The sequence below is a fragment of the Pleurodeles waltl genome, chromosome 3_1 (genome assembly GCF_031143425.1).
Source record: "Pleurodeles waltl isolate 20211129_DDA chromosome 3_1, aPleWal1.hap1.20221129, whole genome shotgun sequence".
NCBI lineage: Eukaryota > Metazoa > Chordata > Amphibia > Caudata > Salamandridae > Pleurodeles > Pleurodeles waltl.
The window spans coordinates 1,536,869,118-1,537,013,296 of record NC_090440.1 but is presented as its reverse complement, the minus strand read 5'-3'; positions in this window follow the sequence as shown (position 1 = coordinate 1,537,013,296).

Below are 144,179 nucleotides of genomic sequence, written 5' to 3'. Positions count from 1 at the left end.
CCCACTCTATATATAGATCAACATCTATATCTCTATTACCTACTCGTGGTTGCCAGTAGGTATAGTTAGGACCTAGGGCCAGATGTATGAAAGCATTTTGCATTCACAAACGGTGCGAATGCCCGTTTGCGAATGCAAAATGCCATTTCAGAATGTATGGAATACATTCTGAATGCAATTTTAAGGAATTGCTAAAATAGCGATTCCTTAAAATTGCGACCCTGTTTAGAGAGTCGTAAATTGCAACTCTCTAAATTAGAAATCGCAAATAAGGATTCCTTATTTGCGATTTCTTAGCACATGTATGAAGCCATTCCAAATGCGATTTTTGCATTTAGGAATCACTAATTACCACCAAGTTGAAGTTGGTGGTAACCATGTGCAAAATTTAAAAATGCATTTAAAATGCATTTTTAAATTGTACATGTAAAGCACACATGCCCTTTTGGCATGTGTGTACCTTACATGTTCCCCAAAAAACCTTTGGGGTGCAGCAGAGGGGGCCTTAGCCCCCCAGCACCCTGGGGTTTTGCATTTCCAAAATTGCAATTTCTGGTTCAGAAATTGCAATTTTCGAAATGCAAAAAATTAGCAGATATGGGCCAACAGGCCCATAGCTGCGAATGGGGCCGGTATCGCAATTTGCGAATCGGTAATAGCATTTGCGATTTTTAAGAAATGTGATACATGGCACTTTGTGAGTCGGAAATAGCGATTTCTTAAAATTCGCTATTTCCGAATCGCAAAGGGCCGTGATGATACATCTGGCCCTTAGTTTCCATAAAAAAAACATTTTTTGACTTGTCTATATCTTTGGCACAGTTTGACGAATCTTCACGATTTTTTTTTTAAATGTGCGGGAGAATCTTGTGAATGGAATGTGATCTGTCAAGGGGGGGCTGAGAAAAATGGGGGTCCCAAAAGGGTGCACCACCTGGCCCCCTCCCCTTCAACTAAATAACATGGCTACAGATGATGGGGCCCCCAGGGGGAATTCAGCCTGGGTAGGGTCACCCTCCCCTTTTACTAATTGGCTGGATCCCCAGGGAGTGGGTCCCTGGGCCAAAATCAGACTGGAGAGGAGGGCCACTTGGCTCCCTCCCCATTATTAATTGGCTGGACCACAGGGACGTGCCCCCGGGGCTGAAATAGGCCTAGGAAGGTGGGGCGCTTGACACTTCTCACATTTTAGTAATCAGGTGCCCTTGTTGGATTTGTGAACCTGCGAGCACCATTTTCGTTTACCATCTAACCCCTCACGTCACACCCTGTGTTACACATTGTGCTTTTAAAATTACAATATTTTTCCAAAATTGGCTGGGTTTTATAATTTGTTGGTTCAACTACAGTTACATCACTGTATTGAAAAACAAAAATTGGACTAACTGGTAACACTTTGTCGCTTGTACATGTCATTTCCTACAATAACACTAGCGGGTTACACAATAAAGTGACTAATTGTCTCATCCTACAACAAAGCATTACAATTTTACAGGTTAGCACAACGTTTACATGCATTTCAAAAGTGAGTTGCATTTAGCCCAAGTGGACACATCTAAAACCCCACATCTACATTTCTATTCTTTAAATCTGAAACTGAGAAGTTTTCAGCAGCATTGCTTCAATACTTTACTTCTGGTTTTCACATTAAGCCCAGGTGGGCAAAATCATACCCCAAAACTCTACTCTTGAACCACAAGATACAATAGCTTGTCCATGCTATTTTCTGTTCTTCCACTCGTAAGGAAAAAATACAATAGTTTTTTTATTTATTTTGAAAACTAGAATAAAGAGCATGTTTATCATAAAAACTATAACAGAGAGACACTTATAGGTGCACAGGTAGTTCCTTACTACAGTTGAAGCCATTAGGTTATTTACAATCAAAAACAATTATATACTATGATTCAAGGAGACACAAGTTCTTTTCCATATCTCCTCCCCTTACATCTCCTGAAATACCATCAATCACACTATATTTCACCTCATTTAACCTTTCTGCTTGTGTCTCCTTTATGTGCCTTGCTACAGGATATGCCATATCTCCAGGTTGGATAGATCTCAAATGTTGAAGAATTAATTTGTGTACCTATAATTTTGTGCTTTCTACATACACTTTAGGACAGCTACATCTCAGGATATATGCTACATACTCGCTCTTACAGTTGTAGTGCCTTCTGATTTTGTGCACCACTTTCCCCTCTATTTCAACTTTTGTTATTACTTTCTCCATTTTTACAGGCCTTACACATGGAGCATTTCACAAAACCTTCTTTCTGTTGCAACCATGCAGTTTTCTTCACATTTATTCCTACATCATTTCTTGACATCTCACATAGATGTAGCTCTGTGAAAGGTAAACATAGGTCATCTCAATACTTCACCTCCACTCACTGGATCGCTTCTCAGCAGATGCCAGTGTTTTATCAATATTTCTCTCATCTTCTGATGTGCTGTGCAATATATAGTAACAAATTTCTGTTGTGGTTGGATGGTACTTTATTTTCTTGTTGCCCTCTGAGAACAAGATACTGCCTCAGTCCTTTCTACTAACTTTCATGCTAGCAGTCACCAAACTTGTCTCCTTGTAGCCTCACCCCCTTAATCTCATCAACATTAGTTGCACCCTGGGACACAGAAGGAACAGTCCATGGAGGGTGGCAGTCCCCAGGGTCATCATTGACTCATTGATGGGGGACGTGCAGCTGCCCTCCAACAAGTGTAGCCCTGGGGAAGTGGTGGTCCCTAGCCCTCAGACCCCCTTCACTTCATATTAATCTTTACCACAGTGAGGTTGTGGTCCCAGGGCAGCGGGGGTGGGGTGGCGCGGCCTCCCCACACTCAATAGTAATCAAGCCCCAGGGAGGTGGTTGTCCCCGGGACGGGGATCCGGGCGTTGCTCTGTTTAATTTATAAAGCGCCAGGAAGGTGGTGGTCCCTGGGGCAGTGGGGAAGTCGATAGGCCCGTGAGAGGTGGTGGTCCCTGGGGCATGGGGGGTAGTGGGCATGCGACCCCCGCACATAATTTGTGCTTCACCCTGGGGTCTTGGCAGCCCCCTTGGGCTTATATATATATATATATATATATACACACAGATATGTTCAGTAGTTATAGTTTCTTGAACTAACTCTAGCTTAACCCCCTGCAATGCACTGCTTATTACTTCAACTACTAAATCACTCATGGCATGGTCAGTGACATGACATCACTGATGGCATCACTGAAGTCCTTCAAATCATCCATAATCATATTTAGTGTGTTGTTTCAAATATGAATTTCATATACACTCATTATATCTCAAATTAAATTACATAGATACATTATTTCATGTTATTTAATTACTCAAAATTACCATTACACATATGTATTGCAAAGTTCACAAGAAACATTACAACAACATCAGAGTACAGAAAACAATGAAAACCCATACAACAGTGACAAACAATGAAAAGTAATAATATAATGAGGAACTGTAGAAGGTTATCAATAGGTACTGGGCCGCAAATTTACACTTTTTGCAGCAAAACTGTGCAAACTGAGTTTTGTGGAAAAAAGTATAGCACCAGCTTGCTTCATTCCAAAGTGCCAGCCGGGCACCAAATTTATGGAATGGCACAAGCCAGCACTAAGCTTGGGCTAGCGTCAGAAAAAATGACGTTAGCCAGGTGGGGGTGGCGGTATGGTTGAAGGGGACTTTGCCTAACAAAATGACGCTAGGCTGGTTAGAGGCAAAAAATGCCGTTAACCAGCCTAGCATAATTTCCTGACGCAATACCATCCATAACACATGACTCCTGTCTTATAAAAGACAGTAGTCATGCCCACGACCCCAAGGGCCAGCACAGGGGACCAGAGTCCCCTGGGCATGGCCATTGCACCCAGTGCCATGCAGGGGGGCCCATCTCAGGGCCCCCAATGGCACTTACATTTTATTTTTAAAATACTTACCTATACTTAACCTACTAACCTGGGATGCGGTCCCCCATCCTCTGTGTCCCTCAGGTGTGGGTGGGGATGTTACTGGGGCTTGGGGCGGGCACCTGGGTCAACAGGTCCCCTAATCCCTGGTCTGACCCAGGCGTTCAATAAAGCTTGCTTTGCACCATTATTTAGCCCCTCCTCCCATCCCTGCATCATTTTAGCATGGGGATAAATATGGGGCTATGGGGTTTGCACCATTTTTTAGATGGGAACGCCTACCTTGCATCTCATTGAAGCAAGGTAGGTGCACACATCCAAAAAATGGTGCTAACTCAAATATTTTGAGACTAGATGTGTGTAGCCTCCAAATATAAATATGGAGAATTTGAGTAAAAAAAAAAAAAAAGATGTAAATTCAGTGCAAACATAGTATAAATATGCCCCTAATATTTTACACAAACCAGTTATACACCCAGTGGCAAATTGGCAATTTGTTAACTACTGACAAACCCTCTCAAGTGCCTCACAAATAACTTAGGGCCTGATTAGGAGTCTGGCTGTGGCCTCCTCACCACCATATTAGGATGTTTTTGTCGGCCTGCCCAGCGGAAACAGTGTGGCAGCATTGGCCTCGGAGGAGTAGGGGCTGGAGCCAATGCTGCCATACAGACGGTGCCTCCAACACCCTCGGTATGTACACTTTCTGCCATGGCAGACAGTACGCATTACAAGGGTGCTGGTAGGGGGACCCCGTCTCTTCTTTTCCACCAGTCTTTTCATGGCGGTGAGCCTGCCATGAAAAGGCTGGGAGAAAGGCAAGTCGTGATCAGCACAGTGGTGCCAACAGCAGCACCACCGTGCCTGACCACGACTTCTACCACCACCAACCTGTCGGGATCCAGGATCCTGGTGGTGGTGGTGGTCTCCAAGCGGTCTGACCATGAGCATCCTACTCTGGTGGTCAGAGCAGCAAGGTTGCAGCAGTTGGACCACCACAGCGGGTACGGTGGTCCTATGAACCGCAGTACTCAGAATCAGGCCCATAGTTTCAAATCAAACTAGATAATCATAAAACTATGTAAAAAAAAGTTTAGTCAGGTTATATTAGAGGTTAATCACAAGAAAATAAGAAATAGCAAAAAGGACAATTCACCCATCCAGAAATAATCATCAAAAAGAAAATAGACACAATATTGTAAAAGGAGCAGAGACCTAACTTCCCCTATATAATCATAACCAACCATAGTAATTACAATCACTGCATATAAGTAACAGTTATCTACTCACCACCTGATCTGCTCAAAATATGTAGTGCATACCTTAAATTCTGCTTATTCCTATATTTCATTAGAGAAATACATTTCAATCTATAAATGTATATAATAAGTTAAATACTCAATACAAACACTCAAAATAATAAACTTATGAGCAAGCATAAACAGTCTTTAATTTATATCATCTACGTCTTCTGTTTTGTCCTCAAGTTATGATCTTCCACTTCGAAAGCATTGAATCTCTTCTTCATATTAATCTAAATGTGTAAAAGCAATTGTTTTAACTCGTCATTAAATATATGAGAGTATTGTACATCATTAAAGTACTCATCTAGGTGAACAATAACCTGAAATATTAACCTCCAATTTTACCTACATGTGATTCAAGCAATGAAACACCTAGCAGCAAGGCAGTCTTTGGGCTTTTATCAGTGACCAAACAATCCTGTTTCTGACATTACTATTTAAGCACCCACGTTCTCTTTAACTCTTGATGATACGATCCTTGACTGATCAGATGATTCTTAACTACAAACAAGGAACCGCTCAAAGACACTACTATCAATAGCCCCAAAAGTGCCTAAATATTGTACATGGCATGTTCTCTAACTATAACTTTATCTCCCTTGTGAAACTCAACCAAAAACACATTATTCGAAATTTCTCAGTTGAAACGTTGCATGTTTTACTGGTGTACAACTTACTATACAAAACCTCAACCATCCAAAAATATTCACCAGAAAAGAAAATAAGAATAGTAAAAATACTTGCTATGGATAACAGGAGAAAATCCCCACTTAAAAATGAGACACCCAATTGGGGTAAGACTTGAGCCTTTGATCTTATCACTTCACATGCTATTAAACTAATGGTATGCTGTATTGGAACTTATTTATCTTTCATCTTTGAAACTGCATGTACAACCTCTACATTTAGACAATGTAACATGAAATAAAGATCAATAATTAAACCCTTAGCCTTAACCCCTCACATGCAATTAAGCTGCTGGTATGCTATACAGGGATTTACCTATCTTATTATCTTTGACACTACACTTTTGACCTCAGTATTTATATAATAAACCACAAAATCAAGATCACAAATGAAACCTTCCCAAGGAAATTAACATTTTGTGTATCTAATGCAGTATGAAACTGCAATATGAAAATACAAGCAAAATCTAATATTCAGTCAGTCATACTTTATTTCAACGCAACGGTCATAAAAAAATATTTTAAAATACAACTTATAAATATACATATTTTAAAACCGTAAATACAACTGTATAACTTGTCTCATTTCACAAAAGTTCCCAACAAGTAAAACTCTAGTTGATCACAGATAAAAAATATTAAAAACAATATGATTCATAAAAGCAGAATGAATACGAAGCGGGGGAAGGCAATTTAAGAATCCCAGTCCCTCAGCTGGACCACAGTTTCTGTCTAAGTCTCCACATAAACAACAGGAACTGGGAAACAGCAATAATATGCATAGTATTGCTCTGTAATACTCTAATTCTAAAACCCCAAATTGTGACATGATGGTAAAACCCACCTCCTTCTAAATGCTTGGTAGACAGGACAAAATAACACAATATGCTCAGGTGACTCTACAACCTGTGGGCAGAATGGACAAAACCGATCCTGATCACTAGAGTGGCATTTCCACTTGGCTGTGAAAGAACCAAAGGACAAGCTTCCCATGTGAAATTTGAGGTATTGGGTCTTAGCAAGGGGGAGTTCGATCTCATCCAAGGACTCCTCAAAATGGTAATCCACTTTGAACTCCAAAAAAGATGCAGTAAGGGAACCAGCCCTAGAGGTCTGCAGATGTAAATTATCTATGCAACATCATTAATGATATCAGCAGGAGAGGTCCATAAATTCTCATACCCAATCTAGCCAAGGCACGTTTTTAAAGACCCAAACCAGGTAATCTTACAGGCACCAGGTGGCCCCAAAACATCTTCTAGAGCCTCACACAAAGACATAAGCTCAGACACTGTCCACAGCCTTCACCAATATATGAGTGCTGATCACAACTTCCCTTTCTACCAGCCTTCTCATGGCGGGGTCACCGCTATGAAAAAGCTGGAGGAAAGGCAGAGTTGGGGCTACACGGGGGCCCCTGCACTGCCCGCAACCATGTTGTGGGCAGTACAGGGGCCCCTCTGTCAGCACACTTGGAATGCACACTGTCAGCCTTGGTAGACAGTGCGCATTTCAAGTCTGTTATGTGCGGCAGCATTGGCCTCAGCTCTCTCTGAGAGCCAAAGCCAATGCGGTCACACTGTTTCCACTGGTCAGCCTGGCAGAAACATCATAGTACAGAGCTGGGGAGGGCAGCGGCCCTTACGGCCACCTCTCCACTGTCATATTGGTGGTCTGATGGTCAGACTGTCAATATCATAATCATGCCATGAATCTTGATGGTTCTGATTGATTGATATCCTGAAACTCCTTTGCACCATCTAGAACCCACTTATGAGAAAATGAAATTTCCACACTTTTCCTATTATCATACTAATCCATTTCCTACACACTGTCAATGCACTTAATAGTATCATGCGCACTCAAGATATGTCTTAAGGTTGATGTATGTGATCAATGGTTGTTTAGAGAAAACTGAGTTAGGTCACTATCAAGAGATAGAATCTTCCATTACTTCTTCAAACTTTTATAAGTAATACTTTTACCATTACTATATCTAGTAGTAAATCTAATGAAATCATCAGATTTTCCAATTTCTATTTTATCACTTGAAATGACACCTCTATTTGCAACCTTTCTCTTAGAATGATTTACAGTTTCAGGATTACATGCTCTTCCAATGAATTTAGAAATAATTATTTCCTCTTCTTCTGATAATCCAATGCTAAAGTACAGTTCCTCTTAGCCCTTAAAAACTCCCAATGTGGGATATTATCTCTTTGTTTTAGGATGTCCAGAATTCACATTAATAACAGAATTTACTGAAGTAGGTTTCCAGAAACATTATTGCTTACAACATCATATTATCCACAAACAGCTCTAGAGCTAGACAACAAATTCTGTCTGAACTAAATTATAAACATAATTCAACATTAAAGACATTGTCATTAAGGTTTTGATGATGTAACTTTAGCTCTTCTAACAATCATTTCCAAAACACAAAAATGTAATCAATATATCTAACCCAATGAACTACTTTCTTGAAACTATGATGAAGCCAGGACCAGGCTTGCCCCCTCTCATACAAACCCACAAAGAGGTTTGCGTAAGACAGAGCAAAACTGAAACCCATTGCTGGGCCATATCCCTGACAAAATAATGATAAAAAAAGCTAATATTTGTAAGAGCAAACTATGTTAGGTTTATAATCATATTAGAATTTTAATGCATCAAAAGTCTGACTGACTTCATATGAAGAAAAAGCCTCTCCCTCTATTTGTTTTAAATGTTCAGGGGATGTTTATGAGCTAGAAACATCCACAGTGACAAGAAGATAGTTATTTTCCCATGGAGTATCATAAATGTGTTTTAAAAATCAATTGTACCCCTTACATTCCATAGAAGATTGCATACTAAAGAAACTAAGAAGATGTCCACAGACAAAGACGTGCCTAGAGGGAACAAAGATAAATAGAGGGAACAAAGGTTGGTGTAGGCCTCAGACCACTCTCTCACGGCATACCTGATACAATGTCTAATTCTTTAACCAAATATTCAGGACCTGATTTGTATATTGGCGGAGGGGGTTACCTCATCACAAACGAGATGATTATCCCGGATTCTGATCCCATAATAGCCTGTGGAGTTCCTAATAAGGCAGACTGGATATTCGTCACGTTTGTAAAAGACTGATCCTTCCACCAAACTCTAAATCAGGCTCTCAGTGTCTACATCCTCTCCCACCTCAAGACTTATAAGAACTTTCACATAATATAATTAATTATTAGACATAAGATGAATATATTAATTTTCATCTTAATACAGATTTGCTCTTCTTCTGATTAGCAAAAACATTTGTTTGATATCCTCATTCTTTTCAATTCCTCTAAAATGGTGCATGCCCTCCCCCTTCTCTTAGGAATGGCCCCTGAAAAGGTTTACCACATCTGAATCATTATTATTAGATGCAATACTAGACATACTAATATTATCAGTAATTCTATTGCATGTAAAGATTCAAAATTCTTAATCCTGCTAGATCTTCTTTGTTGCAGATTCAATTTTTTTTCCAAAGAATACTCATGACCTTGTATTTAATCCTTTTCGTTGCATAAAAGGTTATTCTCTCTCTGTTGCTAAGCTCAATTTGATGTTTTTCCATCACTTTCTCTTAAATCTCAAACTTGTTTTTAGAGTATTGTGGACAATTCAGCAAATCAGTTGCTCTTTTGATGTCTTCTATCCCTTTACAAAGTTTTTTCTCTGAGTTTCTCAGCTAAATCAATTAACATGCCAACCAATTCCCTCAGTGTTTGATTGAATTGATCTTCCCATTTGCTAGCACTGTAGTCATCTAAACCCACCACAGAAAGAAATATATGGATCCTCAGCTCTATTGAGATGTGATTGGCATCTAAATATTTATGTAAAATAATCAAGTCACAGCACTTTAAGGATTCTTTTATTTGTAAACATTATAATTTTATGAATATTTCCTTCAATCATTCTGTTTATTTGTGTCATCACTTTCCCTTTTTGTACTAAATACATTGTTAGCTAATGCTTTCCTTCTATCAAAATATTTAGACATTATGGGAAATTAATTCCTGCTCTATTAATGTCTTCTTAATGGGTTTCCTACTGTAGTCATTTATTTAAAAAAAGAAGAAATTATCTTCCTACAGCTGCCATGTACTTGATTCATATAAAAATTGCCTAATGCAATGGGGTAAACCTAGAAAAAGCCTGGTGCTTCACCTCCAAGAATCTTAGTTACCCGCTAGCGAAATTGAAGTATTGATTAATAAAATGAGGTGCAATTTGTGGGTGAAGGAGTACCATAGCCAGATAACACTCTTTTCATTATTTGTCATTATTATATGGGTTTTCATAGTTGTCTGTACTCTGATTTTTTGTAATGTTGTGTATTGTGGACCTGGCAGTCTATACAGTGAAGATTTAGACATAATGAGTATAAATGGATTGATGCTTGCAACAATGCACTGAATTTGATTATGTGTGATTTGAAGAATTATATATGTCTAATGAATCTTAAAATGTATTGAATTATTTATAGTTTCTTAATAGCTCACAATGGTGTGCATTTCTTTGTTAACCTGGAAAAAGCAGGAGGGGGGTATTGAGTGTGTATGTGGGAGGGTGACTGTGTGGGGTGAATGTGGGTGTGTGTTGCTAATGGAATGTGTGTGTGCATGTATGGTTGTGTGAGTGCGTGTCTGTTGTGTTGTGTGAATGCGTGTGTGCCTGTAAGTATGTCATTGTGTGTGTGAATGGATGTATGCATGTGTGGGTGAATGTGGGTGTGAGTGTGTATGCGTGTGTTCGATAGTGCGTGAAAGTGTGCGTATGTCACAAGGGAGTCTGAAGAGGGGTGGGGTGGGGGGGAAACCAGGGGAGGGGGCGGGGAACACCCCTATCAGTGACAGGGAAGGGATTCCCTGTCACTGATAGTGCCTACCGCCATGATTTTCGTGGTGGGAAGAAGCCATGAAAACCATGGCGGTAGGCGGAGTCATAATCCCGCAGGTGGGACAGTGACGGCCGCCTGGCTGGAGACTAAAGTCCGCCGTGGCAGACGGAGTGATACATTGGTGGTTTGGCTCCAGCCAAACCGCCAATGTCATATTATGGGGAAAAGTACCGCCAGCCTGTTGGCAGTACTTTTCTCCATTATACTGCTGTCCGCCATGGTCGTAATGAGGGCCAAAGTCTTTTCCATTTATACAGCAGGTTTTTGAAGAAGCATGATATAAAACATTATAGGATCTCGGACTACAATCTCCAATTAAACGGTATGGTAGAAGGGCAAATCAGTAACTTTAAGGACTTGGGAGATGGCTGTCAAAATCAGCCTAGATGTGGACATAGACATTTTTAGACTTGCAGACTTGGGCAAATGTATTAATACTGTGATGAGTAAAGTACCTTTATTGTTGATAAGGAGCAGAGATTCTAGGTCTACGTTTCACCCAAGTTGCTTGTAGTGTAGTGGTAACTTTCGGAAAGGTGAAGTAGGGAAGGATAATGGGGCAAGCATATTGGAAGAAGAAGATCGGTGTCAGGAAAACTATTGCCAGTGTTGTTAAATTCTTACCTCAGCAAAAATGATTCCCCTTTTCCTTGTACCCACGTCGGTTGCAGCGGTATCCTCACTCCCGGTGGCTCTTGCGGAGGCTGTTCTTAGAACTAACTTCTCCAGGTTTAACTGACACTCAAGATGGTGGCCGCACATCTTTGTGAGGTCAGCGCTCCAGTGTTTCTATCCTAGTCTTGTGCTGAAGCTTCCCTCCAGTTGTTTCTCTCTGGGAGCTGTGCACTTCAACTGTCATCATGAGGAGAATGAGCAGTGTTCCTGAGGAGCTTTGTTTAATAGAGAATTCTTCCAGTTTTGAGTAATTAATTGTTTTTCCTGTTACGGTGTGCACACCAGCTACTTTTTCCTTTCCGGAGAAGCTGAATTTCTTCATTCTTCCAACAACTGGCTATCACCATTCTGAGGAGAATTCTTTTTTGGCTTAACAGAACTTCAAGCAACTGCAGTAAGGAATCCTTTTGTATGATTTCCAGACTTGCCAATATATATATATATATATATATATATATATATATATATATATATATATATATATATAAATATATATATATATATATAAACGTATATATTCAAAAACTCTTCACGTTGCAGACTTGCCAGTCTTAGAGACAAACCTCAGTGCTCATACTAATTCCTAGAGTCTGTCATTGAGAAAACTGAACCTTGAGAAGGAGTTTTCATTTCCTGTAAAAGACATTAGTAGATTGTATATTTTTGAACCTTTGAACTGTTCTTCAGAGAACCTTGGATACCTCTGACTCCTGGAGAAAAGAAGATATTAAGTTAACATTGTTCTCTTAGAGAGAGGCTAGTCTCTCAAAAGATCCATGTTAGAGGAACAATAGAATTGGGTGAATGTGAATGTCTGAACAGTTGAATACGCAGTAGAAATGTATTTATCTATGCTCTTATCACCCGACTGCAGGTCCTTCCTTTAAAGAAATCCCAATAAGAAGAATGGTGCAGGGTACAGAAGCACACACTGAATATCCTGTCTTCAAGTGGGAAACATAGGCTGTAACTGTATCTGGAGGCAGTCTCTCTTTTTCTATTCCCATTCCCCTTCCCCCTAGCGGATGCAGGATTCAGATAATCAGTCAAGTCTGAGCACGCATCTGTTGGAGGGAGTTGGGTAAAATGCATCTCCTGCTGTGGAAGTTTGATTTAATGGGTAATCTCCTGACAATCAGTTGAGAAGAGAGTTGGGGAAAGGTCAAACCTGGAAGGAGCATGCAAGGAGTTCTGTAGTCAATACAGGAAGGAATTTGCTGGAAAAAACTTTACTGAAATGGAAAATGGAAAGAAATGAAACAGAAGAAGAGTTGCCCTTTAGCAAAATTAGGATGAATCTGACACTTTGTTTTGGAGATTAGGATTCTAAACAGGATTCGGACAGTGGGGGATGCTGCTGATGGCAGACAGGAAATGTGGGCTAGGGGCAATCCAGGTTCCAATCTTGGTGGATGAGCATGCACATGGAGATGAGAGTATGGCCCAAGAACCCCAGTGACACTAGATCCATGCATGATAGGAGGGATGAGGAGGGTGACAGCCAATTCACAAGACCTTGGGGCATATTTACAAACCTGTACCACTGCCTTGAGCCTCCCTAGTGTCTTTTTTATGCTAATGCGGCATTAAGGAGGCCATTACAGTGTGCCATATTTAGAAAGTGGCGCATTGCATGCATTGTGCTACTTTGTAACCCCTTGTGCCACATTATGCCTGCTCGAGGCATAATGTATGCAAGGTGGGCATTCCCCTGCAGGGAGGCCCGAAAACGGTGCAGTGAAATTTACAAGATTTCAGTGGCTTATTTTTTGTTGTCATTTTTAGTGCCTGTCCTAGGCAGGCATTAAAGTGACGCTCCTGTATTGGCCTGTGGGCTTCCCTGTGCTTTGCTGCACTAGTGGCAACATTTTTGCCAGCAAAGAGGCACAACAACTGCAAAGATTTTGACGGTGTTGTGGTAACGACGGCCATGGTGAGCTGTATTGTAAATACAGCACCACCATGGTGTCTTTAGTGGGGGGATCAGGGGGACGCAAGGAAAGTGGCGCATCGGGACCCTTGCACTACTTTGTTGTAACTATGCCCTATGTACGGTGATCTTTGTCCTCTTCTCCACTTTAGCCCTCAGTGAGGCCTGAGGTTAAAATCCAGGACTCACACGGGTGGTATCATGTCTATGGCTGTTATATTATCATATTTGTACTTCTAATTCTTCTTGTTATGTGTTCACTTGTATGACAAGTTGCGCACCAAATTGCTTTCATCATTTTATTTACTTGTTTTTGTTAAATGTCTATTTGATTATATATAGAAAGATGTGTTGAGGTTTGTGTAAGGAATGTGTGTCACATTCCATCACTGTGTCACTGAGAATGTTGATGGAATGTTCCAAACTGAATCAGTTGGCTGCTGTGTGAACACCAGTCCGGTGAATTATTGCTACAAAAATACTTTTACTTTGGGAGCTACCCACATAATTACTGCATATATATTCCTCTATAGCGAAGAATGAGACAGCAATTCACTGACTCCTTCAAACAAATATTTATGAATCAACAATATTCTGCATAACGGAGAGAAAAGCAGTTATCGCGTTTCGGTCTCATCATGTCTGTGACTAGCAATATATACATGGGAAATGCATATTTGTTTTCTTAACAATGGTGCTATTCAATGACAATCCGCAAAATTTTCCCCAAAAAAAGTATGTCCACTTCAGGTTCTTAAGGGCAAGTTTGTAAAAATCTGTCAAGTGAGGGCCAAGAAAACAAATCCATTTTTCATTTTATGTCTCATAGGATTATTTTCTGTTAGAAACTGAAAAAAATGGCTGAATGGAAAACACCAAATATGCCATGAAGCCAGAACTTTACTCAAGGAAGTGTCTTTACTTGGCTTGGTGTAAATCCTTCAATTCATTTTTGAGAACTTATTGCTTGAAAAGGTGTTCTAGTGGGGCATGTGGAGGTTAAATTATAGAGATATCTGGGCCATTAAGTGGTGAATACTCAGCTGATTCACAAAGCCATTGAGGATGTGTGACTCCATCTAAAAAAAACAATTTGCAATACAGTAGGTATCGCATTTGCTTGGGTTAGAGCTGTTGGCGTTGTAAATGCATAACTGGACTTTTCTTGCCACATCAATTGGTCAACCCTCCTGCATAATTTGGTCCTCTCTGCCACATAACACCAGTACCCTCCAAATAACTAAAGCAATTCTATTTACCTTCTTCCTCTATCTTCAGCAAAATAATGAAAATATTGCCATTTTATTATATTTTTTATATTATTATTTTGGGGTCCCCCAATCTAGTGTGGGGACCCCGAGATGACCTAGATAGAAAGAGCACATTGTGGGGTGAATTATGGGCAAAAATGTTTTGTAAAAGGAATGCCCCACAAAGCATTATATGGTGAGTTTCCAAGCGCAGTGAATATTGTAGTATCTTAACTGTAATGCTCAGAACAGCCACTAGAGGGCACCACTATAAAAATAACATTTGTAAGAAACTTGGTCATGTCACCATATAGTCAGCCCCTAAAGGGCATAACCACACAAAAACAGAATGGCAGAACGTAATGCAGTGTAACCATATATTTAACACCTAGAGTGCGTAGTGCCTTACACATTTTCAGACCTAGCAGGCCTACTGCAATACTATTACAAAGAGAGCCCTTTCAAAAATGAACTACTCTCAGTTATAAAACAAAAGTTCCAGCCAAGAGACAGCTTAAAATACATTGAATGATGGGATATACATAACCACAAATATATATGTATATGTATATATATATATAGACACTTGTCAAACCCCCTGGTAGGCCAATTGTCTCGGGTGTGGTTCAGTGTTTGAGAACATTTCAAAATATGTGGACTTCTATCTTGCTCCAATGGTCACATCATTGAGCTCATATATTAAAGATACTAGAGATATTTTACAGACAATTTCAGACATAGCATGGCAGCCAAGTTATTTTTTAGTGTCCATGGATGTGGGGTCACTTTATACATCCATACAAAATAACATTGGTCTTCGGGCCTTGGAATACTTTTGGAAACAGAGAAACATTGTAGAGACAAAGCATTCAGTGATGCTTTTGGAGATGGTTGAAATGTGTCTTCAGAATAACATCTTCTTATTCAATCATCAGATTTATAAGCAACTTCGCGGAACTGCCATTGGCATATTTCTATCACCAAGTTATGCAAATCTCACCATGGGATGGTTGGAAAGAGAAATTGCTTGGCAGGAGAATCATCATATACATTTTGAAAAGATTGTCTTGTGGCTGGATGTATTGACAATCTATTAATTTTATGGAATGGCTCAAATTATGAATTTGAATCTTTTTTTCAAATTAAATCAGAATGATTGCGGATTACAATTTACTTATAACAACAATGCTACCCATATCAATTTCTTAGACATTAAAGTGCATGTGGGAAACAATCAAGTACACACAACCATGTATAGAAAAGAAACTGCAACAAACAGCATTTTACATGGGAAAAGTTTTCATCCCAAACCATTACTCAAAAGCATTTCTTTTGGAGAATTTTTAAGAACAAGGAAAAATTGTTCGGATGATAAAGAAATAGAAGCTCAATTCAGGAATGTTAAGCAAAGATTTCTTCGTGGAGGGTACCTGAGAACCCATATAGAATTAGGAGCTCAAAAGGCAAGGAATAACACTTGTGAGCAACCCTTAATTGATAATATACCAATCACACAAAAATATTAAAAAGAATATCCACGACTAATACTCACCTATAGTAAGAAAAGTAAGGATATTATTAAAGTTTTAAAAAAACATTAAAGGTTATTAAACAGTGATTATGATAAAGGACAATTCATAGGCTCAAGACCCCAAGTAACATACAGAAAATCATGTTCCATAAAAGACATATTAGTAAAAAGCCACTTCACCTCTAAAGTGACAAAGAATTGGCTGGAGAAAGAATCAAAGGGTTTCTACAAATGCAATAAATGTAAGGCTTGTCAATATGAAATATGAAAATCATAAAAGATCATAAAGGAAAAGAGATCTCACAAAGAATAACATGCAACAGCCAATATGTTGTGTATCTGACTGAATGTGAATGTGGCTTATGGTACATAGGGAGTACAATATGCCCCTTGAAGAAAAGAATATTGGAACATATTTGAGCAATTCAACATCAAGATCACAGCTAGGCCATTGCAAGACATCATAATAAACATCACACAAGTGATTGGAATAGCATTACATTCTTTGGGTTAGCTCAGGTACAGAAAGATGAGAGAGGCGGAGTAAGAACTCTGAAATTACGATAGTTGGAGAGTAAGGCCCTCATTCTGACCTTGGCGGGCGGCAGAGGCCGCCCGCCAAAGTCCCGCCGTCAGGTTACCGTTCCGCGGTCGAAAGACCGCGGCGGTAATTCTGACTTTCCCGCTGGGCTGGCGGGCGGTCGCCTTCAGACCGCCCGCCAGCCCAGCGGGAAAGAGGCTTCCACGATGAAGCCGGCTCGGAATCGAGCCGGCGGAGTGGAAGCTGTGCGACGGGTGCAGTTGCACCCGTCGCGTATTTCACTGTCTGCGCAGCAGACAGTGAAATACATTTAGGGGCCCTCTTACGGGGGCCCCTGCAATGCCCATGCCAGTGGCATGGGCACTGCAGGGGCCCCCAGGGGCCCCGCGACCCCCCCTACCGCCATCCGGATCCCGGCGGTCCGGATGGCGGTAGGGGGGGGTCGGAATCCCCTCGGCGTTGGAGGATTCAATGGGGGGCGGTACACTGGCGGGAGCCCGCCAGTGGTGCCGGTCCGACCGCGGCTTTACCGCCGCGGTCGGAATCCCCATTGGAGCACCGCCGGCCTGTCGGCGGTGCTCCCGCGGTCCTCCGCCCTGGCGGTCTTTGACCGCCAGGGTCAGAATGACCGCCTAAATGTATTATCTGATTTTGAACAAAGACACCTTATGGATTGAATATGGACGAAGAACTGTTTGTTCATTTATAACCAGCAGAGATGATAAGAATGACTCAGTGAATAGCAGTATAGAAACAGTTTCACTAGGAAGAACAAGAAAATCATCAAGTCTTATTGTTAAAGAAAAAGTAAATGTAATCGATGAAATGATTGAGATACTATAATATGCATTAAAGATTATGTATAATAAAGAAAAGAATGAAATTATAGGGCACAGTAATGGAGAGATGGTGTTTACATGGTTAGTAGGCACTTAGCCGGGTAACAATTTATAAGTCATTATATGAGGATTATTAATTAATTTGAAATTTAATTTATGTTGGATTATCAGCAATACTCAATTGCTTTTTAGTATATTGTATGTGTCTTATAGGTTAAAAGTCAAATGCATCAGTAGAGTAAGAAAACATTGATAAGCCTGATTGATTGTATAACATCATGAACCACATAGTTTAATGGTAAAATCAATATTAGAAATTAATTATTATAGTGGACTTGTGGAGCCCCTAGAAAAATGATGTACTAACAACTCCTCCATCACATTCTATTGTTTCTTTAAAAAAAAACAATTATCGCTCTTTCTCACTTTTAAATTGTTATTATTATTTTTTGTGACTACAACACCCAGAATGCTTCATTATAGGCAGGATGGACTTTCAGTATTTAAGAAAAAGAGTGAAAGGACTTACTAACCGTGAACAAGACTCATTTTGTAGTTGAAACACATTGGTAGTTGCTTAATTCTGCTAATAAAGACTGCAACTTTGGAGCTTTTGAAGTGTGGTGAACTTCTTTTGTTTTGCAATATATATATATATATATATATGCACACACACACATGTATCCACACACATATATGCACACATACACACTAAACAACTCATCAGAATGAGACCTTTAGACACTGGAGTTGCCCAGACCCAGTGAAGGAGGGCAGCACCCAGTGCTTAATTTGATCTGGTGGTTGCCAGTGGGAAGACATTAAACACACAAAGGGGAAAGATGAAGGAAGTGAAAGATGGAAAACTCACAAAGGAAGAAAACAGGAACCCACAAAAGAGAGCTAAAGGGGCACAGAGTGTCTGGCAGTGGATTAAAAAGGCCAGGGGTAGATTCAAGAGTACGCAACCTTGCTATTCGGAGGGTTGACATTTAATAATGCTGGAGTGTAATTATGATCTATTGTAAGGATTTATTTGGAGTGGCTTGAATTGGAACTATTTGTAAAGATGTTGAATTACATTGTGTGGATTGCAATTATATGGTGCAGAGTGGAATTATGTGGGTTTGAGTGGGATTGTGTGGCGTGGAATTGTTTGGCTTCGAATTGTGTGTGCTTGGATTGTGTGATGTTGAGTGGAACTATGTGTATTGGCATTATGTATATAGAAATCATTTGGAATTGTGTGTTGTGGAATTATGTTTGGTGGGACTGTGGGTCATGGAGTGTAATTATGTGCAGTGATATGTGTTGTGAGGTGGCGTGAGGGGGATTTATGTGGCCTGGCATTGAATTATATAGTATGATGTGAAATTTTGTGGTGTGTATTGGATGCCTGTGGTGTGTTGTGGGATTGCGTGTCGTGGAGTGGAATTATGTGGTTTGGTGTGGAATTATGTTCAGTGGTGTGGAATTGTGTGGCATTGAAATGTGTGGTGTTGCGTTTGACAAGGGCCAGTAAAGCAAGTCAAAATGAGTGAAATGTAAGCAGGGATAGTACTTCTGCCAGTAATATATAAGAATCTGCTATTACTGACTGGCCAGTAAGGCACATACATTTTATAACACATAAATCATACAAAATCCCATGTAAAAACAATGCTATAGGTGCAAGTGTGTGTTTAATACTAAAATTAATCTGGGCTTACGAATAAAAAACGGAGTACAACATGTGCACAGAGTGCCAGCTAGCAACATGGCACCATATATATAATTTGGGACATACAGATGCACAATCAGCCATTTTAAATGTATGTAGCGCTTTGCTAAATTTGCTTCAAACAGTGCTGTAAAAAGCCGATAGAGCATCAGAAACCACAAGCCCTTGAGGAGAGATGAGATGACTGCACCACCTTGCTTTCTGTAAAAGTCTGAACAGAAATGGGAAAATAATGCTGAAAAAGTATTTTCTTTTTGTTTCAACAGAATGAAAAGTCTTGCAAGTATTCTTGCCTCGCATTTCAACAAGCAGAGCATCCTGAGCATATTTATGGTCCCAATAAAGGAGATAAGCAATGCACTGTGTGAGATGTTGTGAGTGCTGACAGGGAGGGGCCCTGGAGGGAGAGACTTGAGATGCGATGCAAGGCTAAGCAAGTTTCACATCATTGCTTCTAGCTAGGAGCTAGAAGTAAATGAGAACAGCAGTGGAATAAAGCCAGACAAATTTCAGCGACTTGGAAGGAGATGGCAGAAACGGAATGCTGCAATAAAATGCATGCAGCCATTAGCCTAAACTGCCCACAGTGAAAGGGAAGTACCAAAGAAATAACAAAAACAGTCTGTCACAGCAACAGATAAAGAAACCAAAGTTGAATAATACAGTAGTTGGTCACTGCCCTGAAACAGAAAAAGGAGGAAGAAAAAGGCAGAACTGACCACTAGCAAGGAAGAATTTTTAAAAGACACTGCAACCAACAAATGAAATTGCATTAAGTCATAAGAAGAATACTAAAACTATACCTGAAGTCAAACGCTTACACTTGACCTAAAAAATGTGGCACATCATTTAAAGTAGGAACTTTTTCTCCTGTCTTGCATTGCAGATTTGTGAATACAACTCCAGAGTCACAAATATGCCACATTCTGACCCGCTAGCCATCCCATAAAAAGGTCTGTTGCAGCCACCATTACCCATGATAGTACAGTAAGCACTATGTTGCGAATAATCAAAAGAAAAAGGGCATACATGTGCAAGGTGAGTACACCTTGACCCCGGGCCCATATGTGAGTGCCTAAAAGGACCTCCTCTGGCAGAAAAATATATAATACAAATATAGTTATTATGAGATGCTGAACCCTCTATTGGTCCCGCAGGAGGCGTCAGGATTAGAGAATCCATTAACGGATCCACAAATTCGGTAAAAAAAAAAAACTGGCAAAGTGCTAGTTACACTGTTCCTGAGCTTGATCAATGGCCACATATGGTATTGGTGAAACCAGGAGATTGGCCACAAAGTCTAGCATTAGTTCAGTTCCTGCTGCCAACTCACATTTTGCACCGCCAAAGGCAGTGTGCGGTAGCTGCTGGCTGCCCACTGTAGGTTAGGCGCAGAGCCTGGCCTGCCACCAAATCCTGATGTGCATGGCCAAAGGAAAGGCCATGCACTGCAAGGATTTGTAGCTCTGTCTTGCTCATAGGCCAGGTCCTACGGCCAACCCCCATTGCAGGAGGCCCGACCCTGTGGCTAATTCCCACTGTTGAAGGCAAGGTCCTGCAGTTAACTTCCATTGTGAGAGGTAATTTCCTACAGCCGAGCTCTTCTTGCAAGGCTGAAATTATTGTGATGAGATAGTTGGACCCCCCCTGAGGGTGGAGTAAGGAGTCCAGCCAGTGGCTAGACCTTCTGGCGAGCCTACTTTGCACATGATCAAAGGAAGTGGCCAGAGGCCGTATCCCAGTTGTGGTTTCCTTGCTCATTCTGCCACTGGAACCAAGCTGCACCCGATTTAAGAGATCCAACTAGGCCAAAAACGGTAATGGGTTGCTTGTGTTCTGGTTCAGAGTGGACATAGCCTGGAAATTCAGACTGGACTGTTTCTATTGGAAAGGGGCCAAGCCTGAGTTACATATGGCTGGGTCTAATCTGGGACGGCATAGTGGACAAAAATGACAGTGAGTTGGAACGCTACCCCATGGTTAGACTATTTGAAAACATTGCTCCTATCACCTTTTCTGTGTTTTCGACTTCTTGCATTGGAGCCACTGAATTTCACCCTGTGCTAAAAACCGTTTGATGGAGATGTTAGGTCTACATTCACGATTTGTCTGGAATCGCTGCTCTACGGATTCCGGGAAGCTACTAAGATTACTTTTCACAGCATGTTTAGAATCTTCGTACATGGGCTAGAGATGAATTGTTAAAAAATAATGTGCATTTGTTTGAAAGTGAGGGTTTATGTAAGGTGTTCTGGGACCATATGGAGCAAGGGAGAAAGACAATCTGTCTGTGCTTAATTGGGCCTGGCTGCTGCAGCTGACTCGTTCTCACTCTCTGTAGCTCTTCTGGGTGACCCAGATACAGAGTTACAGGCTGTTTTTCCGTCAGCGACATCTGAGCTTCTAATGAAAATTATAACGTGCCCTTTTGTGCTAGACCGTCTCGAGCCGCCATGTGCATTATGTTGGGAAGAAGCTGCTTTTTCGATTACAAGTTCATGAGTTTGGGTTCTAGTACAAACGCAGGAGGCGTGCTCACGATTTTGGCAGTTTCAAATCAAAAGCACCTGTCGTCCTTTAGAGGAAAGGTGAAAACGTGAATACTGAGTTGAGAGATCTGTGAATATCTCAGTCCTCTTTTGGGGAGCAGCTCAGCAAGATGATCTCTGGTACTGTGGATGGATCATGTTGGCCTTCTCTTAATGGATAATCTGTGTCTCACCCACCTGGTCTGGTTTTACCCAACCACGAAATAGATAACATCCCCGTTATGCCGAAAAATGCAAATGCATTATGAGCCCCCACTTCTAATTCATCATAGAGTAGTCTACCTTATTATCCCTCAACCTGAGGAGTAACATTCTGACCCCGTCTCGCAATCATTCCCAGCCATAAACATCCACACAACAGGTCTCCGAAGGATTTATGGCTAACAATTAGAGTTAGAAATCTAAACTTCCTATGGTATACACAGGACATTTGGTTTTTGGGGCTTAGATGGGATACCTCATCTGAAGGCTACCTCTGCTGAACACGGCTCTGCCCATAAATGTTCATTTTAGAATATCTTTCCCCTCGCCTACAGTTCAGCCCCACTTTTCACGTGGATTGCTTCGTATTAGGCGAGAAACCAGGCTGTTACTTGAAGTGAGAAATATTTATATTTCGTGCACTGTATATTGGCTCTACTGTATTTGTATAGTAGTATGCGTACTTGATTTATGAGCCAGTCTAGTTTATAACTTTTCCCCTAATTGCCTATATTGATAATGTGTTGTTTCTCGACTATTATTCACTTACCTGCTAACAAATCTTTTCCCAGCCAAGAATATGTGGGTACAATGCACCATCAGATTATTCTCTCCTAGAAGAATATTCATTCTGCAGTACTTTTCAGTGCACTTACAAAGAGTTATTTGCCTCTAAGGGTTGTTTTTATGCAGGCAGGTGTCCCTTTCTGCACAGAAACAATCCTGGCTGCAACACAGCCACCATTGCACCATGATGCAAGAGCGCCTGCGTTGATGCTAGCCTGCACTGAGTGTGCCAGCGCAAGGAGAGGACAGGAATACGCCATATAAAGGTAAGTATGGTGCAATCCTGCCTCTCCCTTTCACGCAGCTTGCAAGTTGTCTTGCTGTGCTGTTTTGCGTGAAACAGGGATAAATATGGGACCCATTGTATTGACTGGCTGGGCTACTCAGTATCTTTAACCATGAGCAGCTTATTCCTAATGCCTCCTACACAAGGACAAAGCCAGTGCAGCTTCAGAGACTCTATATATCAGGGCAGCCAAGGTTTGATAGTATTACAGCACCTCCATGGTGCCAGAGCTTGCCATCTCTGTAAAGAAGGACTGCAGCGTTTTTCTGCACCGTCCTAACAATATGCACGTGCTGCTGTCCAGGGCACTGTCCACCACTGAGAAATTTAAGCATAAGTTAAAGAGACTTAGGCCAACTAAAACCAGGCCCATAGTCACAATCACTGATATATGACCAGGGCTTTCAGTGCAATGAAAATGTTTGGATGGGGGCTCTAAATGGGTGTGACAAAAAAAGTTTTGCTCTGAATCCTTTCGAGTGGCCTGGCCTCTGTAATTGGGGACACTGTCTTAAAACATGTGAACTAAAATCCTAACAAATAAAGGAGATATCGTCCACATTTACTCTGAGTTTTTTTTTAATCATATCAGAATTTTTTCTGCAGCTATCCATCTATTGCATAAACAGAACTCCATAAACAGGGTGAGTCTTCCCCAGTGGCACTTGCCCCCTGGGATGGGAAAAGGACTAGATTGATGATGCGTGCCACAAAAAGGTGGGTGGGGTGTCCTTTTCCACTATCTTTTTGTTTCCATGATGCAAAGAGAATTTAAAAAGTGTTCTACGATTGTACTCTTTTGTGAGATATGTAATGTCGGCGATCCTGCTGACATTAAAACCGCAGTGTTGAAAATGACTGGAGACACACAGCTTAATATTTTGCACCGGCGGTCTTGTCCGGGCCGGGTGCAGCGGTGAGGTAACGTTACGGATGCGGCCACAGGATCGCTCCGTCACGGCCAGCCTTTTTCTTGCCAAAGGCAACGCCTTTTTTATTTATATAATAGCCCTGACGACACCAGGGCTGAACCACTCTAAAACGTAATAAATGTGGGTAGCACACACACGTGGGGCTTACTCCAAACTTCCACTCAGGCCACCACTACCCATGGTAGTGTCCCAGTACCAGTTCTGTCACTGGTACGCGACACTACATTCCTCCAAAAATCAAATGAAGAAAAACAACCTAGGAATAGATATATATATATAGGGTTGCTGCGCAAATTGTACTTGGTAGTGTTGGACCTTCCTGGGATAGAGTTCTGGCCGGAGTATCTGCAGGAGACGTCGTTAGAAACAGGGACCAGTCCTGCATCTTCCAAAACAGGCACACTAGGTTCTATACTAGGAACTTCGCCATTATGGACCCATCATCATCATCATCATCATCCAGAACTGGGGAGCCTGGACTTGGAGTATCACCAGCTTGAGAACAGAATTTTTTGAACAGGGAAATGTTACGGATGACAACGACAGATCCACGCTGTGCTACGATAGAGGATCCTTTTCGATGAATGACAGTCCAAGGAACTGTATCAAAAGGCATTCGAAAGTTGCTGCCAGACAACGTTTCTTTCAGCAGTACTTTGTCACCAGCTTTTAGGCCAGAACTCACAGCTCACCTTTTCTGACTGGCATAGTTGTTGGTGGCCAAACGTCGCTTATAAACTTGGTTTTCATTTAGAGTTGAGGGAACCCAAGACCATTGATGTGGGATGGAATCAACAATTGCTCGCCCAAAAAATACATGTCAAGGAGCTCGTTGGTAGTGGAGTGGGGAGTCTGGCGATAGTTGCGTAAAAAATAATAAATGGCATAGTCACTGGTCTGACCACTCGCATCAGCAATGCGAATGACCTTGTTGAGAGTTCACTTGAAACGTACTACTTCCCCATTGGCTTGAGGCCACTGGGGCGTGATCCGACTATGTCGAATTCCTGTGTTCTTAAAATATTCAGCCATTTCCCGACTCTGAAAAGGTGGACCATTGTCAGTTTTGATTTCAGCTATGAGACCATGGGTGGCTACAATTTTCTCCATCCGAGAAATTACTACTTCAGCCGTGAGAGACGGTATGATTTCCACCTCAGGGTACTTGGAGAAATCATCAATTAACACCATAGTCTGGCAACCATCTGGGAGACTCCCGAAATCAAGACCGGCCTGACACCCAAGAAGCATCAGGGCTGGGTTCAGTCTCCACCGGAACAGGACGGCTTGACTCTCCAGAGGCTTGACACCACACACATGACCTCACTGCTTCTTCTACTTGCTCATCAATGAGAGGAAACCACACTTTAGACCTTAGTCTGCCCTTTGTCTTGACCATGCCTTGGTGTCCATGGTGGGCTAGTTGCACCACCCTGGCAGTGAGAGACGAAGGGACCACTAACCGGCACCCTCTTAGCAGACAACCATCGCTATCTATTGTAAGTTCGTCTCTAATATTATACAAACTTCCTAGAACACGCTGAGAGTCAGCTTCAAGAAATGGTAGTTGTCTCTTCACCACATACCATTGGTTGGTTCAGATTGCAGAAAGTGCCTTTAGAAAACACTCATCTTTAGCGGTAGCTTTGACAATCTCACTGACTGAAATAGGCAGCGGTTTCGACCATTCCGATACATACTTGACATATTCTTCTGTCTCCTGGGCATCCTGCACTTCTTCTTCTGAAGCTACTTGCGGATGCCTAGACAAATAATCTGCCGGATTTTCAGAACCTGGGCGATACTCCAACCGACACCGGTAGTCCTGTAATTGGAGCATCCACTTTTCTATCCTTGGAGGGGGTTTGGACGCCGTACCATTGTATAACGGCAACAGAGGTTTATGATCTGTTGTTACCACGAAAGGACGCCCATAGACGTAAATATGAAAATGTCTGCAACCCCAATGCACAGTGATTGCTTCTTTTTCTATTTGAGAATATCTCTGCTCAGTCTCAGTCAATGACCTGCTGGCGCAAGCTACAGGGGACCAAATTCCACTACTTTGTTCCTGAAACAGGACAGCACCTAGGGCCAGATGTAGCAAAAAGCGATTTTGCGAATCGGAAATTGCGAGTCGGTGCGACTTGCAATTTCCGATTCGCAAAATCGTATGTAGAATGGTGTCTCAAACACCTTCTGCGAATCTCAAGGGGGTCGCAAAGACCCACCTCATTAATAGTAATGAGGTGGATCACAATTTGCGACCCCCTTGAGATACCCTGCACTCACAGCGATGGTGGCCTGCTGGAGACAGCAGACCTCTATTTCTGTGACTGCTTTTTCAATAAAGCAGTTTTTTTTTTTTGTATTGCAGCCTGTTTTCCTTAAAGGAAAACGAGTTGCAATACAAAATAAAAATGAAACCATTTGGTTTCTTTTTTTCAGAGTAGGCAGTGGTCCATCCATTGGACCACTGCCTGCTCTGAAAAAACATTTATAGCGACATTCACAAACGGGAAGGTGTCCCAATGGGACCCCTTCCCTTTTGCGAATGAGTTAGCACCCACTTCAAGTGGACGCTAACTGCGAATTGCTTTGCGACCGCTTTCGCGGGCACAAACCAATTCTGCATTGCGGTTCGAGTCGCAAATATGAAGGGAACACCCCTTCCTATTTGCGAGTCACATTCCCATTTTGCGAGTCAGTACCGACTCGCAAAATGGGAATGTGCATCGCGATGGCCGTTTTGCATGACGCAAACTGTGATTTTCGCAGTTTGCACCATGCAAAACGGTTACTACATCTGGCCCCTAGTCATTTTGGACCCGCATCAACTGCGACCTTGGTCTCTTTTCTGGGGTCAAAATATCTCAGGGTGGTATCACTGGACAAAGCATCTAAAATTTAGACATTTGTACCTCCTTAAACCAACATGGATGGAGAAAGTTGTGATGTACCGGGTTAGGTGTCATTCGTGTATAATGGCAACGTTAGGGATTCTCATATACACACAGATGCGGACTTCGCCAGGCTGCTTGGGTTTCCGGGCTACTACATTGGGAGAGACCCATGGTGTGGGCCTTGTCACTTTCTCGATAATGTCCGCTTTCTCCAGGTGATCTAGTTCCTTTTCCACTTGGGGTCATAGATGAAATGCAATGCGTCTATGGCGCAGAGCGACAGGTTGTACAGTCTTATCAATATGTAATTGCACCTCTTTTGTTTTCAAACAACCTATCCCTTCAAAAATTCCATGATACTGGCTCAGAAGTTTGGTTACCGACTCTTGGTGTATACTGAGTGCAAAGGTGACGACTCCCAAATCTTCCGCCGTTTTGCACCCCAGTGACATACCACGTCCTTGTTCTGCCACATACATTTTAGCTAGGATTGTCTTGGACTCATGGGTAATGGTCATGTCAAACACTCCCCTGAGAGCCAGTGGAGTAATCTGTCCATAGGCATAAACTTTTACCTTCGCTCTTGACAACACTGGAAGTGGGGACATTTTGCAATGTTCATTTGCAGCCAAAATGTTAATCGAGACCCCTGTGTCAATTACTGCCAGAACCTCATGGGTACCTAACTGAACTTGGCACTTTGGCAATTTTGTTGACATATGAGAAGGACTTCCAAGCGAGAATATCGAGTGAACTACATGCACTTCCGCTTCATCATCGTCCATGTCGCTACCATGTTCAGATTGGCTGGCCGCCACATTGATGGAAGCGTTCCCGGTCCGGGCTTTGCTCGATATACACACCTTCACAAAGTGATTTAACTTCCCACACCCAGCACACCTTTTCCCTCTGGCTGGGCACTCAGACGGTCGGTGTGACGGTCCACCACAATACCCACAGGGTTTCGTTGGAGGCTTGTTATCACAGGATCTCAGCTTATTTGAAGCTGTAGCTACTATGTTTGTAGATTCTTCTTTTATTGGGCTCTGTAGGGCTGCTTCCATATGGGATGCTCGGACTTTGGACAACTCTTTAGTTCGCCCCATCTGAAGAATGTCGGGTAAAGACCATCCGGACTCCTCCAGGATACGTTCTCTAAGCTTCACCGATGAACACCCATGAATATTTTGCCCTCTTATTTCCTCCACTTCATTGGCGAATCTGCACATGCTAGCCCGATCTCTGAGTCTCATGTAGAAAGCGTCTACTGATTCTTCCGTAAGTTGATGGGCTTGCCTGAAAACAAACCGCTCATAGTCTGTATTGGCCATGGGCTCAAAATGTCTATTTAGAGCAGTAATTAACGTGACATGAGTATTTGGGTCATCTTCAAAAAGTTTCTTGGATATTTTGTAGATATCTTTCCCTCCTAAATGCAAAATGATAGCGCGATTCTGAGCGTCTTTGACTTTGGTGGCCTCAAAATACAACAACACCCTTTCCACCCATTCTCCCCACTTAGGGGCTTGGGCCAATGGGGCCCCTTCCATGATGAAATGCTCGACGGGAGGAATTGTTGACATGATGCAAGCAGCAGGTAAGCGTACAATATGCAGAAACAGTCCTGGCCTCACACCATCAAATCGTGTACTCACTGGCCCGTTGGTGGCAGCGCAGACTCTGTTGAGACTGAGTAATATGGATGAAAAAAGTCACTAACAGCAGGACTCACCATGCGACTGCACGCAGAAAATGAACAGCAAGGTGATCAGGAGCATCCACAGACACACCTTTCCCACAGGAGTGAAAATTAAAATTGCAGAAACAACTCAGGCACCTTCACAGCAGAGCCAGCAGCACCAAAGTTCCTCCACACGGGCTCAGAATAGTGCCCTTGAGAAAGATTATTTTCATCCACAAAGGACAGCACAAAAACCGAGCCCTTCACTTGAAATTCGAGGTGGGCGGAGCTTTTTGTGGAAAACACACCCGCAGCAGCGTGCGCCTTTGGAGAGAGACACAACCGGAGTCAGGCATCCAAGAACGACAGGAAGAAACTCCGTCTGAGGGAGGAGGGCATGGCCTGCAGACAACGCCTCCTATCGGTGGCACGAGCACCGCAGGAGAAAGCGGCCGCCACAGAGAGGAGTGGGGATTCGGCGATACCACAACCCTCGTCGGCAATGTAATGTCAGCGATCCTGCTGACATTAAAACCATTGCGTTGAAAATAACTGGAGACATATAGCTTAATACTTTGCACCGGCGGTCTTGTCTGGGCCGGGTGCAGCGGCGAGGTGACGTTACAGACGCGACCACAGGATCGCTCCGTCACTGCCAGCCTTTTTCCTGCCATGGGCAACGCCCTTTTTATTTATATAATAGCCCTGCCGACACCAGGGCTTAACCACGCTAAAACGTAATAAACGTGGGTAGCACACACACGTGGGGCTTACTCCAAACTTCCACTCAGGCCACCCCTCCCCATGGTAGTGTCCCAGTACCAGTTCCGTCACTGGTACGTGACACTACAAGATATTTGGTAGTTAAGGAGATCATGTATTAAAACTCTCATTCTGTGATAGGAATATTTGATGCCCATAGTCTGATTGACAACCGCTCAGCAGGTTATGATGACCCCACGTCATAGTCACTCATTTGGAGAAAGCAGAATGACAAATCTAAAGGAAGAATGTTTTCGTTCTTAACCTCTGTGGGGAGTTGGAATTTTCCTCAGAGCTCCCCAGCCGAGTGACACTTTTTTCCCAAGATTATCTCTTCTACGCACCTCCAGTGCAAACGAAATCCATGAACCTTGCCATGAGCACTTCTGTTTATACACAGGCATAGATACAGGGAAATGAAAGCTGGAGAATGGTAGATTTAATGTTCATTTGCAGGCGCTGCCCTGGAGAAGGGTGCACACTTCTCTTTTGCCATGCCACCTAAGGTCCCTATTAAAAAGGAAGGGAGGCCCTGATACAGAGCTGCATTAGGAGGTTTTCAATTTCAAATAGAAGGTAAAAATAAGGTTCGAATTCTGATTTGTTTGTGGGCCCAACCAGGTTCTAAAGGGTGTGCAAGGTCCGACTGCGAGGGCATGTGCAAGGGAAAACAGTGGGTAAAGGTGAGAGCGTAGTTGCAAATGGAATTCAAGAGGAAATACAGAGTGCATTCAGGAGCAAGCTAATCTTATACAGCAGAACAAGTGCAATAGAGACATGAGCAATGCTTATTTCTTAGGCCTAGGTCTTTGGAGAGTGACCCCCAACCCAGTGGTTAATTTGTAAATTAAAACGTGCCGGTACTCTAAACCCTTCTCTTAAACGTGCGGCTGCTGCAATTAAATGTGGGAACACGGAAAACTGAGGCAGGGTAATCCTAAAACCATCTCTGGCCTCTTCAATCGATTTCAAGAGACTCCTAGTCCCTGCAGCTAACTCCTAAAGCTTTCTGCTTTCTCCCATTGTGATACTTTTTCGTTTTTCTCTTCCTCCGTCTTTCCCATATGTGTCTTTTACTCGCAGAAAATGCTTGGGGCAGAAGAATAAGTGCCAGCCCTCAAAAATAAGTGCCGGTGCTCGGCACCGGAAAGAACAAGCACAGATTAAGCACTGCCCCAACCCATCCACCAGAATTCCTGTCTAGAAACAAGAAAGGGTTTCTGATGAGGTATTTCTTAGGGAAAAGGGGAAGAAGAGTAAAGAACAGCAAATGGTTGAGTAAGACCAGGAATGCATTGCCAGTCATGCTGGATTGTTGAACAAATAATATTATCAAGGTCTCACCTATGGCAAATACAAGGACAGAGAAGGATTAGAAACATAATTCACTCTTATCCATGAAGTGTCTGTAAAAACCTATGATATTGCTATCCGTTTTACATTTCTTGATAGGCAGTCTCTTAAACAATCTAAATGTTAAACTGCATCTGTAAGAAACTGAGGGGCATATTTACAAGAAAATGGTGCATTATAGATGATGCGCCACTTCTCTTGGGCACCATTGCGCCCCCTAACGACACCATGTGTTCACTATAGTTACAATACGGCACACCATGGGGCATGTTAGGCCAATAGCGTCAAACATTTTGATGCTATTGTGGAGGCTTGGTGGATTAGCACCAAAAATTACGGAGCTAATCCACCAAAGACCACGGAGGCCCATTGACTACAATAGGAGCATCACTTTACCGGGCCTCCTATCTGGGAAACACCCCCCTTGCAAACATTATGCCTGGCACAGGCAATAATGTGGCACAAGTGCGTTAGAAAGTGGCGCAATGCTTACATTGTGCCACTTTGTAAATATGGCATGGGGAAATGGTCTCCCTAACGCCACATTAGTGTAAAAAAATGACACTAGTGTGCTGCAAGGAGGCACGAGGGGCTTGTATATGTGCCCCTCCGTTCATAAACCCACATTAAGATTCTGATGCTGTTTATGTACAGCACTGTAGAAAAATAAGTCTAAAGCAATACTTAAGATAAGTCCATAGAGTTCATAATCCTTGTGAACAATGACTTCCACATTCTTAGGAATTGGAAATGTCATAGTTTATGAAATGGAAACCCTGAGTAAGCTAAAAAATAATGTAATGGGTTCCCGGGATTGCACTCAGGTACTCCTAACACACTCTGAAGGGATATGCAAAAATGGCTCTTGAGAAGCTATACTGCAGATAATTCATAATGCTTGGAAACAAAGAAAACCTAGTGATCAAAGAAGCTGAACAAATGATAGACAAGTGCAATCCAACGAGATTGAGAGGCAATGTGCTTTTAAATGCTTTTACTTTTTCTTTGTAATGGGTCACCTTCCTGCACATAAACAATCCATCCCCTCAACGCAGACGCCCTTGTACTATGGTGCAAGGATACCTGTGTTGGCGCTAGGCAGCTTCATCCAGTACCAGCACAGGGGGAAACACAGGGGTGCGCCGTAATCATCTAAATATAGCACAACTCTGTGTTTCTAAAGTGGAGCAGTCGGGCGCTACTATTTTTGGCGCAACACCATGCTACGCCACTTTAACATAAATCTGGGCCTACTTTTTTCTTTTCAGTGAGGCACACCATGAGAGTACATGATTTTCCAAGCTGTTTCCACCATGTACTTGTCTTCCCCTGCACTCCTGGTAGTTCGCATATGTCTGTGTTCTTCTCTTTGCCCACTCCATGTTGCAGACCTGCCAACTTCACTAAAAACCTCACAGTGTGAGAAGGAAGTGGGGCCATAAAAGGGGCATGGCCTCGTGCTGAGAAGCACCTAGGAGGCTCTTTTGCCCCCACCGTGCCCCAAAAGCCCTCCTCAAAAAAAAAAAAAGCAAGCTTGTCGAGACTGCTGCAGATGTCCTGGGGTGTTTTCACATCCATTAATGGACATCGGCAGTGAAAGCCTCCAAAAAGGAACTGAAAACTACTGTTTACAGTGGTTTTCAGCTTGTTTTCCCTGCCACCATGTGATATTGGCTCCTCACCAGGAGACTGTGTGAGGGAGTCAATATCGTATGTCACATTGTGGCACCATGTGAGTTGGCAGGACTGCTGTTGCGCTCGCCCTCGTGTATTCTTACTGCTGTTAGTTTCTGGCCAGTGTGTTTCTCTCCAACCTATCCATGTTGCTGTCTCTCCGATTGCTTCTCCTTATCACCCCATCATCCATTTTGCTTCTCCCATCTGTGCCCTCCAGTCTCTCCTCTCGCTTCTTCTCTCCACCTGTGTACTCCATCTGCCATTGCCTGCTCACCCATGGGCTTCTCCCTGCCCACTCGACGTTGTTGTTTCCCAAATAGCTTCTCCTCCTCTGGCACCCACTGCATTCTTCAGCACACCACAGGTTGCTTGTGCCCCACCCCCCCCAAGTTGCTTCCCTCATCTGTTTTTTTTTCAATAAAATGGTTTTGCACACTAATTTCTTTTACTTATTGATCTAATTCAGATCTGTAACTAAACAGAAAAAACACCTTTGCCGTTTTGTAGGCATACATGATTGGTGCGCATGAGCTATTCTTTTTTTTTCTTTAGCCACCCTGTACAGTATCAGTGATGCTGTGCAACATGGCTAAAAAACATTGGCAAAGCCAGTGGGTACAAAAGACAATCCCTTTTGTCTTTGCTAATGCCTGTTTTGTTTTTTTAATGCCAAAGTAATCTTGTGTACGTTCCACTTGCGCTACCTGTAGCTTGTGTGATTTCCTGTGATGCCAATGCCTACGCTGACTGCATAGCTTTATGTAATGGGTGAGTTAGTTCATGCAGACATGTCTTGCTGTAAAACTGGAGATACTCTTGAGCGCTAGCAATATTCGATGTCTGACTGAAGAAGGTAGGCAGTTGTGAGGGAAAGGTAAGCAATATCACTTACATTCACAAACAACAATATCACTTACATCACTTACAGCATATCACATACAAAGCAACATCACTTACATTCACAACCCCCACAGGGCCCTACACTCAGCCCAGCTCTCTCTCGCAGAAGTACCTGCATCAGGAAAACCAGAACAGGAGGACGCTCCTTCTCCTACTTCGCAGACACCACATGGAATGCCCTTCCTCTCCACATCAGACAAACCACCTCCCTCCTCAGCTTCATGAAGGAACTGAAGACATAGCTTTTTCAATAACCACCTAACTGGGATACGCTACTCTTATACCTCCCACCCCACAACTCCTTGAGACCCTAATGGGTGAGTAGTCGCACATTACAAGCACTAATTGATTGATTGATTGAAACAGGTGGTGAGAATAGGAACTTGCAATAAAAAACAGTATACAATTCCTGATTTTAATGCTGATCAATGCCCTTTTTTAGCCAGTATAAAACCTGCAGGTCTTGTGGGAATAATGCATGTTACACAAGAAAAAAATAGGTAACTTCATCCTACCCAGGCAACTATGTTGACAGAATGCTTGACTTCGGTTTATAACAGCTTATGCTCAGCTCTAACAGAGTTCAAGGCTGTTCTGTTGATGCTGTACAGGGTTTCATGTGGTTCGGGGCTGAAAAGTTTGTGGCAACGCAAAGGTAAAATGAGGTCCACCCTGGGCATGGGGCACTGCTTTTGACTGTAGCCCAAAAGGAGGGGAAGACTGTAAGCATCAATGCTTATTCTTGGGGGTATTTTCTGTGGCGTATCAATAGTGCCATATGTCCTAATGCTAAAAACGGACAGGGGCCCCATCCCATATTTAGGTAGTAAAAAAACAGCCACTAGGATTCAGGGGACCCCCACACATCTGGGCCCTGGTGCCATTGCACCTGCTGCAGTATTGATAGCAATGCCTCTGAATCTGCTAGTCAGCACCACAACATGCGCCCTTCACCCATGAAATGTTAGTGCAGGCCCCGGGAAAGGGTTGTGAAGGCCCTCTGCCCCTGGAGGATTTGGGAGGTGTATCAGGAACAGCGGAATGAAGTGGGTAGTCACGAATCACGTTATTGGCACAGTGCGTGGAAAAATCACTTTACCTGCGTTGTCAAAGTGAGCGCCCACCACCCGCACCAGAGTGAGTGATTGCTAGACGTAGAAAGCTGGGCAAGTAGGAAGGACTGTATTAAGTACTGTTGATCGAGGGCAAGTGGTTTGAGTGGGTTAAAACAAAGAAATAATTAAGCGGGAGAACGGGGACACAGAGGAAGTACTCAAAGACGGAAGATGAGTTATTGATGTGGGACCTGGTTCGATGGCGGGCAGGCGAAGCAGATACTGAAATGGTTTGTCAGGAAGAACACATCAGATTCCTTAGGCATAACATTGTATATGTTTCTATTGTTTGGAGGAATGGGGTGAAGGGGAGGTTGGGGAGGGAATTATTGAGGGGTGGGGGATTGGTTAGAATAAATTGTTGGACTTGAGTAGAGCATTTTAGTATAAGCAGCTTGGCCAAATGGTGTTCAACTGGCCAACTGGCCAGTTTGCTCCCAATAAAAACAACCTTTTGCTAATAGGACAGAACGGAGTATTATATTGATTGTCTCCCAATACTAAGTGTATGCATCATACTTTAAAGCCAATCGCATCCTCTCCTGCAGAAGAGGAGGAAACAGTGTGCTCTTTTAAGCAATCATGTGCCAAAACAAAACCAAAAAGCTGCAATACTCAGTGATGAATGTTGAACGAAACAGTAAAACTGAGAAGAAATGTTCAGATCTCTGTTTGGAGAAAGGCTTCTGATTAGAATGGGGAGGATTAAATGAAAAGCGCAAATTGCTGATTTTGGCATTTTACGTCTGAATGTATTTTATGAATATTTTATTTCATACTGCACATATCATGCTGCATATATTATGCTAATGTAGAAATCTTAATTACTTTTGACCTGAACAAGAAAAATGTTACACATCCTCTGAATGTGTTTGCACTAATGCTTTGAGTGTCAGAGGGGAAAAGAAGCAAAGCTAAGTTGACTGGTAGATAAACATGTTTTTTGTGTTTTTAAGCTGCTTTTTCCCAGGATCTTTCTATATTGCATATTGTTTTGCTCACGGAGCTATTTACGTATGCAGTCTTACTTCGGAGAAATATTTTAGAGATGCAAATGGCCATTTGGTGCTTTTTATTGAACATGATAAACTAAACTTTAAATGGAACACATCAGTTACTTGTTTTGCCACATGCAAGAAAATGAAATGGATCGCTATAAGTTAAAATTCTGCACACATTAACATGCGTTGGAAAAAATGTAAAAGTATTTACTGCCTGAGAGAAAAAAAAACAGGGTTAAATGTATTCATGTGGATGTTTATTCAAATAATATGTGCCTATTGTGCAGTATGTTCAATGTCTGTTGAGTGTAGAACAATGTAAGAAATGTTGAATGTGGCATTAACAAAAATGCCTGATGTGTGAACAACTCAGAGAAAAAATAAGAGACATTTAAAAGTTAAAAATAAGGAAAAGGAAGTGGTTGTCACGCGAGGATAGAGGGCGTGAGCAGATTTAGAACCTCTAGAGATAAAGGAAGCGCATTGATATCTCTAAACAATGGTACAGAGCATAGGTGGTTTTACGCACCCTAGTTTTCCTGCTGAAACATAAGACAACTGAGCTTCGCCAATCCATATGTGCTCATGCTGCAGCCCCCCTTAACTAAATCCTGAATCAGATAACAAGGCAATATGGTTACTAGCACCACCCTCTGACGCACTAAGGCCCTGATTTATACTTTTTGGTGCAAACCTGCACTAACGCAGTTTTGCACCAAAAAGTTTAGAACTGGCTTGCACCATTTCTGTGCACCAGTCCGGCACCATATTTATGGAAAGGTGCAAGCAAATGCAAAGGGTAGGCTAGTGTAAAACAAATTACGTTAGTCGGGTGGGGCTGGCGGTATGGAAGAAGGGGGTTTTGTGCCAAAAAATTATGTTAGGCAGGTTAGAGTAAAAAAAAAATGACTGTAACCTGCCTAGAGTCATTTTCTGATGCAAAACCATCCATACCACATGACTCCTCTCTTAGAAAAGACAGGTGTCATGCCCACCACCCCAATGGCCAGCACAAGGGATCAGGATCCCTCTAGTCCCCTGTGCTGGCCATTGCACCCAGTGCCATGTAGGGGGACCCATTTCAGGGCCCCAATGGCACTTAAAAAAAATACTTACCTGTACTTACCTATACTTACCTAGGATGGGGTCCCCCATCCTCCGATGTCCCTCTGGTGTGGGTGTCCCTGGGGCCTGAGGAGGGCACCTGTGGGCTTATTCTACGGTGTTCCACCATGGAAATAGGCCCACAGGTCTCCTAATGCCTGCCCTGACCCAGGCATTAAAATAGGGTGCAAAGCAAGCTTTTTTGACCCCTCCTCCCTCCCTTGCTTGATTTTAGCATGGGGGATAAATATGGCACTAAGGCCATAGAGTCATTTTTTTGCAAGGGAACACCTACTTTGCATCGAAATGAGAGCTCTACAACCAATTACTTTCATAACCATCAATACTGACCTACTCATACTGGTTTGGCATCAATATGACAGAGCACAATAGGGAAAATAATTATTTGAACCAAAAATAATTTGCTCAGGGCAGACCACTCTGAGATAGAACACACACGGAGCCTAATTTGCAAAAACATTAAGGGGGTCATTCCGACCCCGGTGGGCGGCGGAAACCGCCTGCCTGGCGGGAACCGCCAAAAGACCGTACCACGATCAAATGACCGCGGCGGTCATTCTGACTTTCCCGCTGGGCCGGCGGGCGACCGCCAGAAGGCCTCCCGCCGGCCCAGCGGGAAAGCCCCTTCAACAATGAAGCCGGCTCCGAATGGAGCCGGCGGAGTTGAAGGGGTGCGACGGGTGCAGTGGCACTCGTCGCGATTTTCAGTGTCTGCTTTGCAGACACTGAAAATCATTATGGGGCCCTGTGAGGGGGCCCCTGCACTGCCCATGCCAGTGGCATGGGCAGTGCAGGGGCCCCCAGGGGCCCCACGACACCCGTTCCCGCCATCCTGTTCCTGGCGGTATTTACCGCCAGGATGGCGGGAAGGGGGTCGGAATCCCCATGGCGGTGCTGCAAGCAGCGCCGCCATGGCGGATTCCTTGGGCCAGGGGTAAACCGGCGGGAAACCGCCGGTTGCCCTTTTCTGACCGCAGCTTTACCGCCGCGGTCAGAATGGCCCAGGAAGCACAGCCAGCCTGTTGGCAGTGCTTCCGCGGTCCCCGGCCCTGGCGGTCATGGACCGCCAGGGTCGGAATGACCCCCTAAGTGCCAGGGCCTAAGGTATTTCTCAGGAGGCCATTGTAGTGTGCACCATCTATAGTCTCTGCTAGCGCTGCCAAATACAAGTGCCAACAAAGCCTTCTACCCTTACAATCCTACAAATGTGACAATTTGGACTATACCATTGGACCCAAAGCTGTAAGAATAGCAGGAGCACCCTGGAATTTGTATTACTTTTGTAATATTTTCTTTTCGTTTTCTATGCATATATAACATGACATGATGCAAACACACATCCTGATCAATCAGTCCCAAACCTCATGAAGATGAAGGAAGCAGTGCAGCAGCTCCATCTGTACACACAAGACCAATTTTCTGGTAACACAATAATTACAGGCAGATTTGTTAGCAATCACAACTGGTTGGGTACAGTCAGGGACCGTTTTCCTCGGAGAGAGGATCTTGTCCATAGTAAAGCCTCCATGGACCCCAAACTTTATAAAAATTGCAGCGAACACCCTCTGCTTGTATATGTGACTTTCCCTGCAGCCATATACATATCCATCCTCTTTCTCCATTCTCTCAAGGTGAGAACCTCTGCTACCCCCAAATGCCTCACAATATCTCTCTTCGCCACCACCAATCCTACACTACTGTGAAGGAGTTTAGCCCGGGGGACATCTCCCTAATTAGGTACACCCAGCAGGATGTAATTTGTCTCTGGTGGAATGTCCACCCCAGTATATTTCGTAATTTGCATATTATTTTGACCCAGTATGTCTGAATTACTGGGCACACCCACAGCATGTATAGAAACATCCTTCTCTCCTCTCTATACCGCTCACGTTCCAGAGATTCTGCTCTTCTCATTGCATGAAGTCTCACCTTATGTGGTATTCTGAGCATAGAATGTGCATTGTGAGAATTCTCATGATGTAACCAGGGAAACCGGGTGGCAGTTGATGGAAGAGATCGGATGAAAGCCGAAGCATTTGTGAAGGCTGGGGTGTACTTAATCGTACTTAAATAAATGTAGAGACATTAAATACATAAAATTGTCTCCTTACATCTTTTCATTGGCGACGAGTTGATGAGGAGCTTGCTGGCCTGCTGGAGTCCCCATCACCCTAACTCGCTAATCTTCAGTGAACCATCGAACTGGATGTACATTCAAATATTTATTTTCTTTTTTCTCACGTTTTTGAGTCTACAAAGATTTTTTTTTGGTCCCAACATGCGTGAAAAGCTTAATTTATTTCCGTGATTTGAAGAGTGAACTTCTGTTTACCTTTGACGCATGTGAAGATTTTCCAGCGAGTGCTGTATTCCTCGCTTCATGTAATCAGCTGGAGCGGAATTCATTACGTCCTCGCCAGTGCTCCCCCAGCTTCGGAGACAAGCGTGAAAACCTCACACTGTTGAAACAAGCTCCATTTCCTCTCAGGCACGACGTCTTCATGATTTGGCGGCTGTCTTGAGGCTTTGGGCTGCTTACTATCTGGACCAACCAACTTCACGAAATTTGGTGACAGGTACACCTGTTTATTATTAAACGGAGTGACTTCACAATAGTTATTGTGCATTCAGTTTCGGTGACACGCACACCTTGAACAGCATAAAAGGAGTGCTTTCACAATATTTATTGTACGCACACCTTGATCGGCAGCAGCGACTTAACAGCAGTTTCACTTTCTCAGTTTCATCTTTTAACTGTTCACTGGCACATTCTTAAAGTGTTACACAGTGATTTGGACAGTTTCTCTGATAAGTACATCTTCTGTATTTTTTTTTTTAGTAGTTTACTTTCATTGTTCAAATAGAATAATTTTATTATTTTCTTCATTTGTTACCTGGTCACTTCGGCATTTCAATTCATAATGCAAAACGTAACATGTCCACCATATTTTTTAACCTCCCCAGGCGAGCCACAAATACATTGGAAGAAATGGAAATCTGTCTTTGCACATTATGCAAGAGTTTGTGGTACTTCTTTGAGTGCAGAACGTAAAATGTCACTTTTAGTGCATTGCTTAGGTTCTGAAGGGCAAGAAGTTTTCAAAAATCTGCCAGAACTCTCTGTGGAAGACAAACTTTGAAATTTGCATAAAAAAACTAGATTTGCATTATTTGCCCAAAATGTCCACAGTCTTAGAGAGATATCAATTTGGCAAAAGGGTTAAAAAATCAGGTGAATCTGTTGAAGAGTATGTTACTGTTTTACAAAGGTTAGCTTCAACGTGTATTTTTTGGGGAAGCAAGGAAGAAAGATTGAGATACCAATTCATGTTAAGGTGCAACATTGATTAAGCAAAATAATCCTTTTGAAATAAAGATAATCCTTCTCTCAGTGAGTTAATAACAATTGCTAAGACATGTGAGAATAGTTCAGTATGTCTTGAAGAGATAAAAAAGGCAAGTTTTGGAGACAAAGAAAGTGAAGTACAATCTATTAGTCAAGGAACTAAAATAATTGAGTGAGTGGGGACGAAGGAATGTTATAAAAATATTAAAGAGAAAAAACCAGAGCAAGGAAAGTGTTTTAGGTATGGTGAGTTTGGTCACTAGGCTAATTACAAGGGTTGTTATGGCTGGAAATTAATTTGTAAAAATTGTGAGGAAAAGGGACATGTTACCACATGTTGTAGAAGTGCAAATTTTAAAAAGTAGAAAGTTCAAGAAGTTACATTTGAAAATGATGATTCTTCATCTGAAGAAATTATTTCTTAAGTGAAAAATGGCGTTGCTGGTCCAGTAGAAATTGTACTAATTGATGGTGCATCTGTTCCCATGATATTTGATTCAAGGGCAAAAATTACACTTATTCCCAGAGATACGTTTGAAAAACATCTTACGACCTCAGTTAAACTATTCAAACCATATATTTGTCCTAAGGGTTATGGTGGCGAGCCTATTAAGTTGTTAGGTTATTTTATGGGCTCTTTACAATTTAAGGATAGGTTCACAGCAGGGAAGATTTAATTCTCTTATTAGTTGGCTGCACCAGAGAGATTTGAATGTATATCTTGACCCTAATGAAAATCCTTTGGAGCGGCTGAAAGACATAGAATGTGTTGACACAGTAACCAGTTCCAGGCCACAGTATGAACAAGAATGTCCAGACGTATTTCAGAACAAACTTGGCTGTCTAAAGGAATATGTGCATAAGATAAAGATAAAGAAAAGAACCACCCCTGTGGTGAGCAAAGTAAGAGGGATACCTTCAATCGTTAAAGAAAAGATGTGGGCAGAATTGGATGAATTAAAACAGAATTGTATAATTGAGGAGGTGGAAGCCACTGAATGGTTAGCTCCCATGGTCATGGCAGTGAAGGCTAATGATGAGCCGAGGGTATGTATTGACTTGAGAGAGTTAAATAAGTGTGTAGTAGTTGATCACTACCCTCTGCCTAACATTAATGAAGTGTTATCCATGTTAAAGAGTGCAAAATGTTTCTCTTCCATTGATTTACCATCTGCCTACCACCAAATTAGATTACACAAGGACTCGCAGGATTTAACAGCATTCATAACTCCTTTTGGTACTTATAAATTTATTGCCATGCCCTTTTGTTTGATTTCAGCAGTGGCTGTATTCCAAGCTGCCATGGAAAGAGTACTCAAAATATACCAAGATTACATTTTAGTTTAGGGTGAAAATGATAAAGAGCATGATCAGAGAGTACGAGAGGTTCTTCGGATACTTAAAGAGAGTGGTCTAAATTTGAAAGCGGAAAAGGGTAAATTCAATCTTGATGATATTGACTATCTAGGACACAGAATTTCATCCAAAGCATTGAACCTAAAACAGAATTGGTAGACACTATTTTCAATCTCTTGAGTCCATCTTCTAAGGATGAGGTGATTAAGGCCCTCATTACGACTCTGGCGGTCGGTGATAAAGTGGCGGTAATACCGCCAACAGGTCAGCGGTAATTACCGCCAAATTATGACCATGGTGGAAAGATCTCCGAAAGACAGCCAATGTACCACACCGACCGCCAGGGCGGAAACAACAGCTTCCATGGTGGAAGCCGCCTACAGCCAGGCAGAAGTCAATGTTCCACCCACCATATTAAGACTCTATAAACCGCCACCTTTTCCGGGGCGGTATCAATGACATCAAAAGCCTGGCAGAAACAGAGCTCAGAAGTGAAAAGACTCACCATTGGAAACACGGGGAACAACCACGCCGCCATGGAACCAGAACTGCATGTATTTCCGATGATATTATATGTTCTGCTCCACCACGAACACCAACGTCGGCAAAGACAACAACAGTGAGTACAGCCGCCTACCACACAAGGGAGCGTGGGGAAATGAGAGTGACAGACACACACTCACCACACACATCACATACACACAACCAGATGCACAAGAAAGCAAGTTACTCCCCCTAAATCGGCTAAATAATGCAAGAACAAAAATAATTCACTAAAGTGAGTATAATAATACCAACACAGCACAAAAATAACTTAGCCAATGTTACAGATATCTACAAATGTACAGCAAAAGGGACACTGCCCAGTCCTCATTTCGCATGGGCCACATGGCCACAGGGCAAAGTCCAAGGCCCCACTTGTCACCTGCATCAATACCGAGTGAACACTGCAGGGGCATCAGTTGGCAAATAGGCAGGCACCTCAGGGGGAGGGGGGCACCTCAGCCGGATGCGGAAACAAGACCACTGGTTTTAGAGGGGGCAACATGCCCTGTGCTTGGTCCTGGGGAGTGATGGGCCACAGTCTCTCAAGTGGTTGGCTCCCACACTGGTTCTGGAGGGGATGGGCCACAGTCTCTCAAGTGGGAGTCTCCCGTACTGGTTCTGGAGGGGGCAACATGCCCTGTGCTTGGTCCTGGGGAGTGATGGGCACAGTCTCTCAAGTGGGTGTCTCCCACACTGGTTCTGGAGGGGGCGGCCCGCACAGCAGCCCATGGAGGCAGGATCACATTGCGTCCGCCAGCGATGACAGCTGCACTGTGGTGGTGCTGGTGCTGGTGTTGGTGGTGGGAGTCTCCTGGACATCCTATGCACCCTTGGATGGATACACTGTGGTGGTGCTGGTGGTGGTGGTGGTGGTGGTGGGAGGCTCCTGCACATCCCCTGCACCCTTGAATGGATGCACAACCATACTTGGTGGTGAGCTGTCTGTGACAGCTGCTGGTGCATGCTCCTGGTCCTTCTTGCCTGCTGGTGCAGGCTCCTGGTCCTTCTTGCCTGCTGGTGCAGGCTCCTTGCCCTTCTTGCCCGCTGGTGCAGGCTCCTTGCCCTTCTTTCCTGCTGGTGCATGCTCCTTGCCCTTCAGTATATGTGGCCTGGAATCCTTTCCACCATGAGTAGGTGCGGATGGAACTGGGGTCGGGGACTGTGTAGCTGAGGTGCTTGGCTGGGTTCGTGATAGCCTGGCCATACGTGCAGGACAGGGGGAGGGGTAGGGAAGAAGTCAATGGTGGATAGGAAAAGTTTCTTAGGGAAAGGGAGAAGGAATGGGAGTGGAGAATGAGGGAGTGTTTGTTGGAGGTGTCTGTCTGCTGGATTTGGGTGCAGGTGCATGGGTTGTATGCTGTTGTGAGGTGGATGGCTGTTGGGTGTCTGAGTGCTTGCGTTTGTGTACTTTAGGAGGTGGGAAGACACATTTGGAGAGGCACAGGGGATGTGTGCATTGATGTTGTAGAGGTGTCTGCCAGTGAGGTGTGTGTTCTGCTTGGTGTGGTGATGATGCTGGTAGTGGATGATGATGTAGTGCATGCAGGTGTGAGTGTGGAAGTGACTGGGAGTGTTGTGTAGCTATTTTAGTTATAGCTCCATGCACGTTAGTTTAATACACTAGCCAGCTGTGCACCTTGACCTAGATATATTTTATTCAGCTTCACATTTTTATTTTTACAATAACCAGTTTTACGGTCTTGTTTTAATTTCTTCTATCTAACTGTTTTGCTTAGCCCAGCACTGTGTTCTCAAACAACACATTCTTGATCACTTTGTGCTGCAGTCAAGGCTACAGTTTGGTACATTGCCGGTGAACGTGGTAGAAGTTTATTCTCCAACATTCGTAGAAAATACACGTCCTTGCGTAGGGACATTTTCTTAGAACATTGGCTGTGTTATTATAAAAACACTTCCTTGTCCCATTACACGTTAAGAGGGAGATTCCAGCCAGGGAACCACAACTGTATGCTGAATGCTTCGCTGCAGATGCTAACGCAGACTACAGGTCTTTGCTCAGGTATGAGGGTTGATGTTCTCCCGGGGAACCTGAAAGGCAGGATTAGAGCTTAATATGCCGTGCTCAAATTATGATTCAGATAGAAAATAGTCCATCGACTTTAGTGACAATATGATAGCATTATTCTTATGCTTCACTCTCATTGTCACCATTTTAATATTGTTATGTTGTGTCGTTCTGGTTATTGCAGGTCCCGCTTTGCTATCTAAAATGCAGTCGTTTTATTAAACCAGTCTTTAAAACTTATACTGCTTTCATTGTCATTTATATATGAGACCGAATTGTGAATGAGAGAACCGGATGCAACCTGAGTGACCACGACTTCCCTGGGAAGTATGATATGTCATGCACTCGGCTGCCCAATCATCTCTACCTTTCGGGAGAGATGAGGCACTGCTAGTTAGCCGGAGCAAAACCCGGATTTGGAGCGACAGGTGTCACCCACCGTGGGTCAGACTCAGTCCCCCACACTGTGGACGATCTTGCTGCTCAAAATCCAGTAGTCTCATTAGAATAATGAGAGCCTACGCGACATGACACCACCAACGTTTGGTCAGGCTCTAATTTTCGGGTCGTCCGGAGTATCTCGGTCTCATTTTATATAATGACACCTCAATGCCGTATGCGGAGACGTCCGTGGTACTGAGGATTTCCACCACAGCTGTGTGGGTAATCCTATTACAACTGGCGGTTGTTCAAGCTTGAACTTTAAAAGGAAACCCCGTTTTGGCGTGCCTTCTCTGAACTCATAGTGTTAATATCATGGCGAATCCCCAACATGTACAAATAGCTGTTAATATGAGACAACCTCTCACAGCACACTTATTAGCAAATGGCCTAACAGCCCAACAAGGTCCAGTCACATTTGTGGTGGACACCCACGCAGCTTATAGAACAGAACTTTTTTACTCTTGGGTCACATTTCCAGCAGTTGATGGGAACACAAATACATTTCACCAATATACACTTGCGAACGCGCCTGGACAATACAGAGCATACGCATATTTAGAGATACCTCTATCTTATCAAGAACATAATAATTGGCTTGATGGTGCCCTACCTCATACAATATTACAAGTAAGGTTAGGTCCACTAAGTAATGACAGTCGTACCTGGCCTTTATTGGCCACCTATACACCACATCCTGCGGTTGAAAATTTAGCAGTAGCTGAGGTTCGTCACTTATACATTGAGTTAACAGCAATATATAGACGATATAGACGATTAGTACAATTTGTGATGCAAACATTAAATGCAAACCCAGCACGTGCTGCTCCAGCACACCCACATGGAGTAACGCCAGGTATAAATCCTGCGACTGTACATCCGATTATGGGTAAAGTACTGGAGCAGCACGTGCTGCTCCAGCACACCCACATGCAGTAACGCCAGGTATAAATCCTGCAACTGTACATTCGATTATGGGTAAAGTACCCGCCAAACGAGAAGAAACTCCGTTTTGGTTAGCACAAAAAATGTATACACTGGAGGCAGTATTTCCCCATACGGGACCTCAGGATAAACATAGAATATTAACGATGCACTTGCCCTTTGGGATGGTCCCTACAGTAGAAAACTGTAATACCTGGGGTATGGTATTTGCCGCGCTCTACACAACCGCACACGGTACACCGGCACTTGTCAATTTACCAGAAGTGCTTAAACAAATTCAAAATGAATATGGGGCTGCCCCGGCCCTAGATTTGGGGATGCAATTAATTGGCAATTTTGCCAAAGTGTCCTCAATCATTTTAAGTAATCTTAAATGGGAAGCAGTCACACTTGCAGTGTGCATGAGGCTTCCTGACGTTCCGCAACAGGAACAGGAGAGCTGCCTAAAATAATATCAGAAACGTATTCAAGTATCGGTCGAGATAGCCTAGGGGCCAGACCACAAAATCCTTAATTCCAGGGTAAATCAAATTAAGATACCCCCAAACAACAACATGAGGGTAATAAGAAATGCTGGGATAAAAAGCAACAAACGCCTAAAAAAGAAAGGGGAGAATCTCCACGTACGAGACCCCACAGAATAGGTATAATCTCAGAAATAGAGATAATATCAAAACACCTGATAGATATTAATATACTGATACATGCCAATCTAGTTCCTTTCAGGACTCATCGGAAAAGAGAAATGAGAGAGGTGGGCGATCAGAGCACATGAAACCGAGACAGGAATCACAATGCTCTTCAGAGGTTTCTGTTAAAAAGGAAGAGAAACCTGCCCAACAAAAACAACAATTTAGAAAGAAAAAAGTGGCAGCAGTCGCAGTCCGACATGCCACACAGGAAGAGGGTCCTCTTGAAGAACAAGAATTGGGCTCTAACATTGCTAGACAGCGCGGCAGAGGTCACAATAGTTCGCCGGAATCTTGTAGAGCATCTGGAGGTGAAAGCAACTGATGGCTTTATACAAGTAGAAACAGCGGACATGCGTGTCTCCAAGCCTGATAGGGTGTACAAAGTAACGCTGCAATTAGAAGGAGACATTGAGCGCACAATAGACGCAATCTTTTGGGATCGCATAGTAAAAGTGTATGATGTCTTGTTGGCCGAACAAGATGGGCCGCCTGACTTTGCCCGTACCTGCCCATATGGAGAAGATGTCATTAAGCCTTCCTTCTTGCCTCTTGTTCCAGGGGAACTGGCTGAATCCTATTCCATTGAATGGGCTTTAGCACAAGCACCTGCATTATACAGAAATCACGTAGGATGGGATAAAGACTCCCCTTACCATGTAATTCCCATTAAAAGTGAAGCTCAGCCACTACCGCAGTATCCTACAAAACATGAAGCAAAAGCACCAGTGAGAGAAATACTAACGCAATTAGTGTACCAGGGTGTGATTGAACCCTGTGTCTCGCCAATGAATAACCCTTTATTCCCGTAGCTAAACCAGACCATTCACACAGAATAGTCTTAGACTACAGACATCTAAATAGTCATACACGCACCTATGCTATACAAAATTCACATAGCACTGCACTAATGAGCAACATAGTGCATAAAAAATACAAAACAACGCTAGACATTTCCAATGGGTTTTTCTGCCAGAATATAGCACCTGAAAGCAGAGACTTAACAAGCTTTAGCGCACTAGGCTCTCAGAAAAATTCTGTTGTTTACCTCAGGGGTATAAGAACAGACCAGGACTGTTCGCGGCTCGTGTCACTGCCATTTTACACGAGATCGACCCTGAAGCATTGTCCTATGTAGATTATATATATCTCACGGATGATGAATTATTACAACATTTAAGATGGGTAGCCTGCATTGTTGTAGGGTTTGCCGAATTTGGCTACAAATTTAACTTAAAAAAAAAACAAAATAGTCTTCTTCAGGGTCCTGTTTCTAGGATAGCAGTTGTCAAGTGAAGGGAAGAACCTAGCGCCACAATTCTTAGAAAAGTGCGCACAGTTACAACTACCGAATACGATTAAAAAACTCCAATCATTATTGGGTTCCTTAAATTTTGGCAGAACCTACATTCCAGATTATGCTACGCACATAAAACCTTTATGTGAGTTAATACGTCCCGATTTTTCAAGTGAATTCTGGACAGCTGAACATGCACGCATCCTTAGAGAATTGCAGACAGACATGCTGGCAGCACAACATTTACACACAAGGGACAACAAAACACCTTTGTTCATCAGGGTAATAGCTGGGTCCATCGGTTTCACCTATGTGACATTTAACGAAGGTGAGACAGTTCCGATTGCATACAAATCACATTTGTATTCAGCAGCTGAACAACGCTTTGCTCCCACAGAGAAAATTCTCACTACCGTACAGATGGCTCTTATTAAAGAAAGATCTCTTGCCCAAGGAAAACGCATTATTGTTGTTTCTCCAATCCCAGCCCTAGAGGCTCTTATAAAAGCTGGCGTTCTGAATGCAAAAGCACTACATCCACCTTGGATACAATGGGCTACGTCTTTAACAGCCACTGATGTAGACTACATTTTTGACCCAAAGTTACAAACTCAGGAATTCGTACAATATGAAGTAGAATATTCAGTTCCAGCAAATACCTTGCCTATTGATCAGTATCATAGAGTCATGTACCCCGATGGCTCTGCACAACCTGCAATTAGAACTAAACATCAATATTCTGCTGCTTGCCCAGTTGTAAGTGGCTACATGGAAGGGGATACATTGTGTCCTCTACATACCTTTACACAGACCATAGGGGATTGTACAGCACAATTGGCTGAGCTAAAAGCTCTGCTGATGGCACTGGAACACACGGATCCGGCACAGCCTACGCTGATTGTTTGTGATTCATATTATTGTGTCCACTCCTTTTATGAATAGCTGCATTATTGGCGCCAGAATGGGTTCAGTGACTCCAAAGGCAACACCATTAAACACAGACTACTGTGGGGCAAAGTAGCTGACCTGAAGGAGATGCTACCGAATGTCCATGTTGTACATACACTTGTGCCCCAGCGCGTTGGAATACATGTTGCTGGAAATACATTGGCTGATGAAGCCGCAAAGTCAGCAGTGGCTGTAGCTGCAGTGACTCGCTCAAGTTCTAAACTAGATACAGACATTTGGGCTGCTGTGAAAGCTACGGCTGATGGTACGCCCCATCCTGAAGGATTTCCTACAAATATCATTTTCATATGGAAAGTATGCTGAACGCTGAAGTTAAGAAACCAGGTGTAGGCGTACGAGACATCCCTAACAAAGATATAAGACCACAATTGATTAAAGCAATGCATGAGGGGGTGGCATCTGCACATGCTGGTGTGGCGGCTACAATTTCAATCTTACAGGCCCGTTATTGGTGGCCAGGTCTCTACAAAGAGACTAAATAGTATGTCCTTTGTTGTGACATCTGTCAACAAATCAATGTTTTCACGGCCAAGCACCCGCCGCAGACACCCCTCTTAATTTCAAACAAACCGTTACAGTGTGTGTACTTGGACTTGTCGCTGTTGATTCATGCTCCAGGTTTGTATGGGTGTGGCCACAATGCTCAGCTGACGCACGGACTGTTATTAAAGATTTGCGAGTCTTTATCGGTACATATGCAGTTGCGGCCTTCTATTCGGATCAGGGCCCTGCTTTCACCTCAAGTGCATTCAGGGACACCATGGCTTCATTGGGGGTCCAACTATAGAACTCGTCTCCATTTCACCCCGAGGAAAATAGTGGCGCGATTTAAAGCAATCCTTAACAGCCAGAGTCTTAGGTTTGGGTCGTAGTTGGCTTAATCACCTGTATGGAGTCCAGAGAGCACTAAATAACCTGCCTAGAAGGTCCCTGGGGGGGTTGTACTTCATATGAGTGCCTGTTCGGACTCAAATGTATGTTCCGGATCTTGATGGTCCTGGCGTGGAGGCAGCAGAAACACCTTTTGACATAAATGAATGTGTCACTGTCTTACAGGAATTGCAACAGTTCTGTGATGATAATTCTTCCAAAGGTGCCGCCTCCACAGGAATTAAGGATGTGCCAGTAACATCTACCGGCTGGATTCCCAGAGTTGGGGATCTTGTACGTGAAAAAGTCGCAGTGAAAAATGAATTTGCCCCTTCTTATCGAGCACCAGTCCCTGTACTAGGGATATGCAGTACCAGAACTGTTATTCTACCACCGTTGGCAGGTGCCAATGAAAATCATTTTGTCTCAATTGGCAATGTCAAATTACACCATGTGACCGAACCTGCACAGCCGACCAAGAGGAACATCCAGTAGTTCCTGAATCCCTCTCACTACTGGCAAAGACGTTCCACTACAAGTTGTTTATACCAACACTGATACCTCTCCGAGCTTGAGGGGGGTGAAAGATGATCTTGCATTAGTTCCACTAGCAACTAACTTGGAAACATTTAACCAAGTCAATTCAACTACAAGCCAAACGGATGGTGCTGTCTATAGTGTGCCACCACAGGAAACACCAACTCCACCACTGACAACGACTACGCCATTTGAAAGAACAGCCTCTGGTTATTTTGCCGCCTTCAACGATGATTTCTCAGACTCATTCGCCTCTTCGACAGCTGATTTGTCAAGTGCACGTAAGCTAACAAACTGGCTTAAAGAAACATATACCGTTTTTCCATGGAACTATATATGGCTTTCTCTGACTGTCCTAGCCTTTCCACTTTGGATTGGTTTTGTTATTACCTTTTTCTTATTAATACATGGTCATTTTCTTCCTGAAAGATCAACAGTTGAACAGGTGGAGGAGGTTTTGAAACCACATTTTTTGTCACACAAAGTCCGAAGGGATTTATCCTTTATGAACATTTCCGAAGTGCCCATTCATGATGGGATTGTTTGGGACAAAGTAATGTTTGATATATGTGGTCCCACAGAAATTATTCAAATACCGAATGTGTTAAAATTATCAATGAATGATATAGTAATACCAGGCATTGTATCTGGTGATTGAGATGTGAAAACAGTTGGTTCTATGATGACAGAATTGCAATATTATACAGTCTTTGAAAACGAAGATGTTTACCAATTCAAAGAAAATTATGGTGATATGTTTTGCTATAATTATTATGGGCACCACTTCATACATAGAGCGAGCAGTCCCAAAATGGTATTTAATTACAAGCAATGGGAACATTGTCCAACTCCACCGCAAGGGAGTTCTAAAACATATTCTGAAAAGTTTGCATATTTTTCTGGGCACAATCGAAAGAATTCTGAGTCGTATTATTTTAAGGTACCGCCTACTAACGATAGACACATGTTATTGACTAATACGAAATTTATATATTCGGAATCCTTTGTTTCCCGGTTATCAATAGAAGGCTATGAATATTGGTCCAAATCAATTGATCTGAAAAGTGTCTGGGGAACAAAAAATTGGAAAATTAAGGGAAAAGAAACATTGTTTAGAGCATGTCTTATTCCTGTTCAGATGATCTTCTTAAATGAAACTGTGCAACAAACGAGTTGCTTAGGTTTAGCAACAATCAGAGAATTAAACATGCCCAGTATACCTGCTCTTGCAAAATTTTACAAATGGCAAAAATACACGAATGCAACTAAAGATGAGCTCAATGAGTGGGTCGAGAATGGTACGTTTAATGCTTCAATGACACGTCCGGGCGGGTGGGTATTGTGGCCAATAGATACAAATGGGTGTCATCAACGTTTTATAAACTCCTCGGGGTTTTTGGACGAGTAGGCCAGACCCTCGCTATATATCTCCAGAACATGCAGATATCATTACAACATTTAGGTGGTCATTACAACCTCGGCGGTATTTTTGCAAGACCGCCGAGGGACCGGCGTGCTGAAGACCACCAGTGCAGGCGGTTTTCCGCTCGGCGAATTATGATTGTGGCAGCCCTCCGTCCTTTTCCGGACAGAGAGCTGCCAGCAGCCATACTGGCGGTCGGCAGGGAAGTGGAGGTTGCTCCACCTCCATCGCCCCGTCAACAAAACACCGCCCACCGAATCACGTTCTGTGATTCGGCGAGGCGATGTTCTGTTGACGGGGTGCTGGCGGTGGAGCAGCCCCCATGTATCCCGTCCCCTCCCGGAGAATAAACGGTCCAGGTAAGTTGATCGTCCATTAGGGGAGGGGGGTGGGGGGATGTTGTGTGTTGTGTGCGTGAATGGAGGTGTGCGTGTGAGTATGTAGAGGGGGTGTGTGAGTGCGTGTATGCATGCGGGTGTGTTGTGTTTGGAAATGTGTGCATGTCTGTATGTCTGAATGGATGTGTGCGTGTATGTCTGTATGTGGGTGTGCGTGTATGACTGTGTGTGTGGCTGTTGGCATGTTTGGTGATATGTGTGCGGGTATGTGTGTTGGTGGTGTATGCATGCGTGTACGGTGTGTGTCTGGCTTGCGATGTTGGGGTTAGGGGTGGGGAGGGGGGTCCTGACACCTTTGGGGGGTGGCAGGGGTGTGGGGGGTGTGGGGGGAGGAAGCTGGGGTGGGGGTGGGGGGTGGCGGAGACCCCTGTCAGTGCCAGGGAAGGAATTCCCTGGCACTGATAGTGCTTACCGTCATGGATTTCAAGGCGGTTCCCAACCCCATGAAATCCATGGCGGTCAGCCGGGTCATGATACTGTAGGAGGCTGGCCTGGCTTGTAGTGGGTACCAGAGGTACTTACACCTTGTGTCAGGTCCAGTTATCCCTTATTAGTGTAGAAGAGGTGTTTCTAGCAGCTTAGGCTGATAGAAGGTAGCTATGGCAAAGCAGCTTAGGCTGAACTAGGAGACATGTAAAGCTCCTACTATACCACTGGTGTCATATGCACAATATCATAAGAAAACACAATACACAGATATACTAAAAATAAAGGTACTTTATTTTTATGACAATATGCCAAAAGTATCTCAGTGAGTACCCTCAGTATGAGGATGAGAAATATACACAAGATAAATGTACACAATGCCAAAAATATGCAGTAATAGCAAAAGGAAGTAATGCAAGCAGTGTAAAGTTACAATAGATTGCAATAGGAGCACATAGGTATAGGGGCAACACAAACCATATACTCCAAAAGTGGAATGCGAACCACAAATGGACCCCAAATCTATGAGAGCTTGTAGAGGGTCGCTGGGACTGTAAGAAAACAGTTAGGGTTAGAAGAATAGCCCACCCCAAGACACTGTAAGGTAGGTGTAAAGTGCACCTACAACCCCCAGAGAGCACAGAAGTCGTGATAGGGGGATTCTGCAAGGAAAACCAACACCAGCAATGCAACAATAGTGGATTTCCGGACCTGAGTACCTGTAAGACAAGGGGACCAAGTCCAAGAGTCACTGCAGTGTCGAGAGTGGGCAGGAGTCCAGGAAATGCCAGCTGAGGGTGCAAGGAAGCTGCCACCGGATGGAAGAAGCTTGGTGTTTTGCAAGAACGAAGAGGACTAGGAACTTCCCCTTTGGAGAATGGATGTCCCACGTCGTGAAGAAGCTTGCAGAGGTGTTCCCATGCAGAAAGACCACAAACAAGCCTTGCTATCTGCAAGGGTCGCGTTTAGGGTTTTTGGATGCTGCTGCGGCCCAGGAGGGACCAGGATGTCGCCACTTGGATGAGGACACAGAAGGGGCACCCAGCAAGTCAGGGAGCCTAACAGAAGCAGGCAGCACCCGCAGAAGTACCTGAACAGGCACTTGGAAGAAAAGTGAACTGGAGTCCACGCAAAAGTCACAAAAGGGAGTCCCACGACGCCGGAGGACAACTCAGAAGGTTGTGCACTGCAGGTTAGAGTGTCGGGGACCCAGGCTTGGCTTTGCATGAAGGAAATCCTGGAAGAGTGCACAGGAGCCGGAGCAGCTGCAAATTACACAGTACCCAGCAATGCAGTCTATCGTGGGGAGGCAAGGACTTACCTCCACCAAACTTGGACTGAAGAGTCACTGGACTGTGGGAGTCACTTGGACAGAGTTGATGAGTTCCAGGGACCACGCTCGTCGTGCTGAGAGGGGACCCAGAGGACCGGTGATGCAGTCTTTTGATGCCTGCGGTTGAAGGGGGAAGATTCCGTCGAACCACAGGAGATTTCTTCAGAGCTCCTGGTGCAAGAAGGAGGCAGGCTACCCCCAGAGCATGCATCACCAGGAAACAGTTGAGAAAGCCGGCAGGATGAAGCGATACAAGGTTGCTAGTAGTCATCTGGCTACTTTGTTGTGGTTTTGCAGGCGTCCTGAGCAGTCAGCGGTCGATCCTTTGGCAGAAGGTGAAGAGGGAGATACAGAGGAACTCTGGTGAGCTCTTGCATTCGTTATCTGAAGAATTCCCCAAAGCAGAGACCCTAAATAGCCAGAAAAGGAGGTTTGGCTACCTAGGAAGGAGGATTGGCTACTAAGAGAGGTAAGAGCCTATCAGAAGGAGTCTCTGATGTCACCTGCTGGCACTGGCCACTCAGAGCAGTCCAGTGTGCCAGCAACACCTCTGTTTCCAAGATGACAGAGGTCTGGGGCACACTGGAGGAGCTCTGGGCACCTCCCCTGGGAGGTGCAGGTCAGGGGACTGGTCACTCCCCTTTCCTTTGTCCAGTTTCGCAGCAGAGCAGGGCTAGGGGATCCCTGAACCGGTGTAGACTGGCTTATGCAGAGATGGGCAGCATCTGTGCCCATCAAAGCATTTCCAGAGGCTGGGAGTGGCTACTCCTCTCCAGCCATCACACCTATTTCCAAAGGGAGAGGGTGTTACACCCTCTCTCAGAGGAAATCCTTTGTTCTGCCTTCCTGGGCCAGGGACGCTTGGACCCCGGGATGGCAGAAACCTGTCTGAGGGGTTGGCAGCAGCAGCAGCTGCAGTGGAGACCCCGGAAAGGCAGTTTGGCAGTACCCGGGTTCTGTGCTAGAGACCCGGGGGATCATGGAATTGTCTCCCCAATGCCAGAATGGCATTGGGGTGACAATTCCATGATGTTAGACATGTTACATGGCCATGTTTGGAGTTACCATTGTGACGCTATACATAGGTAGTGACCTATGTATAGTGCACGCGTGTAATGGTGTCCCGCACTCACAGAGTCCAGGGAATTTGCCCTGAACTATGTGGGGGCAACTTGGCTAATGCCAGGGTGCCCACACACTAAGTAACTTTGCACCCAACCTTCACCAGGTGAAGGTTAGACATATAGGTGACTTATAAGTTACTTAATTGCAGTGGTAAATGGCTGTGAAATAACGTGGCCGTTATTTCACCGAGGCTGCACTGGCAGGCCTGTGTAAGAATTGTCAGATCTCCCTATGGGTGGCAAAAGAAATGCTGCAGCCCATATGGATCTCCTGGAGCCGCACTACCCTGGGTACCTCAGTACCATATACTAGGGAATTATAATGGTGTTCCAGTATGCCAATGTGAATTGGTTCAATTGGTCACTAGCCTGTTAGTGACAATTTGGAAAGCAGAGAGAGCATAACCACTGAGGTTCTGGTTAGCAGAGCCTCAGTGAGACAGTTAGTCATCACACAGGGAACACATACAGAGCACATACTTAGAGCACTGGGGCCCTGCCTGGCAGGGTCCCAGTAACACATAGTCTAAAACAACATATATACAGTGAAATATGGGGGTAACATGCCAGGCAAGATGGTACTTTCCTACACAACCCCCCCCCAAACGAAGGACAATAAGACTAGCCATGACCTGATGAGTCTTCATTGTCTAAGTGGAAATATCTGGAGAGTCCATCTGCATTGGAGTGGGTACTCCCAGGTCTATGTTCCACTGTATAGTCCATTCCCTGTAGAGATATGGACCACCTCAACAATTTAGGATTTTCACCTTTCATTTGTTTTAGCCAAAGTAGAGGTTTGTGGTCTGTCTGAACAATGAAGTGAGTGCCAAACAGGTATGGCCTCAACTTCTTCAGTGCCCAGACCACAGCAAAGGCCTCCCTCTCAATGGCAGACCAACGCTTTTCTCTAGGGGTCAACCTTCTGCTGATAAAAGCAACTGGTTGATCCTGGCCCTCAGAATTAAATTGTGATAAGACTGCCCCTACCCCTAATTCAGATGCATCAGTTTGAACAATGAATTTCTTGGAGTAACATGGGCTTTTTAGGACAGGTGCAGTGCACATTGCCTGTTTCAGCTCCTCAAAGGCTTTCTGACAGCTAGCTGTCCACAATACCTTTTTAGGCATCTTCTTGCTAGTGAGATCATTAAGTGGGGCTGCAATGGAGCCATAGTTTTTAATGAATCTCCTGTAATGCCGAGTGAGGCCTAGGAAGGCTCTCACCTGGGTCTGTGTTGTAGGGGGAACCCAATCCATGATTGTCTGGATTTTCCCCTGAAGTGGTGCAATCTGTTCTCCACCTACCAGGTGTCCCAGATAAACCACTTTTCCCTGCCCTATCTGGCATTTTGAAGCTTTGATAGTGAGGCCTGCCTTTTGCAGGGCCTCCAAAACTTTCCAAAGGTGGACCAGGTGATCATCCCAGGTGGAGCTAAAGACAGCTATATCATCTAGATATGCTGCACTAAAAGCCTCCAACCCTTGCAGGACTGTATTCACCAACCTCTGAAAAGTGGCAGGTGCATTTTTCAAACTAAAGGGCATCACTGTAAATTGGTAGTGCCCTCCTATAGTTGAAAATGCAGTTTTAGCTTTAGCATCCTCTGACAATTTGATCTGCCAATACCCTGCAGTAAAATCAAAGGTGCTTAGATACTTGGCAGATGCCAGTGTATCTATGAGCTCATCTGCCCTGGGTATAGGGTGAGCATCAGTTTTTGTTACCTGGTTGAGACCTCTGTAATCTACACAAAACCTCATCTCCCTTTTTCCATCTTTTGAGTGAGGCTTTGGTACAAGCACCACGGGAGAGGCCCATGGCCTTTCAGAATGTTCAACCACTCCTAGATCAAGCATTTTCTGAACTTCTTGCTTTATGCAGTCCCTGACATGGTTAGGCTGCCTATAGATTTTACTTTTGACAGGCAAGCTGTCTCCAGTATCAATTGTGTGTTCACACCAAGGTGTGGTGCCTGGCACAGTTGAAAAGAGTTCAGAAAACTGTCCGAGGAGATTTATGCAGTTGTCTTTCTGCTCTGCAGTAAGACAGTCTGCCAAAACTACTCCCTCCACTAAAGCATCATCTTCAGTGGAAAAGAAGAGATCAGGGAGAGGGTCACTCTCTTCTTCCTGTCCTTCATCTGTTGCCATGAGCAGAGTGAGATCAGCCCTGTCATAGTGGGGTTTTAGGCGGTTGACATGAATCACCCTAAGGGGACTCCTGGCAGTGCCCAGGTCAACCAAGTAGGTGACCTTGCCCTTCTTTTCAACAATTAGATGTGGTCCACTCCATTTGTCTTGGAGTGCTCTTGGGGCCACAGGCTCCAATACCCACACCTTCTGTCCTGGTGGGTACTGAATCAGAACAGCCTTCTGGTCATGCCATTGCTTTTGGAGCTCTTGGGTGGCCTGAAGGTTTTTACTGGCCTTTTTCATGTATTCAGCCATCCTGGATCTTAGGCCAAGTACATAGTCCACTATGACTTGTTTGGGAGCTTTTAAAGGTTGTTCCCAACCCTCCTTCACAAGTGTTAGTGGACCTCTTACAGGGTGCCCAAATAGGAGTTCAAAGGGGCTGAAGCCCACTCCTTTCTGGGGTACCTCCCTGTAAGCAAAAAGGAGGCAAGGTAACAGGACATCCCATCGCCTCCTGAGTTTTTTCAGGGAGTCCCATTATCATTCCTTTGAGAGTTTTATTAAACCTCTCTACCAGTCCATTAGTCTGTGGATGATAAGGTGTGGTGAATTTGTAGGTTACACCACATTCCTTCCACATAGCCTTCAAGTATGCAGACATAAAGTTGCTACCCCTGTCTGATACAACCTCTTTTGGGAAACCCACCCTGGAAAAGATTCCCAGGAGGTCTTTTGCCACTGCAGGTGCTGTAGTGGTCCTTAGAGGAATTGCTTCAGGATATCTTGTGGCATGGTCCACAACCACCAAGATAAACCTATTGCCTGAAGCAGTAGGAGGGTCAAGGGGGCCAACTATGTCAACCCCTACCCTTTCAAAGGGAACCCCAACCACAGGTAGTGGAATAAGGGGAGTCTTTGGTGTGCCACCAGTCTTGCCACTGGCTTGGCAGGTCACGCAAGACTTACAAAAATCTTTTGTGTCCTCTGATATCCTAGGCCAGTGAAACAGGGGGACAAGCCTTTCCCATGTTTTGATCTGGCCCAAATGCCCAGCCAAAGGAATGTCATGTGCCAGAGTTAGGAGGAACTCTCTGTACTGCAGGGGAATGACCAATCTCCTGGCTGCTCCAGGTTTTGGGTCCCTTGCCTCTGTGTACAAGAGGTTGTCCTCCCAGTAAACTCTATGTGAGTCACTGACATCCCCATTTTGCTGCTTGACAGCTTGCTGTCTGTGACCCTCTAATGTGGGACAGGATTGCTGTGCCACACTCAGCTCCTCCCTGGCAGACCCCCCTCCACCCAAAAGCTCAGCAGTGTCTGATGCCAGCTCCTCTGTTGAAGGTTCTGCACAGGGGGGAAATTCTTCTTCATCAGAAGGAGAATCATCTGTAGAGGGAGGGATAGTGGGTAGGGATTTACCCTTGCTACTCTTAGCTTTAGGGAGCACTTGGTCCATTGTTCCAGGATCCAAGTCACCCTGTCCTTTTTGCTTTTTGGCCTGAGCCCTTGTCAAAGCAAAAATATGCCCAGGAATGCCCAGCATTGCTGCATGAGCCTCCAACTCCACTTCTGCCCAAGCTGATGTCTCTAAATCATTTCCTAGTAGACAGTCTACAGGTAAATCTGAAGCAACCACAACTTTCTTTGGACCAGTAACCCCCCCCTCCAGTTGAGATTCACAACAGCCATGGGGTGGCTAAGAGTGTTGTTATGAGCGTCTGCCACTTGGTAGTGGTGACCAAGTAGGTGTTGTTCAGGGTGTACCAGTTTCTCTATTACCATGGTAACACTGGCACCTGTGTCCCTGTAGGCCTGAACCTCAACACCATTTATTAGGGGAAGTTGCTTGTACTTATCCATATTAAGGGGACAAGCAACCAAGGTGGCCAAATCAATGGCACCTTCAGAGACTAACACAGACTCTGTGGTCTCCCTAACAAGACCAACCACAACTAAATTACCAAAAGTGAGCCCAGCTACTCCCTTGGATTGGCTATTAGTAGGTTTGCTCCAACCACCACTGCTATTACTAAGGGCACTAGAGTTTGCAGTAGGGGTTGTGGTAGTGGGAGGTTTGCTGTTTTTCTTTGGACAACTGGCATCAGTTGTCCAATGGCCTTTTACTTTACATAAATAACACCAAGGCTTTTTTACTTGATTTGAAGAGGATTTGGACCCACCACCCCCACCAGAGGATTTTTGTGGGCCTGATGCAGACTCATTTTTAGATTTGTCCCCACCCTTGTCAGAAGACTTACCATCCTTCTTCTTGCCATCCTTGTCATCCCCTGCATGAACTTTTCTGTTCACTCTTGTTCTGACCCATTTGTCTGCCTTCTTTCCCAATTCTTGGGGAGAGGTCAGATCTGAGTCCACGAGATATTGGTGTAACAAGTCAGACACACAGTTATTCAGAATATGCTCTCTCAGAATAAGATTATACAGGCTTTCATAGTCAGAAACATTACTGCCATGCAACCACCCCTCCAAGGCCTTCACGGAACAGTCAACAAAGTCTATCCAGTCTTGTGAGGACTCTTTTCTGGTGTCTCTGAACTTAATCCTGTATTGTTCAGTGGTTAAGCCAAATCCATCCAAGAGTGCACCCTTCAAAACTGCAAAATTGTTAGCATCACTTTCTCTAACAGTAAGGAGCCTATCTCTACCCTTTCCATTGAAAGATAGCCACAATATAGCAGCCCACTGCCTTTGAGGGACCCCCTGTACCATACAGGCCCTCTCAAGTGCAGTAAACCACTTGTTAATGTCATCCCCCTCCTTGTAAGGGGGAACTATCTTGTGCAGATTCCTGGAATCATGCTCTCTCACAGGATTACTATCAGGAATACTGCTGCTGCCACCATGGGGTCCTAACCCCAATCTCTGTCTCCCCTTCTCCAGGTCTAGGGATTCCCTGTCTAGAGCCAGCTGTTGCTGTTTAAGCTTCAGTCTGGTCTCTTCCACTCTCAACTTTTTGAGTTCCCTTTCTAACATGTTGTCTTCAGGGTGGGTGGGTTGGGAATATTTAGACACTGAGGACAAATTGGAAATAACAGAGGGAGATCTGTCCCTAACAGTTTGGACTCTAACAACCTGGCCTCCAGGAACAAAAACATCCCTACTATGATGGGAGCTTCTATTACTACCAGCATTGCTCTGACGTCTGCTGAGGGGCAGATTTGAAAGAGAACCCTCCACTCCTCCCTCAAGGGGTTCCCCTGAGTCAGAATGGGAGCTATCTACTAACTTCTCAGTTGAAGTCCCAGCTAGGGACTTATTATTCTCAATGAGCATGTTATACAGAAATTCTCTAGAAGGGTTCTTTCCTATCACTAAACCTCCATCAATGCAGAGACTCCTTAGGCTCTTGAAGTTTAAATTGTCATAAGTGGTATTGACTAATTTAAGAGCAGTTCCTACATCAGACATGATAGAAGAAGGTTTAGAGACAGTGAGAAGAGAGAAAAAGTTTCAGGACTTTTTAAAGAACAGGAAAAAAAAAATGTTTTCAAACAAGTTTAGGAGTACTTTTCAGCACTTAGTAGAAAGTGTAAGAGAAGAAAAGCAAAACTTTTTGGTTAGGTGTACATACACTGAACTTGTTTTGTATATTATTCTCTTATGAAAAGTACAAAATGACAAAGGGGTAAGTAGTTACAAGTACTTATCCCACCGCTGCACAACCAATGTAGGAGGCTGGCCTGGCTTGTAGTGGGTACCAGAGGTACTTACACCTTGTGCCAGGTCCAGTTATCCCTTATTAGTGTAGAAGAGGTGTTTCTAGCAGCTTAGGCTGATAGAAGGTAGCTATGGCAAAGCAGCTTAGGCTGAACTAGGAGACATTTAAAGCTCCTACTATACCACTGGTGTCATATGCACTATATCATAAGAAAACACAATACACAGATATACTAAAAATAAAGGTACTTTATTTTTATGACAATATGCCAAAAGTATCTCAGTGAGTACCCTCAGTATGAGGATGAGAAATATACACAAGATATATGTACACAATACCAAAAATATGCAGTAATAGCAAAAGGAAGTCATGCAAGCAGTGTAAAGTTACAATAGATTGCAATTGGAGCACATAGGCATAGGGGCAACACAAACCATACACTCCAAAAGTGGAATGCGAACCACGAATGGACCCCAAACCTATGTGAGCTTCTAGAGGGGCGCTGGGACTGTAAGAAAACAGTTAGGGTTAGAAGAATAGATCACCCCAAGACCCTGTAAGGTAGGTGTAAAGTGCACCTACAACCCCTAGAGAGCACAGAAGGCGTGATAGGGGGATTCTGCAAGGAAAACCAACAGCAGCAATGCAACAACAGTGGATTTCCAGACCTGAGTACCTGTAAGACAAGGGGACCAAGTCCAAGAGTTGCGACAGTGTCGAGAGTGGGCAGGAGCCCAGGAAATGCCAGCTGAGGGTGCAAGGAAGCTGCCACCGGATGGAAGAAGCTTGGTGTTTTGCAAGAACGAAGAGGACTAGGAACTTCCCCTTTGGAGAATGGATGTCCCACGTCGTGAAGAAGCTTGCAGAGGTGTTCCCACGCAGAAAGACTGCAAACAAGCTTTGCTATCTGCAAGGGTCGCGGTTAGGGTTTTTGGATGCTGCTGTGGCCCAGGAAGGACCAGGATGTCGCCACTTGGATGAGGAGACAGAGGGGGCGCCCAGCAAGTCAGGGAGCCCTCACAGAAGCAGGCAGCACCCGCAGAAGTACCTGAACAGGCACTCGGAAGAAGAGTGAACCGGAGTCCACGCGAAGTCACAAAAGGGAGTCCCACGACGCTGGAGGACAACTCAGAAGGTTGTGCACTGCAGGTTAGAGTGTCGGGACCCAGTCTTGGCTGTGCACGAAAGAAATCCTGGAAGAGTGCACAGGAGGCGGAGCAGCTGCAAATCACGCGCTACCCAGCAATGCAGTCTAGCGTGGGGAGGCAAGGACTTACCTACACCAAACTTGAACTGAAGAGTCAATGTGACTGTGGGAGTCACTTGGACAGAGTTGCTGAGTTCCAGGGACCACGCTCGTCATGCTGAGAGGGGACCCAGAGGACCGGTGATGCAGTCTTTTGTTGCCTGCAGTTGCAGGGGGAAGATTCTGTCGACCCATGGGAGATTTCTTCAGAGCTCCTGGTGCAAGAAGGAGGCAGGTTACCCCCAGAGCATGCACCACCAGGAAACAGTTGAGAAAGCCGGCAGGATGAAGCGATACAAGGTTGCTTGTAGTCGTCTGGCTACTTTGTTGCGGTTTTGCAGGCGTCCTGAGCAGTCAGCGGTCGATCCTTTGGCAGAAGGTGAAGAGGGAGATGCAGAGGAACTCTGGTGAGCTCTTGCATTCGTTATCTGAAGAATTCCCCAAAGCAGAGACCCTAAATAGCCAGAAAAGGAGGTTTGGCTACCTAGGAAGGAGGATTGGCTTCTAAGAGAGGTAACAGCCTATCAGAAGGAGTCTCTGACGTCACCTGCTGGCACTGGCCACTCAGAGCAGTCCAGTGTGCCAGCAACACCTCTGTTTCCAAGATGGCAGAGGTCTGGGGCACACTGGAGGAGCTCTGGGCACCTCCCCTGGGAGGTGCAGGTCAGGGGAGTGGTCACTCCCCTTTCCTTTGTCCAGTTTCATGCCAGAGCAGGGCTGGGGGATCCCTGAACCGGTGTAGACTGGCTTATGCAGAGCTGGGCAGCATCTGTGCCCATCAAACATTTCCAGAGGCTGTGGGAGGCTACTCCTCCCCAGCCATCACACCTATTTCCAAAGGGAGAGGGTGTTACACTCTCTCTCAGAGGAAATCCTTTGTTCTGCCTTCCTGGGCCAGGGATGCCTGGACCCCAGGAGGGCAGAAACCTGTCTGAGGGGTTGGCAGCAGCAGCAGCTGCAGTGGAGACCCCGGAAAGGCAGTTTGGCAGTACCCGGGTTCTGAGCTAGAGACCCGGGGGATCATGGAATTGTCTCCCCAATGCCAGAATGGCATTGGGGTGACAATTCCATGATCTTAGACATGTTACATGGCCATGTTCGGAGTTACCATTGTGACGCTATACATAGGTAGTGATCTATGTATAGTGCATGCGTGTAATGGTGTCCCCGCACTCACAGATTCCGGGAAATTTGCCCTGAACAATGTGGGGGCATTTTGGCTAGTGCCAGGGTTCCCACGCACTAAGTAACTTTGCACCCTACCTTCACCAGGTGAAGGTTAGACATATAAGTGACTTATAAGTTACTTAAGTGCAGTGGTAAATGGCTGTGAAATAACGTGGATGTTATTTCACTCAGGCTGCACTGGCAGGCCTGTGTAAGAATTGTCAGATCTCCCTATGGGTGCCAAAAGAAATGCTGCAGCCCATAGGGATCTCCTGGAACCCTAATACCCTGGGTACCTCAGTACCATATACTAGGGAATTATAAGGGTGTTCCAGTATGCCAATGTGAATTGGTGAAATTGGTCACTAGCCTGTTAGTGACAATTTGGAAAGCAGAGAGAGCATAACCACTGAGGTTCTGGTTAGCAGAGCCTCAGTGAGACAGTTAGTCATCACACAGGGAACACATACAGGGCACATACTTATGAGCACTGGTGCTCTGCCTGGCAGGGTCCCAGTGACACATAGACTAAAACAACATATATACAGTGAAATATGGGGGTAACATGCCAGGCAAGATGGTACTTTCCTACAGATACCGCCGGCGGTCTTGTGAGGGCCGCTGGGCTGGAGACCCAAGTCTCCAGCCCAGCGGTTCTCTCCACCCTGGCGGTCGGATCGGAGAAGTGGCGGATGACCACGGAGGTAACCGCCATGGTCATAATTCCAATTTTTTTACCGCCAGCCTGTTGGCAGTAAGACCGCCACTTCTCCGCCAACCGCCAGGGTCGTAATGAGGGCCATAGTGTAGGAAAATTCTGCCAACAGTGGCTAAAATCATCCTCACTAAACGCGGTTAAAAACACCTCAATCTCTTGTCTAACACCACTGACTTACAAGATTTCTTGTCAGGCCCCAGAACACCACGTAGGAAGCGTTTCTTATATGCAGTATACAATGAAATATGGAAACTTTCCCAACAAGATGCTGCTGCCCGGTTAAGGCAAATAGATCAGGAAAATCTAAAAAAGGCATTGGCTGTTGTGGATAATGGGATTAACACCTTGTCCGACCGGATATATACAATTAACAACATAGGCCCTCATTACAACATTGGTGGTAAATCCCGCTTACCACCGCGCAGAAGACTGCCAACACACCGCGCGGGCAGCGGCGGAATTCTGCTACAGCTATTACGACCCACCACTCGGAATCCGCCAAAATCTAGACACCCACACAAGTCCGCCACACCAAAGGTCAGTGATAAACTGGCGATAACAAAACCTCCACCGTCACGCCAACAGGAATACGCCCACACTATCATGACCCACGAATCCACGCGGCGGTCTTTCAACCACGGTATTCCATTGGCAGTACACACCGCCGCGATCAAAATACACACATGCTTACAAAACACAACCACATTGGACAAATCGAAATACACACACCTGATACACATACACACACCACTCCCAGACACCCAATACAATATAAAACACACACCCACAGCACCCACAAACCTTTACGACCAGAAGTACGGCAGAAGGCCAGAGAGAGACGCCACCATCAAGAAACTAGCATCCACAGGCAATCAACACCATCACTTCAACAACATCCACGCACCTCACACAACACACAAACACATCCCCTCACACATCACAACACACACCACCTCACACATCACCCACACCATTCCATGGCACCGCAAAGAGATCCCAGGTTTTCTGAGGAGGAGCTCAGGGTCATGATGGAGAAAATCATCCGGGTAGAGCCACAGCTATTCTGATCACATGTGCAGCACACCTCCATAGCTAGGAAGATGGAGCTGTGGCGCAGAATCGTGGATAGGGTCAATGTAGTGGGACATCATCCAAGAACACGGGATGACATCAGAAAGAGGTGAAACGACCTACGGGGGAAGGTGCGTTCCGTGGTCTTAAGACACCAGATTGTAGTTCAGAGGACTGGCGGTGGACCCCCACAACTAACAACATGGGAGGAGCAGGTCTTGGCTATACTGCATCCTGAGGGCCTCGCAGGAGAAGCAGGAGGAATGGACTTTGGTAAGTCAAATCTTAACTACCATATCCCCCAACCTACCTGCATGCTATCACATACCCCCACCCTCACCCTCACCCCATCACTCTAACACCTCACATATGTCCCACTATCACAAACCACCCGTCCCAACACCAAGCCCTGCATGCAACACCAAAGCATGGACACCCATCACCAAAGCATGTCCACTACAGATACCCACACAGACACCAAAACAATTATCACACAAGGTCCTACACAAGAATGTAAGACTGGGGTACAGGGTCACCCACCCATTGCACACGATGGAACACACAGATACAATGATCATGCCTTTACTCCCCTGCAGGACCCCTACCCAACGTCACCGGACAGGAGGTTCCAGACATGTCCACTCCCCCCACAGAAGAGGCCCACAGTGATGACAGCAGCTCTGTCCAACTGGATCTAGATGACCAGCCCGGACCATCTGGGAGCTTGGGACAGTCGGTTCCCCTCACACTGGCACAAGCCACCACAGAGCCTCCCCCCTCAGGAAACACCAGCACAGCACCCACCCAGCGGGCCCATACCTCTGTCCCCAGGACACGTCAAGCAGCAGTGCGTCCACCACTACAGGGAACCCAGGCAAACCCACCACCCCAAGAACAGAAGGGACCTGGGTGCAGTGGCAGTGGGCACACGGATCAGGGGACATAGGCACAGGAAAACTGGGAGGTCTGCTGTGTGACAGGGGGAGGACAGGCCCAGGGAACCCACTCTCCACGAGGCCCTCTCCAACATCATGGGAGCATACCATCATTCCCACGAGATGATGGCAACAGCACTGGCCAAGTTTCAGGAGACCCAGCGGCTGCAGGAGGAACAGTATTTGGGGATCAGGGAAGAACTCAAGTCCATCAACACCACCCTGGTCACCATTGTAGGGGTGCTGAAGGACCTTGTGAACACCAGGAGGGACACTGTGGCACAACAAGGGGCCCCTGACACTAGCCTGGACGATGAACTGCCCACCACCTCCGCCGGCACTAGTGGACAGGAGGCACCACCACAACACCAGCACCCCACCCCCTGCAGATGGAGAACCACCCAGCAAACGGTCCCTGAGATCCAGGACAAAGACAGAGAGCAATGCCAAGATCCCCGCCAAGAAATTAAACCACCCTGAATGTAATCCTTCTGTCCCACTTTGTCACCCTGTCCATCCTTAAACTTCCCTAGCTCCACTTCCTATGCCCCATTGGACAATGCACCTGTGAGACTAATAACTGGACTCTGCCATGGACATTCCTCCACCATCACCCCTGACCATTTGACAACCCCCTCCACTATTTTGTACTTAAATAAACACCCTTGAATCACAAAACAATCTGGAGTCAGTCTGTGCTTTCACTAATGTGTAGTTGCAATAACTCAAGAAAATAGCAATGTCCTTTGTATTGTCATCATACCTATGTCACACAGCTCTAGTCCATGAGGTCACATAGCAGAGGTCACACAGTGGGACCCACATAGAAATGGAAAGGCAAAGTGACAGGTCAGGGTCCATACACTGGGTGAAAGTGACAGACATATGATAGGTCTAACAATTTTATCAGATGTAGGAGGCGGTGATGTCTTCTTACTGGAAGTATTGCTGGATCACGTTGTTTCTGGTGTCGATATCCTCTTCTTCTGCCTCCTCTTCTTCACTGTCCACAGGCTCCGCAGCTGCCACAAGACCTCCTTCTAGACCATCCTCCAGCATAAAAGGCACCTGTCGTCGCAAAGCCAAGTTGTGCAGCATACAGCAGGCCATGATGATCTGCCACACCTTCTTTGGTGAGTGGTACAGAGAACCACCTGTCATATGGAGGCACCGGAACCTGGCCTTCAGGCGGCTGAAGGTCCTTTCTATCACTCTCCTAGTTCGCCCATGTGCCTCGTTGTAGCGTTCCCCTGCCCTTGTACTGGGATTTCTCACTGGGGTCAGTAGCCATGACAGGTTGGGGTAACCAGAGTCATCTGCAAATGTCGAGGGACAACTGCTAGACACACACTAACCCGTAGGGACAATACCAGACCCAGAAAACTATTCACAGGGTAAAGGGTCCTTGTCCTCACCTATTAGCCACACACGGTGCCTCTGGAGTTGCCCCATCACATAAGGGCTGCTGCTATTCCTCAGAATGTAGGCGTCATGCACTGAGCTAGGAAACTTAGCGTTCACATGGGAGATGTACTGGTCGGCCAAACATACCATCTGCACATTCATTGAATGATAGCTCTTCCGGTTTCTGTACACCTGTTCACTCCTGCGGGGGGACCAAGGCCACATGTGTTCCATCAATGGCACCTATGATGTTGGGGATATGTCCCAGGGCATAGAAGTCACCTTTCACTGTAGGCAAATCCTCCACCTGAGGGAACACGATGTAGCTGCGCATGTGTTTCAGCAGGGCAGACAACACTCTGGACAACACGTTTGAGAACATAGGCTGGGACATCCCTTATAATATGGCCACTGTTGTTTGAAAATACCCACTTGCCAGGAAATGGAGCACTGACAGGACCTGCACTAGAGGGGGGATTCCTGTGGGATGGCGGATAGCTGACATCAGGTCTGGCTCCAACTGGGCACACAGTACCTGGATTGCTGCACGATCAAGTCTGTAGGTGACTATTACATGTCTCTCTTCCATTGACGACAGGTCCACCAGCAGTCTGTACACCGGAGGATGCCGCCATCTCCTCACCCGCCCCAGCGGACGTGCCCTATGGATGAGCCGAGCGAGCACAGAATCAGCCAACACTGAGCTAGTAAAAAAATAATTAATTGCACACATTTGTCAATACGCTATGTGCCTGTCTTTGTGTGTATGCAAGGCCTAGATATGTGTGACGCATTTAAAAATAATGCCATGTGGCCCCCTGAAATGGCAGTTGCCTGACCTGTAATGTGGGACAAGGGGATATGACGTAACTGCACTGGCGTTGTACACCGTCGCGGTAGGCGGTCAAAGACCGCAGCGCAATCCTGCATTGTTTAACATTGGACCCTATGGGTCCCAGGAGCCAATGACGATGTACGCCGGCGGTGACGGTATGCACCGCCGCGGACGTGACCGCCATTTTCTGTCTGTTCACTCACTTGATACCTGATCTTCGACAGGAGAGGACCAACACTGCAAGTGCTGCTGTGACCTCAGTCTGGAAGCAACGATGGCTCATGTGTCTGGGGAAATGGCCCCTGCCTTCACATCGGAGGAGTTGGATAAGCTAGTGGAAGGGGTCCTCCCCCAGTACACGCTACTCTACAGTCCTCCAGACAAACAGATGAGTACACTGTGAGCATGCTGTATGGGCAATGCCTGTTTGGAGTGGTGTGGTTGGGAGATGAGGGGGGATGAGGCGTCCATGATACGATGGTGAGTGTATGTGCGTCAGGGCAAGGTTGGGAACATGGGCCAATGACTGTGACGGTCCAGACGGTTAATGTTTTACCTTTTCCCCTGTACTATTCCTGTAGGTCAGCGCCCACCAGAAGAAGGATATTTGGCGTGCCATCGTCAAGGAAGTCCGGGCCCTGGGGGTCCACCACAGATGGAGCACCCACTGCTGTAAAAGATGGGAGGACCTTCGCCGCTGGAGCAAGAAGACGGCAGAGGCCCAGCTGGGGATGGCCTCCCAACGTGGGAGGGGTGCCCGTCGCACCATGACCCCACTGATGTTCTGGATCCTGGCGGTGGCGTATTCGGAGTTGGATGAGCGCTTGAGGGCATCACAGCAGCCACAAGGGGGTGAGTACAGTCACATCCATCTGACTCTGCGCGCATTAGGAGGTGTCTGGGTGGGGGAGGTGGGCTGTGGGTTCCCCTAGGCTAGGGCGAGCCTTGTAGGCAAGGACCCTTTGTGAGGCAGGCTAAGTGGCACCCCAACCCCACCACTAGTAAGAGCCATCTACATATAGTCATGCTCCTGTGACTTCCATGTGTGCAGCAATCGGGCATAGGCCATGTACCCCATGTCCATGTGATAAATTAGGGAACTCTAAGTGCATGGCGTAGTGCAGAGGGCTGCTGTGTCTGTAGTGTCCGCCAATGGTAGCGGTGTTGCATGCACTGAACATGTCTTTCTACTTTCTTTCCCCCACCCTTTTTGTGCTCTCCCTGTTCTTATGTGCATTAGCATCATCAGGCGGAGGAGCTGTGCCACCGGAGCAGGAGGGAGCTGCATCCCACATGGGCCTGGAGGGCGAGACTACGGAGTCAGAATTCACCAGTGGGACGGAGGGCGAGGGGAGCTCCAAGGCGGGGACTGGAGCAGAGACCAGTGACACCGACTCCTCCTCTGATGCGAGCTCCCTTGCGGTGGCGCGCCCCTCTGTGCCCCCGCATCTACAGCCGCCACCCCCCTACCAGCACCGCCCTCCCAGCAGCCCCTCAGCGTGTGCCCCGTGGCCGCTCACCCAGGAGGGTGGGCATCTCCTTCGCCCCAAGTACCTCAGGCCCTTCCCCAGTCAGCCCTGCTGCCCTCAGTGAGGAGGCCATTGACCTCCTCAGATTCCTCACTGTTGGGCAGTCTACCATTCTGAATGCCATCCAGGGTGTAGAGAGGCAGTTGCAACATACAAGTGCATACCTGGAGGGAATTCATTCTGGCCAGACAGCCCAACAGCGAGCCTTTCAGACTCTGGCCTCAGCACTGATGACAGCCATTGTCCCTGTGTCCAGCCTCCCCCCTCCAACTTCCTCCACCCAGACCCAATCCCTAGTACCTCAGCCTATCCCAAGCACACCATCAGACCAGCATGCACACACCTCAACACACAAGGGTAGCTCTGGCAAATATAAGCATCACACATCCCACAGGCACTCACACAAGCATCATACCCATGCACACATACCAACATCCACTGCCTCCACTGTGACCTCCTCCTCCACGTCTCCCTCCTCCCTCCCTCCCTCCCTGTCATGTCTCGACTCACACCTGCATGCACTACATCTTCAGCCACTACCTCCATCACCAGCATGCCCATCACCACACACCGCTCACGTGCAATCACCACCCCCACTACCATTCACACATCCCCTGTGTCCTCTACCAGTGTGTCTGTGAGCCCTCCTCCCAAAGTACACAAATGCAGACACACACCCACCCAACAGCCATCCACCTCACGACAGCCTCCAGCCCATGCACCTTCACCCAAAGTCAGCAAACGGACACCTCCTACAACCACTACCTCTTCCTCCACTCCCAAACCCCCTCCATCTACCCGTCCCAGTGTGTCTAAAAAACTTTTCCTGTCAAATCTTGACCTCTTCCCTTCACCTCCCCCACCCCTTCCGTCCCTTAGGGCCCACCTTTCCAGGTCCCAAACCAGCACCTCAGCCACCACATGGGCACAGTGGTGCCAGCAGTATCCGGCTTCTGGAGTGCGCCAAGCAGCAGGGCTGCCAGTGTCCCAAGGAGCGAGGCCAAGGACATTCCCCCACCTCCAAAACAGAAGAAGTTGCCCACATCCAGGAGGGAGAAGGCCAAAACACCTGCCACCAAGGGCTCAGCCAAGACAACAGTTGGGAGTGGCAAGACAGCACAGCACATGCACCGCCGCCATGGCCACCGCCGCCAGCACCCAAGATACTAAGCCCTTCACCAGCACCGCAGACACTGTGCCCTTCAGTAGCACCAAGGTCAGTGAGCCCACCACCAGCCCCACCGCTCATGACACCGCCGCTAGCACCAAGGTCAGTGAGCCCGTCACCAGCACCGCCGCTCATGACACCGCCGCCAGGACCAACGTCAGTGAGCCCCCCACCAGCACCGCTGCCCAATGACCACTGCAAGCACCGCCGCTACTGAGCCCGCCGCCAGCACCGCCAGTGGCCACGCCACATCCTGAGCCAGTGGCACAACCGCAGACATGGCTGCAATCCCGATGGTCATTCCTTCGAGGCTGGTGGTCAGTTCCAGGGGCCTGGGCAGCTTCCATGTTGCCCCACCGTCAGTGGAGTATCACATCCACTACCTCAGTCCTTGGCAGGATGAAGCACTCTAGGCACAAAGCCCCCTCCACAACCAGTGGAGAAAGGTATCCACTACCTTAGTCCTTGGCAGGATGAAGCACTCTGGGCGCACAGTCCCCTCCAGAACCAGTGGAGTATCACATCCACTACCTCAGTCCTTGGCAGGATGAAGCACTCTGGGCACAAAGCCCCCTCCAGAACCAGTGGAGAAAGGTATCCACTACCTCAGTCCTTGGCAGGATGAAGCACTCTGGGCACAAAGCCCCCTCCAGAACCAGTGGAGTATCACATCCACTACCTCAGTCCTTGGCAGGATGAAGCACTCTGGGCACAAAGCCCCCTCCATAACCAGTGGAGAAAGGCATCCACTACCTCTGTCCTTGGCAGGATGAAGTACTCTGGGCACAAAGCCCCCTCCAGAACCAGTGGAGAAAGGCATCCACTACCTCAGTCCTTGGCAAGATGAAGGACTCTGGGCACAAAGCCCCCTCCAGAACCAGTGGAGACTGTTATCCACTTGAGAGACTGTGGCTTTGCACTCCCCAGGATAAAGCAGTGGGCAAACCACCCACTGGAGAGACTTGAGAGACTGTGGCTTTGCACTCCCCAGGATAAAGCAGTGGGCAAACCACCCACTGGAGAGACTTGAGAGACTGTGGCTTTGCACTCCCCAGGATAAAGCAGTGGGCAACCCACCCACAGGAGAGACTTGAGAGACTGTGGCTTTGCACTCCCCAGGATAAAGCAGTGGGTAAACCACCCACTGGAGAGACTTGAGAGACTGTGGCTTTGCACTCCCCAGGATAAAGCAGTGGGCAAACCACCCACTGAAGAGACTTGAGAGACTGTGGCTTTGCACTTCCCAAGATACATCAATTGGCATGGAGCCCCCACGTGGAGCTGGTGTCGTGCACTCGTCCAGCTGAGGTGTCCCCCCTTCCTTTCCCCCTGAGGTGCCTGTTTTATTTCGACCTGATGCCCCTGCAGTGTTCTCCCCGTTTGGATCCGGTATCTTGTGTGGGCCTCCCCCATGCATTTTGGGCCCAGTGGTCCACGGACTATATAGGTGCAGTACCTGGACTTGAATTCTTGGTGTACATATTTGTTAATAGTGTATATACATTTTTGAGTAATGGATTTTTCTTGATTACATTAGTTCAAATAATTTCCTTTTGTCCTTGCGTTCTTACAGGGGGGGGTGGGGAGGGAAATGTAACGTTTCAGCATGTATTGGTGTGTATGTCGTTGTGGGTGAGGGTGGGGGTGTTGCATGTTGCGTGTGTGTGTCACTCTCTTTTCCCTCTCCCCTCCCCTGTGTTTTAGGTGCAGTACTCACCGGGGTCGTTGCCGCCGTCGGTCGTGCTCCTGGTAGAGGAGCAGGAAGACAATTGCAGGGAGTATTTGGAGTTCCGGCTCCATGGCGTCCTGGTTCCTCGTGGGGTGTGTAGAGGTGAGAGTTTTCCCTTCCAAGTCCCGTTTCTGCTGTGTTTTTGTTCGCGTTGAATCCGCCCCGGAAAAGGTGGTGGATTGACCTGTCATAATAGTGTGGGCGGTACATTCTCTTCCGCCTGTCTGTTTGCGCTGACCACAACGCTGTTTGTTTGTACCGCCGTGGCGTTCAGAGTGTTAAAGTGGCTGTCTCTGTTGGCGGTTTCCGCCACGGTCGTAATTCCATTTTTTTTTCCGCCAGCCTGTTGGCAGTCTTTCCGCCGCTTTACCACCGACCTCCAGGGTTGTAATGAGGGCCAAAATGTTTTTTAGGATAGACAAGGTAGTACCTCCAGACAGCTTATGTGAGAATCTAGTTGATTTTGCACATGAAGGACACCTAGGTAGCAGTTTTCTCAAAGTCAGATTGTGATCAGTTTATTGGTTCCCAAGGATGGATGAATGTTTTTTTTTGTCCTCAGTTAACAACAGATGGCTTTCACACACCAGATACTTCGCATATACCACAGCCCATCTGTAGATACCTTCCACTTGAGCCAGACTTCCAACAGAACTTGAGAAAATGTGCTAGTGCCTGCCTTAAAAGTACCTATTCCTCTGCACTCCCAATGCACTGCTCACCTCTCTAGATTTCACTGACCCCCTAGTCCTGGAATTCTTCTGACTCGTTAGGGGAGATATTGAAGGATCCACCATTTAGACTCTCGCTCCATGCCACTTCATTGGATTTATGTAGCTTCTACCACGACTAGCAGCTTCCTCTCCCTTTGTGATTCAGTGATCTGAGCCACCTCTTGCAGCTGTGGACTGGTGCTGACTCCGCTCAGAGTGCTTCAGAGGTGGATTTGTGCAGCATCCTGCTGATCCCTACTGAGCCCTAATAGCACATCTTTCTCTCTCAATCGCGACCCAACCACATGGCTCCCTGGGACACTCTTGCCTGTTCTTCTTACCAGCATTCAACTCCTGCATCAACCTGCCCTCCCCCAAGCTCGTCCAACTCATACTCAGTTAACAGGTGGGCCCTATATTCTTACATAATTTTTGCACCTGCACACAAGTGGATCTCCCCACTAGCGACTGCTGCTAGCTGTCCCCCAATACTATCCAATGGTTGAATGGAAGGTAAAAGATTGTAGTAATTGTGCTTATAGTGACAAAACCATACGTATTAAAAAACACATTTTCGCCTGTCCCAATGCCGAAAAAACCCTTGGGAGAAGGTCGCCTAGACATAATTGGTCCCATTAATAAGAGCTGTTCACAAGAAGTTCAAGTTTGTATTAGCATATTGCCATTTGTCATTGGATAATGACAAAATTACTGAATTATACAACTGAATAATTGATACATTTTTTAAGAGAGGCTTTCGTGTCAGAAGGTGTTACAGTAATACCGGTGGCTGACAATGAGGTCTAATGGACATCTCAATCCATGAAGGAATTTTTTGTCAGTTTGGCAATTGTTCACCAAAAACAGCACTGTGTTGCCTGAAGGCTAATGTTTTGGTAGAAAGGACTAACATAGGGCCTGATTCTAACTTTGGAGGACGGTGTTAAACCGTCCCAAAAGTGGCGGATATACCACCTACCGTATTACGAGTTCCATAGGATATAATGGACTCGTAATACGGTAGGTGGTATATCCGCCACTTTTGGGACGGTTTAACACCGTCCTCCAAAGTTATAATCAGGCCCATAATGTTTAAATAATGCATCCACCTCACATGCATAAATAATATACCTGTAGAAAAAACTATCCAAGATATGTCATAACCATACCACACAGCCCCAGCCTAGTTACAGGAATTTCTCCGTTTGTGTCACTAAGAAGCAGACATCCTTGTACTAAAATTCGCCAGGGCAGCAGGGAGGTGGAAAGTCCATGAAGTATGATAAAAGCCTCACAGAAAGAAAAGCATTATTGCCCTCATTACGACCCTGGCAGTGGGTGATAAAGTGGAGGTAATACCTCCAACAGGCTGGCTGTAAGTACCGCCAAATTATGACTATGGCGGTGATATCTCCCATAAACAGCAAATGTACAATACCAACCACCAAGGTGCAAACAACAGCCGCGGATGTCAAAGTTCCACCAACCATATTTTGACCCTGCAAACCGCCACCTTTTCCGGGGCGGTACCAATGCCAACAAAAGCTTGGCAAAAACAGGGCACAAAATTTAAAGGACTCACCATTGGAGATACAGGGAACAATCACGCCGCCATGGAACCCGAATTGCAAGTTTTCACGATGATCTTCTACGTCATGCTTCACCACGAACACCAACGCTGACCAAGAAGATGATGGTGAGTACAGCCGCCTAGCACACAAGGGAGGGTGGGAGGAAAACAAGAGTGACACACACACGCACCACACACACCATTCACACACACACACCATACACACAACCAGCTGTACTACAAAAAGAATTTGACCCCAAAAATTGGCAGACTAATGCAATGACAACAGGAATTGACAGAAGGGATTGTAATCAGTTCAATATCAAAATTAAGAATCCGATTTTTCAATGAAACAGATATGTACATATGTATAAAAAAGGAACACTGCCCAGTCCAAAGGTAAAAGGGCCCACGTGGCCACAGGGCACAGTCAAAACCCAACTCAAATCCTGACCCCATCCGGATAGAACACTGCAGGGGCATCTGTTGCAAATAGGCAGGCACCTCACAGGTAAGGGGGGGCACCTCAGCCAGATGCGGGAGCAAGCCGAATGGTTCTGGAGGGGGCAACATGCCCCTTGCTCTTTGTCCAGGGGAGTGCAAGGCCACAGTCTCTCGAGTGGGTGTCTTGCCCAATGGTTCTGGAGGGGGCAGCCCGCACAGTAGCCCCTGGAGGGTGGACTACATGGCATCCACCCGTGGTGATGGCTGCATCCTGGTGGTGGTTGGGGGAGGCTCCTGGGCAGCCCCTGCACTCACTGATGGCTGCATGCTGGTGGTGGTTGGGGGAGGCTCCTAGGCAGCCTCTGCACTCACTGCTGGATGCATGCTGGTGGTGCTTGGAGGAGGCTCCTGGGCAGCCCCTGCACTCACTGATGGCTGGATGCTAGTGGTGATTGGGGGAGGCTCCTAGGCAGCCCCTGCACTCACTGATGGATGCACATTCACAGCTGGCGGTGGTGGCCCAGTGACAGCAGCTGGTGGTGGCCGTGTTTGCCTGACAGCTGGCGCAGAGTGCCTCTTGTCCTCCTGGTCATGGGTTGGGGGTCCCTTACCCTTCCTGGCAGGGATGGATGGGCACTTCTCCTTTCTGCCTGATGGTGCAGGCTCCTTTCCCTTTCTCACAGATCGTGCAGGCTCCTTCCCCTTCTTCACAGCTGGTGCAGGCTCCTTTCCCATCCTCACAGCTGGTGCTGGACTCTTCCTTTTCATCTCAGGTGGTGAAGGCTCCTTCCCCTTCCTCACAGCTGGTGCTGGACTCTTCTCTTTCATCCCAAGTGGTGCTGGCTCCTTCCCCTTCAGTGTTGTTGGGCTTGTATCCCTACCACCACGAGTAGGTGGCTCTACCACTGTCCCCGTAGACTGTTTGGCTGAGGCGCTGGGCTGTGTCCTTGGTACCCTACCCATACGTGCAGGACGGGGGAAGGGTTAGTGAAGAGGTCAATCTGGGAAAGGAAAAGCTTTTTAGGGACGTTGGGGCAAGAGGAGGGAGGAGTAATGGCAGTGGAGGATGAGTGAGTGGTTGTTGGAGGAGTATGTCTACTGGATTTGGGTGCAGGTGCATGGGCTGTATGCTGATGTGAGGTGGATGGCTGGTGGGTGTCTGAGTGCTTGCGTTTGTGTCCTTTAGGAGGGGGGACAGACATGTGGGAGAGGACACAGGATGTTGTGGAGGTGTCTGCCAGTGAGGTGTATGTTCTGCTTGGTGTGGTGATGATGCTGGTAGTGAATATTGATGTAGTGCATGCAGGTGTGAGTTTGGATGTAACTAGGTAGGAGGCGGAGGAGCAGGAGGAGGGGGAGACAGTGGAGGCAGTGTATGTTGTCATGTCTGCAACTGTATGGTGTTTGTATGAGTTTCTGTGGGATGAAGTGTGGTGCTTGTGTTTGCCTGTGCCACTCTTGTGTGTTGTCTTGTGTGTATGCTCCTCTGTCTGTGTGCTTGGGACGGGTTGGGGTTGAGGAGAATGGGACTGGGAAGTGGAAGTTGGAGGGGGGGCGGTTGAAACAGGGACAATGGCTGCCATCAGAGAGGAGGCCAGAGCCTGAATCGATCTCCGTTGGGCTGCCAATCCACCGTAAATGCCCTCCAGGAATGCACTGCATTGCTGCATCTGGGATGCCAGCCCCTGGATGGCATTCACAATGGTTGATTGCCCTAAAGAGATGATCTCAGGAGGTCAATAGCCTCCTCACTCAGGGCAGCAGGGCTCATTGGGGCAGGGCCTGAGGTGCCTGGGGCAAAGGAGATGCCCACCCTCCTGGGTGAGCGGGCACGGGCAACTCGCTGAGGGGCTACTGGGAGGGCAGTGCTGGTACAGGGGTTGGCGGCTGTACATGCAGCTGGGGTGGTCACAGAGGTGTCCGCCACCACCAGGGAGCTCCAATCGGAGGAGGTATCAGAGTCTGTGTTGTCTCCTCAAGTCTCGGCCATAGTGCTCCCCTCGCCCTCCGTCCCAATGGTTTCCTCAGCGTCTGTGGACTCTGCCTCCAGGGTCTTGTGAGATGCAAGTGCCTCTGCTCCTCCGCCAGATGATGCTAATGCACATAAGGACAGGATGACAAAACAAGAAAGGGGGGGGAGAGACAAAGGATACACTGGATCAATGACTGCACCAACACCACCGTTGGCGTACACAGCACCCTCACACACAGGGAAAAAGGCCCACTCACTATGTATTGCACTACCAGTAAAATGGCTAGTCACCAAGGCATGAGGAGGGGCACAACCTGCCAACTGCAGCACACTTGGGACCCACGCAGCCCTGCCTAGAAGTGAATACTAACAAGCTAGGTAACCAGTATTTTCCATTCAGCCCTCCAGAGGACCTACGCTGCTATGTCTGGCCTGTTCTTAGGGGCACCCACTAACACACAACCACCACCTGGATACCACCCTAGCAGCCATAAGTTGTAATGATAGCCACTGTACTCACCCCCTTGAGGCTGCTGTGACGCCCTCAAGCGCCCATCCAGCTCTGGGTAGGCCACCGCCAGTATGCGGACCATCAGGGGGGTCAGGTTCCGATGGGCACCCCTTCCTCGTTGGGAGGTCATCCCAAGCTCGGCTTCCGCAGTCTTCCGTGCCCAGTGTCTCAGGTCCTCCCACCATTTCCGACAGTGGGTGCTCCACCTGCCATAGACCCCAGGGTCCGCACCTTCATGGCGATGGCACACCTTATTCCCTTCTATTGATGGGCACTGACCTGCAGAGGCAATACAGACAGAAGAACACCATTAGACAACAGTCCAGCCTGTCACAAAAAATGGCCCACCATACCAGTTTCCATCACCATTGGGACACACATAGCCCAGCGCACACCATGTACACCACCAAGAGGAAATCCACCCCCCTTACACGATGCCTTCACACACAACTCCATGCATTCATGCCACATGCATTGTGCCCATAGTGTACTCACTTGTTGGTCTGGAGGCCCATACAGCTGTCTGTACTGGGGTAGGGCCCCATCTACTAGTCTCCCCAATTCCTCCGAGGTGAAGGCTGGGGCCCTTTCCCCGGTCACACGGGCCATGGTAGGTTCCAGACACAGGTCACAGCAGCACATGCAGTGTCGGTCCTCTCCTATGGAAGGTCAGGAAAAAAGTGAGGAATGTGAAATAAAATGGTGGTCACGTCTGCAGCGGTGTATACTGTCACCGCCAGCATAGATCCCCATTGGCCACTGTACCCTATAGGGCCCAATATAAACCAATGATAATTTGCACGGCGGTTCACGACCGCCTACTGCCACGGCGCACAACGTCGGCGGCATTACCTCACTTCCACCTGTCCCTCCACACAGTACAGGCAGTCGCCATTTCAGTAGAGGTGAACAGGCCTAGCCATAATTTCTGAGTCACGGAATATATAAGCACATACTTTTAAATTACACTGTCCCAAAACATGATTGCACGATGTGGACTGCTGATGTGGTATAGTTGTTCAAACTGTGATAGCCTACTCACTCTTGTGTCTCTTAGATACCTACCGCTACGGATGAATAGGAGATGGTGACGTACCCCCGTGTACAGACCCGTGGTGGACTTGGCTACACTGGAGGACAGGCACATTATACTCACCTATAGACTGGACAGGGCCACAATCACAGAGCTGTGTGCCCAGTTGGAACCTGACCTGATCTCAGCTATTCGTCATCCGACCGGGATCCTTCCTCTTGTGTAAGTTCTATCAGTCCTCCATTTCCTGGTAACTGGTTCTTTCCAAGTGACAGTGGGCTTGGCAGCAGGAATGTCACAGCCAATGTTCTCAATAGTGCTGGCAAGAGTCTTGTCTGCCCTGATAAAACACATGTGCAGCTACATTGCTTTCCCCCAGGTGGAGGATTTGGCCACTGTGAAGGCCGGGTTTTATGCAATAGGACATATCCCTAATATAATTGGGGAGATTGACAGAACACATATTGTATTTGTCCCACCCCCGGCAAAATGAGCAGGTGTACAGGAATCGTAATAGTTTCCACTCCATGAATGTGCATATGGTGTGCCTGGCAGACCAGTGCATCTCCCACGCCAATGCTAAGTATCTATCCTGAGTCGGTGCATGATGCCTTTGTCCTAAGGAATAGCAGCATCCCAAATGTGATGTCCCAACTACAAGGCACAGGGTGTGGCTAATAGGTGAGCCTTGGTCCCCACCCAGTGTATGTTGGTGTATGCCTATGCTGTTGGCCAAATGGGATAGTGTGTGGCTAAATGTTGTCCCTCAATATTTGCAGGTGACTCTGGTTACTCAAACCTGTTGTGGTTGCTGAACCCTGTGAGGAATGCCAGGACAAGGGCAGAAGAACGTTAGAATGAGGCACATGGGCAGACCTGAAGGATAATTGAAAGAACCTTCGGCCTCCTGAAGGCCAGGTTCAGGTGCCTCCATCTGACAGGTGGATCCCTGTGCTACTCACCCAAGAAGGTCTGCCAGATAGTAGTGGCATGCTGCATGTTGCACAACCTGGCCCTCAGACGCCATTTACCTTTTCTGCAGGAGGAGACTGGAGATGCCCCTGTGGCAGCAGTGACCCTGAGGACAGTGAGGATGAGGAGGCAGAGGACGAGGATGTTGACAAAAGAACATTAGTAATCCTTCAGTACTTCCAATGACACACAGGTGAGACAGTGCAGCGTCACATTTCTATGACTATTGGTGTATTCTGTGTGGCAATGGCATGCTGGCATTACACACTTCTTTCCCCTACTTACTGATACCTATGAATATTCATTTTACTGATGTTGGCGATATGACAACAATGTCCTGATGTGATCACAACAGCCAGCAACAGGTCATTAATTCTATTCTCACACTATGTACAGTTCATTTGTAATGGATGTAGCTGTTTCAATCAATACAAATTTGCAATACATGAAATACTAGTAGTCGAGTTTTATCCAAGGGTGTTGATTGTAGTGCTAAGAAATAGAGGGGAAAGTGAATGGAATGGGACAATGATGGAGGAAAGTCCAGGGTATTGTTTCAGTCTGTTTGTAGCACAGGTGCAGTGTCCGTGGGGACATAGGAAGGGGAGCAATGGCAGTTCAAGGTGGACAAGGTGACTGAGTGGGACACAAGGGGCCAATCAGGAGAGTCTCATTTCCTGGCGCAGTCTTGACAGGTGTATCTGGCTTCTGTCTGGCTCGCAGAGAATGATGGCGGGGTGGTTCACCTTCTGCAGGGGGAGGGATGCTGGTGGCCTGTGGGTCCTGTGGCGGGGCCTCCTGGACACTAGGGGCAGAGGAAGTAAAGGGCTGTTCAGATGACTGCCTAGTGGTAGGAGCCCGCTGGTGTGCTGTTGCCTCCCTCATGATGTTGGCCATGTCTGCCAGCACCCCTGCTATGGAGATCATGGTGGTGTTGATGGCCTGCAAGTCCTCCCTGATCCCCTGATACTGTCCTCCTGCAGCCGCCTGTTCTCCTGCACGTTGTCTAGGATCTGGCCCATCGTGTCCTAGGAATGTTGGTAGGCTCCAAGGATCTTGGTGAGTGCCTCCTGGAGAGTCGGTTCCCTGGGCCTGTCCTCCCCCTGGCACACAGCAGTCCTCCCAGTATCCCTGTTGGGCTGTGCCTTTGTCCCCTGAATGGTGTGCCCACTGCCACTAACCCCAGGTCCCTGATTGTCTTGTGGGCAAGGTGTGGCCTGGGGTCCCTGTACAGGTGGACACACTGCTGATTGTCGTGTCTTGAGGACAGAGGCATCGGTACACTGGGTAGGTGCTGTGGTGTTGGTTCCTGATGGCGGAGGCTCTGTGGTGGTCTGTGAGTGGGCTTGGGTGACCGGCTGTCCAGTGGTCCCTGATGGGCCAGGTAGGTCCTCCAGATCCAGAAGTCCAGAGTTACTGTCATCACTGGGGGCCACTTCTGTTGGGGGACTGGATTGTGGTGGCACCTCCTCTCCTCTGAGATTGGCTGGGGTACCTGTGGGGATGTAAATTATGTTTTTTGCTTCAACTGTATGACATTTGTACTTCTGTAGCTTCCCCTCTAAGGTTGGTGCTGCCCTGACAGCTTTTGGTTGTGTAGTTTCCCTATGCTGTGCATGCTTTAGTGATGGGTGTCCATGCAGGGCTGGGAGAGGTTTACATACATTGGTACAGCATGCAGGGGCTGGCATTGGGATTAGTGAGATGTGTTAGTGGAGTGTGTGGGATGTGGTGGAGTAAAGGGAGTGAGGATGAGGGTGTGTGATGGCATGAAGGTATGGGGGGTGATAATTGTTAAATGTTGACTTACCAGTGTCCAATCCAACGGCAACTCCAGCGAGTCCCTCAGTATGCAGTAATGCCAAGACTTGCTCCTCCCATGCTTTGGGCTGTGGGGGAGGAGGTGGGGGTCCACCGCCAGTCCTCTGTATAGCGAGCTTGCTGCTATGGAACATACCTTCCCCCATAGGCCATTCTACCTCTTCCTGATGTTGTTCCTTGTTCTTGGGTGCTGTCCCACGGCGTTGGCCCTGTCCACGATTCTCCGCTATAGCTCTATCTTCCTTGCTATAGATATTTGCTGAACCTGTGCTCCAAAGAGCTGTTGCTCTACCCTGACAATTTCCTCAACCATGACCCTTAACTCCTCCTCAGTGAAACAGGGGTGCCTTTGTGGCGCCATGGGTGTTGTGTGATGTGTGTTGGTGAGGATGTGTTGGGTAATGTGGTGGGGTGTGTGATGTGGAGTGCATGAGGGGTGTATGGCTGTATGTGGTGTGTGTGTCTAGTTGTCTCTGTGCTCTTCTTCTCAATCTCCTGGTGGCAATTGTTGTTTGTAAGGGGTTGTGGTTAATGTGGGTGGGTGTTTTATAGTGGTGTGGGTGTGGTGTGTGTATGAATCTCAGGTGTGTGTACTTGGTATTGTCCAATGTAGTGTTGTTTTGTATGTGGGTGTCCATTCTGAGCACGGCAGTGTGTACCTCAAATGGTTTACCACCGTTGAATGTCCGCCGTGGTGATTCGTGGGTCATAATGTGATGGGTGTTGTTTTGTTGGCGTAAATGTATGGGTTTTGGGATTGCCACTTTGTCGCTGACCTTTGGTCTTGCGGATTTGTGTATGTGGCTGTATTCTGTCAGATTGGTGTGTGTGTGTCATAATATGGTGAACGGATATTCGCCAGAGCGGCGGTAAGTTGGCGGCCATCAGCATGGCGGTAAGCGAGATTTACCGCCAATGTCATAATGAGGGCCTATGTTATCAACAGAATTACAAGGAATACTATGAGACAAAACATGAAGTTAAGAAACGACTGTGGAAAGAAGGAGAAATTATATTGGTTAAAAGACCTGTACAGTTGTCTGAATAAAGAATGCACGCTTTATAAATTGCCGAAAATTGTAAAACTAAAGGTCAATATTGTGATAGTGAACAATCGCCAAAAGTAGAATATATACAGACTTGCAAAATGCCCTCAGCACATGTTGAACAAGTCAGAAGGTCGCAGAAGAGCTGTAGATTCATCTTTTTGAAACAAAGCACCTTGGGGGCAAATTTAAGAGTCCCTTGTGATATGTATCGCCACATTAGCATCACTTTTTTTAAACTAATGTGGCGATATTATGGCAAAAACTGCGTCAGATTTACAAAGTGGTGCAATGCATGCATTGCACCAGTTTGTTACCCCTTGCGCCACATTATGCCTGCTCCAGGCATAATGTTTGCCAGGGTGTTTTCCCCCATTAGGGGGGCCGAAAAAACTTTGCAAAGAAATATAAAAGATTTCTTTGCATCATTTTTTTCCACATTTCTAACGCCTGCTCAGAGCAGTCGTTAAAAGGGGGCACACCATTGGTTACAATGGGCACCTATGTACTTTTCAGGGTCGATGTAAAAATGTTGGTGCTAACCCTGAACAGTACATGAAAAGAGTCAGAAATTCTGACTCTATTGCCCCCGACCCTTGACATGGTGCACCATATTTTAAATACGGGGGAAACATGGTGGAGGTAGTGGGGTGCTAAGTGGGACAAGGAAAGTGGCGCTGCACTGGGTGCACCGCCACTTCTCTTAAATCTGCCCCATGGTGGCCAAAACTCTTCCGAAAACTTCAAGCTGACCAAATGACTATTGTATGTTGTAAAAACATTTTGATTTTATTGATGGGAGATGTGTTGCAAATTATGTTTTGAGAAAAAATTGAGTTGTAAATCGGTATATTTCCACATTTATTAACTGATAAACATGCATTCATACTTTAATGACTGTCACGTTTTAGCAAATTAAGCAGCCAAATATAACAAAACACTACCTTGACATGTAAATATTACCTTTATATACCTATATATGCCTCTACCTAAGGGAATCTCATCCTGTTATTAAATCCCCATGGTGTCTATCTGCTTAGCAGTTGGTCTGTAATTCATGAAGGACAACAAGAAGTGTCACTCATTAGAAGCCCAATTTTCTTTATTTTTCAGCTTTTAAAAATAAATAAATACAGACAGGAAATAGATTGTTTTCTGTCTGTATTTATCTGTAAAAATCAATAAAAACGTTAAACTGGAAGCCTTAGCTGTAATCTAAGTCATTGTCTTTCCCTCTCACACCCACAACATTCCCTGTTATCTCCACCACTGCTGACATTCCGAAGTTATTTTCTGGAGCAATCTGGAGCTCTCTTCAGTGAGCGCGACAAAAGAGGCTCTGAGTAAACCATTTTACAATACTTCTCTCTGTTTTGATCATTTCCTAATACTAGAAATACTTAGGTTTTGCACAACTATTATGTCTCCTCAGGCGAAATAAAACAGAGGTATTTTTTTTTTTTTTTCATAGCAAACATAATTTTCTCTTCAGAGTGAAAAGCCACGCATTGCATTTAGCAGAGTGAGATACAGAGAAGGAGAAAGGAAGAATGTTAGCGTGAATCATAAACTCTGAAAGGTTGCACCTAGTCAAAAATACATACACACGGAACACGCGCACATCAGGGAGAAATATACTCAGAGGGAGGGATAGAGAAAGAGAGCGAGTGTGTAGGATAGAGAAACTTCTTCTTTACCCACTCAAACACTGTCAAAACACAAAAGAAAAGAGAGGGGCTAAGAGGCGGCAGGGGAGAGGAAATAGTAGGGCTCATTTATGACAGTAACAAAGTGAAAGACCAGCTAAAATGGCAAACTCATTACCTGGAAGTGAAGAGAACATTCAGAAATACCAGCACTTCAGAATGTCGTCTGGTGGTCGGGCTAATTGGTGAATAAATGTACGTTTTCTGTAGCAAAATGTAGTAATATGCTTCGTTCTGAATCACCTTTTGGAAAAAGTTACAGAAAGTATGAATTTATTAGTAACTTTGATTCAAAAATATCATGAAGGTCATGGAAGTCACACTTATTGAGAAGTTCTGCAGTGAACGAGAAGGAAAATACAATCCTGCCTTCAAGGTGAAAAAAACATTTTATTGCTAATTTGCATGTATTTTTTCTTCAGTGAAGGGTTATTCCGGGTTTTAGATATTAGATTTGTCCCAGTTTTATAGTCTTTCATTCAAGAATCACAGACCAAGTAATATTAAATTAGGTGAGGTGAGGATCGACACGGAGAAAAAGTGTTCTTTCATTACAAGCCCACACACTGCCTGCGTCAGGTACAGAGAAGACCGTATATCTCACAAAGAATACTGTGCACTGGAGTCCAAACAAACTAGAACTCAGAATCTACAATGTAATACCAGCATGCGGATATAATGGAATAGCGGCATGCAGGACAAGGACATGCGGGCAATACTAATAATAACAGAACAGTTACATAAATACACGTTACTACAGGCTGGGTCTTTAGCGTTCTTGATAACTTTATCCTCACCCCAGAAAGCAGAGATCCTAATAAAGGAGACATTGAAAGAATGAAGCAGGATTTGTAAAGAACAACGGCTGCTCCAAAGAGTGTTCCGGCGCCAGGGATGAATGATGTGTGTACAAGATTATACTTGCCCAAAAGCCAAGTTTTGAGCTTCTTCCTAAACAAAGAGAGCTTGTTCCAGGCAGCCCTTGACCAACGCCTTATGAGACGAGGGCAATACCCTGCCACGCGTGTAAGGATGTATTCTGTCACTCAAATATTGAGACCCAGCGTGGGAAAAAGATCTGTGAGTCAGTCCCTGTGCTTTGTAAAGAAACTGCTTTTTTATGGGGATTCAATGGAGAGACCTCAAGTAGGGCGATACAGATGTTCTAAAAGGTATCTAAAAAATAAGCTGTGCAGCCACAATCTGTAGTTTATTGACCAAGTAGTCCGGGATGCAAGAATGTTGCCATAGTCCAGTCTAGTGGTAATCAGGCCATGCACAACTGACCTATCGGAAGGAAGTGCAGGAATTGACTGAGTGCCCAAAGCAAGCCAAAACAGATCACTTTCACAGCCGACACTTAACAAATTCCACTGGAACAGATGGAGAATGGGCTCTGTTGAGCAAAGAATCAGCTCACTTGTGAAAGGAAAATTGCCCAAATAGAAGAATGTTTGTCTTGTCCATATTAAACATCAGGGGGTTATGATGCATCCATTCAAAGACCGCTGTAAGACATGGCTCAAGAAGACCAGAGTCAGCATCTTCCCTCTTACCAAAGAAGAATAAAGGCTGTGTGTCATCCACATATGAAATTACCTTAACTCCAAAAGCCTCAACCAACTTCACCAAAGGTGAAAAAAAAACACTCAAGAGAGTGGGGCTCAATGCAGACCCCTGAGGCACACGTGCCAAAATGGAATTTGAGCCTGAAGACAATGGGGCCAACCAGTCCACTTGCCATCTGTTCTCCAAAATAGATTGATCATTTACAGCAGAACACACCCTAGACCAAAAGACTGCAGGCCTTGAAAGAGAAGAGTGTGACACACAGGCCCATATTTATACTTTATGATGCAAACCTGTGCAAGCACAGTTTGCATCAAAAGGTTTTGCGCCGGCTTGCGCCATTCCTCAACGCTATACATGTGGCACTTTATACTATGACGCAAGATGGCGTTATGAAATGGTTAGCGTGAAAAATTATGACGATAACCCTTGTGCCCTGTCGTAAGGCAAAATGACATTAACTCTGAAAAACTGACTCAAACCCATTTTGCGGCCTGTGAACAGGTCGCACACGGATTTGCCCCCTTTTAACACCGCATTTGCCTCAACTTTAAATGCGCAAGCATGAAAGAGCGCAATTTAAAGGGAAGATGGAAGCAGCAGGCCAGGAGAGACTCCAGGGTGACCCCATACACACAGGCACCAGGCAGAAAGATACACAGAAGTCCCATAAGAAGGAAAAGAAAAAGAGAAAGTGTTGGTTCAGTGAGGAGGAGCACAACATCCTTGTCAGAGAGGTGACGGAGCACCTACACTAGCTCTTCATCACCTCCAAATTGCCAATTGGTAAGACAGAGGCTACATGGCAGCACATAGTGGACTAAATCAACAGTGTGGCAGAGGTGAAGCAAACTGTTACTGAGTGCAAGAAGCACTGGCATGATTGCAAGTGCAGAACCAAGGAGAAAAAAATCCAGGAACAGAAAGGCAGCCCTGCAAACTGGAGGTCGAAGTCCAGCACCTGAGGAGGACCTGGATAAGATGGAGGAGATGGTTGCAGCGGTCATCCCGGAAGACCTGGTCACAATACAAGGACAGGACAGCACAGACTTCTACCAACCACCACAAATGCAAGGTAAGTTGCATGGGGGAAATAACTGCCAATTATACAAATGCCAGGAGGGGGAAGCACATAGGACACACTCAATGCATGATAAAGGATTGCAGCGGGACACATTGCCCATAAATCAAGATGCACTATTCACACATAAGCAACACATATAAACATGCCTTGGTTGAGCTAATCACTACAACACATACCCAACCTGGACATACGTCAATCACCAGGGCTATACACTGGCATGTACATATGCAGTACATTAGATAGAAGGTACAGCTAATTACTGTGCCTGTGGCTGTATTATCACAACACCCCTTGCATATAGTCAAACCTACTCTACCTACACAACTTAGACATCAGGGACAATGAAGAAAGACAATACCATTCCTGGGGTCACGTCATGGTGGTGTGTCTTGCAGAAACACTTTGCTACCGCCATGTCCCATTGCCAAAACACACATTGATGGCACCCTAGCAAAAATTACTTGTACATGCGCAGGAAGGAACACCACCCTGCACATATTCATTACATCCCCACATGACATCCACTTCATCATGCTGCATCAATGCCTGTCTGGGTTCAGGGAGAACTAATCTGTGCAGCTACCGGGGGAATTGCAGGGTGGTCCCGTATCACAGTAAACATGACACCACCCTGAGTACCTAATCTGGCGCAGTGTTGAGCTACACATATTGATGCTGATCAGAGCTGTGCCACTAGAGACAAAATGGCACTACAGAATGTAATCTGTAGAACACAACACATACAGGGTGAACCCAAACAACATGCCACAACCATATGAGCCACATAGGAATGGGGAAACAATCTTGCAGATACAACATATGGTATATGTCTGTGAACATCATGACGCACATTATCACAATGACAGGCAGGGGATGCCGCAAGGGCAAGTCCAGCATTGGTAAGATTGCCAGTGCGGTCTTCCCTCTGCGGTTGGCATTACGAGTTTCACGCTGGGATGGCGGTGGAAACCATGTCTCCTCATGTCAGCTATGCGGGGAAGTCACCAGAACATTGTTGCTGGATCAAATAGAGTCAGCGCCAGTCTTGGGGTGCATTTGATGTGACATCACACGCTGCACTTTTCACCACAATTCAGGCCTTGGAAAGCGCAAAGAGCCTGGTTATGGGGGGCCCCTACACTACCCATGCCAGGTGCCTGGGTAGTGCAGGGGCAACCCAGGGGCACACCACACCCCATTACCACCCACCTTTGCATGGCAGTTGGACCACCATGCAAAGGCTTGTGGAAAAGCGGGATCATAATCTGGAGGGTAGCGCTGATTGCAATGCTGGGCTGGTGTCATAAGACAGGTGGCATTGCCAGTCCGTTAGCTGCGGCAACCTGGCAGGGCTGTTGGCAGTGGACAGATTGCCAATGACAGTCTGGTGGTCATAGGACTGCAAGACTTGTAATAAGGGCCCATTTGTGCACTCGTACAACTAGTTGCAATCTCCCCATCAAACTAGCTAGAGGCCCTAATCAAAGTAAAAAATATGTCAACTGGCTTTGTCCATAATTTCGTGGCATCAGGCGCTGTCATATACAAAATGCTGTTCACATCAATAAATGATACCCATGCTGACCATACCTAGGTCCACCCCTGTGCCAGTGGTAAATTAGCTGCCCTGCCACAATGCTGTATCCCCTGCACCACAGTGCAAAGTTGGCTGCGTTGAGGGGCAGATCATAGTTGTGTAGGAAGCCCACCTTCTAGCACAAACAGAAACAGAAATGGCAATCTGCTAGGTCCATGTGTGCTGTGGAATGCAGCACAGATACTCAAATTTAAACATGAGGAGCAATCAAAGTAAACTTCATCACTGTGCCTTGGTAATGCCATCCCTGGGGTGGTGTAAGATATTGGTGCCACCTCAGGTGTATGAAAACACATAAATATGGGACAGTGGCAAAATGTAATGTGTGTTGGTGTGGCTTGACCACCGCAACAGCCATTGCAGGGCCCTCCCATGCAAACTGATGCATTGGAAGGGGCCCAATTTACAAAGTGGTGTCAAGCCACTATAAGGGAATACATCACACCTTGTAAATATGATGCAGAAATAGGATCCATAATGTGCAAGAACAACATTTGGGCTGTAAGTTGTCACTGAGCCTCCAATAGCACTTAAAGGATGTGCCATGTCAACTGCCACAACATAGAAAGATTGATTTTACGCCATCTCATTACACAGGATAACCGCTCTCCTGCCGATCTGCCTGTCCTGGATTTCACTGATGACCTGGATGACCAGCTGACAACCATCAGCCAGCAAACTCTCCAGGATGTCCTTGGGATGTCTTCAGACGCTACCTTCAGTTGTAAAGAGGACACCCAATGTTGCGGCCTCCCCAGATGACCCACCCAACCCCCAAAATATACTATCTGCAGGTACAAACACAGCTAAGCACTCTGAGAACCCAGAGACGAGCTTCCAGAGAACAGTGGTAGGAGTCCAGTGGGAGATGGCCAAGCAGGTGCGGGTGGGGATGGAAACCGTGGCAGGCAGCCAAGAGGGAGTACGCACGTGCCTTGAGACAGATAATGAAAACACAGCTGCCATCCGAGGCACACACTCCCCACTGTGTGGAGTCCGGATGTTTCTGGCGGACATAGGTGCTTCCATGAGGGAGAGGTCACAACAACTGCCCTCCCAAACTGGCAGCAGCATGACAGACAACAGGCTGGAGTCCTTTCAGTGTGAAATGGCCCCTCTCAGGGAAGACACGTCTGCTATCACCGCAATGTTGCACCTATATTGAAACATCAGCAGTTCCTCCTTGCTGCAGTGAACTATGGCCCTCATTATGACACTGGTGGTAAATGCCGCCTACCGCCACGGTGATGGCCGCCAACATACCGTCGCCGTGGCTACCAGCCACCAACCGCATCATGACTGTAGACGGAATACGACCAGAAGGCTCTCGGTATTTCGTCGACAGTCATGGCGGCAGAAGGCGGTAAGGTGGCAGCAGCACCACGCCAGCAAAACACTGCCCACCGCATCATGAGCCAGGATACAGCCTGGCGGTGTTTTGCTGGCGTACGCTCCTGCTGGCAGCAGCGCTGCATCCTGTCTCCTGCCGGAGGACCCCCTGCAAGCAGGTAAGTTGGGTTCTCCGACAGGAGAGGGGGGTGGGGGATGTTGTGTGCATATGTGGGGGTGTTGTGTGGGGGTGTGTGTGTCTGTTGTTGTATGCGGGTGTGAGTCACGTGGAATGCGTGCGTAAATGGAGGAATGTGAGTGTACGTGTATGTTGTGTGTTGTGAATGCGTGTGTATGTTAGTGTGTGTTGCGGGGTGTGGGTATGTATGTGTGCATGCGTGGGTGGATGTGGTTATGAGTGTGTGTATGAGTGTGTATGTGGGTGTGTGGATATCAGGGGGTTGGGAGGGGGAGGGGGGCAGGGGAGACCCCAAACAGCGCCAGGGAACGAATTCCCTGGCACTGATAGTGCCTACCACTTTAGTTTTCGTGCAGTACGCATGCCACGAAAACCATGGCAGTAGGCGAAGGCCATGATCTCGAGGGTGGGATTGTGATGGCCGCCTAGCTGGAAACCGAAGTCTCCAGCCCAGAGGCTGTTACCACCCTGGTGGACGGAGTGGTACATTGGCAGTTTGGCTTGTGCCAAACCGCCAATGTCATAATTTGGGAAAAGGTACCGCCAGCCTGTTGGCAGTACCTTTCCCCAAATTACCGCAGTACGCCAGAGTTGTAATGAGGGCCTATATGTCTTACCACAAATAGCAGCTGCCGGGAGCTTGGACTCCACATCTTTAACCCCTGAAGTGTGTGTGGCTCCCTCTACCTCTCCACCACCACAGGAGGCACCACACACATCAGAGGATGAAGATGTGGAACAAATTACTTTTATTCTGAAAAGTACCTGGTAGCACCAGTCTGTGCTACATGGCCAGTTTTCTCCTTAGTTCTGGGCTTAAGATCATGCCAGTGTTGTAACAGTAGGATTTGTGCACTCTTCACCCACCCACTGTTGACTTGTCTGCTATGCACTGTCATTGTCTCTCACTTACCAATTGGCAATTTCTGTTCCTCCACACTTATCAACACTACTCTGAAGCATGTCTCATGACATGTCCCTCAACCCTGGACTTGTATTGTGTCACAAATATCTGTTTTTCACAAATGGGGTCTCTGACCTGCTTATTGTAAATATCTCACTTTCCCACTTCCACTTGTAAATAAACACCTTGTACACATTTGGCATGTCTACATCTACTGTGTTCCATCTACTCAGCTAAATGATTGTAATGTGTGAATCCATGTCATTGGTCACAGAATATCAGTACACGAGTGCAGGACTGTGGGGGCACAAAGCTACATACAAGGATCCTAAGATGACAAATGTGTATGCTGGTCTCATTTCCTACAAGCAATTCACTGAGTATGTAAAAAATGAATGATACGTATATGGTTTCCTCATCATATATGGCAAGTATCACTGAAAAGCAAGCGTAGGGCAATATAATCAGCTTGGAGTACCAGAAGAACTCATTGGTGAGGTACAGAGGTAGCTAACCTTATCAGTGATGGCCACCAGTCAGTGTTGCAGGATAGAGTTCGAATTGTGGCTGTTGTCAGATGTGTCACAGTTCCCAACATTGTTACTAGAAGGACCCCAACACTGACAGCTGAATTACCAGACTTACCTGTCCAATACAAAGTATACATAGTCATCATGAATTGTGGGTACATTGGATGGCAGATGCATAGACTAGTAGATGTGATGTTGTAGTCAATGTGACAGCTACGTTATCAATAGGGGTAGCACATTGTAAATCAGGGTTTTGAAGGCAGGACAGATTCCCTAGGCCATTTCCTCAATTTGCCCAGTACACTCATGGGGAGAACCCTGAGACTCACCCTAATTAGACAAAATGTATGCAATTATTACAAGATATTTATTTTAAAAACAAATCTACTTAAAGACAACTAAAACCTACCCTATTGTAAATTAACCTATATTAACTATAGTTATCATACAACTACATCTATCTAACCCATGCTAAACTTACCTTACGCATGAAACACCACACTCTAAGCATTGCCCCCCACCCCTTAAGAAACAAGATACAAGTAGGACAACAATTACTACAACTACACATGTACTACCTTATCCTATGGCCTAAACAAATATATATATATATATATATATATATATATATATATATATATATATATATATATATATATATATATATATATATATTTTATGTAAACACATACAGATGCCAACATGCCCCCCAACCACCCACCAATAAAACAATAGTAACCCACCCCCAACTACACTTATCCTAACTATTGGCTACACTACACTAACCTACCACTAACTACATAAAATCCAAACCAAATATGTTACAACTTTAAAAGGGAGGGGAAGGAACTGTGAGGTAGTCCATAACTATGCAAGTTCATTTCTTGGACATCTTTACCTTCTTCTTGATGCACTTCAATATTTTGTGGTCTTCTGCCAAATTCTCTTCCAACTTGTCCAAGCGACTAAGGATTAGGTTAATGTCCCGACGTAGATCCAGTTCAAACTGGGATGGCCCAGCAGCTGGTGGTGGCAAGCCTGCAGTCTGTGTGGTGAAGGTGGTGCAGATATGGATTATGTGGGTGCAGCTGGGAGCTCCTGCATAGTTGAGGAGCTTGCTCCATTTATTTTCTTGGGTGGCTGTCTGGGTCCCACGTGTGGAAATGCTCGCCATTCCCCAGAAGCTTTTTTTGCTTGAAAATGCCGTGCCATGCAGCAGTATCTTGCACGCACTTCCAGGAGGTGGCAGTAGCATTCAACTCTCCGTGTGAATTGGTACCTCTCATCAGTTGTCATGTTAGCAGCTGTAAGATGAGGACTAGCCACCATCAGCATTGGGTGGAGTATGTACAGGTTTGTAACTTACACTGCTACTGCTGATTCCACATACAGTTCTACACACATTCCTAAAAAAAATGAATTGCTCCTCATCTGCGTCTATATCCAACCATAAATCACAAGTATCTTGTACATGTTAGTAGGATGACATCAATCCATTGTAAATCAAAAGGGGTCACAGCTGATCGGAACTAATAATGGCCTGCTCAACATCACTCTCATCTACACTGTGAGCATCACATGTCTCAACAAGTGTGGATTTCCTGTCTCCCTGAGCATAAGGGGGGTTGGGCATGCAATCCATCAGGTCAACACCCCTGGTGATACACCAAGGCCTGAGCACTCATTATGGAGTGAAGGTGTGGACCATTTGTTAGGGGGGGCTTGTATTCTGTGTTGTAGTACATCTACATTTATGTGTCCAGGTGTAAAACCTAACCTGAGCCTTCTTTACAAGAGTCCAGCTGCATTTTCCATGCTGTAGCCACATGTTCAACTGATGATATCTTGCCATGAGAAAGGTTGGGCAAACCCTGAGCTGCACATCACTGTTGTCAAGACATAACAGCACTGAAGCCCCCTATCCAGTGCTATGTAGTCCTACGTGTGTTCAATAGCACATACATGGTGGCTGTATGGATGCCTTTAAGCCCACAGTAATTGTGGCGAAGCTTTGGGTGCTGCAACTGTATCCAGAAGCGTCTTACATCATTAGCAGATGCATGTCAGATATCCTCACAGCACCAGCTACACACACAGCATTGCCTTCTTATGCACTGTGATATCACCTACATCAGTCACAATTCACATAGTGGCTGCACCATATTGGGAAAACTGCTGACATCTGGTGTTAGGAGATTAACAGACTTTTACCTGAAACACATTGAGTGGAGTTGTCCACACATTGTGTACACTGATGACTGCAGTTCTGCACATTATGGCTCCTTGCTGTACCACTACCTCATCATCTCTGGAGGGTACTGAGGCACCTGTGGTGTGTGTTTGCCTCCTACATAATCCCCCTAGAGAGTACTGCAGCTAGAACCCTACAACTGTGTCATCTTGTCAACAAGTGTAAGCTATGTGTGGCACACATTGCTGATTATGGTGCTGCAACAATGTTGTTTACAACAGGCGTGCTATGTACATATGCAGCTGGCCTGTGACCTATAATGGTAGAGATCCATGAATATGTGGTCAGCCATTCCTATTCCTTTTACAAAAAATTCCATGCCAGCACATGTTGGCCTCAGAACTACATGCAAGCCAATCTCATTGTACAGCCCCACAACATACATAAAGGGAATTTGACGGAGCACCATGCTGACGGACAATTGGCAGCGCAGCACTCTGCCATCTTCACAATGCAGGGATGCGCCGTATTAAATAGGAGACGGCGCATCACTGTGTTGTCACCTACGACGGCGCTAATTTTGCTTCCAGTACTTAACCCAGCCACCCTTGCCCTATGGTGCATATCTGGCTGTGTTGAGGGGGAGATTGTTATTGTGCATGGAGGGACACCTTCCTACACAAACATAGGGGGTCATTCTGACCCTGGCGGTCCAAGACCGCCAGGGCCACGGACGACTGAAGCACCGCCAACAGGCTGGCGGTGCTTCATTGCCTGGTCGGAAAACCGGGTCCGGCGGTTTCCTGCCGGATTTCCCCCGGCTGGGCGAATCCTCCATGGCGGCGCTGCAAGCAGCGCCGCCATGGGGATTCTGACCCCCTTCCTGCCAGCCTGTTTCTGGTGGTTTTTACCGCCAGGAACAGGCTGGCGGGAACGGGTGTCCTGGGGCCCCTGGGGGCCCCTGCACTGCCCATGCCACTGGCATGGGCAGTGCAGGGGCCCCCTAACAGGGCCCCAGAAAAGCGCGACGGGTGCAACTGCACCCGTTGCACACCTGCAACACCGCCGGCTCCATTCGGAGCTTGCTTCAGTGTTGCAGGCCTCGTTCCCGCTGGGCCGCGGGTGCTATTTTGGCTAGCGCCCGCCGGCCCAGCGGGAAAGTCAGAATGGCCCCAGCGGTCTTTCGACCGCGGAGCGGCCATATGGCGGTTCCAGCCAGGCGGGCGGCGACCGCCGCCCACCACGGTTGGAATGAGGGCCATAATCTTCAAAGGATCATTGCACTTTCGATGTGTGCTGCCAAATGCAGCACCCATTGAAAGAGAAAAAATGGAGGGTACAACAGCATATATTTTGGCTTGTTGGGCCCTGCTAACATCACACCTTCGTGTGTTTTCCGAATTTGGCACAGCCTCTGGTGTAAGAAAATGTGATGATCGGGGACACCGTCTAATTGCTATGGCTGTTGCTGTGTCAAAGCCATGGGAACATCCATTGCACGCTCCTTCCACGCAAAGTTCTGCATGTGAAGGGGCCTTATTGAGAAGGTAATGAGACGCCACAAAATGTGTCTTAAGCCCATTTTGTATACACAGTGCATGTCATAGCATTCCCGGGGGCTCACAAATAGTGAAGCTCCGGTGGTGCTTGGGCCTCTTACACATGCCCCATGATGTCACCATCCATCCTCCTATGATTTCTGTTAATTGGTCCAGAAAAAAAATTACTCATTGCATTCCTTATGACTGACTCACACCAAACCCTGGATTATCTAACAGGAGCCACAATATGACACTTACTGGATGCATCAGGGTCTTCAAATCTTGCCACCTCTCCTATGGTGTATGGGGCTAGTCCACCTGTAAGACATGAATGGTAAACATTGCTTAGTATAAATTCAAAGTTCATGCAAATGGACAACATAGTTCAGTGTAAACTTGTTAGACTGTGTGAGGAAGTCATCCTTGGAAAGTCAGTGAAATTGACAGACAACTATATCACTCAATCACATGTACTCTCTGATGAGGTAGACTGACACATCTATTAACCATTACTGTCCATGACACTCCTGTGGTGCATTTCACTGCACCAGTTCTACATGGCATTGTCATGCAGCTGTCTGTTAGCACAACACCTCCATTACCATATGGGACAGCTTGAACACGTATACCCCTCCTGAGGGCCATGCTATGGTTGTTGCAGTGGCTGGCCCATTATCACATCCATACCATTTCAGCCTTCATCAGATGTAGTATACATCTATATCATTATCATAGCAAACTGATAAACTGCTACCCTGGGACTGTGTGGGTTTCCCAAGGTGTTGAGGATTGACTTTGTACATCCTTCAGTGAAGTAAGTGAAATGTGTGTGCCATCACAAGACAGACACACTATGGAAATTGCAATGGCAGTGGACTCATGTGACGATAGTTGTACCTACCTGCACATTGAACAATTTGAAACATGGATGTATTGCCAATGGTGTGTGCCCTGCCATTGTTGCCATGGTATACCATTGTTGACCAGTGAGGGATAAGTACATGGACATAGGAATATGGCTCAACACAGACACACTAGCTCAATGGTCAGAGGATGCATCTGGTGTTGCAGGTTAGTGAGTGATGTGCCAGTGATGGAGCTGAAGCAGTGCAGCCACATGCTGTCAGTGAGGAGCAGTAGGCCAGTGGAACAGACCCAGCACATGTGTGTGGTCATGGAGATCATACAGACTCAGATCCACAATGCACATGTTAAATGGAACTGTCAGTAGTCTGGACCCACTGTATGGTAAGCTCCCTTACATGGCCTTGAATAATGACACCAAGAGGCCTATAGGACTACAGTATTGCAGCACCTATTTCATCTATATTGTCCTTAGTGCACCCCTTACTCACAGTCATGCCTCTGCGTAGCCATAAATAAGTCACAGCATGATGGCGGTATACTCCAACATCATGTTTTCATGTGAAGGCCAATGATGTACTCAGCAGGAGATGCTACAGATCATGGAAACTTCTGCTGAGTACATAGGGGTCCTTCTCATACATATATATGCCCAAAGTTCACACCTTCACTCAGCATCCCTACAGAGTGTTTGGAATGCATACATAGAAAAATATGCTGTGACTCTGAGATTTGGAGGTTGCCCTCCATATCTTACTTTTACACACCCTTTCATGCCTGTTTCATGGCGCAGGCGTCATTCCTAGCTGTTTATTGAAAAGTTTAACTATGCATGTCACTACACTTTGGCCCATATATATGGAAGTGGCGCAGCAGCACTACTGGCACAGCACCTGGTGCTGCGCTTGTTGAAGTGCAGGCCCTAGCGCACTCCTGATACCACCATGTGTGCGCCTTCTCCAATAGACTGCGCACCATGGTGGTAGTTAGGGGAAGTAGCGTCAAAATTGTTTGCCAGTAGTCTGGCGCTTTGCAGGAGTAGCGTCAAAGGTTTTTTCGCTAGTCCTGCTAAGCACCCAGAGGACCATTGCTCATAATGGGAGCATATTTTTAATGTCTGCAAAGAGCAGGTGTTAAGAAATCTGCCACAAATGGGGTGCAGCAATCTCATTGAATTCTTTGTGCTAATTTGGACGTCCCTTTGTGCCAGAACATCCCCCTTGCAAACATTGTGCTTGGCACAGTCATAATGTGTGCAAAGCCTTTCCAAAGTGCTGCAATGCATGCATTGCGCCACTTTGTAAAGACAACATGAGGTAAATGGCAGGTTTGCGCCAGCTTACCGTCAATAATATGACACTATATGACACAAAGGTTGCGCTAGGGGCTCTTAAATCTGCAACTGTCAGTAAAATGCTAAATGCAACCGATTGTATGGCAATGGGAGACTAACCAACAGTTCCGCTGCTATCAATGCCCACATGGTCCAGCAGATCTTGCTCCCTTGCCACCAGATTTCCCACATGCAGGACTTGTATACATTTTTAGAGTGCAAAGTTGTGTCCATGTTCAGCTTGCTTAGGGGTTGTATAACTGTTGTGACGTCAAGGTTGGACAAATGACAAGGTACAGATGGTGTTGTATGTGACTGTCTCCTGTTCTGGTACCATGCAAAGGGAAAATACCATGGTATGGTAGTGGCAAACATGTCTGAGTCATGTACGAACGTGGCCACTCTCTCTGTACATCAGTTAAAGTTTGACATGTAGACATTGGTGTTTTACAGTGTCTGTCTGGTCATTATCCCTTTTTTCAGCCATAACTGGTTGGTATGTATTGTGTCTGCCATTGTTCCCAGTCTTTTGACTGCTAGCGCCTTGTACACATCTTTTACAGCAACATTGTCTTGTGATATAGGGACAGGAGCCAACATGTGACTTGTGTAATGTGGAGATATTCCCTTCTCCTACAACTGTCAACTTAGTAGTTAATGACCCAATGGCAATATTAGTGAGATGTAACATTACACATGCCACAGCACTTGAGTAGTCTCCACGTGACATGGCGTGTTGTATCAGCAAGTATTTGTGGGTATTTCAGGGCTGTCCATCCACATCCTTTTTTTAACATGGCAATGCAATTCTCCCTGCATGCCACAACCTAGCTGACTTTTACCATGACTGAATGATGTTGAGGTGTGTCATCTTCTTAGTACTGTATTCATCCTTTGCCAAATGCTACCAATATAGCTATGTCTACTCCCACTCAGTGTGATGTAGGGTGTCTGACAGTATAGAACAATACTGCACATGTTTGCACATGCCACACCTGACTGTGATATTGGAGGCCAGTAAATGTAAATGCTATTTAGTAACATTTGGTACCATGCAAGCGATCTATCATGTAAGTGACAATGAGTGCTTTGTATTGCTATGTGCTGTGTAATGTTGTTATACAGAGCATACTGTGTAGGTATGCAGACACAGGCTAATCATTGTGGATCATTGTTGATAGTGATATACCCGTTGCTACCTAGGACGGACACCCATACATTTGTCTTCACATATTTCTCATTCATAGCAGTCAGCATGTGTGAAGTAAGCCAATTTGTGTGACAGGTATGCATCCTATGTAGATAGGGAGTGTTACACACTCTGCCTACATTCCAGCCAGACTATCATTTGGCTGCTGCATTCTCCCATTAAAATTCATATAACCATACAAGTTTCCAACAATGGTCAGTCTCCTGTGAACTCCTGCCGCTGTGTTTGGTTGTTCCTCCTCAAGGTCCTCAGCCCCATCATCCTCCTCCTCCTCATTGTGGTCATCACCTTGTCCATCCCAGGGGATATTGTTTCTAACACAAATGTTCTGCAGGATAGTACATACCAGTATATTCTTGCATACCAGCATAGGAGCATACAGGAGGCTTCCTCCTGTCAAGTCCAGGCACCTGAACCTGGATTTGAGAAGGCCAAATGTCATCTCCACCACATTGAGTGTTTTCCTGTGTCCTTCATTGTAGGCATGCTGTTCATTGGTTGTTGGATTTGCAAATGGTGTCATGACCCACAGCTGAATGCCATAACCTTGGTCAGCTGCAAAGATAAGATGGTGACATTTAGTAAAGACTTGAGAGGCATCTAGAATATCCATGGAAGTAGTTGGTTGCAGTTTGAGTGGTGAATCAGAGGTGATTGTGGCATTGTGTATTCCTGGTCTTGTAATATGGTTCAAGTTGACTGTTGATGTACATGAAAATCTTGGGTACTGACTCAAGGACCTGTCTATGACCATCTGGATTCCAATACGTATGTTCATCATGTATGTGACATGTTTTGTGTAGTCCATATTAGTAGCAGTATCCTAATGTTAGATGGAGGCTACCACCTCCTTGCAGCACAATTGTGTCAGATGTGGAGCCAGCATAGTAGCCCTACAACGCCAGACTATTCAGTTGATGTTGGCATGTGTTATTACACATGCAGTGCAACACTTAGTGGGCCTTAGTGGCAGATGATGGTTGTGTCAGCCATCTTGGCCCTCATTACAAATCTGTCGGTCTGAAGACTGCCTGACTCACAGTGGTGGTTGGACTGCAGCGGTCGTGGCAGTATGACTGCCACATTATGACCGTGGTGGACCCACCACGGTTGGACCGCCAACATCGCCAGGTTGCCACCAGTCAGCAGTCTGGAAGTCCTGGTGGTCTTAATCCACCACAGTTGGACTTCCAATATCTCCAGGTTGCCACCAGCCAGCCGCCTGGCAGTCCCACCAGCCAGCAGTCCCAGCAGTCTTAATCCACCAGGGCAGCGCTGCAAGCGGCAGCACTGCCCCCAGGATTTCAACTCCCCAATCTGCCAGCCTTTGCATGCACTTGGAATGGGCAGTGCCACGGCCCCCATGGACAGCCCTGTAGCACTTTCCACTACACGAATAACAGGCAGTAGAAAGCACAGCCAGTGCTGCTGCACCTGCTGCAACACCACATTGCAGCCAGCTCAATTACGAACTGGTTGCAATATTTAGACCTTCTTCCCAACTGGGCCAGTGGGCGGAAACACTGTTTCCACCCACAGGCCCAGTGGTGAATAGGGCCAAACACATGATGAGTGCACAGATGTCTAAGGTTGTGTATCACATATTAGTATGATGATCACATTTGGTACAAGTGTATGTCCTAGCTTCTTAATAATTGGATTTTCATCCAGACTTACTACATATGCACAATGCAGATTTTGGGAGGGAGCCCAGCTATGTTTCTAAAGTGTCACTTAGTACAGCACATGTATGGCTAGTCATGTCCTCCATACTTCTACAGGGGCCTACTATGGCATCCATTACATTACAGTTTAGCAGTGAATCAGCACCATGGTGAACTATTGACAGTTTTCAATACAGGCATGATGGGGTCAGGGGGTGCCAATCTGGGGCATGCGAGGTGACAGTTGAGTAGTTGTGGTACCATTTCTCATGATTCTGCCCCATAGTCTTTAATGGCAGGTACATTAGTCTTCCTATGTGTGCAATACAATGCATTTGACAGAAGTATGTGCAGACTACATTGATGTGAGGTATGTGTATATGAAATGTAGTTGTTGTTGGCACCACTTGGGTGGCATTTGATGTAGATTGTGCCTGAGTCTTGCACACCATGAATGAGGTGGGGATGTGCCTTTGTGTGACTCACTTTACATACCCATGCCATATGCCATTGACATGGCAGAGCTGTTGTTGGTTTGGTCTATGTGAAGTATATTTAGTAGTCAACCAGTGGACACTTGTAGTGGTTTGTGGTCTTCTTCTTGATGCAAAAGGGACATAGCTCCACCTGTCCTTCAAGTGATGTGGCTGTTAGTTTGTGGCTGTGTTAGGTACATGTGGGTGTCTGCGTTTGTGATGTCCAGTCATTGCGGTGTACTGCAACATGTTGCATATGTGTTGTTGCCAGTACATCTGTGGTCCCATGCCCATGTGTATTTCTTGTGGTGTATATGTTGTTTGTCCTACAGGGTTGGTGTTTTGAGTGTGTTTTGATTGGTTGGTTGACTTACCGACAAGTAGGCCATTGCCATATTGTCCATTCTTGAACTGCTCATTGATGGTGGAGTGCCAGAATATGATTGCATCATGGGAGCTGCTGGCATACTTGGCTGAGATGTTCGTGAAGAGCCCACGGTGGATCACAGTGGCCTGCACATTAATCGAATGGGTGTGCTTGCGGTTCCTGTAGATGTTCTGTGTCAGCAGGTGGCACCAGTTGTACATTGGTGCAGTCCATTGCACCCAGCATATGCGGCAACCCAGCAATTAGATAGAAACCTTGCTTGGTGTCCCGCTGCAGCTGCTGGGTGTTTGGGAAGCAGATGTGGTGGGGTGTGAGGCGTATGATGGCATCTAGGACCTTAGGTAAGAAAACAGATCTTGATGGCTGGGAGACACCAGCCATTAGTGCCCCTGTTGTCTGAAAGGATCTAGAAGCCAGCATGTGCAGGACAGTGAGGAACTTTGTGATAGGTGGTATGTTATTGGAGTTTGCAGCCTGGCTGTGATGTCTGGTGCAATCTGGTTCAGCAGGCGTAGAATGGACTCCGGGTTGAGACGGTAAATCCTGATGATGTCTTGCTCCCTGAGGCCAAGAAGGGTTGTCCTCTACCAAAATATCCTCTCCTGCCTTCTGCATTGCCTTTGTAGGTCCTGTGGTGGTGTTTGGGATTGCTGTTGTGGTGGTGGGGGGTGTGTACCTAGCTGGAGCAGTACAACTTCCATGTTGTCCTGGAAGCAGCAAGTGTTCCTTCTGTGAATTTTCATTAAGTAGTGGTGTATGTGACTCATTTTAACACCTGGTCAGACCCAGGCATTACAATTTGACGCAAACTGGGTTTAACGTCATTTTTTGGGTCCGCCTCCCACCTGTGCATCATTTTAGCATGGGGAGATAAATATGGCTCTACGGGCTTGAAGTCATTTTTTTGGACGGACCGCCTACCTTGAATCTTATTGACGCAAGGTGGGTTCACGCATCCCAAAAATGATGTTAACTTCTATATTTTGATGCTGGATGGGTCGACGTCAAAATATAAATATGGAGTTAGACTTGCACCATTTTTGCATCAAAATAAATGGGGCACAAACGACGCAAGCAGAGTGTAAATATACCCCACTGAGTTTAATGCTACAGAAAGATCTAAAAATATCAATGCCAGCTGCTACCTTCTGATCCAATGAGCATTTTATCAAAGCCACGTGGTTTCAGCTCTACTACCCTCCAATCTTGATCTGTTTATGGGCCTGCAGGTAAATGTATCAATTAAGGAGAGTCAGCAATAAAGGTCTGAGTGCAGACATTATGGGGTTGAGGAAGGGAAAGGTAAATTAGTCCGCTGCTCTGCTGGGTAAATCATCCTTGCAACAGACCACCATAACATTTAAGCCCTTGACAACCTTTAATTCCTCCCATGGAAGGACTGAAATACTAACCCACACACTAACATACACAGTGATCGGTTGTGATCTGAGGGAAGGAAGCAGCCCTAAAAAAAAGTGTTCCCACTCGCTCCATTATGTGTTGAGCATGAGTAGCTAGTGAGTCCACTTGCCTATTGGAGGATTTAGGGGAGCATGTTACATACGTCTACAAGCTTATTGCATGTGTTTCTCATTTTTTTCCAGGCAGTTTACCTGATGATCTGTTCCTCCAGCCATTCTTACAAACTGCCCTATTCTTCTCAGCATAACGTAGGTCTTCCATGTGTCCTATACGGCTAGTCCAGCCCAGACAGTGATTCTATTGCACTCTTAAAGGCAAGCTATCACAATTTCTCATCATATCAAATTGTGATTTTTCCTTCCCTCTCGCAATGCCCCCTTCTTCATTCTCTGCTTTGGACCTTGACACTTCTGCCCCAGCCTTGTATGGATGTTATTCAGGGGTTACGAGGGTAGCAACTACTCCTCTTAGTTTCTCCATGATGCCTCTGGCGGTGCTCTTGGCCCCCTTAGTTTTAGAGGATACTTTGAGTGGTAGTGTATTTCCTGTAGATACTCTACTCCCTATGGTTCCTGGGTGCAAACATGCATCTCTGAGACGTCATTGAACATTATGCTTGAATAAACAAACATAATTTGTAGTTCAGTGAGGGTAATGTGTACTTCACACTGCTCCGTGCCAGCGTTCAGTGAACATTTCTCTAACCAGTAATTCTGTTTTGAGTATTGTGTTCAGGAATCTTGCACTGTCATTCTGTGGTTTGCACTGCCACAGTCCATCAGGAATAAGGGTGGGTGGAACTTACAGAGTTTCACTCTGTGGAATTCTACGGAGTTACATAAAGATTCTGTGCGATTATGTGGAGCTCTGCCAATGGATGGAAAATATGCCACTTGTGATGCGCATGCTGCAACTTAGCACTGGTTGTTTGAGAAGTGCAGAAAAACCAGCGCAAACAGCACCATACATTGCAAAGAGCGTGCAGCCATTCAAGTTGATTTTGCTGCTCCTTGAGTAGAAAATCTAGTCAAGCGGCAGCAAATCAACTCGAGGGGCAGTCCTCTGACTGTGACTTCTCACAACACAATCATGTTAGGGGATGACAATTCTTGCTCACACTCTCCAGCTCACATTCTCTGTAGCCGTGTGGGAGAAAAGTTATGCTTCATGGCGATTGGTGGAATTTGGGCAGAACTGACAAAAGTTTTGCAGATTCCGTGACCGGAATTAAACATTCTGCCCACCCTTAATAAGGACTCCAGTGTTCAATGCCAATGCTTACTTAGCTCATCTGGTGTTGGGACAGAAAGTAGTCTGCATGATAATGTACTTTCACCCCTGCCTTCAATGCCTTACTGTACTGATGTCTGGATCCATAATGTTGAATTTTATTGTCAAGGCAAACATGGATTATGCATGTGCTCCATGACATAGGTCTGCCTCACAGATTGCAGTCTTTTTGGACTGGGAGAGGCACCCACTTCACTACCCTATTAGTGGTGAAAGGCTACTGCTTTCACCAGGAGTTAAGCAGCATGAGCGTAGTAGCAGCACACCATGTAGTGATCTCTAGGAATGATCAGGTCCTTTTTATCCTGTGTCACTGAAGTGACGCCTGCAGGCTCGCTCATTTGAAAGCTCTCCTGCTCAGTGCTTATCTCACCCTTGGCCTCCATGGGTTTGGTGTGAAGTGCCACGTAGCGCAGACGTGGTATATCTGCACTGTGTGAATGTGTGCCTGGGATGGGTACAAACTAGGGATCATCAGTACTGAGCATGCGTGCATGGTGAATGCATGTGCTGGATGTACAAGTACCTATAAGTGGTACAGTGCCTAAAATGATGTGAAGCTGTGCAATTTTTGCAGGATAAATTAACATGTTGTGTATATGGGTATCTTTGAATGGTACAATACATAAAGGGTGCAGTATGTGAATGTTAAATGCATAATCTGGATGCATGGATGTATGTGTGCCTATGAGTGGTCAGTTCATGAAGGATAGGGTGCTGGACAGTGTATGCATGTTAAATGCATATGTTGAATGTATGTGTGCCTATGAGTGATGCAATACTTGGAGGATACAGTACATTTCATTGTATGTATGTTGTATAAATGCACTAGGTGTATGTGGGCCTGTAGATAGTACAACATATGGAGGGCCCTGGGTTCTATTTTGGAAGGCACAGGCTTGCACAGTAAAAAATGGCGAGGAGGTAGAGATATGTGTATAAATATATTGCTGTAAGCTAGGTGGGACAAACACTGTAGAGGAGAGAGCCAGACTTCCCCTCTTCACTTCAAGGGTGCTCTTTGATTCACTAAAGGGTCACAAGAATGGGGCCTTGGAACATCTTAGGAAAGAGATGGGGCTGAAAAGAGAATCATAAAGAGTATGGCTGGGTGCCCTGGGCTAACCTTTTGATGCACATTACACTGTGGATGACATCCAGGTGGGAACTTTAGTCACCCCCATGCCCTGTGTTGTGAGACTATTAACTTTGGAGACACTCCTGCTGTGACAGACTGCTTTTCAAGAGGAAAGACAGCAGAAGAGTAGAACGAGCACTTTAAAAGAAGCAGAACCTCAACATAAATCTTCAAAGACTCAGGCCCTAAATCACATTTGGTGTTTGGAAATGGACATAATAAGAGGAGTTCAAGACTCCAAATCATCTGCCAAGCAGCCAGATGGGCTATGTGAGGATTGGAAGCTGTCCAAGACTACTGCCTGGGGCCTGGACTGGTGGCCAAGCCCTGCTAGTCTCCCCACTGGGTGAGCTGACATCACCCAGGGTATCTAAGACCAACTACCCTTGATCCTGGAGCATCAGAGCCTGCTTGCTTGGCAAGACCAGTGGGCCCTGTTGGGTAGAGGATAGCATTGGAGGAAGTAAGCACCAGTGTGGAGGCTTGTCAAGTGGATTCCCTGTGCAAGATGTGAGATAACAGCTGCTGCACTGATTGGGCTGTTGCACTTGTGCAGGACACATTGGACGACTCCCATAGGGCAGGAGAGGGCTGCTGTAAATTGAGTGATGTGTCGTGCTATGCCGATCGGGCCTGAGCACATGAGTAGTGCTGAGTCAGCAGGCCCCTATGCCATGAGGGTGCCCCCATAAAAAAGGACTGCCATGAGGTAAGGGCTGTAGCCTTGTGTGGTGGTGGGTGATGTGGGGCCAACTTACCTGAACTCCGATCCAATACCTGTGAGCACCATAGATGGGGCGGACTCAGGAACTCCAGGCGCTTCACTTCTGCCGGTATGAGTAAGACTGGTTTCATGCCTGTGTGTCCCACAGGAACCTGTTGCTAAGTTAGCACAGTTGCAATGGAACAATACTGATTTTAATTCAGAATAAAAGGGGACTCTTGGGACTCACACTGCTAGTGGGGCATACCCTGGATGTTACCAATACCAAACGAGGAATAACCACTATTGCAAACACAAGGAGAACATGTGGCGGAGAATTACAAAAGAAACACTAAAGCCCTTATCTCATGGGAAATGTGTAAGATTGTTTGTGGATGTTGTATTTTTCGTTTGTGTTGTTAAGCGTTAAAAAACAAAATACTTCCCTTTTAATAAATTTTAGTATTTGGCTGTACAATGATTTATTGCTGCTATGGTCATTTTTAGTTGTGAGCATGTTTGTTATACTGTGATCACATTTGTTTGCCCAAGCTCTTTGTATATTGTGTGTCAGAGCGAGCCATGGTTTATTTCTTTACTTTGTGGGGTTTGCAGTTATGCATTCTAAAGATACTTCAAATACTGCATGGGACAGCATGCAAAGAAATCAACAAGATTGGATGAACTACACTCTACAGAATTGCATCAGTAGAGGACTTTGACACATTGTATGCTTGATTACTATGGATCAGCGTCCAGAAACAGTGTTGGGATGACTGAAGCAAGGAGTCTCCTCTCCACCTCCAGCATCTTTCCAAGGAAGCTGACTTACCCTTGCGGGGAACAACAGAAACATTATGAGGTGCTTTGGCAGTACGTAACATTGTACATTGGTACGATACTGAGAAAAGAGTCTGTCTGGGTGTTAGGGGGAGCACTGCGGTGGGTACCTGGGTACCCTGGTTATTTTGCTGTTTTATGAAAATACCCACTAGCTCTTTTAGCAAACTGAAGAGGCACATAGGGTCAAATGTATCAACATTTCATGCAGCAAAGTAAGGCAACTTGCTGTGCGGTGTTACATGAAAGGTAGAGAGCAGACATGCACCATATTTACAAAAATATGGTGCATTTCTTCTGTCTCCTTTCGCTGGCACACTTGGTGCTACCTGGTGCCAACTCAGACACCCTTGCATTATGGCGCAAGGGCTCCTGCATTACGAGCAGGATTTTTGTTTTGCAGAAAGGGATCCTTCACGGCATTTTCCTTTTTCTGTGTGTGATGTGGAATGCATCACACATAGAAAAAGGAAGTAACAAGGAGAATTCAACAAAATTCTTGTTACGCCTGGGTCGGGGAGGTTTACCATTTTGATGCATTCCCAGGTTTACAACTCTTTGTAAATCTTGAAATGCACCAAGATCCATGGGTGGATGCATGGGAATGCACACACTTCACCCATGGAATTCCTCTCTTTAGCAAGGTAACATAGGGTAGTGAAATGCTCTGCCTTGTATTAACTTGGATGTATTAAACCATAGAGCCACACAGTGGCTTTGCCTGACTTAGTAAATCCCAGTTAAGGGCTTGTCCTACCTTTCATCAGCTTGCATGATGTAAGGGCAATGCAAGCTATTAGTAAATTTGGCCCAAAGACTTGTGTGAAAGCCAGAAGCATGTGCAAAAGAAAACAAAAATTCAAGTTAATAAACCCAGTCTGCCAGTTCAGTGCAAGCATTCATAGCATGTTGTCTTTTGTCCGTGAGGCACATGGTCTGTGCTCTGTCTTTGTGTAGTGTGCAACCATAACAACATACTGAGTACTGGAGGTGCCTTTGTCACTGTACCATGCTAAACTCTTCCCATTTGCCATGGGGTATTCTTTCCTCTTTTGTCAATCGGCAATCACTTGTACATTTAGCCACTTTATCAATATACACTTTATTAATCTGTTAATATTATTTAATTTTCTAGGCAGCCACACAGACCCCCTGAGTAGGCTCTGCGGACTACCAGGGGTCCCCAGACAACAGGTTTGGAACCATTGGCGTAGAGTGGAGTAGTGTTAAATGGAGTAGAGTATCAGAGTGGAGTAGAGCATCCTAGAGTGGAGTAACATAGAGTGTCATGGAGGGGTGTAGAGCAGAGTGGAGTGGTGAAGAGAATGTTGCCCAGAGTGGAGTACAGTGTTGTAGAGTACAGTGGCATAGTGCAGAGTAGATTGTCGTAGATTGCAGCGGCAGAGAGTGGAGTAGTGTAGGAGAATGGAATGGCATAGAGTGGAGTAGAGTGTTGTAGAGTGGAGTAGAACTTAATGAACTAGCGCATCATGAAGTGAAGTATCATAGAGTGTAGTGTCATAGAGTGGAGTGGCCTACAGTGAAGTGGCATAAAGTACAGTGGTGCAGAGTAGACTGGTGTAGGGTGCATTGGTTTTGAGTAAAGTGGTGTAGAGTGCTTTAGCATAGAGTACATTGACTTAGAAAAGAGTGCACTGGCATCGAGTAGAGTGGTGTAGAGTTGATTGCAGTGGTGTAAAGTGCAGTTCATAGAGTAGATTGTTTCAGAGTAGACTCAAGTGGCATAGAGTGGAGAGGTGTATTTTAGAGTGGAACGGTGCAGGGTAAAGTGCAGAGGTGTAGCATAGTGTAGCGTAGAGTGCAGTGGCATGGCATGCAATGGTGCAAAATGGATTAGAGGGATGTCGAGTGAGGCAGACCGTAGTGGTGTATAGTGTAGTGGGGGTAGAGTGCATTGGGAGTGCAGTAGAGTGACACAGAGTTGAGTTGAGTAGAGTGATGTAGAGTGCAGGAACGTAGAGTGCAGTGGAATAGAGTGTATTTGCTAAAGTAGAGTGGTGCAGAGTAGAGTGGTGCAGAGAGCAATGGCACAAATTACACTGGTGCAGAGTAGAATAGAGTGGCGTAGAATGCAGTGACTCAGAGCACAATAGTTTAGAGTGGTGTAGCATGCAGTGGCTTACAGTGCAATTGTGCAGAGTACATTATCGGTGAGTTCAGTGGCAGAGAGTGCAATCTTGCAGAGTACAGTAGCATAGACTGCTGTGGTGCACAGTAGAGCGGTGTAGAGTAGAGTAGTGCAGAGAGCAGTGACATAGAGTACAGTGGTGCAGAGTAGAATGGAGTGATGTAGAGTGCAGTGACATAGGGTGCAATAGCATAGAGTGACATAGGGTGCAGTGGCATAGCTTGCAGTAACATAGAGTGCAGTGGTGCAGAGTGTTGCAGTTTAGAGTATACGGCATAACATGCAATGGTGCATAGTAGTTGGCAGTGTGGTTTAGAGTGCATTGGTTTTTTAGTAAAGTGGTATTGAGTGCATTGGCATAGAATGCAGACATTTAGAGAAGGGTGGCACACAGCGCAGTGGCATAGAGTAGAGTGGTGCAGAGTAAAGTGGCATAGAGTTACACAGTGTAGAGTGTAGTGGCATAGAGTGAAATGGCACAGAGTGGAGCTGAGTGGTGGAACGTGTAGTGGCATAGAGCACAGTGGTGTACAGTAGATTGTTTCAGAGTGGAGTGAAGTAGCATTGAGTGGAGTAGTGCAGGGTATAGTGGAGTGGTGCAGGGTGTAGTGTAGGGTAGTGGTATAGAGTACACTGGCATAGAGTGCAATGATGCAGTGTAGAGTGGCATAGAGTAAATTGGCATAGAGTGGAGTGGCATAGAGTTGAGTGGTGCAGAGTAGAGTGGAGTGACCTAGATTGGAGTGGTATAGAGTGCAGTAGTGAAGAGTGCAGAGGTGCATAGTAGAGTGGTGTAGATTGCACTGACATTGAGTAGAGTGGTGCAGAGCAGAGTAGAGAGGTGTAGACTAAAGAGGTGTAGAGTGCAGTTTCATAGAGTGCAGTGGCGCACAGTACATTGGAGCAGTGTTCAGTGTAGTGGTGAAGAGTGTGGTGGCATGGAGTGCATTGGTGCAGAGTGCATTGGTGTAGAGTGGCATAGAGTAGAGTGCTGTAGATTGAAGTAGCATAGAGTGCAATGGTGCAGAGAAGAGATGTGCAGAGTTGAGTGGCAGAGAGTGCAGTGTTGCAGTTTAAAGTGTGGTAGACTGCAGTGACGTGAAGTGTATTGGGGTAGAGTGCTGTGGCATAGAGTGGTGCAGTGTAATGTCTTGTGGGTCTTAGGCCTGTGCCCTTTCACCTATCATTTTATTCCTCTTATTCTTTTAGCAGGGCTTCATTTTAGTGCCAATGTTTTATCATTTTATATCAGTTGCCTTTCCACGCAGAATTGGTATTAATTTCTCTCCATGACATTTCATCATGTGCTCACTCCAAGGCTATACACAATAGTTTACTGGGTATTGCTGGTCCAGAGAGTGCAATGTCTTCCCTACACAGAAAAGACACATTATCACTTCTGAGCAGTTCTCAGAACAACAACATGTTTTGTTGCAGCTGAGCCACAGCAAACAGCTATGTCCGAGGCGCGGGCACCCGGCACATAGCACGAGCCAGTACGGGGGGTGGCAGTCCTCAGGGCCATTAATGGCTCCTTGAGTGGGGGCGCTGGGTCCCCCTACAACAATCTATTTAGCCGCAGGGAGGTGGTGGTCGCCTGGGCTGAGGAGGGGGGCATGCAATTCCTCTGCACATAATTACTTAAATGCCTCAGGAAAATGGTGGTCCTCTGGGCTAATGGGGAGCAGCATGGCCCCCCGCACATAGATACGCAAATGACCCAGGAAGGTGGTGAATACCAAGGCTCTGGTGGGCCACATGGCCCCACTGCACAAAATTAGTAAAATGTCTTGGGGACGTTGTGGTCCCTGGGGCTGTGGGGGGTGTACAGCCCCCCTGTACATAAATATACAAATGCCCTGGGAGGTGGTGGTCCCTTGAGATGCAGTGGGGTCACACAGTCCCCCATGCATAGTTACTGAAATGCCCCAGGGAGGTGGTGGGCCCTGGGCCTGTGGGGGGCCATGCAGCCCCACCTCACACAATTACTCGAATGCCTAAGAGAAGTGGTGCTCCCTGGGGCTGCGGGGGGGTCAGCCCCCAGCATTGAATTTGTTATTAGACCCATGGAGGAGGCAGTCCCCAGGGCTGGGGGGGTCTGGGCAGCCCCCCGCAGGCTATTTGACAAAATCCCCGGGGAGGTGGTGGTTCCTGGGGCTGTATATATATATAGAGAATTATTTCGTTCCTTGACGTCCCTAACAGATTTGCACCTGACCTGTTCAAAGTTTCCTTTTTCATCATTCATCAACTAGAGTGACTGACCAGGCCAAAGCTTAGCTTGATGATTAGTAACAACGCTCTATTCCTTAGCAAAACCTCTACCTACCCTAATCCCTCTTACCTTTCCTTGTCCTGTAGTGTATTGTGTTTCCTACTGTCTACTTTTGGGAGACTAGAAACCATGTCATGGTTTACTCGCCGCTTACGGCTTGGGCCAACTGGAACTGCAGGATGGTCTCAATCTTTGTAGGTCCTGCTCTGACCAAGGTAAGGGCGGCCCTTTCTGGTAACCATGGTGCTGCTGACAATGGGACATCAAAAGGCAGTCCGTGCCCTCCAGAAGGAGGTCCCAGAGGAAAAATCCAAAGAGAAAAAACCTCTATGACTGGAACTCCCTGGAACAGAGAATAAGAACAAAAAAAGGTAAGACTTCCAATAAAAAACAATAACTGGAACAAGCAAGGAAAAAGGCTGGAGGAAAAAACAACCGGAGCGTGATCACCACCAAAGGAAGTGTTGCAGTGAAAGGAGAACATGAATCCCACTCCTTAAATACCCCTAAACAGGAAGAGACATACAGGAAAGGTAAAAGACACCATGTTGGATTGGGAAAGGACTAAAGGAGAAAATTTATTAAGACGCCATTTTAGAAAAGGAACCTAATGCATGCAGGGAAAGAGGTAGAAGAAAGGCATGCTGGAAGAAAGAAGAATATGGCCCCTATTTGGAAAAACAAAGAAAAGAAGAAAAGAAGAAAGGAGAGAAAAGAAGACTGAGAAAAAGAACAGTCAATCACCAGGTAAGTGAGGGGTGGAGGGGCGCCCACTTCTAATTCCGAGGGCACGGAAAACGAACCGCGGCCCCAACCACGTCCGAGCCGGTCTTCCCGCTTGGGCCATGGATGTCCATGGCGCAACAGTAGGTCCCCCCCCAGAGACCCGGGTTTGTCCGGATACAAACAGAAAAAATGACAGACCAAAAGAGGAGCATGAACAGAAGAGGCATCTTCCCATGAACACTCGCTAATAGGATAACCCTTCCAATGAATGAGATATTGGAGATGGTTTCGGAACATACTGGAATCACATATTTCTTGAACCTCATACTCGGGTTCATCATTCACCAACAGTGGAGGAGGATGGGTGAATTGTCTATGAAAATGATCAGACTTATAGGGCTTCATTTGTGAGATGTGAAATACAGGATGTATCTTCCAAGTTCGAGGCAAACGAAGACGGAAGGATACCAGATTGATCTTTTGAAGAATTGGGAAAGCTCCATAATAGTGGGGGTTTGAACTTATTTTGTGACAGACGGAGGGGTACAAATCTGGAAGAAAGCCAGACTTTGTCTCGGACTTGATAAGATGGGGCATCACAGCATCTCTTATCAGCCTTCCTTTTCATCTGTTGCTTGGTAGACAGAAGGTTAGAATGTATAATACGTTGAAGTTGAATTTTACATAACCTCAGAGAAAATGAGGTGATTGCAGGAAGTATAGACAATTCTTTTATAATAGCAGGAAAGGACTTGGAATGAAAACCATATAAGCAGAAGAAAGGAGTGACTTTTGAGGCACTATGGGCCTGATTTATACTTTTTTAGTGCCGCATTTGCAAAAGTGGTGCAAACTTACAAAGTTCAATTATGTTTTGTAAGTTTGCACAGCTTTTGCGTCAAAAAAAGTTACACAAATGCAGCATTAAAAAGTATAAATCAGTTGATACGGTATGCCAAGGGGCTGGTGGAATGGGTAAGGGTTGAAACAGTCCTGCAGGCTTGGTATGGGGTATTTTTGTTTGAGCACAGAGGGGACAAGACGCCACATAACTCTTGGTATCTTTCTTAAGTGTAGGCTACAAGAAGGAATGAAGAAGTTCCTGTGTGGCTTTCATACCACAGTGGCCTGCCAGAGGGGAGTCATGACACATTTGCAGTGCTTTCCTTTGAACTGTCTTAAAAGGAAGGAACAACAGATCTTTATGGCAGTAATACCCCTTAACCTTGCATAAATTTGGAAGTAGATCTTTCATTTCAAGTCCAGAGAGGGTTGAGTACTCAGAACGTACTTTATCAAGAAAAGACTGTACTAGTCCAATGATTTTATCTGGTTCAATGAGGTGTTGTGAAGGAGGATTGATACTTTCAGGATAGCATAGTGACAGGGCACCTGACAGAATATTTTGAGAACCCGGTATATAGGTAATATTAAAATCAAATTGACTAAAGAAGAACGCCCAACGGGCTTGGCAACTGTTCTGACATTGAAAGTTTTGTAGACACTGTAAATTTTGATGGTCTGTTCTTACTTCAAATGGTTCCCTAGATCCCATAAGGAATTGTCTCCACTTGTTACAGGCTGTTTTTAGAGCTAGAAGTTCTCGTTCTATAACCGAGTAATTGTGCTCAAAATCAGATAACACATGGGATAGATAAAAAAATCAGATGTTCTAATCCATCACCGTTCTGTCTTTGTAACAATGTGGCCCCTATAGCTCTTTCTGAAGCGTCAGTGACTACAATAAATTGCTTGATGGTATCAGGATGCCGTAGTATAGGAGCTTTGGTGAAAGCACGTTTTAGGTTTTGGAATGCGATTTCAGCCACTCCGGTCCAGACAAAACCGTTCCATAAATTCTGTTTTTTAAGAGTTTGTGTGATTTGGCTGGTTTGTTGAGTGAAATCTGCAATAAATTGGCAATAGAAGTTGGCCAGTCCTAAAAAACACTGGGTTTATTTGATAGAATACGAGGATGGCCAGGCTAGGATGGCCTGAACATTCTCTGGATCCATGGAAATACCGACTTGACTAATTTGATACCCTATGGGGCATATTTATACTCCGTTTGCGCCAAATTTGCGTCGTTTTTTTCGACGCAAATTCGCCGCAAAACTAACTCCATATTTATACTTTGGCGTTAGACGCGTCTAGCGCCAAAGTTCATGGAGTTAGCGTCATTTTTTTGCGTGAACACCTTCCTTGCGTTAATGAGATGCAAGGTAGGCGTTCCCGTCTAAAAAAATTACTGCGATGCTATTGCGTCGGATTTATACTCCCGGGCAAAAATGACGCCCAGGAATGGGTGGGTCAAAAAAACCCGCATTTGTGCCGGATTTTAGCGCCTGGGTCAGGGCAGGCGTTAAGTGACCTGTGGGCTCAGAATGAGCCCAGAGGTGCCCTTCCAAGCCCCCAGGGACACCCCCTGCCACCCTTGCCCACCCCAGGAGGACACCCAAGGATGGAGTGACCCACCCCAGGGAAGAGAAGGTAAGTTGTGGTAAGTATTTTTTTAAAAAATTTTTGTGCCCCCCTACATGCCACTATGCCCAATGACCATGCCCAGGGGACAGAAGTCCCCTGGGCATGGCCATTGGGCAAGGGGGCATGACTCCTGTCTTTGCTAAGACAGGAGTCATTTCAATGGGGGATGGGCGTCGTAAAAAAATGGCGCGAATCGGGTTAAGACGTTTTTTTTGCCTCAGCCTGACTTGCCCCATTTTTAGACGCCCAAACGCCATTTTTCCCTACGCTGGCGCTGCCTGGTGTACGTGTTTTTTTTTCACGCACACCAGGCAGCGCCGGTCGGCTAACGCCGGCTATCGCCATTCAATAAATACGGCGCCCGCATGGCGCTTCAGAATGGCGTTAGCCGGCGCTAATTTTTTTGGCGCAAAACTGCGTTAGCACAGTTTTGCGTCAAAAAGTATAAATATGGGCCCTAATATTTTACCTCAGTCTTGTCAAATTCAAATTTTTCGGGTTTTCAGAAGAGTTGCTGTTGCCTGAGTATGTCTAGAACTTGAAGTACATGCATGGTGTGATGTTCAGGATGTCTGGAATATATTAGGATATCATATAGGTATATTACTATGATTTGATTTGAAAGGTCAGAAAATACTGAATCCATGAATCTCTGGAAAATAGAGGGGGCATTGGTTAAACCAAAGGGCATTACCTGATATTCATAATGACCAAAGGGTGTACGAAACGTGGTCTTCCATTCAACACCTTTCTTTATTCATAGAAAATGGTAGGCTCCTCTAAGGTCTAACTTAGTAAATATCTGCGCCCCTCTGACTGCTTCCAAAATATCTTTCATTAGAGGTAGCGGATATCAGTCTTATATGGTAATCTTATTCAATCCACGAAAGTCTATACAGGGACGTAGATCCATTGTTTTTTAGGAACAGAGAAGAGGGGAGCACCAGCAGGGGAAGAAGACGGTGCAATCAGCCCTCTCTGTATATTTTCGTGTAGATATTTCTTGAGCATCTTCTTTTCAGTTCAGTAAGAGAGTACATTCTACCACAGGGGACAACGGCACCATGTTCCAGGGAAATGGTACAGTCATATTCTCGATGTGGAGGTAATACTGGTTTAGTGGGTTTTTGGAACACGTCTGCATAGTCCATAGTCAATCTAGGGCCTCGTGCAAGAGGAAGCCAAATAAAAGACTTCGCGGACAGTGTAATTGTGTGGTATGACATGTTAGTTCATTTTGATCATGGTCCATCTCTACCCATTTTGAGGCAACACACTGGCCCTTCTTACTGTGATAACAGCACCAGCTGCACCGAACCCACTCTCAGCAGACACCCTGGCCACTGGACAAGCCAAATACTTTATTGCCAGCCTGCTGAGCTCTGCCATTGGTGCATCTTCCCATACCAATACACCACTGGGTCATTCAGATACTCTTAGAACATCCTCTAAATGGTCACTGGTGCTGCCACTTGCTCAACCTCTTTTTCCTTAATCTCTGCACTATATTAAAGACCGGCAACATGAAACTAAGCCAATGCAGACATTGGGGTTGATTCATCTGTTTTCCGGTTTGCTTTTGTTGTCAGTTTTCTTGTTGCTGGTATTAGCTGCTGTGAGACAACAGGACTGTCCTCTCTGGAAATTTATGTCAGCACCCCAGAACGTCTGCCAAAGGATTTCCAGCCATTCTTTTTCCCAGTCACTGGCTTGCTCAACAATCCATATCTTGTATTGTGAAACATTCACTTCTAAAAAAGGAATGAAAGTGACCAGTATTTTTTTGTACCCTGAATCTAGTACTGTGGCGCAGATGTACCCTTTGGACTACACAATGCCTCTTTGAAGCCTTGTATTAACAGTCAAGCGAAGGATTAAGCTCTCATCCAAGGCATGCACTTTTGCATTTTCGTTCACACATGCAAACCTTTGCAAGACATTTTTAACTGGCCCTGTAGTAGATGCAACAACAGGATAGCTTGGCCCATCGTACTGTCCTCCTTGCTGACTTTCCATTTGAAAACCTCTAAGGGAAGTAGCATCTGTGTCAGACATTTGACTCAACCCCATTTGCCCAGATCCATGGTCATGCGCTTCCCAATTGCATCCCAATCTCTTTGAGTGACATAGTCATTGATCAATCTGTACTGCTCAAAAAGATTTTCCAACATGTAATAAGTCAAGTTCCAGCTTGTTGGCACCTCCTATGTGAAGGTTTTAATTGGTACTCTATTAGCACACTGAATGATCCTCAACTGCTTCTGGGCTCTAAAAGAGTGGCTGAATGTCTCCTGAACTTGAAAGCAAACAAACAAGAAAAACATTTAGTGAAATATACCATTGTTGCAGTCTGAATTAGTTCAGATAAAAATAATACAATTTAGTGTGTGTGTTACTTAAGTTTTTATCCTAAATAAGTAACAACAATAGTGTATCCATTCCAAAGTCAAACCACACCACCATATCATAATATTTCATTTCCAATCTGGGTACAGATGTCACTGTTTGCTTTGTGTGCATCTATTCTAAGGGAGACACCTGTGGCAGTTAGGAAGGTGCACAGGATAAAGGAATAACCCTTAAAAAAATTAAGGCTGGTGTGTGCCTATGGCAAGCGAGGTGGTCTAGGGGGAAAGTGGAATAATCCTTAAAAATGAATGATGCTGGTGTGTATGCACCTACTATGGAATGCAGGGAGTCCAGGGGAAAATAGGATAATACTTAAGAGCTGCTGTTGTGTAACTATGTGCCTAGTGAAAAGTGAACAAAAACAAAAACAAAACTCCATAGCCCTCTCCCATGCATCTGCCTAGAAAGTGGCTTTGAAAACCTGAATAAAGGGTGGCTGCACAAAAATGCTGCTGGCCACATGGTCGGCCAACAACCGCAAGCAAGGAGGCATGGAGAACAAAGAACGCAGGCAGGCCTATGGCAAAAGCACACTGACTGCTTACACAAAATGACCACACACCACATGGCTAACCAAAAACAGCAAGCAAGGAAACATGGTCAAGACAAAGAACACATGCAGGCCTACAGCAAAAGAACACTGGCTGGCTACACAAAATGACCACCAGTCACATGGTCAACCAACAACAGCAAGCAAGGAGGCATGGCCAAAACAAAGAGCACATGCAGGCCTATGGCAAAGCCACACTTGTTAGCTACATAAAATGGCCTTCAGCAACATGGTAAACCAACAAGCAAGGAAGCATGGAAAAATAATAACACATTCAGGCCTTTGAACACTGACTGCACATAATGGCCCCTGGCCACATCTCATGCAGAACAAAGACAAGTGATGGCCTATGGCAAACACACTCACACACACACACAGAGGAAGCATGGTAACACTGAATGAAACACTACCATTAATTCAACAACGTGCCAAAAAAGAAAATTAACTATGCTATAAAATTTTACAACACCACACATCCTCCCAATGCATCAAATATTACCCCTCCTATACATTTGTTGCAGAAAAGAAACATGAAATAAAAAAATAAAACAACTCACATTTCTAATTTAATCCAATGCCATCTCTGCCCTAAATGATATTTTAATATAAACAACATATACCACAGAAAAAGTTATTTCATGCACTTCATGCACTGATGACTAGTACTGGGCCTCCTGGCTTGAGGGCCATTTGGAAGACTAGGTCACAGAGCAAAATAAATTAATAATGCAAATGTAACAAACATGGAGAAAATGTACTGAACTGTGGAACATTTTTCCTTTACAAAAGAGGAAAAAATTAATGCAAAAAAATAACTGGGCCCCTACTGAAACTCCAGGCCACCCCCCACAATCGCAATCAAATTTGAAAGTCAAATAAAAGTAGAAAGAAATACCAATGCATGGGACTCTTCCTTCCTGTTGAAAAAAAAGGTAAAATAAAAAAAAAGCTTCCCCACTAAAAAATAAATCTTGAAAGGTCCGTTGGAGTAGAATATCAACTCAAAAACATATTTTCAAGTGGATTTAGCTATTTCCCGAATAGAGGATCTGCTCCAGATGCAGCTGTGCTCCCCAGCGTCCCAAAAAAGGAGCTGGAAGGCAATGTCAGGGCCAGAATCCATGCAAGCGGGTGCCAAATACCAAGCAGCTGAAAAGTATCATGGCACTCACCAGTGCAGACCAATACAAGTCTAGGGTGTGCCAATGGAGAAAAAAAATGCACCACACGTCAGATGGCACACTTTTGCTGAAACTCTGCATACATACGTAGTACAGAGTTTCCAAACTCAGCCAACTCTGCAAGCTGAGTGAATTTTTCTGCCTGCCCCTAATAAGGTGCTCAAACATACACAAGCTCCCTTCGACAACCAAGTCTCCCAACTTCAGAAGTTCCTCTTAAGAGTCGATGACGTGTCACCATGTGTTTGCCCCATGTATTTATTTCCACCAGCACCAAACCACCAACCGGAGTAGCACATTGTGGACACCATGAGAAAATGGTGTCCCCAGCAGCCACTCCAGCACTGCCCGACCCTCCAGTTGCATCCCCCATCCAATGCATTGGCCAATGGTGTTGCACAGCTGCATAATGAAGCTCACCGTTAGGACCTCCCTTCCCTGGTGGTATACAGTGTTGTAATAGACACCCTCTGCCTCTAAGGTCCCCATATAAGGAGGCAAGTAGGCATTGCAGGTCTATGAGGCAGGACCTACTTAGTATGATTGGTGAGACCCCAAAGAAATTCAAAAGTCTAGGGAGGACTAGCATTTTTCCTATTGACATCCTACCCATGGGTGACAGTGGTAACTGTGACTAGAAGGGGATGGATCTCCAGATCGACATCAATGCCTTGCCAAGGTTCCGACCCACGAGATCTTGTTCCTCATGATACACCTCTACCCACAGGTATTTAAGAGAGTCATTTTCCCACTGCAGGGGATCCTCTATTCCTGATCGACCTTGGGGCTCAGGAGTCAGCAATAATTGGAGCAAACATGACTTTCAACAATTAATGTGAAGTCCAGACACCCTCCCAAATTCACTCCAAGCTGCAATGACCTCTAGAAATACATTATTGTTGGCTTTCAAATAGATCAAAGTGTCATCCACTAACATGGAGACAATCTGGGGAGACCCAGAGGTGCAGATCTCCCATTTTTGGCCCGAGTACATAGAAGGTATACTAGGGGTTCCATTGTGAAGGCAAACAGCAGGGGGGTAGGGGTCAGCCTTGCCTGGTGCTCCATTCAATTTCAAAACTGTCTGATATGACCTCCCCTGTTTGGACCCTAGCTAATGAGTATTCATACAGTACCCATATCCACTTATGGAACTCTGGTCCCATTCCAAATTTAGAGAAGATTGACTGTAAATAGACCGAACCAGGGTATTCAAAGTCTTTTCTATATCCAGAGAATCCACTCAACAGTCAGTACCCATTCTTCACGACCCGTCCATGGTGCAGATAGACAGCACAAATTCAAAACATGTTTCTGCCAGGTATAAACCCATTCTAGACTGGAAATATCAATGTCTGGGTCAGCCTGTTGGCTAGTATTTTTCCCAGCATCTTGTAGTCAAGGTTGAGCAGGGTAAGGGAGTGATATGATGCAACCTTCAGCGATTCCCCTCCCAGTTTTTGGCAGACAGTAATCAGGTCCTCCCTCATGGTGTCAGATAATCTACCATGCTCTTTTCGCTTTTCCACATACTTGTAGGAGCCTATGTGCCAGCCACATGCTGTCAGTGGCAAAAACTTGATGGGAAGGCCAATCATTCCCAGAGTTCCACCTCTGGGCATTTGTTATATTCCTCGCTTGATCTCCTCAAGGGTGAGCCTCTAATTCTTGTTTTTGTAGGGGGTCTACAGTAGGGGTCCTGATACTGCTAAAGTAAATCACTATCACCTCCTGATTTTAGCCACCTGGATCCTCGTACAGCATCCTGTAGTAGGTGTCACACTCTCCATTAATACCCAATTGTGAATATTGAAGTCTGCTGGTAGTACATATTGCCCCTATAGGAACCCATGCAGCCTCTGATCTCAAAAGCCACGCCAGTAGACCTCTGGCCTTATTACCCCTCTTGTGTTGATGCTTAGCATTTTCCTTATAGTTTAGGTCCAATAGATGCTGCAGTGCCTCCCTATGATTGGTTTGGACAGACTGTAAAGCGGAGAGAGAGTCTGGGCTAGACATCCACTCCTTTTCCGATGCTTTTATGTGGTCCTCCAAATGCAAGACCTCCCTTCTCAATTGATGCTTCACGCTGTATTGCATTGCGATACCTACTCCCCTGGTAACCAATGGAAATGTGTCCCACTTTGCCACCATTGCTGCACCATGACCCTTGTTGTCCTCAAAATAATGGCAAATGTTTTCACCCACATTCATTCAGAACAGTTCATCCGACAATGTGATCGGTTGCAGCTGCCAAGTGGGCAAGAGTACAACTATTCACTGAAAACAAAACACCCATGACGTAAGTGAAATATGTGGTGCCATAGATCCCCCACCAACGTTTATGAAGCTTGGCCAGTTCCACCATTGTCAAATGTGTTTCTTGTAGGCATGCAAACTGTATTTCCCCGCACCTCAGGTATGAGTGAATGTGGTAGAGCTTACTATAGAAACCCATCACTCACATTCCAGTTCATGAGTCGATAATCTCTACAAGCCATGTTAGTAGTGTGGGTTTGAAAATGATTGCCATTAGGGATACAGTGCAGGAGTCAAGGTTTTATCTTGCAGAACAGCAGGTATAAAACAAACTTATGAACATTGCAACCAACCCACAATCCTGGCCGTTTGCTCAATCGAATGTGGCCAAACAACTGCCATCAATAATTCGGCAAAACATCTATAGTCATTCTGCCCCATGGGGTTCCCAATTGGCCACTGTTTGTGTGTGATGTCCACCGCTGCTGCCATCTGCAATGTACAGCACTCTCTCACATGCCTCCCCATGTGCACCCATAACCCCCACTCTCTGTTCTTCCCACCACCCGGCGAAAGACCTCAGTGCTATTCAAAGATAACAAGAAAAGGAGATTACCAGACTAAAAGACATGCAAACAGATCTGCAGTCATCAGTGTGACCTGAGGGCCACCTGGTAGTTCCTCAGGTACCTTTTCCATTGGAGGAGGATCGAGCAACCCCATTGTGTGTGTATCCGAATCTCTGTTGTCATATCCTGCTGCTACGGATTGTTTCACTGCTTCAAGTGCTTGCTTCTTCTTGGCTTATGGTGGCCTGCCCTTTCAATAGCTTGCTTTGGATATGGTTCCTTGAGAGGCGCCTGCTCCTCTGAGGCTGCCATCCAGCTGTAGCTTTTGGCCAAAAGCGTGGTGATATTTGCCTATCAAATCCAACCAGGTCATGACCTCTTGCGATGGTTTGAAGGAAAGGGTTTCATTATCTAGAATGACTTGAAGCTTCACTGGGTACAACAGTGCATATTTGAGCCACATAGCTCAGAGTCGCTGTTTCACTTCTTGCAATGACTCTCACTACTGTCTGACCTCCAAGGTATAGTCTGGGAAAATGGTGACGGTGTTGTTGTCCACCGTCCACGGGCCTTTGGCTCAGGTGATCTGTAGGATGTTATCGCGCTACCAGAAGTTGAAGAGCCACATGTTAAACTGCCTCATGTTTGCCCTAATCTTAATCCCTACATGTCTCTCACGCTTTACCAAGCTTTGTCATGTTGTGGTGGAATACATTTGAAAGCGTCTAGCTTTGTATTTGTGTGACAACCTAATCGTCATTTTTTAATTGTTACTGCCCCGAATGTTTTCTTGTGCAGACGTTCTGCATCACTATTCTCTACACAAGTGCTTTAGGTGATTAGGCATATTGCTACTCTCTTATTGGTAATTAGTGTGTGTGTTAAATTGCACTTGTTTTACTGCGGGTGTGTATAGCACCCTCATGGCAAGGCTATAACAATGTTAGCAACTAGTGGCCATGTTTAAAGACGAGTGGACATTAAGCTTTTCGCCCATGAAACCCCCGCTGACTCCATCAACTGAAAACTTCCTCTGATAGCCCAATGGAGAAGGGGCCATTAGAGGAAGGGCATTATACGTTCCACCATTTTAGGATGGACAATGTAATGTCACTTTTTTCTATCAACACCAGGTAAAACCTGGTGGTGAGGGACAGAAACAAATCAACATGACCCTCATACTCTGCATGAAAAATGTAAGGGTTTTTTGATTAGTAGTTTCTTTTTCAGAAACAAAAATCTAATTTTCTGAGTTTCCTTCATAAAAAAAACACCTTAAAAGTTTAGGTGACTGGCCTTTAAAACCAACTACAGCTGTCCACCAAACTTTTCTACCTTGAATGGAATCTCTGTGGTTCCTTTTAAGGTAGAGAGATGACCGCTGGGCCAGGGGTCATGTTTAAATTTCATGGACGGAGTACCATCAGGATGGCAGAGGTATGACCCACCGGTCCTTCAAAGGCTAAACCAAGCTTTTAGTCTTTCAAGCATCATAAAAATGAGGGATTCAAGTAGGCCATATGTGTGCAGTTATCTGACATTGTTGGAGTGTGACCTTTAAAATTAATTTTAATATGAAAAGCTTGCAATATATTCTGTAATAAAGCTGCACAGAAAATGTGTTAACATTAAAAAATAATGTACACGTTTGAAAGTTGCCCACGGGGAGTGGCCACCAATTTATACGATGATTAATGAAACTGATTAATGATGAATTAATAATGTACTAATGTATGACTCTGCATTAGCATTAAGAGCTATGTTTTCAGGTTTTTGCTAAATCAATCACTAGGCCTTAGTTAGCGAAGGTCTGGGCCTAGCTGCCTAGTCTCATATTAACTGTGTTTTTCTAACGTGCAATGTGCTGTTTTCCTGAAGGACACAGAGCTGTACTTTTCCTGAAGCTAGAGATGTGTGTGTAGCCGTAGTAAATTCTTTCTCATGGGACCCGACTTGCTCAAGGAGACATTCTTGCCAAATGCAACAGTGTAATTCGCAACAGGTGCAAGGCCGCCTGGACTAGGAGAAGACAAGTGTAACTTTTCTTACCTGACATTCTACCCGATGAAGACGTCAATAACAGGAGCCATTCGACTGCATGAGAACTGTGTTTTGTGAAGCCTCTAGTAAGGTGTGTGGAGAATTATTGGACAGAGTTAATGATGCACCAAATATTGCCCAATGGGAAATTAGAGACTTGTTAGACTGTTTGATATAATCGCTTGACCGGAGGAGAAATTAGGCATTCCTCGACATTTTCTTCACCATTCTTTGCCACTCAACCGAGAAACTAGTAACTATACTTTGATACCTTGCCGCCCTAATACTTTAAACCATCCTCTGTTTGTTCTTTCCTGATACTTACTTCTCCTCTTCATGAGGGAAGAGCCTTATTCTTAGCTATGCCATACTGAGACTTTGCCCTATCCTATCCTTGCTGATGGTGAAACGACTGATGTCCTGAGGACGAAGATTGACGCTGTTTGCTGATTCATTTGGATGGGTAACTATCTAATGAAACTGTAATTGTCGGTTTGCCTTTTCTTTCTAGGTTACCAACTGCTCTTTTGAGAGAGGCAATAGTTAGATGTTTTTCCAAATTTGTGTTTGCCAAATTGTTTTGCATGAAGCCCAACATGCTGATGCTAATTCGAAGTTAGTTAAGGAGTTTCACTAATACTGGATGCAAATAGACAAATGACTGAATTCTTGATTTGTTGAATAATGTATTGATGTTACTCTGCTAAAGTTGATTCACATTAACGTTGTGCTTCATTCTAAATGTTCATGATCTATGCTTTGATAAAGTTTTGCTCTGATTGCAAAGTTATAGTGGTTTGGACGTGCTTGTTGATGTTGAATCTGATAAATATGATATTAGATTGTAACTAATAGGGAATAAATATCCTAACACATAACTAGATTTGTGTGGTTATTCAAGGCTGAGAGGTCATGGTGCGTTCGCTGTATTGATCTATATTAAATGTTATTGATTAGCTTAAATGATTTGTTATTGTGAATATTGAAGTAGTTATTGACATATTGATTGTGATGCTAAACAATATCTTGTTCTAGGAAGTCTCCAAATGTGGTCAAAAGGTTCATTGGCCTAGACGTGTCTCCTTGTAAGTTTACGTATCAGGGTTCTGACGCGTTATCAACAATTTTACGCTATTCAAAAATATATTTATGGAAATCCGGTAGCTCCTCTTTCATACTTAACTTTTATGTGTTCCTAATCAATTTACAGAATGTGCATAACAACGTGCAACTTGGTTCTGTTCTATTGTCCTCTGGGTTAGGATATATGGTGCCCTCAAAACGTGCTTCTTTAAAGCCAAGTTGGATGTGCCTAATTGAGCTTTCTGTAATGTGAATGTTCCTTTGTTTTAAACATATATATGAATGATGAGATGCTTTTATCTCCTTTCCTTAAGAATATTTATGAGGCTATTTACTAAGATTTGCACAGGTGCTTGCAATTTTGCACTGTACCTGTAGGCTTTTAAATGGTAATTTAATCAGCACAACACTTTACCTCACTTTTCACTTTGTGCAATTTTGTGTTACTTTGCGCCACACTCAAAATCTTAGTAATAATCCATGCTAGAATATGGTACTCTAAACTAGGTGTTAATGGTAAACTCTGCTCTGCCGGCGAAGTTCGCAGAGTTTTGCCCACTCTGTTCTCCACTTGGAGCATGGAGTTCGGCATAAACTCTGCCATCCACTGGGTGGCAGAGTATACCAGCGCCCACACTTACAAAGTTAATCAGGATGTGAAAAAAAATTAAATCCCCTTATTTAACCATATAAATTAAAAAGGTACGTTGTCTACCAAAAAATGTGAATAATAGTCCATTGAAAAAGATTTGCACATGTTTGGTATTACCATGTTGCATTTAACTGTAACACAAAGGAGATTGTTTGGATGGTTTGAGTCATCTTGAGATGCATTGGAAAGGGATGGACCTGCAGAGGACCCTCTTTTGCCTTCTCACAAAGCAGGCCCAAATCCTGGAGTCCTTTGTGCCATTGGTGATGGAAATTAATGTGAGCCGGGTTTTATTTGTCAGGGGTCTTGGATATTTCACGATTACCACAGATGCATGATTTCACAATACTTTGCACTGCAACAATGCCATTGCTCCCCCATATACCATTTCTTCTGTGTGGGGTTTGGTGCGTTCTTGGACTCAGGAAGGAGCTGTGGGGAAAAGTGTTTGAAAACCTTTGAGAGGGGAGTGGAGGGTGAGGAGGGGAAGCAAAGCCCGAGGGATATGCAGGGACTTGTTGTGCACAGCATCAACAGTCGCCTACCAGTTTCCCTTGACAGCCCTCGGCAGCAATGCTGCATGGATTAGTTTGAACATTACACTGGTGGCCCAGGAGGGCGGCCCCTGAGTTTCTCATATCTAGAGTGTTGCAGCAAGTTTTCTGTAGTTTGTGCATGAAGAGAATAAATCTGCCCTTGGGTATCACATGCATTCCTATTCTCACACTATTACATTCAGTCATCTTTTCACACACCCCCAACATATACCACAGTCTTCACAAAGCCACTACCACAACAATATAGAAGAATATGCTCCAAGGTTCCACATATTGCACTGCAATTTTTTATTTTTCAAGTGCATATAGCAGATACCAAGACTTAAAAATATGCTGTTTGGTAAACAGTGCATACATATCTAAACATTCCAAGCTCCCATATTGTGGCAAAACTTAAAACTTAAACAACAACATATAAAAATAACACCAAATCATACACAAAGGGAGAACATCAAAACACCACCAAATACATCAGAGTAATGGTACTGATCTGTTCTCTTGTTCTACCGGATACAAGATGACATACATAGACACCATTCAATAGCATCCAGATATTTTGACAGATTCAGATTAGGTAATAGGTTTACGTGTTTCGGTGGTTATCCTGATTTTCCACCATCTTCCTCAGGATGAAACAAATATAAACTCTTACACATTAAAATCCACCTACTGTGACCACTACAGTCCACTTCACAGGATTTCACAAGAATAACACCCTAAACATCTGCATTTCATCCAAGCCACTGATGAACATCTTTCTCATGTAAAAATTCGAAATTTGTGTCGATTGGAAAAAGGGATAATGTCCTCCTCATTTAAGATAAGAAAAATTACTTCATTGTTACATCAATGCTCAGGGAATTATGTCTGCAGCAAATGTAGGTGTGGGGGTCACAATTCTAACATCCTAGTTGGGCAACACCACTCCTCTCTTTAGCGTATTCCACAGATGGTGTCTTATGTTTCCTGAATAAAAGTTTGGGCATGAAGGGCAGGGGTTGCAAAGGGCGAGAAGTGTCAACTCTTTCATCTGTGACTGTGTCTTTGGAACTACCTTGATGAATTGCTCTGCTCGGACATTACTTCGCAGGTCAAATATGTTTGTGTAGCCCTGTTCACACAAGCGCAGACTGATGCTCACTTCCTAAGCATGCTCAGAGTCTCTTGTCTGACTGTGAAGTTTGTGCATGACAAAGATGGCAGCGCAAGCAGCGATGACTGTGAGAGCTACTCTCAGGACTCTGTACTGCCACCATAGGAAAGGGACAGGAAGCTACCTTTGCTCTCACCCTGTGAAGCATTGCAGCTCCTCAAAAGCCTCTCCACCACCTCTGTGCCGCAAGGGATTTCTTCACCTCCCCACTGCTGCTCTCCAGCGAGGATCGTAGAAGATGAAGCTTTAGGAGGGACGAGCCACCGCATGAGGGTGCCACGGGTACACTTTCTAAAAGTGTGGAGCAAACATTGGGTTGTTGTGACTTGTTTCACATGATATTCTGTTTCTCAGAAATGCTTCTCGCTCAGCACAGTTGCACGGTTTGAGGTCACAGGTACACAGCTTAATTTGATGCAGGGCTTTCTTTGAACATTGTGTTATTCCACTGAGACTAGAGCAGAGTTACACACAAATGTGTACAGCGGACCAGAATACCACTTCTTGAGGAACTCCACTGAATCTCACTGCACTTTTAAATAACTGCAGATTTTCCAACTGAGTAAAACTCAGTGATTTCTGCCCACCCCTACTCTAAACCTGATGGGCCTTTGGAGCAGGGTTTTCACAAAAGAGGGAGCCTAAGCCTCTTTTCCCCATTCCTTTGAGGGCCATGCTTTTTCATCCTGTACTTACACATGCCAGATCAGTTTTTTGTGTGATGTATCTGCTGCAGCAACACCACTTACTGGTACCAAATACTGTGATTTCTCTTTCACTGGCATGCACGTTTCCGTAATTACGAGCTGCTCCATGGATCATAAATAACGCCTCCAGTTTCCATTTTTACTGATTCTTACAGATAAATGCAGACAGAAAACGACATATTTTCCTGACTTTATTTATTTCAAAGTGTGTCTATAAACGGAAATTCATTTGTTTTTTTGAGTGATTCTAAATGCTGACAGTCATAACTTCCAAGACAATGGCTGTGCAGATTAACAAGCAAGGCATTAAAGAAAGAACGTTTCTTAATGGGGCTTACACAGCTGTAGATATGTACAAGGTTGATACTAAAACCTTTTCATACCAGTGTATTGATTTATCATTAATGGGAATCCATGTCATTACACCTTTGGAGATTTCCAAGCATCAGAATACATGTGTAGGGTAAATAAAAGTAAAAAACTACTAGTTTCAGCTTCCTTTTTTCACAAAACCCCAAATAAATATAGATACATACAGAGAAGATTCTGAAAAAAAACACAATAAATATGTGCACATAGATAGATGGGAATGTCAAAAAATAAATATCATAAAACTGGGAGACCTAATCATAAACCAAAGAATGGCCACGCAGGCTGTTTGCTCTCCCACTCCACAAAGCATCGGTCCTGTCTGCACTGGAGCAGAACCCTAATAAAGTGTTGTGGAGAACATCTACTGTTATCTAATATTAAGTCCTATGTTGCTGTGGTGATACCTCTATTAAGTCTGTGTAATAATTTTAGTTTGCAGAGGAGATGAAACTTTGCCTTTCTTTCACTCCTTACCTCATGTCACCTTTCTTCTTGTGTACATATTACCGCTTGAGAGCCATAATTTGTATCTGCCCAAGACTGCATCTGGGAGGATTCTGATTCTGATTCTGTGTTACATCGTAGCAGCACTGAAGAGACATGAAGAGGCCTCACAAGTATAGAAAAGTAGCAGGAGGAGAGACTAAGAAGCAACAGAGGAACAGAAGTGAGAAACAGTACGGGATCAAAAGCATAGTTCAAACTCATTTTACAGCACTGGGACCTAATTCATGTACTTGCATTCATGATTACACGACCGTACAAGGGCCAGGCAATTATGTTTTACAGACAAAATCGCTACTGCTGAAGGGGCATCATTGGTCTTTACGAGGCAGGTACACATTTATAGTTCAAGACAGTAACCACAAAAAATAGACATCAGCAAAGTGAAACACAACGCATCTCTCAACCCTGCTGAACCTCTGGCGGGAATACTGGCTGGCCATGACAGCACTATACCTCTGTGCGCTTCTTGCTGAACTATCCTGTAATGTGGAACTGCCTGGTTGATATGGATTTAGATATAGAACCTGTGCCAAAACAAATTAGAAGTTGCAAGTTGACCTATTGCAGTCAGAGAACCTATCTAGTCTCTATTTTCATTGAACTCTGGCACAAATGTGTTAAATGCTGGTCTGTCGCTATCAGACTGCAAAGTCAAAAATCAACTCTGGAACAGTCCTTCTGTACAAAAATGTAGCAAGCTGCTTAGCTAAACCAAATGGCAAAATATAGAGTATGTCATCCTATGGAGCTGTAGAAATGTATGGAATGCTCTTCAAATGACAAATGTTATAGGATGGGACAGATTGACAAAGGCATTCTCGATTTTTGCAGCAGACAATCCCAGAGGGAGCAGCGCTGGTGGCGGCCTCTTAAACAAATCTTAGCTTCAGCAATTATCTTTTTTTTTATCATAGGAAGAACTGGCGCCAAGGCTTTATACTTGACTACAGTGGAGTCCTATCTCTTAAGTACGCCCTATCATTCCCTCTACTGTAGGTGGAGTGTGCATCATGATGCATGAGTACATGGGAGCCGGTGTACCAGTTTTATGACCTGCCAGAATGACAGGAGCCCCTATGTTTGTAGGGTTCTAGAGTGCTCCGTAGGGTTTAATGGAAGTATTTGCCCACTGTATTCCCTCTTCCTGCATGTCCCCCATGAACTGCTCCTTGACTTCCAATCCCTCTAAAATTAATTGTGAAACCAAGTCCATCTGTCTACTTTTGAATACACATAGGGGCAGATTTACAAGAAACTGGTGCATCAGCACTTGTGTGCCAGTTTTCTTGCGTCACCCCTGCCCCACCTAACGACACCATGGGTGCACCGTATTTAGAATTTGGTGCACCATGGCCGTCGTTAGGGCACTAGCGTCAACATTTTTTATGCTATTGTGGCTCTTTTCTGCACTAGGGTCAAAAATATTGACGCTAGTGCACCAAAGTGCAGGGAGGCCCATTAATTTCGAAGGCCAGAACGCCCCCTTTACATACATTATGCCACAACACCACATTAGCATAAAAAATTGAGCTAATGTGGCGTAAGGAGGTGCTAGGGGCTTGTAAATATGCCCCATAGTTTTTAAGGAAGGGCTTTTTGTTGCAGTGCTCCTTAACCAAAAACAATTCTAGTAGGTCATTCTGTGGCCTGGCTAGATTTACATCTGATCAAAAGCATGATCCTGAGAGAAAGACAAGGCTGCACACCTTCAGCAGAGCAGGTGTGCTGCTCAAGCATTCCTTGCATATTCTGCATTGTACTGCTGGAGAACTGTCCGAATCACAGTCTATTAGCAGAGATCAAGAGTGCCACCTGTTACTGACTGCCATGGAGACCTGAAAGAAAATGCACTTTTACTTAATTGGTTCAAGCAAATGCTTGAAGCTGTCCTTGAATCTAAGTGGGCTGTTGGACTTGAGCAAATGGATCAATGACTGGGTATCATCTGACCGCTGCATCATATCTCGGGTCCATCCTCTACTTGAAGAACCTCCTAGGTAAGGATGGGCAAGATTCTTAGACATAAGCCTTGCCTGCCTTTGTTTATTGGCGGAGGACTATACACCAGGTCCTGAGGGAGCCTGCGCTGTCAGGCCCTGCTGACCCGATGGCTATCCCAACAGGCTCCAGGACCATGTGAAATTTAACTGGGAGTCCAAAAATACCTTTTTACTCATGATACTGCCATGGGATACTTTGTGCTGCTAAGTCGGACTGAGAAGATGTGCTGTACTGCGGCCCAGCCATATTTGAAGAAGCTCATTGTATTGAGCAACTCACTCGAAAAAAAGGATCCCTTGCAGGCATGGGGCTGGCTTGTGTGATTTCACTGTGGCACATTGATTTGGAGACCTATCAGTGGTGTGAGGCCCTACACCCAGAGCACATAGCTTGAACAAAGCAATGTACTGCAAGTGTGAGGTCTGTGTGTGTGACTTCATCACAGCATTTGTGCTGAGCACCCGGCGCACCAGATGTTGTCCTCCCATCATCCCATCTGGAAGACCAGGAATGGCTTCCACCAACTTTACACAATATGAAACTGTTTCCTGTGGTGTACTACTTATAGCAAAAGAAAAACACTCCTTTACAAAGTAGTGATCTGGCTTATCAAGTGCTGGGTAGCCAGAAATCCTCACTGGTTCTCCATTCCATACCTCTTAGAATGTTGATATCCATCCTCTTCTCAAACAGTCCCTATGCAGGAGTACCCCTCTCTAATATACCTGGCCAAAAAGCAGATTACTGCATCCTCTAACATTATTTTTCAAACACAGCTGTATCTCAAAGTTCTCTAATGCCATGCTCTTACTATTTACTCTACAGTAACCCTCCAAATTCTGATCCTCTCCTTTTACCTTCCTTTCCTCACTCACAGGAAATAAAGAAAGAAAACATCTTGTCACAATACCCTAAATAGCCCTATGCACTAACTTGTAGCAATGTTTCTGTAGCTTTTGCTGCCACTTTGTTGCTCTTACAGACATGGCACATACAGCAACATCACTAGTGGATAGGTAAGCTAAAGATTTGTGACCTGGATGAAGAAATTACACTTATTATGGGCCTGATTAAGATTTTCGTGGAGGTACTTTTTTAGAGCCGCATTTGCGTAATTTTTTGATGCAAAAGTGGCACGAACTTACAAAATACAATTGTATTTTGTAAGTTTGCGCCACTTTTGCATAAAAAAATGGCACAAATGTGGCATTAAAAAAGTATAAATATGGGCCTTAGTCTGCCAAACTTAGAGAGGACTGCTGCCCCAACTGATAACTTTACAGGAACTGCCATCATGACAGTTCCTGAAATGCATTGAAAGTGTGCCATGTGGACCAGTCAACATGACAGTGCTGCACGGCGCACTTCCATTTCCTTTTAGTTTCAAAACAAAAGCTTTTGTTTTAGAAAATTAAACAACAAATGACCCCCATCACCATGGAAGTTTTCACCCATGGTGTTGTCGGGTTGGGGACAGGGGATGGTTTTTACTTGGTGGTGATTTGTAAAAGTTAAAACTGGCTATGTGTCCACTCAATCTAAATCAGGCAGGTGGACAAATGGCCAAACCTCTGACAGACCTTACTCTGTCAGGCCATCAGATGGGTATGTAAGCAGTAGAAACAGAGTGGTTTCTACAAACTGAATGTCCATCCATTTGTAAATCAGGTAGGGAGGCCTTCAGGTTGGCCAAGAGATTAATCCATCACCTTTGCAACAAAATAACCTCTGTTCGAAACCCCAAATCATGTACTAAGTGTGCTGTTACCCCAAGGGTGCCCTGGTGCTCGGCATGGTGTGGTCTTTTCTCAAGAAGCCTTCCAAGAATCAGAATTGTCTAAAAAAAAAATTTTTTTAAAGTTTGCCACCTCTGTTCTTTCTAACCTCAGGGAGTGTCAGCTGAAGGACTGATGCAGATCATAGCATCCATATTGGCCCACACAACCTGAATTTAATTTGTGGCTATCCATAAATATGCTGATAAACTACTCAATGGCACCAACACTACTGATCTTTTAACTATCTGACACCAGTGCAAAGTGATACAAAAAGGTTTCATTGGTCATAGGGAGCAAGTCAAGAATATGAGGTGCTGCCATGTTTCGTTCAATTTAAAATCCTCCTAGAATAGATTTTAGGGTGCCAAAGTATACAGAGATTCAGTAACCCAGGTGTGAGAATATTGGCCTGGATTATGGATGTCTAGCAGACCTTGCATGTCAATCTAAGGTTGAAGAAATCCAATTAAATTACTTTATTAATTTGGATGGCATGGAACAGCCTGTGATTAAGTACAAAACTGATAGGTTTCTGGTTGGCTGGGGGATGCACCTAAGCCAGGCAGAACTCACCACTCTAATCAGGGCAAGTAATTTACACACCAAAGATAACCTGTGCTAACCCTCTGATAGATTGGCGCAGAGCAGTCAGGCTTATCTTCAAAAGCAATGTGCAAAGTGTTTGTGCAACACACTCACACCAGTGACACAATAAATACACCACAAAAGAAACTCCACACGTCATTATATATCAAAATATGCTTCTTATATTGTAATATACGTCTTAGACCAAAAACAACCTAAATTGGATATATAATTCATGTTAGACCAACACTGAAATTGTACTCACTATCCTGGATAACACAAGGAAATCATGACTTATAACAGTGAATGCCTAAGATATGAAATGCACATCCAATTTATGCAAAGGTGTACATGACTCAGCACATGAGTGCAAGAATGCAAATCAGGTTATGAAAAGATACATGAATTACCAAATGTCACCATAAATCATCAGTAGTAGTTAAATTGTGGTAAGCATATCAGTAACAGTCATTCAGTAACAAAACACATATACCCCAATCAAATCATAGGGCACAGCATACCTGTGCTCCTATTAAACCTACTACAGTAATTAGGCAGGGTGCGTGGCCACCACATGCATTATGGTAGACTTCCAGTGAGCAGTGTGTGGCAAGTCCCGGATGGAAGAAGGGGGTCTCTGAGACAGGCTTCCCCTGTAATGCCAGCAACCAAGAGAACCAGTGCTCCCCCAAGGCATGCGCCAACCAGTTGAGGGCTCCCACTGTAGGGATAGGCGAGGATGACTGCATGGGTCTCCCCGCTTGCAGATTTGCTAATCACAAGCTGCCCGCAAGTGTGAGGAGCAACTGTTCAGCCTTTGGGGTCCTTTTACGATTAATCCAGCTGGATGCAGTGGGAGAGAGAATTCCTGCGGTCCCTCCTGATGTGGATGTAAACACAAGGCCGCCTGCTAGTTAATGTGGGTCAGCTTGTGTCAGCAAAGGACCTTTTTGGGTGGCAGCGTGCCCTGTAGGACAGCTCTCCCGAGCAAGGCGTTGCCAGAGAGATTCCCTCTCAGTGGCTAGGCCCTGCCCTTCGCTAAGAGGCCCAGGGCTTCCTCAGCATGACAGTGCTACTCTTGGTTCAGAGAAAAAGGCACTGTAGGAATAGCAGACATGCTCCACATGCGCTCTATGAAAGCCAGTGAAAGCGCTTGTGAACAAACCTGGCGCTGGGGGTGTAGCAGTAGCAATTCACACTCGCTGAGAGGACTAAGTGCTCACCACTTGCTAAAGTCCAGAATGTGCTCTACACATGCAAATTGCAGAAGAAGCCAAGGAGCAGGAATCAGCCCTCCCCATGTACTGGGCTTCTTTGTGGGGGGGAGACTTGAGGGGCAGGCAGGCCAGCACAATGAAGCAAGTAAGCTATATGGTGGTTCCTCCTGTCAGCACAGCAAAGCCTAGTGAAATCAAAGTCAGGAAGCCGGGCAACAAGCAGACAAACAATCCAGTGAGTCCTTTAGGCAACTCAGGAATGGGCAGATAGCAAGGCAACAGCAGAAGTGCAGTCCAGATGATTTCTTTGAGCAGTACAACAGTCTTTCTTGCTATATGGTATACCTCTTTACAAGGGACTTACATGTAATTTAAATATGCCAACCATACCATGTTTTAGAGGAGAAAGCACATGCAATTCAGCACTGCTTATCAGTGGTAAAGTGCCAGAGTCCTAAAGCCAACAAAAAGAAGGTCAGAAAAACAGGAGGAAGTCAAAATCTTTGGGGATAACCCTGCAGAAAGCTCCATTTCCGATAAAAACTCAAATCATTTAATGAAGCTGGAGATAGAGGAGGAGGTCCTACGTCACTTGCCCACTAATTGGTAGACCATGCACATTGGGTACTGATAGCTTTTAGCACCTCTGTTTTCTTTGTATTAAGCTTTAAGACATTGGTTTTCATTTCAATTGCCACTGCCAGATAAATTCATTAAAATAACTTTGGATCTAGGTTGATGAATCATATAGCAGTTGACAATTTGAGCATCATCCATGCAAGTCATAAGAATAAAGGAAAAATACTCAATGAAGAATGCTAATAGAGTCACATGCACTTTGAATAATAAGGGACTGAAATGAAACCAGCAAAGAAGCAAGTTTCACTGCTGTTATGAGATACAAAAAAATGAAAGGAAAGGCAAAGAAATGATCAGTCAGATGTAAACAGCAATCCTGTGTGCCCTCTATTTCAAAGGTTGCCTAGAAGTCCAAGAAATTCAGTGCTGCTCCGCTGCCCTCAACCCCTGTCCTTTTTAGTCCATCCTGGATAAAAACAACAGCTGTCTGAATACTGTGAAAAGTGAGGAATCAGATAGACCTTTATCCAAGATCTTGGATCCAAGGTCTTGTTGACCTTGCGAAATTCTAAGTGCTTATGATTGATTTGCGTTTCAGACCTTTTCATCTGCAAATGTGATTCTGAAATAGAAATGCAATTGCAAACTGTCATAATTATAGTGGTGGGCAGGTTTAAATGGGGTATCCCGAATGCATGTTTGTAATTTGAGGATACAGGAAGCATAAGACAGAGGGGGTCATTCTGACCTCGGCGGTAAAAGCCGCTTACCGCCGGTCAGAAGGCCGCCACAATACCGCCGCGGCCGCGGTCAGCCGCCACGGACATTCTGACCCACAACTGCAAAACCTCCAAAAATCCACCCTCCACTGCAGTCCGCCACATCAGCGGCCAGCGGTAAACTGGAGAAGACCAAACCTCCACCGCCACGCCAACAGAAATACGCCCATCCCATTATGACCCGCAAATCCACGCGGCGGTCATTCAACCGCGGTATTCCATTGGCGGTACACACCGCCGCGGTCAAAATACACACACCTTTACAAAACACTACCACATTGGACAATTTGAAAGGCACACACCTGAAACACATACACACACCACTCCCACACATCCAATACCATATAAAACACACACCCACATCACCTTCAAACCCCTACCAACAAAAACCAGAGACGAAGGAGAGAGAGACACATCAGAGAATAGATAGCCAGACACACAGAGGCTCACCACAACATCACACACACCACATAGAAGCACAAAGCACCACACACCAACACACACATCATCACATACACCACCCCACACCTCATACACACCACCCCATGGCACCACGAAGGCACCCACGCTTTTCGGACCAAGAACTCCGGGTCATGGTGGAGGAAATCATAAGAGTGGAACCCCAGCTCTTCGGCTCACAGGTTCAGCACACCACCATAGCAAGGAAGGCGGAGCTCTGGCAGCGGATCGTGGACAGGGTCAACGCGGTGGGACAGCATCCCAGAAATCGAGAGGACATCCGCAAACGATGGAACGACCTATGGGGGAAGGTGCGCTCGATGGTCTCGCGACACAACATCGCAGTGCAGAAGACTGGCGGGGGACCCCCACCCACTCCACCCGAATTCACAACATAGGAGCAAGAGGTACTAAACATCCTGCATCCTGATGGCCTCGCTGGAGTACACGGAGGAATGGACTCTGGTAAGTACAAGGCCAACCACTTCACCCCCCCCAGCATGCTAACCCCCACCCTCACCCCAAACCCCCCAGCACACATCCTCCCTGAGAATGTCTCTCCAGCACAACCCACCCAACACCAACCCCTGCATGCCATCCCCAAACTATGGACACCCATCACCTAAGCATGACCACTGCACATACCCATCCCCCCCCCACAAAACACCCTCACAACACCTCCCCCAAGGGAATGCCAGCACTGGGGGACAAGGGCACCCATAAAACGCAAGCTAATGCACACACAGAAACAATAACCATACCCTCTTACCCCATGCAGGACCCGAACGACAACACACCGGTCAGGAGGGACCAGAAATGTCCATCCCACCCCCGGAACAGGCCCCTAGTGATGACAGTAGCTCTGTCGACCTGGACCCTGATGACCAGCCCGGACCATCGGGGACCTCTGGGCAGTCGGTTCCCCTCACCCAGACACAGGCCACTGCAGACCCAACCCCCTCTGGGAACAACAGCACAGCTCCCACCCAGCGGGCCCTTGCCTCTGTCTCTAGGACAGGTCAAGCAGCGGTGTGTCTACCACTACAGGGCCCCCAGGGTAACCCACCAACCCAACAACAACAGGGACCTGGGGGCAGTGGGAGTGGGCACACCGTCCAGGGGACAGAGGCCCAGGGAAACAGGGCAACTCGGAGGGCTGCTGTGCGACAGGGGGGGGAGGAGAGGCCCAGGGAACCCACTCTCCAAGAGGCCCTCACCACCATCATGGCAGCCTACCACCACTCACAAGAGACGATGGCGACGGCACTGGCCAGGTTCCAGGAGATCCAGGCACAGCAGGAGCAACGCTACATGGGGTTCAGCGACCAACTCAGCAACATCTCAACCGCTATGGGGAGCATAGTCCAGGCCCTGAACCGTATAGAGGACACGTTTCGGGACCATGTGGCATCACACAGGGCCCCTGTCACTAGCCAGGAACAGGAACAGCCTACCACCTCCGCCGGCGCTAGTGGACAGGAGGCCCCACCACAACGACAGCCCACCAGAACCCCACCTCCTGCTGAACAACAACCACCCCGCAAAAGGAGCCTGAGATCAAAAAAACCGACAGAGTAGAATGTCAAGACCCCCGCCAGCACCACATACCCCCTGAAGTCCTCCCACTGTTCCACATTGCCACCCTGTCAAACCTTGAACTGCCCCTGCTCCATCCTGCCACAGGCATATGGACAATGCACCTGTGAGACTGAGAACTGGACTCTGCCATGGACATTACTCCACCCCCACCCATCACTGTTTCACTATCATGTACCAATATCTATGCACTAATAATAAATCACACATTGCACTGAAATCAATCAGGACTCAGCCTGTCTTATTTACAAATGTATGACACATTACATATCAATTACGTATTTTTAACATTGTGAATTACACATACCGAGGTAACTTAGCATTAGTCCATGGGCCAACCAAGCCGAGGTCACGCAGTGGCTTATACAGCACAGAAAAGGGAAGGGAAAATCAAACATCATGTTTATAGTTCTGGGGGGAAATCGACAGAGTTGAGATGCAGGAGGCTTTCAGGAAATGTAAAATGGCATGGGTGATTATTACCTGTGTGCTACTGGAAATACTGTTCTATTACTCTGTCCCTGTTGTCTGTGTCGTCCTCTGAGTCTTCCTCCTCTTCACTCTCCGCAGGCTCCACAGCTGCTTCAACACCACCATCTGCACCATCCTCCTGCAGGAAAGGAACCTGACGTCGCAATGCCAGATTGTGAAGCATACAGCAGGCCACGATGATATGGCACACCTTCTTTGGTGAGTACATCAGGGATCCCCCTGTCATATGCAGGCACCTAAACCTGGCCTTCAGGAGGCCGAAGGTCCTTTCGATGATCCTCCTAGTTCGCCCATGGGCCTCATTGTACCGTTCCTCTGCCCTGGTCCGGGGATTCCTCACTGGGGTCAGTAGCCAAGGCAGGTTGGGGTAACCAGAGTCACCTATTAGCCACACACGTTGTCTCTGTAGCTGCTCCATCACATAGGGGATGCTGCTATTTCGCATAACATACGCGTCATGCACTGACCCTGGGAACTTGGCATTTACATGGGAGATGTACTGGTCAGCCAAACAGACCACCTGGACATTCATCGAATGATAACTTTTTCTGTTTCTGTACACCTGCTCATCGTCTTTTGGGGGTACCAAAGCCACATGGGTCCCATCAATGGCACCAATGATGTTGGGGATATGTCCAAGGGCATAGAAATCACCCTTCACTGTAGGCAAGTCACCCTCCTCTGGGAAAATGATGTAGCTCCGCATGAGTTTCATCAGGGCAGACAACACTCTGCTCAAAATCTTTGAAAACATAGGCTGAGACATTCCAGATGACATGGCCACTGTTGTCTGGAATGACCCACTTGCCAAAAAATGGAGGACTGACAAAACCTGCACCAGAGGGGGAATCCCTGTGGGTTGGCGGATGGGGGACATCAGGGCTGGCTCCAGCTGGGCACACAGTTCATGGATAGTGGCACGGTCAAGTCTGTATCGAAGTATTATATGGCGTTCTTCCATTGTCGACAGGTCCACCAGCGGTCGGTACACGCGAGGATTCGTCCTTCTCCTCGCAAGTCCCAGCGGACGGTGCCTAGGAAGGACAACATGGAGCACAGAGTCAGGCAAACCACAGGTACGTACAGACAGCTTGCACAGTTAAAGAATGGCAATGGGTTGAAAGGCGTGTATGTGTGGCAATGCAAGGCCTAGGCCTGTGTGTCGCAGTCAAAATTAAGCCATGTAGGCCCTTGAAATGGCGGCTGGCTGACCTGTGAAGTGGGACAATGGGATGTGAGGTCAATGCGCTGGCAGGGCACACCGTGGCGGTAGGCGGTCGAAGACCGCGGCGCAAAGCCGCATTGGTTAACATTGAACCCTATGGGTTTCAGGAGCCAATGACGATGTGCGCCGGCGGTCGCGGTACGCACCGCCGCGGTACGCACCGCCGCGGGCGTGACCGCCATTTCCTAGCTGATTGATCACTCGAGACCTGATCATCCACAGGAGAGGACATATACTGCAAGTGCTGCTGTGACCTCGGTCTGGAAGTGACAATGGCTGCTGCGACTGGGGAAAGGGCCCCTGCCTTCACGTCTGAAGAGTTGGAGAAGCTCGTGGATGGGGTCCTCCCCCAGTATGCGCTACTCTACGGTCCTCCAGACCAACAAGTGAGTACACCGGGTGCACATGGAATGGGCTATGCCTGTGTGGATTGGGGTGGATGTAAGTTGGTGGGGTGGAGGGCGAATGAGGAGTGCAACGCACGACAGATGAGAGCATGTGCCATATGGCAAAGTTGGTGGGGGGGGGGCAATCACATCTAACATGCAGGTCATTGATGATTTCCTCCTTTCCACCCTGTACATGTCAAATAGGTCAGCGCCCATCAGAAGATCGAGATTTGGCGTGCCATCGCCAAGGAAGTCCGGAACTTGGGGGTCCACAACAGACAGGGCACCCACTGCCGCAAGAGGTGGGAGGACATCCGCCGCGGAACAAGGAAGACCGCAGAAACACTGCTGGGGATGGCCTCCCAACCTAGGAGGGGTGCCAGTCGCACCATGACCCCCCTGATGTCCCGGATCCTGGCGGTAGCCTACCCTGAATTGGATGGGCGCTTTAAGACATCACAGCAGACACAACGGGGTGAGTATCAGCACATTCTCCTATCTTTCTGCGCAGTGGAGGCGTCTGGGTGGGGGAGGAGGGCTGTGGGTGACATTAGGCCAGGGCGCTTTCTGTAGTGTAGTCCTCTCCATTAGGCATGGCCCTGTGCCCCCGGCCCCCACCTCTGTAGGGTGACAAGTACAGCCATTGATGGTCCAGCATCACCCATGTGCGCGTTTGACGTCTCTTGACCTGTTGTCCTAGTCAGTAGTACTGAGTAGTGTACCCCGAATGCGCGGCTTAGTGCATGAGGCTCCTGTGTCTGTCCTCTCCGCCAACGGTGTTGACATTGCATGCACTCAACCTGGTCTTCTTTTTTCTCCCCCCACCCTTTCTCTTCATCTTCTTGTGCATGTGTGCATTAGCATCATCAGGCGGAGGAGATTTGGCATCGGAGCACGAGGGAGCTGCAGGACACAAGGCCCCGGTGGGCCCAGGAACAGACACCGAGGGCACCAGTGATCCGGAGGGCGAGGGGAGCACCACGACGTGGACCGCTGGTGAGAGCAGCGACAGCGACACGTCCTCGGATGGGAGCTCCCTAGCGGTGGCTGCAACATCCGGGCCCCCCGCCTCTACAGGTACAGCCGCCACCCAGCGCACCAGCACCGCCCTTCCAGCAGCCCCTCAGCCTACGCTCCGTGCCCGCTCGCCCAGGAAGGCGCGCGTCTCCTTCGCCCCAGGCACCTCAACCCCTGCCCCTGTTGCCCCTGCTGCCCTCAGTGCGGAGCTCATTGACCTGGTGAGGACGCTCATTGTTGGGCAGACGACCCTTTTGAATGCCATCCAGGGTGTGCAAAGGGAGGTGCAACAGAGCAATGTGTACCTGGAGGGCATTCATTCGGGTCAGGCTGCCCATCAACGAGCGTTCACTGCTCTGGCCTCAGCACTGACGGCAGCCATTGTCCCTGTTTCCAGCCTCCCTCTTCTTACTGCCTCCAGCCTGTCTCTGTCTCCTGTTCCTCAGCCTATCCTATCCACACCATCAGACCAGCCTGCACACACCTCAACACCCAAGAGCAGCTCATCCAGACACAAGCACCACAGATCCCACAAACACTCACCCAAGCAACACCCAGATGCAGACATTCCAGCAGTCACAACCACCTCTGTGTCCCCCTCCTCCTCGTCTCCCTCCTCCCTCCCTGTGACGTCTACACTCACACCTGCATGCACCCCAACATCAGCCAGTGCTTCCATCACCACCTCACCCTCCAGTACAGTCCACACTCGTGCAGTCACCACCCCCACTGCCATTTACACGTCCCCTGTGTCCTCTCCCACTGTGTCTGTCACCCCCTCTTCCAAGACACACAAATGCAGGCAGACACCCACCCAACAGCCATCCACCTCACGTCAGCCTACAGCACCAGCACCTTCACCCAATGACAGCACACCTGACTCTCCTACAACCACATCCTCTTCCTCCACTCCCATCACCACTTCTCCTACCCTTTACCTTGGACCTAAAAAGCTTTTCCTGGCTAATCTTGACCTCTTTCCCTCCGATGAGCTCCCCCCTCCATCTGCAAAGAGTCCCAAGAGCACCGCAGCCACCACCAGCCCAGCTTCGAGTGTCACTGTTGTGCATGGGTTCTGGAGTCCACCCTTTGCCAGCAGTGACACATCGATCAGCAGCAAGGACACGTCCAGCCCCCCCCCCCGGCAAGAGGACCCGCAAAAACAAGGGCTGCCGTGCGAGGACTGACAGGGCTGCCCCCAAGGAGCAATGTGCGGCCACTTCACCAGCCACACCATCTAGGGGAGGCAAGGGCCCGAGAGCCCCATCAAAGGAGCGGAAGGGCAGCAGGAGCGCGGAGAAGGTGGACCCCACATGTCACATCCCAGCTGGGATGGAGGACACTAAAGAGGCCAGGAGTCCGTCCCCGAAGGGTCCAGAAACGTCACGGTCCGAGGGCGACTGAGCAGGGAGTCCAGGCCAGGTCTGGCTCCCTTGACCTGCTGGATGAGCACCGCTGAACAGGGCCCGCGGTGCAGAAGAGCACCGCTGAACAGGGCCCGCCGTGGAGAAGAGCACCGCTGAACAGGGCCCGCCGTGGAGAAGAGCACCGCTGAACAGGGCCCGCCGTGGAGAAGAGCACCGCTGAACAGGGCCCGCGGTGCAGAAGAGCACCGCTGAACAGGGCCCGCCGTGGAGAAGAGCACCGCTGAACAGGGCCCGCGGTGCAGAAGAGCACCGCTGAACAGGACCCCGCCGTGAAGATAGGCACCGCTGAACAGGGCCCGCCGTGCAGAAGAGCACCGCTGAAGAGGGCCCGCCGTGCAGAAGAGCACCGCTGAAGAGGGCCCAGCCGTGAAGATAGGCACCGCTGAAGAGGGCCCCGCCGTGCAGAAGAGCACCGCTGAAGAGGGCCCCGCCGTGCAGAAGAGCACCGCTGAAGAGGGCCCCGCGGTGAAGATAGGCACCGCTGAAGAGGGCCCCGCCGTGAAGATAGGCATCGCTGAAGAGGGCCCCGCCATCTCAAGGACCGCTCCGCTGGGCCCTTCTTCTCAAGCACCGCTCCGCTGGGCCCTTCATCTCAAGCACCGCTCCGCTGGGCACCGCCGTCTCAAGCACCGCTCCGCTGGACCCTTCATCTCAAGCACCGCTCCGCTGGGCCCTTCATCTCAAGCACCGCTCCGCTGGGCCTTTCATCTCAAACACCGCTCCGCTGGGCCCTTCATCTCAAGCACCGCTCCGCTGGGCACCGCCGTCTCAAGCACCGCTCCGCTGGGCCCTTCATCTCAAGCACCGCTCCGCTGGGCACCGCCGTCTCAAGCACCGCTCCGCTGGGCCCTTCATCTCAAGCACCGCTCCGCTGGGCCCTTCATCTCAAGCACCGCTCCGCTGGGCCCTTCATCTCAAGCACCGCTCCGCTGGGCCCTTCATCTCAAGCACCGCTCCGCTGGGCACCGCCGTCTCAAGCACCGCTCCGCTGGGCCCTTCATCTCAAGCACCGCTCCGCTGGGCACCGCCGTCTCAAGCACCGCTCCGCTGGGCCCTTCATCTCAAGCACCGCTCCGCTGGGCCCTTCATCTCAAGCACCGCTCCGCTGGGCCCTTCATCTCAAGCACCGCTCCGCTGGGCACCGCCGTCTCAAGCACCGCTCCGCTGGGCCCTTCATCTCAAGCACCGCTCCGCTGGGCACCGCCGTCTCAAGCACCGCTCCGCTGGGCCCTTCTTCTCAAGCACCGCTCCGCTGGGCACCGCCGTCTCAAGCACCGCTCCGCTGGGCCCTTCATCTCAAGCACCGCTCCGCTGGGCACCGCCGTCTCAAGCACCGCTCCGCTGGGCCCTTCATCTCAAGCACCGCTCCGCTGGGCCCTTCATCTCAAGCACCGCTCCGCTGGGCCCTTCATCTCAAGCACCGCTCCGCTGGGCACCGCCGTCTCAAGCACCGCTCCGCTGGGCCCTTCATCTCAAGCACCGCTCCGCTGGGCACCGCCGTCTCAAGCACCGCTCCGCTGGGCCCTTCATCTCAAGCACCGCTCCGCTGGGCACCGCCGTCTCAAGCACCGCTCCGCTGGGCCCTTCTTCTCAAGCACCGCTCCACTGGGCACCGCCGTCTCAAGCACTGTTTATGGTTCACTGTGCCCACCATGCCTCCTCCTTGACCAGTGGAGACTGTCATCCACCTGATGGACTGTGGCTTTGCACTCCCCAGGATGGTACAGTGGGCAGCCCACCCACTGTAGAGACATTGAGAGACTGTGGCTTTGCACTCCCCAGGATGGTACAGTGGGCAGCCCACCCACTGTAGAGACATTGAGAGACTGTGGCTTTGCACTCCCCAGGATGGTACAGTGGGCAGCCCACCCACTGTAGAGACATTGAGAGACTGTGGCTTGGCACTCCCCAGGATGGTACAGTGGGCAGCCCACCCACTGTAGAGACATTGAGAGACTGTGGCTTTGCACTCCCCAGGATGGTACAGTGGGCATGGTGGCTCCTCGTGGATCTGGCGTCGTGGACTCATGTGGCTGTGGTGCCCCCCCCTTCCCTTCCCCCTGAGGTGCCTGTAGTTTTTACATCTGATGCCCCTGCAGTGTTCTCTCCAAAGGACTCAGGTCTCCTGTGTGGGCTTTGCCCTTGTTTCTCAAAACTTTGGCCCACGGACATGATGAATTCGTAGGATGTGCAGGACTTGTTACTTCAGTTATACACTGATGTGTATATCATTTGTTTTCTTGTAAATATCTTTCATGGTTGTACGATAATTTTCAGGAGCTTTTTGGTACATAAATATTTATTCCAAATTATATTATGTCATAGCATTTTTCAGGGGTGTTTGGGTGGTGTCACTGTGACTTGTTGCTCTGCATTGGTGTGTACATAGTTGGGGGGGGGGGGTCGCATATGTGTGTGGCCGTAACCTTTCGTCCTCCCCCTCCCGTGTGTCGTAGGTGCAGTACTCACCGTTGTCGTCTGCGCCGGACTTCGTACTCGTGGTAGATGAGAAGGTAGACGAGAGCAGGTAGGATGTTTAATTCGGGTTCCATGCTGTCCTCCTTCCTCCTGGAGTGCGTAGTGGTGTGCGTTTTCCCGTTCGTAGTCTGTTTCCGCCGTGTTTTTATCGGCGGTGCTCCCGCCCCGGAAAAGGTGGCGGATTGGTGAGTTGTCTGCCGCCTGGCTGTTGGTGGTGACCGCTGCGCTGTTTGTTTGTACCGCTGTGGCGGTCGGAGTGTTAAAGTGGCTGTCTGTGTTGGCGGTTCCCGCCAGGGTCAGAATTCCATTTTTTGGACCGCCAGCCTGTTGGCGGGTTGGCCGCCGCTTTAATACCGACCGCCAGGGTTAGAATCACCCCCAGAGTGTTTATACTTAGATGGAATGGTGGGGCTAATAGTCTCAATCACCTGGGAAAGAATTGAGGCTTGACATACATCTGAGGAAAATAAGTGCTTCACAGGCTTCATTTAGGGGTCTCCAGGGGTGCAGCTGAAACCCCTGGCTTGCCCTCTGCTACCCCTGGCCCTGCACTTGCACCCCCTGACTTTTCAATATACAGGAGCAGTGTGCCACAGGACAATGGAAAAAACAACCAACTCTGCAAACTCAAGTTCTGAGTGGCTGGTGGCGCACGTGGACCGCCAATCAAGATGACTGCCTGAAGCCAGAGTTCAGCGCAT